At 50.4% G+C, this 144,179-nt stretch overlaps 1 protein-coding gene across 1 annotated transcript; it reads left to right on the top strand.

The window, feature by feature from the left end:
• The first annotated feature begins 39,157 nt into the window (after window positions 1-39,157).
• On the top strand, window positions 39,158-136,083 carry LOC144949516 (nuclear factor of activated T-cells, cytoplasmic 4-like). Its single transcript, XM_078879441.1, has 15 exons — window positions 39,158-39,200; window positions 59,389-59,540; window positions 60,202-60,479; window positions 61,873-62,140; window positions 63,661-64,292; window positions 65,301-65,463; window positions 71,770-71,859; window positions 72,727-72,836; window positions 93,974-94,146; window positions 94,676-94,816; window positions 103,654-103,709; window positions 105,427-105,586; window positions 107,874-108,710; window positions 129,244-129,328; window positions 135,867-136,083. The coding sequence occupies exons 1-14, from the start codon at window positions 39,158-39,160 to the stop codon at window positions 129,303-129,305; spliced, it is 3,165 nt and encodes a 1,054-aa protein (XP_078735567.1). The 3' UTR covers window positions 129,306-129,328; window positions 135,867-136,083.
• Window positions 136,084-144,179: the final 8,096 nt, after the last annotated feature.

Below are 144,179 nucleotides of genomic sequence, written 5' to 3'. Positions count from 1 at the left end.
TGCGGTGGTGGTGGTAGCTAGGAGGGGAGACGGGAGGAGGGGATATCCAGCCGCTTAACTCTTTCGCAAGGGGTTTCTCTCGTGTTTTTTTTTGGTCATTTAGTATCGGTTACCAACCATTGTGTTTTGTAGGAGGTGGTGGGTGGGTGGTGGGGAGGGAGGGGGAGAATCGCTCTTTCGACCACCCACACAAACCCTGCCCCCCCCCTTGCTTCTCCTCTTTCCTCTGTCTCCGTTCTTCTCGCTGCGAAGTCCTTGAAGAGGGAAGGGGGAGAAGGAGGCATCGTCCCGTGTGTTGTGGCTGGATAAGTCGCGTTTTTCTTTATTTTTTTTTAATGATTGCCTGCGAGTTCGTGCCCGCGATTCAGTTCGATGACTGGGAATTACAGCAATGATGAATTTGATTTCAGACTCATATTTGATGAAAACGGCTCGGGACCGCACTCAGGTCAGTGCCAACCCCAACCCCAAAACAAACCAAGACCCCCCCCCCAAGACCCTTTTAACTGTTACGTAATCCTAAACACTTTACTGTAGTCTGGTGCAAGTTTAATTCATTTCCGAAGCGTGAAAAAGTTGTTGTCCATGCTTTTAACAGAGTGATCCGTTTTTTGAAATCGATATTCCTCCCAAATTCGCATTGAATCATCCTCTCTCGTTTTCGCATCAACAGGTTATTGTTGAATCACAATGCAGTGTCAATGAGAGCTTTGTTTCCATATATGGGGGAAAAAAGTGTGCTTATTCTATCGTGAGAGAGCGTACAAAAGAATTGGGATACGTGTAGATGTGCAGGATTTTTTCAAAATTTAAAATGTATCATCGAAATTATTGTTGTGGGATATCTTTAAACGAATCACTCTGTTATATCTTTTTTCGTTGAAATTCCTCTGTACAGTACGTGAATAGTTCATCTTAATATAGGGGCTTGCACGACCACCATGTGTGTATATATATAGACTGTATTAGTGTACTTGAGGGCACCAGACTTAATAATATATATTTTTTAAACTCGATCCAAATATGAAAACACTTAATTATAAAAAAAAATATTTGCCAAATGTCAAGTTCACTTATTGTTTACGATGATGTCCTGTGTATGTGTATATGCTCGTTCATAAGTGACACTTATTAACACTCAACGTTTTCAAAAGGAGAAAGAGTTGGTTAGTTGGTTGGTGGTCGTGGTGTGTGTGTGTGATGGGTGGTTTTGTGAACCATTCAAAGCACATGTAACGGTGTTACCCATCTCACCACGTGAATTGTCTCCGCGTGTAAATTGCCTTGGTGCGTTCACGATGATCAACATCGCACGCTTATACAGTAACCTCGCATTGGAACGAAGAAACAAGTTGCGCAAAAAAACAAAAGCATGTGTCTCAACTTACAGCTTAGACGGCCTCGTCTTGCGAAGGCAATGAACCTCTGCTGTGTGTTTTCATGGGGGGGGGGGGTAGTGGACGGGATTTGTCAGGCACCACCAACAACCACAGCAATTGTTGTTCATCTTGATAACTCATTAACCCAGACGGGTGCTGCTGCTGCACGTTCATAGAGCTGTGAAACTTACAAAGACAAAGATCCCCCATATCGCATTAACAGACTGTAGGGGCAAGTGCTGTAAGCGAGTAGCACCTATGAAGGCCGACACTGTGGCACACGAGGGGGTGGGTGGCCAGCACCACGCCCGGCCGCCTTTGTCTCCCCAGTGGCGATGTTTACCACACACCCACCGGGTCCTCATTTGAGGCCGAGTCGACCTAGGGGAGGCGACAGGTCCGGTTTAGATAATCGTCACCGGTGTTGGCCGTGAACGGGAATGGAACTCGGGTCGCCGGGTTCGTAGCGTAGCGCGCTAACCGCTGCACCACCGTTCTCTGCTTACATCCCTTCCCTGTCTTTACCACATTGATAAAACGACTGCTAAACCACACTGACACAATAGTAAGGATTCTCTAGCAGGGCAGGTAGCAACCCCAATATGGGTAATTTTACATGGTGCTAGCAGCCGCGGTGAACTGATAAATTACCTATTGCTGCCTGTTAATTGACCAAAAACACGTGGGGTGATGCCATTAAAACGGTGTGTGTGTGTGAGCCCTTATCGGTCTCACGCCTTGGGAAAGTTCACACAAGCGAGGCAGACCTTTACTGGTTCTGTATAAATTAGTTTTGCCAATATTCAACCGCAAACTGTCCCAATTGAAACAAAAACGTTTTGTTTTCAATGCGGCGTTTCAGTTTTGTACCATAATGTTGCCATTCCAGCCTTGCGTATGATGGCAGAAATATGTTAAGAGAGAGGGCTTCAGGAGAGAAGAGAGTTAGTGGAGTTTTGCTATTCCTCTGTTGAAGGCGTGCCAACTACTCCATATTGTCCATAATGTAGGTTTTTTCGGGGTTATATCGCGTAAAATATAAATGTGTCGTTAAACCCGCCACCACCCGACATAGCCAATTAGTAAGGGTTGTCACGTAAACAGAACGTGGCCAATTCGTTACTAGTACAGCAGCACACCGCTGTGTTGGAGAGCAAATCCAAACAAATCTTACGAATCGGCAGTGTCGGGTGGTGGCGGGTTTCACGACACATTTATATTTTACACGATCTAACCAAACCAAATCTCTTATGGATGATAATGTTGGTCGCGAAAGCCTACTTCGTGTTAAAGCTAATGTATATCGGTCTACTTTTTTGTCCATAGGTTGGGTTTGCACGTACAACACAATTCCACACTTACGTGGCTTGTCATTAATTTTCAATTTATAACGGGAGATGCGTGTGTGACGGCCTGTCGATGTTCCAACGTGGTTGATCGTAGGTTATACAACTCGCCGTTCTCCTCAACGGAATGCCAAAAGCTAGGAGGGAGGGAGTAGTTGCGATGATGTTTGGCCCCTCGATCGAGGCGTTTGTTCTGGAAAGTTTTATTTGAATGAAAAAAAAGTGCCATTTATTAACCAGCTAAGAGCCCGTTGAGAAATGAAGTGGTTGTAGGAAGGTTTGGTTTTAATGCATATCCGAGTTACGTTGTTGGACTTAGGTATGTCGGCCGATATGAGAAAAGGTCTCGTTTGAAAACATCAATAGACCATTGACATTTACACCAGACACAAATACACTGGACTGTGTTTATGGGTGGTTAATTTGCCCTGGGGCGGATATGTGACTGTTCAAAATCCGAAGTTGTTACTGTACAGTAACACAACAAATTTCAGTGTGTAAACAACTCATAAGGCGCCATTTGAAACGTAGAAACGGATGCAGCACACACAAAAAAACGTACGTATAAGACATTTCAACTACTGTAACGTCTGAGTTAAGTCCTTAAAACCCTCGTGTATATGTACAGTGGCATTTGGTCACGGTCTATAAAGCGACTGCAATAACAAAGTTGACTACCGTAAGGTACAGTGAAACCAATTGATCTGGAGGAAAGTTACGGCCACCCATAACCATGCGGATGGTCAAACAGTGTTGAAAACCTCACATCACCACAGCCGCACACATTAAAAATTAACCATGGGGACTGCATATGCGATGCTGTAATCATGCGGTCACGTAAGTGCACGTATTCGCCTTTAAGTGCAATGCACGCACGTTGCACTTAAGAAGCCGGTTGGATCAATGTGACTTTCTCGACACAGTACATTAAGAGTGGGGGAGGCAGGGATTGGGATCAGCCCACACAGCTTGCTCGTACGACTTTATCTCAAAACACTTATGAGGTTTTTAAGTATACACATACTGTGCATGCCAAGTATTTCACTTGTTTTCTTTTATGAAGGGCGATGAAATATCAATTCAGTAAAGCGTGTGGACATGTATGAAGAGTAGACGTTGGGATTGCCTTCATCCAGCAGTGGATAAGAAAAAAGGGCTGTACTATAAATACAACTTGTGATAAAATTCTGCAGCGAAAAGAAATTATTTTCATGTGCTGTGATAATACCATTTGGATAACAACACGTTTTCTCAACACGCATTTATAGTACTGCAGTTGTACAGTGCTAACCAATATCATTGACATTACTTGTACAATATTTAGTGCGTTGCAAATACTTTTTTTGAAAGTAACCTATAACAGGTTTGTGGCTTGGAAACATTCGATAAGCTTGTGTTTTAATAAACAACATCTGCCGCCCAAAAAATTTCAGTTTTAAACGTTTCATGCAGTTATTGTGGGAGCTTAAGTTGCAGTGTCACCTGCTGCGTGTAGGTCCGTTAATTTGCGGATAGACCAATTAATATAAATAATTATATAATTGCTATTAATTGGTTTATCCCCAATCACTGACCCCAATATCAGTGAGTTGTTGCGGTATAACAGAACCCGATTGTAATTGTTTTTTATGTTGTTTGCCAAATGCAGGGCTGTCTTTTGAATGTGCTCAGATGCCACTCTTGTTTAAATGATGTTCCTACTTTGACAAGCGGGTTCTCAAACAATGCATGTTAACGATGTGTAACAGCACATGTTCAGAAATTGTGACCAACGACAACCCGCGATGACGTTTGTGGCTAAGCTCGAGCCTATAGGACAATGTTTGAACTCAGCAGCAGAGACTTCTTACCATAGGAATGTGGAATTGCCTCCATTGGCCCAGGATCATCAGCAGAGTTGCGCTTGATATATACACTCCTGATGTTTGTATACAACAAAAAACAATGTAGGTCCACGTACTATCGTCGTGTAAACTTTCAAAGTGGCATTGGATGATGTTGGGTCGGAGACATCAAGGCATAACACTTAAATGGAGACAATATTATCCGTTTCAGATTTATTGATGACATAGTCTTTAACCAATGGAAACGATCTATGGCAAATGTACGAATGACGTATAGAAAAAAACTGCTAATTAGTGCTCAAGATAAATATGAGTAAAATTAAAAGTCACTTATATCAAGTATGCTAAACAATTGAATATCTGTTGGAGGGGCACAATTGTCAAACAAATCAAGAGTATGAACTGTATAGGGCAGGCAGTTTATTGAATGAGATCAGGTTGTTGGAGTGCTGTTTGGAAAATATCAATGGAAAGCAGAAACACACAACTGTTCCTAAAAAAGAAACGCAGCATTACCTGCTATGTCATACGATTCCGAAAAACATAGACGTCGGCAAATGTGGAAAAAAAAATCCTGAAAAGTGTTGCAAATACTGAGCCAGGTAGAGGAACCACGTGGGCCTGAGAACTTAAGCGATTCAAAGAAATCGTACTTTTGAGAAAAATCTGTTGGGTGCCTCTCCAGAATGGATGATGGCCAGTGGTCATAACTAACGATTGAAGTGGCACCCAAAGAATGGTGCATGCTTTGGTAGGTCTTCATCCATCGGTAGATAGATCATGGTTGATAGTAATTATCAGTAACATCATTTACCCCTGAATAGACCTTACAAACTCATATTTTTTTTCTTTTTAAAGATGTTCAGCTTCCAATGGGGATACATAAATGATTGGTTCCCAACTTTTTGGGGGTGCAACTCTCAGATGGGTAATGCACAAGATTGACCAGCTGGTGGCACGATATTGATTGACTATCAGCTGCGTGAGACGTTACAATGAGGTTAGGGAGGAAATATCTACATTTGCTGTGTAAAAAAAAAAGTGCCATTATCACGGTGTGAAATGCATGAGAATGGGTATACCCCGCCATGAGAGCGTGGGATTGGAGAAGGTCTGTTGACGGTAAGATTAATTTTCAAATTGGAGTAAATTTGGACCACGGCCACGGGACATATGCAAAAATAATAATAATAATGTTGAGACTAACGATAATAACACTCAATGTTATTTTGTGAATGAGGGGAACGTCGGTGCAGTGCTCTAACCACTGTCCCACCACTCCCCTCACTCCCCTTGAATAAATCCAGCAAGTACTTGCCCCACGTGCTGATTTCATCGCTCTGTTAATTATTACCGTGTTGCGTATTACTGTATCGTTTATCCTGTAGTATGGTTAATCCGTAGAACTCTCCACATCCACGACGACTCTTGTCTCCGTGGTACCTGCAGGGGCAATGAAAAGGTCAAGCACCTATTCTTGTTATGCAAAGGTCGTGCTCCTATTGTTCCTGTTATATGCCTTTTTTGTGTGCGTGGATCAGTTGAGTAAATTTGCTGATAATATCGCGGATAATAGGATCCAGGATTTAAATTTCGATTTAAAGCTTTCGTGACTGCAGGGATTCATCTTCTTCGTTCTTTCGGTAAAGTCACGTAGAAGGGAAATAATAAAATAATAAAAATAAAACATAATAAAATAATTCTCACGAAGAACAGGTCTGTCGGAAAGACAACGCTGTTTTTCCGACAGACCTGTTCTTCACCTGAGGACGGCTGCTTGTGTTGTGGCCGAAACGTCGTGAGAATTATTGTATTATGTTTTATTTTTATTATTTTATTATTTCCCTTCTACGTGACTTTACCCGAAAGAACCAAGAAGAGGATCCAGGATGTTTGGTCCTCCACATTGCCACGGCTAAGAGGGGCTCGGACTCACCCATCTTGTCTGCGTTCGGCAACCCTGCTGGACATTTGTGAAAACTACTGGGCATCTGTCAAAAAGAGCTTAATAGCTCAGTGGATTCCTCCAGTATAAATACATTTTCTGATTCTCAATCCAGATATGGTGAACCATGCAGAGCTCTTGCCCCAGGGGGAGGGACATCCTGTGTTGCCCGAGTAACACGCAGCGCTGCAGACAGCATAACACACACATGGCAGCAGATAAGAGTGAACATTGCGTTTATCTACAGCATCATCGTTATTATTATAAGGCAGTGTTAATGATTAAGGTTGTGATGGATTTGTTTTTGTAAACCACTGCCAACGCAGTTCCTTATTTTGATTCTTTTTCCGCCACAACACATGCTTTTCAAAGAATTCGTGCTGTTGAGAAAAAATCTGTTGGGTGCGTCGCTTCAATGGATGATGGCCAGTGGGCATAACGAGCGATGGAGTGGCAGCCAAAGAAGGGAGCATGCTCTGGGAGGTCTTTATTCATCGGTGGATAGATCATGGCTGATTGTGATTATTAGTTACATCATTTACCTCTAAATAGACCTCAACTTTTTCTTTTTTCTTTTTAAAAATGCCCAGCTTGAACATTGCAATTTTCTACACCATCAACGTTATTATTATTGTTACGCAGTGTTAATGATTAAGGTTGTGATGGATTTGTTTTTGTCCACCACTGCCAACGCTTCGCTTGGCCTACGACCAAATCACCCGGAATGTGTCCAAGCTTGGAAGCTTTGGGCATGGATAGTGTTCGGATGCGCGACCATTGTGTACATATATAAACACATTCCTGCGGAGGGAGCTGGTAGGAACGTTGGGTTGCTCAGTCAATGGCCAGGGTCAACGGCGGCGTGGTGTATTCCGCAAATATGGCCGACTGCGAGGGCGGGCACAAGCCGGCGTGAGTAGGTTAAACGTTGAGTTTTATGAGGGCACCACGGGGTGACCAGCCCCTCCCCACCCAGCCCCACCCCCCACCCAGTCCCACCCTCCCAACCCAGCCCCTCCCCACCCTCCCCACCCAGCCTCTCCCCACCCTCCCCTCTCCACGCAGCCCCACCCCTCCCATTTTTGGATGCACGACGGAGGGACACAATAATCCCCTGTGGGCTGGTGGAACCAGGTGGTTCCTACCAGTATTATTGTACTCTACTTCTCTTCTCTCAACGGATCTGCCCCCCCCCCTTCACCAACATGCACTACATGAGTGTAGTGCATTATGGTAAAATACCCCCAATGCCCTACATTGGATTGCGTAGGGAGGCATTCATCCAGCAGTAGATTGTCAAAAGGGCTGCACATGCATAGTACAGCCTTGCTATACTTAACTAGAACCTTGGTATCCCAGAGGCAATCTTTAATTCGTTATTTTTTCTGCGTATCCTTGTATGCAAGTAACTAGGCTAAATAACCTGTTGCCAAAATATTGGTATTTTGTATACACTGCATGTATACTTAATGAATATAATGCATGAGAGTATTTACAATGACACTTCTATTTGGCATTACAGTCTTTGCAGTAACAAGTTGTGTAATGATGCACTGTGCACATGTCTATGGTGGCATGTAGTAATTCCACAGCACGAGTATATAAAGGCATGTCTAAATACAGTTTACATTTCCATACACGTGTGTATGTGTATACAGTATAACGGTTGAAGCAAATATATCGAAGCATATACAGTATGAAGGCAGAAATGTACATACGTATGACTGTACAGTACATGAACGTACACATAAACTTATCTTATGTCTTAATATTGCATAAATGTAGTAATGCACACGACAAAATATTTGGTAACGTGGGGACGGGTTTACTTTACGTAGATCCTAGATTCCACGGCACTGCAGTAAATAGTCAAACAATTCCCGGACTTAGTCGTACATCGTGTGACAAGATCTCCTTTGCTCCCTGTAGGAAAATAGGGGCCTTTCTCCAGGTATGTCCAGCGAGGTGTCGCAGGCTTTTACAGGTGCGGCACACCTTGCTGCCCTTGTCAAGAGGCCTGCTCCTCCACAGTGGCCTACGCGACGTCACCTTTGCCGCGTTTTTCGTCATCGTCGTTGTCGCCGCCATCGTCACCGCCAGGCAGGGTCTACTCCCCTGTCCTCTTCGGCCTACCTTGCAGAGTCCTTCGAGGTTAGCCACATGGTGACATCCTCAAGTTCTAGATTTGAAGCTTTCGTGACTGCAAGGATTCATACTCTTAGATCTTTCGGTAAAGTCACGTAGGTAAAAAATGAAATTAAAATGAATCATCAGGTGACGGAGACTTGTGTTGACTCCGAAACGTCGTGATTTTTATTTTATTAATTTTAATTTAATTTTTTACCTACGTGACTTTACCGAAAGAACTAAGAGTAAGACATCCTCGAGTTTTCGCAGCCTGGATGGAATGTCGCTGCAGGAGTGCCAGGCATTCTCGGTGCAGCTAGCTGCAACTGGTAGCTGGTTGGCTGGTCTTCTGTGTGTCTCTGGCCGCGTGCAGTGTGGGTAATAAGCCGGCCACAGCGGCTTCCACTAATCGGTGGAGAGAATCGTTCCGCACCTGTGCCCAGGCCGGAGAGTGGGCCTGATTAACGCATCCTTGATCGTGAGGGTCCTAGCAAAAAAACCTAATTGTGTTTTAGGGGTCTTCTTCATCTCCAGGGTAGAGCTTCTAAGGAAGATCCTTCCGTTGTTGGCATTGCAAAACTATTTGAGCTCCAAATAGCCTGTTCATTTGAATGACCTTGACGCTTCTATAACAATGCATTGTATGTTTAGTATGGTCTTAAAATAGCAAGATACTAACTTTATATGGGTGGCTTTATCCGATTTACTTTTATAACATCAGAAACTGCCCAACGTTCAGGTTCAGTCTATGGTGCACCCATGGCATGGACAATTTCATCATCCCTCTTCACTCACGGGAATTTGAGCAATGGGAATTTTACATGGGTGGACAGGAAGGCCCTCGTTACCTTTACGAATCCAGAAATAACTATGAAGACAGAGGTAATAGGGGCTTCTCGCCAGTTCCACATAAACAGCAGCATACAATTATGCTGCGTCTCAAATAAGATCTGTGAATGACAGGCTGTATAATAATATAGCAAAGGGCTGTTTCATCTACATAACAAAGGCTCAGTCCCATTTACAGCAGCCGCACCTTAACAACTCTGGCACCTCCCAGTTCAACCAGTCTACACAACAAAGGCTCATTCCTAGCAGCAGCCTCAGCCGCACCAACCTCACAATAATAATAATACAAAACTCCGATCCAGGTGCCTACCTTGGCTCCTCCCCCCCTCAACCAGTATATATACAAGGATGGGTCTCTTAGAATGTTTCTTTACTTGATACAGCAATCGTGCTGTGACGGTTCCACCTGAAGACGGAAGCTTGTGTTGCCTCCGAAACGTCGTGATTTTTATTTTACTTTTATTAATTGTATTTTTTACCTACGTGACTTTACCGAAAAAACCTAAGAGTATGAATCCTTGCAGTCACGAAAGCTTCAAATCTAGAATGTATAATAATTTCTAATCCCTCGCCAATCTGCTGCTAGATGAAGGCCTCACCCGGGCCCTGTAAGCCACGGGGCTGTTTGAACGTGCTTCCCCCACACCTGGTCAGTGTTGGCACGGTGACGCGAGGGAAGAGGGACAGGGGGGTCTGTCTGAGATATCACTTTCCGCTGATGTTAGACGCGGCCGGGAATCGGAACTTGGTTCGCCGGCTTGATAAATGTGGTGAACGAACCACGGTACCACCGCTACCCCCCAGTGACAGATTACACATCACATAAACTGGTGTAACACCCTCTTATATAGACGGCACGCTCTGATTCGGCCGAGGGTATGTGTACAGGTCAAATTGTTATCTTTTGACTGAGATGCCACATCATTTGAGCCCTGAATAAATGCAAATCCGTATCCCCTATGTACAGCATTTACAGGCATGTTGACCGCTGTGGTGGAACACATGCCTAAACACCGGTTAAAATGTACGGTAGAGTTATGAGGTGTAAAGTTTTAAGTTATTCTAGTCGTCCAGGCAACCTGAAACTGTTTTGGGCCGACTGTCCGAAAAATAAACAGCGCCTAAAAACGGAGCTGCATTTAAATCAATGGCGCCACGCCGGTCATACACAGTGCATAGTCCTGCCCACCTTTATTATAAATAGCTTTAAGAGCCGTTTGAACGCTATAGCGAATTTAGGAATAGAACCATTTGTGCTAGCAGCACAGCCAAACGACATTAATGGGTCGATTACTGGACAAACAGACACAAGCGAAGAGCACATGAAATGTCAGGGCTATCAATGCCCCCCTATTTGTAGAGGTGCCATGTGGAGCAGTGTGCATTAAGCGGTGTGTGTGTGTGGGTGTCTGCGTGTGGCATAGTGCTTAATGCTTTAATTGTACTACAGTAGTCATGGGCTTGCAATATGGGTAAGCACATCTGTGACAATTGGTACCTATATTCACACCTGTACACCCTAAAAAGTGCCATCATGAAAGGCGTGCATGTGGTGATGTTGACATTGCTTCAAATGCTATGGTTAAATGCATGCGGTATTTAAGCAGAGCTCCATTCTTTACTCCAATTATGAATAAACATTTTTGTTGCATCAGCTTACTCGTTTTCCAGACCAATATTTTCCAGCAGCATTTGTTTAAGCAAGCAAGCAAACTCTGAACAGGCTTTGACATTCTGAGTCTCATCAGCAGTCAGGCTATCTGCCAGGTCTCTGCTGGCAGAGGCCAAGGGGGGCAATTATGATGGTCCTCCAGCTGTGGAGGATGTGGTAAGGACCGTGGCCTTGCTCTGCCTAATTCTCATCACCCAAGTTTAGTCTGGCATGTCTTTTGTCATTTTATTAAAGGCATCACGATGCCAAAAGTAGTGTTCCCTGGGCAGAGCGCTGCAAATTTCTTTGCTATGAAATTCCCAACCTTGAATTTCACCAGCCCTGAAGACAAAATCATTGTGCATTGTGTTGTGAAGCATTATGGGTAAAATCATGTATAAATAGACCTCCGTTCTGTATCTCCACATGTACACATACTCTATATATATATTTGAGTCTCTCGGTTTACTGGCGTTCTAAACCAATACCCAGCAGGTTTTGTTCAAGCAAGTAAATTATAAACCGGTTTCAACCTTCTGAGTTCTATCAGCAGAGTCGGGCTGCAAGCGGATCGCTCCACAAACCAAATGGTGGCATAGCCATGGATTGGATCTCAATGTAGATGTGGGCACACATAGCAAAACCCAAGTCCCCTATTCAGTAGTAGAGTGGTGGAGTTCGACTTACGTGAGAGAGAATAGAGAGGACAGAAAACATAGGATGGAAGCGGTAAAAAAGAGAGTGCACAGAGAGAACCACTGTGAGAGCAGATATGGATTGAGGCAGAGCCACTGGAGACACGCAAACACGGACATGTATGTATGTGGAGGAGAGACACACGTTGAGACAACAATAACACCACCATTCCTACCACCACCGCGAAAAACTACGTTTATTTAACTTCTTTCGCACCGCACTAAGCCAGCCATGCTCATCGGAGGTCCGGCGGGGTGGGGGGGGGGAACAACGAACGAAACGCACAAAAAACCCCAACAATTCATTGAAAAGGAAATTGCCAAACATCGCATTGCAGGACCATCTTGAGAGTGAGAGGCTTTGCTTTGTAGATAAATTACATCAATAGTATTGTTAATGTGAGATGAGACTGGTGGTGGGGCATTGAAATGCCCTATTACGCACGTGCTCCAACCCACCTTGATGGTCTCTTAGCACCAGGATGCATTGATTCGAGCACGCTAATGCCAGCCACACTTTGCTCACGTCTCCTGATTGGTTAGGAGCAACTCTGGGGGGCGGGGGGGGGATCTGCTAAGCTCGCTGTAAATTGGAGCCGGGAATGGGATAAAGGGCTTGGAGGGGACATGCACCCCACTTTACGGCAAGCGTGTGTGCTTTTTTTATTTTTTCAGAACCCCCGGAGATCCCCCCCCCCACTCCGCTCCAAAAGAGCGTGAATCGTGGACGTAATCTTAAGGATAATGGACATTGCGGCCAAATGGGGAGCCCAACAAGGAAGAAGAACCATGCCTACGCATGGATTCTGTTATGTCCTTCAGCATGCATTTGTCCTTCAGAAGCACAGACTTGATCATTGAGAAATAATAATAACAGGAGTGCACGCGCCAGCCAGGCACACTGCAGGAAGTCCAATGAGACAACGGGGCTCGGATAGCAGTTTCTGCCAGGCCAGAGCAAGGCCGACGCTTTGATCAATTTAGGCCGGTTTTCTCAAGAGTAAGTGCCTACCAGCGACTTAACCTTCCACTCAAGTTTTCTTCGTGTAGGATCATCTTAAACGAGAGTTACCGTGCCTCCCCCCCCCGGTCACTGACACCGTGGTATGCACCACGGTGACGAGATGTTTACTACCTCGCCTGGTGTGCAGGAGGTCGTGGGTTCGATCCCAACCCTGACACCTGCTGCATATTTTGTCGCGTGGATTTTTCTCCGGGTCCTCCGGTCTTCCCCTCCACATTTAGGACCATGTGTTAGGAGTTTTTGACTGCTATACATTTCCTACGCGATAAGCCACATCGTTGAGCAATCATTTGTGGCCAGGCCGCTTCTGAAAAAGAGATATTGTAGATCAGTTGGCCAAACCTGGTCATAGTTGAGTTCATAGTTTAGACAGATGGAGAGACAGGCGAACACAGGAAATGCTTTCGAGCTTAGTTGCAAAGGGTTAAAATCCCCGAAGTGTTTATCGCACACAGATACACACCTAGGCTGTGTGTGTCGCGCTGTCAGACAAAGGGTTTGGAGCTTTGTTAATGAGACTTTAAAGCTGGGCCACATCCTCCCTTAAATCATGGGAAGCCGATGACCTGCATCCCTCTATAAACACATGTGCTGCATGCTGTAGAGCGGGACCGTTAACAATACCCAGCGCTATTGTTACATAATTAATAGCACGTGTTCGAATAATATATTTACTCCATTGTAATACAGTAAAATAATTGCAGTGCTGTATTTTTTGCATTTATAATTACATGTGGGACAGTTTGATAAATTGAAATCAATTGTTTAAAAAACGCATACTATTGTAGAATTGAAATTGAAATTTATAGCGCATGATTGTTTTAATGTAGGCAAAAGACATATTTTATAACTGCGAAACTACGGTTTATTATGTTTTCTAACTAGCTTTACTACCTGGCTTCGCCCGGGACTTGGATTCACCACGCCCGGCCACCTTTCTCTCCCCAGTGGCGATGTTCACGCACAACACACCAGTTATTTGAGGCTGAGTCGACCTAGGGGAGGCCCAGGACCGGTTCAAATAATCGTCACCGGTGGTGGCCGTGAGTGGGAATCGAACTCCGGTCGCCGGGTTCGTAGCGCGGCGCACTAACCACTACACTACAATGCGCTACGCTTCCACATGCGCGGGTCACGTGACAGATTTGACGTCACAGCTCACTGGCCGTGCAAAAAATAGATGCATTATTGAGCTCCCCCCCACCCCTCCAAAAAAAACAAAAGTGTTTTTTTTTGCTTTTGCATGGTTTACAGTCTGGAAAGTACCCACATGGCAAATTTCAAGTTTGTTGCATGTCGGGAAGTACGTTAAACATTTTAAACAAACACACATAATCCCAACTTTTCCTTTTATACATATGGAGATGACTCTACTGCACTGTATTGTGATTTCATTAACAAATACCAACAATAGACCATCACTGTATCACTCGATGAACATTGCTTGTGACTTTTTAGCATCTGTATAAAGTTGTCGGCATCGGGAGTTATTCAGATTACTTGTCAACGTACAACATCGCACGGTGCCCAGTTGCCGGCGCCTCTGAGGTATGGGGCTGAGGTCAGATTTGTGACCATCGAAGATGAACAGTTGCCAACCCACCGTACACAAAAGGCCGCGACGGGAGTGGGACCGTGAATCGGGCTGGCAGGATGGATATTCGTTGTTTGTATTGTGTACATATGAACCTTATGGCTTGACCCCGGGTTCCCATAAGCCCCCCGGCTCTCGCATAAACTGCGTTGCGACGTCATTTTATGTCTGTTGAAGGCGAACGATATGGCAATCTATTCCTCTCGACGAGCTCTGCGCGATGCGCTAATTAAAGTTTAAAAGTTTTGTTTGTGACTACGGCAATTTTGGCCACGACGGGTGCTTGGTGAAAAACGAGAGGATTGGTTTCTGGTGGGTCGCGGCGTTTATGTGCGCGGTGGGATGAAGTCGCCAAAAACGAATAAAGTAGGATTTTGACTCCCGTTTATTCGGGACCCCGGGGTCCGTCATAAGGTTCATGTTTACAAAGCAGTGAAGGGATGGACACGCTCTGCGCTACCCTGTCAATCTTTGCTGTCTCTCTCTGTTCCTCCTTGTGCTCAATTCACGCTTTCGCTTTCTCTCTCTCTTCTCGCCCCACCACCCTTCACGGGAACGAACTTCCACCTTTCACACATCAGGCTCACCAAGTTTCCGCTGCTCACTCAAAACTCACACTCGTTGTTGCCTTGCTCACCCCCATGACCCCCCCCCCCCTTCAATGTCCCCCTCATAACCACCGCCACCGTTACTGCGCCCTCTTTATATTCTCATGATACAGCTTTCACTCATTAACCCCATTCATTAAATCCGTTCGTCATCATTTATTGTCATCAATTTCGCTTTCACCGAATTCTCGCATCGCAGATCCGCCCTGCCCCCACCCCCCGTTGCTTCCTCTCATCTATATCATTCACCTCATCTACCACCATGACACTGATGTTGTACCGTTGTTAATCCGCTAAAATAAGAAATCTGTTATTATGCGAGTTCACTATTATTTGTCACAGTTTAGGCCCCCCCCCATTTCACGCTCCTGGTGTACGGCAAGTTCAGCGTCGATGATGCGTCCGGGTTGAAGCGGGCAAGAGCTGGTGGGCTCCACGCTGGGGGGGCCCACCTTTAAGGCGTCCCATCGCGCGACTCGCTAATAACCATCACCGTGGGCCTTCTTTTTGGGAATCGTTTATGTACATCCGCTGTCCAGAGGTCGCAAACGGGTTTTGATTCCTTACCCGTACCCGTACCCGGCCGCACCAGGGTCGCAAATGGGTACCCGTACCCGGCCGGGTGACAAACGGTTACTCACCAGTGACTCACGGTCTACCCGTACCTGTACCCGGCCACACCAGGGTCGCAAACGGGTACCCGTAGCCGTACCTGGCCGGGTACGGGTAGCCGGGTATGGGGTAGGGTACGGGTATCGGGTACTCGGTTGCGACCTCTGCCGCTGTCTCGCTCGGAGTAACACGTGGCGTGAATCCCATCGTCAGGCAAGGTGGTTTTGGGGGGTGCAGGTGCGGGGGGGGGGGTCATACCCAATAGTTTTTATTTCAACCGCAAAATAAAATTGGCTACGATTTGGTAAATCCATTGTAATAATTTCACCAACCCGCACTGACATGGTAGCATGGGCAGGAGGCTATTATGCGGCGGTGGATTGACAGTGCAGTAATTCCATATACTTGCAACGGTATATCGCACAGTGTCCATATGCATGTTCTACATATTGCGGTTACAAAGTCATAATTACGACGACTACTAATGCTACATATATTGTATTTCATGAAGCTGTTTGTCTGCTTGTCATAACACCGCAAATCCCCTAATGTTAAACAGTGCTCGGGTTGAATGACCGCCGTCTGTTGTGATGATGACCGCTGCATCTCGTCAATTACCTCCGGCGAAGCCACCTCGCCGCACCGCACCTGTCCACGTTTTCAGGCACTCAAAGTGACCACGTGGGACTTCTGACAAAGGCGCCCGCATCGCCCGCATCGCTTGAGACCAGCATGCCACTCTTACGTATCCACGCTCGAAAACCCCTCTCACGTGAACAGACAACGGACGTCACCGTCCAACGCCCCCCCCCCCCCCCCATGTGAAATTGCTCAGCGTTGTTGCCATGGATATGCGCACGCACCGGCTGTCTCTGCACACAAAGCTGCCCCAGGTTTACCGACTAACAGAGGCACCTACACGGCACGGCGCATGCAGCAACGGCTCATGGGGGCATGGCGTTTTTTGAGGGAGTCGGAATGATGGAAAATGACGCTGCCGTAACTAACTGTGGGTTTCCTCGTGCTTATTTCTGGACGTAAGGTTGCGGGCGTTGCCATATCCAAAACACCGCATTGCCCATTTATTTATTGTGGACTACCGCTATAATAGAAAACTTACGTACGCCAGCCAACGCTATAATGGGGATGTACTGCGATACGTTTATGCCGTTTGCTAGCGTCGAAACGATTGTTCGGTTTACGTTGATTGTAAAAAACGAAAGCCATCGATACATTTTTTGAGTAGGCGATTTAATTGTCAGCTATTATTATTATTAACATGGCGGGTGCCAGGCCCGTGGCCTTTATTCCCGCTAGGGTGCCACAGTCGCGAGATGTTAACTCCCTCGCCTGGTATGCAAGAAGGTCTTTTGGTTCGATCCCGACCCTGACGCCTGCTGTATATTTAGAGTTTGCATGTCTCCCCGTGGTCGTGTGGATTTTTCACCGGGTCCTCTGGTTTATCCCTTCACATTTAGAATGAATCAACGTCACACGTTTCGAGTGTTTGGCTGCTACTTGGTTGAGCTATCGTTTGTGGCCAGGTCGCCTCTGAAAAAGAGATATTTAGCTCAGTGGGCCTTATCTGGTAAAATAAAAAAATTAGTTATTTAATTGAAAACTCTCCGCACTCGCACGCCCAGCGTCATGCGGTTATGACGACGGCGTTTGATGATTGTGACATTGTCGATGATTTCATCAATCTCCGCCCACCTCACCCTAGTTTCCAACAGCATTATGTATGCTACAATATGATAATTTAATTCTATATTTAAAAACAAATTGATTAATGTAAACAATGATTGAGTACAGGCTCTGCTGTGTATGTGTATAGAGTACTATGTAATATTTAAGTGTTTAAATGTCCACACATCCCAAATAATCAAATGAGTAATGGTGCCGTTCATTTTTCGTGTCCCTGAACTACTGGTGGAATTCCATATTTCAATGGCAGAGATAAGTGCATTTTATGACAGCCGACAATGTGCTAAGAATTTGAACCGAATGATTGTGATGAAAAGCCAGCTACTTTTCCAACAGTGCTAACATCCCGAGATGGCTTTATATTTGTATTACCTACAAATCCTCGTTGAATGTATACACCAACATACATACAGCTTAGTATATATAACACACACATACGCTGTAATACGCTAAATGCTGGTCGCACATACAGGGACTCTTCTACTTACGAACGAGTTACTTGCCAGCGGTCTCTTCGTCAAGTCCATTTGTAAGTCCAACTTCTGTCGATTCCACACATGTTGTACGGCATACGCACTCATCACGGGGAATGGCTTTAAAGGTTGTATAATCTCCTGTAGATGCCACTGGTTCTTCACGTTGTGCCGATGGAGATGCCACTGGTTCTTCACGTTGTGCAAATGGAGATGCCACTGGTTCTTCATGTTCTGCAGATGTAGATGCCACTGGTTCTTCATGTTCTGCAGATGTAGATGCCACTAGTTCTTCACGTTCTGCAGATTTAGATGCCACTGGTTCTTCATGTTCTGCAGATGTAGATGCCATTAGTTCTGTTCATGCTCTGCAGATGTAGATGCCGCTGGTTCTTCACGTTCTGCAGATGTAGATGCCACTGGTTCTTCACGTTCTGCAGATGTAGATGCCACTGGTTCTTCACGTTCTGCAGATTTAGATGCCACTGGTTCTTCATGTTCTGCAGATGTAGATGCCATTAGTTCTGTTCATGTTCTGCAGATGTAGATGCCGCTGGTTCTTCACGTTCTGCAGATGTAGATGCCACTGGTTCTTCACGTTCTGCAGATGTAGATGCCACTGGTTCTTCATGTTCTGCAGATGTAGATGCCATTAGTTCTCTTCATGTTCTGCAGATGTAGATGCCACTGGTTTTTCACGTTGTGCAGATGGAGATGCCACTGGTTCTTAACGTTTTGTAGATGTAGATGCCACTGGTTCTTCACGTTTTGTAGATGTAGATGCCACTGGTTCTTCACGTTCTGCAGATGTAGATGCCACTGGTTCTTCACGTTCTGCAGATGTAGATGCCACCACCGCAATCTATTGCGTGGCAATTGAACTTACGAGTCTCGGTCCGAACAGGCAACTGGACATACGGACAGGTTTGTTCGTATCTCTGAAAGTCCGTAAGTGGAATGTTCGTAAGTAGAGTAGTCAATGTACTTGTAATCCAGCTCTTTGGAGAGAAGGCTTGGTTGTTTGATTGTGCTGAATTTGTGAAACTTCCATATTTTCTGGCCCAGAAGATGGCAGTGGATTAAAGTGGTATGTGAACCCATCTGTGCAGAGACCTCGGAGTGTTATCGCCTTGGTACACTGACACATTTTTTTTTTTACATTGATGGGCAACGCTTTTGTCTCCCAGTAAGAAAGGGGGGCCTGGGGTCGATTCCTGACTCAGTCGCTCATCCTGTGCAGAGTTTCTCTGTACTGCCCACGTTCTGAATGGGGTTTCTTCCGGTAGTTGTCTGGATTCCTCCAATAGCTAAAAAAAAAACACCAAAATGTAGCTTATATTTGCCGGGTATCCCAATGCTGAAAACTTAACTGAAAATTATTCAGTTGGGATTGTACTAATGATTCCCTCTTGTGAAAAAAAAAAACTCGGCAGAATCCTTCTGCAATAGAGTATTGAGATTCGAGGAAGTATTCCCTGGGTAAACAAGAACAATACTACGAGGAGTGAGAGGGATGAGATTGAAGTGGAAATATAAATCCCTTAGTCCTTAGATATTTTTGAAATAAGTGAAAATTGTTGTCTATAACATTTGGATAGAACCACGATTATCATACAAATGACACGACTTTACAGTCGAGTTTGCAAGAATCTGGCTCACTCAGCCATGCTTAGTGTGAAGTACAGTGTTTTACTTAAGGTCTCCTCTTATGCGCGGTGATGTGGGGGACCAATACCGCTGATCCTATCATCCGCAGGGCTATCTGCAACTTTACTCCACCTACACAGTCGCAAATAATAATTGGAATAGGTCCTTCACTGATAATTACAGGAGGTTTCCGCGGACCCAACGGCTCGCACGGAACTTTAGGAGTTGTTGGTTCATAGGGTTGCAGATAATGGATTGTTATTTGTATGTGAATACGTGGTGAGGCATGCTGCATCAGGCAGCACAGAGCTCTCACCTGTGCTGGCAGCATGGCGCGTATCACACACAATCAACTAAGATTCCTCGTAAAGCCTTAACAGACTTTTCGGGGCGATTACTGTTAGCGAGTAGCACCTATGAAGGCCAGTATGGACATGAGGGGGGTGTGGGTGGCTAGCACCAGTGGCGATGTTTACACATCGCACCAGGTACTCATTTCGAGGCCGAGTTAATTCAGGGGAGGCCCAGTACCGCTTCGTAAAATCGTCACCGGTGTTGGCCGTGAGCGGTAATCAAACCCGCCGGGGTCGCCAGGTTTTTATGGCAACCGCTGAAGCTGGCGTCTCTGTAAAGCACTCACGCACGCGTGGAGAAATCCCAAAGCACTGAACTTTCACATTACAGCTCAGATCGTTATCTTTCACAGACGTGGAAAAGTTTCAACGACGGTAGGTGCTCTGAAAATACCGTGTTGTATGCAAACATAGCAACACGGCACTTTGTTGCACCCTCTATACAGTCACCATTTCCTGTATTTTAAAGCAGGATATCCTACATTCGTTGCATGCAGCACATGCCGTAAAGGCAAATGCTACTTTGCGTTAGGATTTTCAGTGGTTTCGGGGGCAACGAGCGTGTGTGTGTGGTGCCAACGGGGAATCGGCTACGGCGGCAGAGGTCTTGAAAATCGGTGATTTATTGATGTGCGAATTCCAGGATTGTTGGAGGTTCGTGTCTGGCCCCTGTAATCTGCGACGCACCGCGGCGGATTGAAAGATCGAAAACGCTTTGCGGACTGCAAACCCACGGTCCGTAGAAGTGGACGTGGCTAACAGGGAGCTGCATCGAAAGGGAAAATGCTCGGATGAGTTTTCAAACATTTTTAAGTGAGCACATTTGTTTTTGCATCTGCACAGACTTGCTGTGTGTGCTGACGTGATTTGTTCCATAGAAAAGCATAAAAAACATCCCTTAGCATAGAACCATATGGCAGATTCGTGCTATTTGGGTCTTAGAAAAACTCAGAACTTAGTGATCCTCGATTTTATTGCGGATTCATTTAAGCGACATTCAGATGCTGTACTTTCCCTGCAGTCCGCGCACATTTTTTCACATCACTCTTTCCTCCCATAACACTGGTCAACAAAAAAAAACATTTTTTTCTGGCCTGGACTTTAGCAGCTGTTTTAGACCAATTTCAGGGTGCTGATTCCAAATCTGATCTCAGATTTTCTCTATCACATTTTCATTGATTTTACCAGAAATTAACTCTGTCACTTATGATTGCAAGTTGTTGCGAGTCAGTGACTGCTTTAGTGTTAAAATATGGTGTTGTATTTTTAGGATAGTGTGTTTATAATATCATTTTATGTAGATATCCACATTTAAAAAAAATTTCTGCAGTTTTTATTGAAAATGCAATATATGATATCTCAAATACCTGATGTGATAGACAGCACCCCAAAATTACCTTAAAACCGTTGAAATACTTTATGCCAGAAAAAGTGTGTTGACCAGTGTTATCTGCAGCACACGGCGGCGGAGTGGCGATTTTTGCGGATTATTTCTATTGTTATCTCCGTAGCCCTTCTAATTCCATCTTCTCATCACCCACAGCACTTCAAATTCCACATCGAGCAGCTCCTGGCGTCATCGGATAGATTCATTACCAGACTCAACCTACAGTTATCATATTTTGCCAGTTGATTTTAAATGCCGTGTGGAAGACGAACCCCCTCTCCATCTTAGATTTGAAGCTTTTGTGACTGCAAGGATTCATACTCTTAGTTCTTTCGGTAAAGTCAGGTAGGTAAAAATTTAAATTAAAATTAATAATAAAAAAAAATATTTTATTTTTATTAATTTTAATTTCAATTTTTACCTACGTGACTTTACCAAAAGAACTAAGAGTATACCTCTCCATCTTGTTGGTCAGGCACCAAGACAGTTTCTGCAACCACAGCCAGTGGAATAATTATCCTGTTTTGGGAGTTAATGATTCACTTCCCTCCATGGTTTGATAATGAGTCAAAATTGACAGTTTTTATTTTATTCTCCGTGATCGCATATAAATTGACAACAATCCATTATGCGAATCCATCATTATTAAACACGCCGTTAATATTATGGACTATTGCATTTCATTGTGAGCATGGGAAGAGATGCTGAACAATTGTTGCATGCCTTATCTTTCACCCCGGCATAACTTTAATATGCGCTGCAGTATAGAGTGTGTTTTACAAGGCATGTATACATGAAAACTTGGTGATTGTTTATACAATACTATGCAGACTTGGATCACAGCATTTGATGTTTTATTTTTATGTTGAACTTGCCTCTGTCCCCATAGTATTGTTCAAGCCACAACTTTGTATTGTTCAAGCCACAACTTTCTATTGTTCCACATCTCCACGGATGTTTTCAATGAAACACTTCATTGTCCATCGGTGACTTTACGCGTGTAATGTTTTGTGTGTTTGTGGTTAGCTTTGGCCGAAGATCAAATGTTGAAAATGTAAAAAAAAAATGTTTTGACTTACTCGGTTCGAGTTCAGTCTGGAACAAAAATATAATTTTTCGCAAAGCCCAAGTCTGTACTGTAAGTGTTTTTTTTTCTCCCGTTAATGTGTCTTTGGGCACACTGCTCACATTTGACACTTTTTTTGCATTTGCTAAAAAGTCTAATTATATATAAAAACCAAGAGTATATAAGCAAGCTGTTGGAGATGGTGTCTGCTCTTTTACTTTATAATACAGTACCATGGGACCCTGCCGTTATGCAACTGCTAAGCACACTGGACCCATGCAATCCAGAGGTCACCCGCTCACCACTATCCCAGGTTTCTTGAATTGAAGCTTTCGTGACTGCAGAAATTACTGTACTCATTGGTTTTTTCGGTAAAGTCACGTATGCAGAAATAAAATAAAATGTAACTAAATAAATTTAAATAAATCGCGACGTTTCGAACGCAACACAAGCGATCATCATCAGGTGGAAATGGGGCAAAAACACAGCCAGGGAACACACAAGCACACAGCCCACACAGAGAACGGTAAACTGCACGGAGGCAAACAACAACAATAACAAGAAGATACGAGAACTCAACAAACCTTAGAAACATAATGTGATGCAAAACCAGTCGGCCAACAACACAGTCAGACACTAACCTGGTTGACCACGTATTTCAAAAGACTGCAAAATTTGTTACTCTGGTTGTCCCTCTGTGCTGCTCAAAGCATATTTCCTTGTGTGTTCTTCTCTGTGTATGTATCTCTGCTACCTTGTACCTCGTATCTGTTCACTCTGTCTACATTGGTATGTTCAGCCCAGAAGTTGAATACGAAATTTAGCAATCTATTCTCATTATGTGGCGATCACTCATTAAGCCCGTCCATTCAATCCAATAATCATAATTCACTGTCATGAATTTTGCTTTCACCAAATTCACGCAACATCACAGATTCTCTCCCCCATTGCTTCCTCTCATCTATTTTATCCACCTCATTGCGACCTCTGCGAAGCGGTCGCTTGTAGAGCCGCGGTCGCTTGTAGAGCCGCGCGTGGCTCCGTAGCCACGGGCTGCCCGACCCCCTTGACCCTAGAGGGGCTCTCCAGAGCGGCCCTCGAGTGGAGGCCCCTGCCACCAGCCGCGGATGTGATCAAAGCAATTGCAGGGCCGCACCTTGGCAATTTTTTGTCGCTGTCCAAATGTCGCGACTCCCGTAACGGGCGTCCGGTATTTCTGGAAGGGGTTCTTTTGGTGGGTGGTGGGGTGGGGGGGAGAGCCTTGGGTTTACTACGGGAGAGAGGATTGCCTCTGGTTGCGTTTCCCCATAGGCCTCGGCCATCTTTGGCACCTGCAGTCGTCCAGAGCGCAAGATGAGCAGAAAGGAAAAAAAATTATCAACTGCAGCTGAAAAGTACGCGCAGTGTTACGCAGTTAATTGAAACAGCTGAGGCGAAGGAGCATGCACACGCTTGTTAGAACTCGAAGTGGAAATATATATTATGTAGTAGTACCTCTCTTTGCTCTTATGGGTTACACATGCTCGGCAATTTGTCCGTGTCCTTTGAATTATTATTTTTTTCCAACGAAGTTCAAGTTTATTTTGTTTAACCGGCTTTTAGAAGGCAAGAGGCCAGGATGAGTCCCCAATTTGTATCCTGGGTCACCAATGTGAGCAAAGCAAAGCTAAACAAATGAAATATCGCAGTGATGCAAATATATGTCGGAGCAAAAATGAAAGATCCAAAGTGTTAATGCATGAGCTGTGCCTGTCCATCTGTCTGCAGCGTTCACATGAACACTTGTGAAGATGATCGCCAATAGAAATGTTAGTAAAAGTTATCTTGCTTATTCGGGCCTTTAACCTCACGTAGAAAAAATCGGCGAAAACTGATCAACGTATTGCCCAGATTTAAAGCTTTCGTGACTGCAGGGATTCATCTTCTTGGTTCTTTCGGTAAAGTCACGTAGAATGGACTTTACCGAAAGAACCAAGAAGATGTATTGCCCAGAGTTCGATGTCATCTCGTTGTGCGGACTGAAACGTCACGTTGTTACTGTGCTTCGCGAATCCCTCTCAATACTTTCGAGGACAAACGCAACGCCGCAAAGCATTCCGTGCGTACGGCACGAGTCTTCTCGTTTTTTTTTCATTACCACACAAGGTACCCGACGATAACCAAGGCGAGTGTTCACAGCTTGCCAGTGTCCATTGCGGCGACAACCGGTGCCTGGCGGGCGACGCAGCGTAACCCGCGGCGTTGCCGCTCGCCAAATTATAGCGCGTTCCCGTTCTACGAGGGCAATGTACGCGCGCAGAGAAGCGAGATTCCTCTTGTTGCCCCAGAGGTTTTTTTTTCACTGTACGTTGAGATGTGTGCGCCGCACACGGTCGGTCGTTTATTTTTACGCTTCCCCTCTGGGCGCTTGTGTCTCCGGTGACCCACCCCCACCCCCTCCCCAGCCTGCCGGTTTCGCCTGCCGGTTTCGCCGTTCGTCGAGAGACGCAACGCCGTGCAACATCCGCCGCTCGAACCGGCGGTATCGCCGGCGCCCACAGCCTTCCCCCCCCCCCCCGTGCCAGGCTGGGTGCGCATTGAGGCTGCCGCGTGGAGTGTCGAAGGTTATCGCTGGAAGGAGGTCACGGGGCCCGGGTGTTTACGGGTTGACTTGGAGGGGCATGGGGGGGGAGCGCCATGGTGGAGAGATGTTAACTAGCTCGCCTGGTGTACAGGAGGACATGTGTTCGATCCCAATCCTGACACCGCTGTATATTTGGAGTTTGCGTATCTCTCTCCCCGTGGTTGCATGGATTTTTCTCTGGGTCCTCTGGTTTTTTTCCCTTCACATTTCAAATCGACGTGCTTTTTGAGTATTTGTCCGCTATAAATGTCCTTGCTGTAAGCCACTTCGTTGAGCTATCATTTGTGGCCAGGTCGCTTCTGAAGACGAGCTACATAGCTCAGTGGGGCCTTACCTGGTAAAGTAAAAATAGTTTATCGTTTTAGTTTTTTTTAGATTTGAGTTGGCTGGCAGATTCAGCTCGCATGTCAGGGCGTGCCTCCCCGTGAACTTACAACCTTAAAACCCAGGGGCGATTCTCTGGGTGACCCCGGAGACACCCATGCCCCCCGCCCCCCTTCCTCTAAAGTGGCCCCCTCCACTCCCCTCTGCGTGTCCCCCACTCAGATGCAGCCAGCGTTGCCAGCTCGGAGATTTCGTCACTAGGTGTAGCGACTTCGTGTGTTTCCCTAGCGACGTAATCGTGTTAAAGCGACTGGCGCGAAATCAGGCCACTTTTGCGACAGAGGATATTATACAGATTTAGGAACGACTACGGTTATTTCTTAAGCATCCTGTATCGATTTGCTACTTGCAATATATGCTCTGAATTGCCTCATGACATTTAAGGCAACTTTTGGAAGGTCTGTCTAGCTGGTGACTTTTTGTGGTTCGTTTGGTTGCTCTCCGTCCGCTCGGAGATGCTGGCAAGCCCCCCTAGGTGTGGCCAAGTATGTGCTCCAGTTAAAGAGGCCGTCACGGCCAGTGCCGTTAATGCTACCGCACCTTGCCATCGCTTCCTTCCTTCTGCCAGATGCCACAGCAGTGGTGCAGAGGGCATCTAATCTTCAAAATTCGCTCTTAGAGTTGCCCGGGTATGGATGCAATCATTAAATGGCGTGCATGTGAGAATGAGTTATTTGTACTGCATATTTGCGGCTTGTAATTGGTTCATGATATCTTATGTATCGTGCCTCCGATTCGCCACGGTCATGACCTACTCTGCTTGATAACTTTACAGATGTTCCGCATTAATGTCATGAGCTGTCATGTGCCCATCGAGAGATCATGGTTAAAAACACACTCCAGGAATGAAAACCTTGCACTCTAATAGAGTCAAGACTTACTTCTGCCATGGTAATGTGGAATCCATACCACGAGCTCAGCTGTAAATGTATGTACGTTGAACTTCTTTTGCACCGTACGTAGCCAACCATGCTAATCGGAGGTGCGGGTGGGGGGGACAACAAACGAATTGCCAGGCTGGACAGTGCTTGTCGATGGCTGATCAAGACGGGGAGATTAGTGGATGTGAGAGCGTAGGAGTGGGTCGAACAACGCATTTTACTGCCCTGCCCTCTCTGCTACTCACCCACCACGTGGTTCTGGACAGCCTGTAACAACGTGGTGGTGATTTCCCCACACCTCTCTGCTGCTAACCCACCACCACGTGGTTCCGGACAGCCTGTAACAACGTGGTGGTGATTTTCCCACACCTCTGCTGCTAACCCAGCACCACGTGGTTCCGGACAGCCTGTAACAACGTGGTGGTGATTTTCCCACACCTCTGCTGCTATAACCCAGCACCACGTGGTTCCGGACAGCCTGTAATAACGTGGTGGTGGTTGCCCACAACCTCTCTGCTGCTAACCTACCACCCACCACGTGGTTCCGGACAGCCTGTAACACCGTGGTGGTGGTGGTGGTGGTTTGCCCACACCCTAAGCATTACGGGGGCTCAGGCTTGCCTGGGCTTCCGCGATCTCGCTGACATTGTGCACATTCTGCGTGAATTGTTTCATCGGCAGCGGTTATACTGGGATAAATGCAAAGCTGTTTGCGGCTGTAATGAAATATTTTGAGTTTTGCATGTCTCTATCTCCCCGTGGCCGCGTGGATTTTTCCCCGGGTCCTCCGTTTTTTTCCCCCTCCACATTTAGAAACATGCGTTGAGAGTTTTTGGCGGCGATAGATTTCCACGTGATAAGCCAATCCGTTGAGCTAGCATTTGTGACAGCCAGGTCGCTTCTGAAAAAGAGCCATATAGCTTAGTGGGCCTTACCTCGTAAAATAAAAAATAGTTTTAAAATAGTTAAATAGAAAGTGCAGGTTAATGTTGTGTGTGTGTGCATGGGTTGGTGTTTATCTGTTGAGACTACAGCTTAAAATGTGATGAGATTGCATTCCACTTGAAGACAACATCAACTTTAACCCCTCAGTGGGCCTTACCTCGTAAAATAAAAAATAGTTTTAAAATAGTAAAATAGAAAGTGCAGGTTAATGTTGTGTGTGTTGGTTGGTGTTTATCTGTTGAGACTACAGCTTAAAATGTGATGAGATTGCATACCACTTGAAGACAACATCAACTTTAACCCCTCAGTGGGCCTTACCTCGTAAAATAAAAAATTGTTTTAAAATAGTAAAGTAGAAAGTGCAGGTTAATGTTGTGTGTGTGTGCATGGGTTGGTGTTTATCTGTTGAGACTACAGCTTAAAATGTGATAAGATTGCATTGCACTTGAAGACAGCATCAACTTTAACTCCTACTGCAAATGAGCAATCAGCCCAGTGTATATATTATTCACCATCGTGTCACCGGTATAATGCAATAACGTTAGAGAATTGCAGCACAAATACAGGAATGAGGACAAACGCTGCGAGCGACCCAGCATTGTTAAAAGGGCCGTCTCACTCCAGCCCCCATTGACTCTCTCTGTATGGACAGGACTGCCGTGCCTGCTTCTTTTGCAAAAAAAACAACCCACCTCACGTGCTCGGCTAATGCGTTTGTACAGCTGTAAGTCTTATGGATTGCCCCGCTGTATACTGTACTTAATAAGGAATCCCCAGACAGTCAAGACTTCAAGGGAAACGTATCGAGTTACCCAGCGCTGTGCAACTTCTGACGGCGGCTCATAACCTCCCCGCCCGCCCGCTGCCACCGCCTTCCCCGTGTGGCTCCACTCACGGAGTCGGGAGTAACTTTCTCGAGGTGTCTCACGTGAAGGTGTATGTGTCACGTTGACCGTGCGTCCGTCGCTCTTGCCCAACGCGGTTCGTGATCGTGGAATCGAGCGAGTCCACGACGATGGAATTCGATAACCGTGCGGCGAGGTTAGACGCGGCAATCAAAAGGGGGGCCCATTTATGTATGGCACTGGACAAGCTGCTGTGTAACTGTACAGCAGTTACAAAAATCCGCCGACACTCGTGTTGCTTGTGTTACACATTCCTGCGGAGGGAGCTGGTAGGAACGTTGGGTTGCTCGGTCAATGGCCAGGGTCAACGGCGGCGTGGTGTATTCCGCAAATGTGCCCGACTGAGGGCGGGCACAAGCCGGCGTGAGTAGATTGAACGTTGAGTTTTATAAGGGCACCACGGGGTGACTAGCTCCTCCCCACCCAGCTCCACCCCACCCAACCAGGAGGTTCCTACCAGTAAAATTTAGTGGTGAGCTGTGTTCTTTGCTGTAAATCCGTTACCAGTGAATTAATCAAATAATATTTTCTCTTTACGAGCTGGTAATGCACGCAATATTAACTACTATGGATATATTACAACAGTACTGTCCCGTGCATATATATAATTGTAAGTCAATGTAGTACCCATCCGTAAGGCCATAATCTCGGTGCCATATTTTTGTTAATTTAATTTGTCATCCTTGTGAAATTTTTTTTATTGTTTAGCTCAGCAAGGCCTTACCAGCTGAAATAATGTCTGAGTCTCGGTCTGAAATCGCCTGTTGAAGTTGACTCATCCCTTTAGGCGTCAGAGGTTGGCAAAGTGGAGCGACCACATTGTGGGGAGTCAGCAGTCGTCATCCCGTGGCTTTTGGCCCATGAAAGCTCCGTGTCTCCCACGTGTCCTCCGGTGTGAGCAGAATCTTCGGGGCACTCAAACGCCCAACGTTTTTCAGGCACTCGATTTTGGGGTCCTTGGACAGCTAACGAGAGAGAAGGACCCCGTGGAGAGGCGTCACTTTTCAAGAGTGTTGGGAACTCGGGTGAGGCTTTTCTGGGTAAACAGGCTTCGAAAATTAAAATGTGAAGAATTAAATTACTCGGAGGGTGAACCAACACATCTCCGCTATTTTACGCCCCAGAGGCTCAAGAGTAACATTTCCAGCAGCTTTTGAGTGTAAACAATGACTTCTCGCGCTCATAAATTATTCCTGAGCACCGTTCCCTCCTATGCGGCAGTCTAGGGTGGTGCCAGACTGTGATGTTGCATGTGAAGAGACTGGTAAATAACATTTAAGGAGTGCCCACGTGCTCATTTAATAGTCAATGCATTGTGCCTGCACTGTATCGTAGGCATTGGTGTCACTGCGTCTAGCCCTTCATTTGTTTTCATGTGTGTGGCCGATATGAATATTGAAGTTATTTCAGGGAATTTCGTTTTTATTCCTTTACGTGCACGATGCCGTAAGTGGCTGTGAAATGGGAGTCTTGGTTTTAGATTATAACATTATACTTTCAACAAGGTATATTTAGTGGGAGAACCTGGCCTTGATGCTGCCTGATTTCAGGTTTTTTTTTGTTCTGTCCCCGTCCCTTCCCCAATTTATTGCAATTGTGCCATTGATGTTACGTCACGGCGGATTGAGAATCCGTTCGGAAATCTCGCAGGGGCATTGCGTGTCCGTGTGTTGGAGAATTGGCTGTCGCCTGATGAAGCTGGTTGTAATTACTGGCAAAACGTCGTACTTCAGATTGTAAATGTTGTGGCTTTGCTTTCCAACTCACCGTTGTGCTGTACTCGTAACGAATTAGCACGTTCTGTTTACTTGACAAACCTTACTAATTGGCTGTGTCGGGTGGTGGCGGGTTTAACGAGACATTTATACCGGTAGGAAACTCCTGGTTACACCAGCCCACAGGGGATTATTGTGTCCGTCCGTCCGTCGTGCAGGGAGGGGCTGGGTGGGGAGGGGAGGGTGGGAAGGAGCTGGGTGGGGAGGGTGGGGCTGGGTGGGGAGGGGCTTGGTGGGGAGGGTGGGGCTGGGTGGGGGGTGGGAGGGGTGGGGCTGGGTGGGGGGCTGGTCACCCCGTTGTGCCCTTATAAAACTCAACGTTTAATCTACTCATGCCGGCTTGTGCCCGCCCTCAGTCGGGCATATTTGCGGAATACACCACGCCGCAGTTGACCCTGGCCATTGACCGAGCAACCCAACGTTCCTACCAGCTCCCTCCGCAGAAATGTGTTATATTTACGCAATCTAACCCAAAAAAATCCTGTTATGGAGGATATTGGTCGCGAAAGCATACTACTACGTGTTAAACTGCCGTAGAATGGTTTGTGAGACATGGTTCACACAACTTCTGCAGACATTTTTTGTTTTTTTTCACAGCAGTGGTGACACTTTTCCGAGCACGACAGGATCGTGGTTTGACAGTCAAACCGATATATTTCTTAATTTTCAGGGCTGGTATTTTGTTTGTCCCTCCCCCTCCGCACCTCCGGATAGCCACTGTTGGCTATGTACGCTCTCGAAAGAAGTTCAGCATACGTACAAATTAAGCAAAGTTGTTTATTTAACGCTTATTTCATGTTTTGTGTAGTCGGTCATTGATGACTGATCCGAGGCCACAAGCTCTCCTGACCTTTGTAGAGGCTCGTTTAATCACGGGTGGATGAAACCCGGATTTGAACCCAGGGTCTCTCGGCTGTTCCGGTTCAGCATTCTGACCTCGAGTCACCGGGCCACAGGTTGTGTTTGTGTTTGGCATCTGTGTTTAACCTGCTTCATAATAAACTGGAGATGATCGCAGTACGGTGGTCAATCTCGGTACAATGTGAGGGAATTCATCTTCTTAGTTCTTTCGGTAAAGTCACGTAGAAGGGAAATAATAAAATAATAAACGTTAAATATAAAATAAAATTTTCACGACGTTTCGGCCACAACACAAGCAGCCGTCCTCAGGTGAAGGAACTGAGGTGTCTGAAAAACAGCGTCGTAATGAACACTGCTCAGCTTGGCAGCGTATTTTAAGCTTAAAATACACTGACAGCCCTGTTCTTCACCTGAGGACGGCTGCTTGCGTTGTGGCCGAAACGTCGTGAGAATTTTATTTTATTATGTTTTGTTTTTATTATTTTATTATTTCCCTTCTACGTGACTTTACCGAAAGAACCAAGAAGACGAATCCCTGCAGTCACGAAAGCTTTAAATCGTAAAATGCGAGGGTCGTTTACTCCTCTTAAAAATGCTTCAAACCCCTGGCAATGACAACTGATTAACTGAAATCATGAATGGTGAAACAATAACACAGTAGAGCAATTTACAATCTAGTAAGTATAATTATTACAGCATTTAAAACGAAAGCAGAAGTAATTCCTAGAATGTTTTCCCTTGCAAATTGTGCAGACAACGTTGCGTTGAGTAATTTGGTGATGAGTTATATTTTTTTAGCTTTGCACATGTGTTTATTAATTCCTAGAACTTATCGATTGTCGTGCAGCGTTTGATAAATTCTGGAAAAATAATACAATGTTGGTTTGTTTGCGCTATTCAAGAGTCAACCATTCAAATGTCGAATTGAATACAATACATTGGAGCTCATTTACAGCCATGATTCTGTTTATGAATTATCTGCAACTATCTGAACAAACTTCCGCTTATTATGGATAAACGCGTATTGTAGACATTTCCAGCCACTTCCAAGTAACTTGTTCTTATCCACAGAACAGTTGCAGATTAAAGGAGTCACCTGTTTAATTTGTGTTTTGCCACGAACAACGTGAATAGTAGCGGAAGTTTTCCTGCCATTTCTGCTTGGCTCCTCTTGTCCGCATAACATCCGTGGACGATGCGAGCAATCTATCCGCGAACAATAGAAGTTTCCTCCTGCAGCTTGCGTCAGATGATAATAGGATTCTCGAATAATAGGTTTTCCAGATAAGAGCTGGTCGGTCGACTGCATGTGCAATATCCCAACAAGGTGGGGTGGCAAAAACGATAAAATATAAAAAAAACTATAACCTATGGTTATTATACCACGTAAGGCCCACTGAATTATACAGCTCTTTTTCAGAAGCTACCTGGCCACAAATGATAGCTCAACGAAGCGTCTTTTCACGTGGACATTTATTTCAGCCAAATGCTTTAAAACGCGTGCTGTTCATTCTAAATGCGGAGGGACAAACCGGAAGACCCGGAGGAAAAATCCACACGACCACGGGGTAGAGAGAGAGACGTATGCAAACTGCAAATATACAGCAGCAGGCGTCGGGTCGGGATCGAACCCACGACCTCCTGTATACGAAACGAAGTCGTTAAATAATATTCAGGGCCTACCTTGGCTCCTCCCACCCTCAACCAGTATATATACAAATACTGTGTTCTTGGAATTTCTCTCACTTGATACAGCTATCGTGCTGTGACGTGTTCCACCTGAAGACGGAGGCTTGTGTTGCCTCCGAAACGTCGTGATTTTTATTTTACTTTTATTAATTTGAATTTTTTACCTACGTGACTTTACCGAAAAAACCTAAGAATATGAATCCTTGCAGTCACGAAAGCTTCAAATCTAGAATCGTTAACATCTCACAGCCACCGTGGTCATGGTGCAACATCACCGGCACACTTTGTGTGGTCCACAGCCACTTGGCCTGTGGTATATATAATAAATAAACGAGTGCACCGTTGTGAGTGTTAATAACATGTTAGTTGCTATATCAACGAGATTTGGCTAATCCCCCTGTGTATTGATTTGCACTGTCAGCCCAAGGGCAATGTCACGGGCAAGGGGTTGAACGCGTAGCGGTGCAGACACCACCCCATCGTCCAAGTCCAGGTTCAAGTCCTTCGTCGCCTCCTCTGCCTACGATCCGCTCTGTCCTGATACATGAATACATAAATGCGTACGTACACTTCTCTCCCCGGGATGCCCGTACCACCCGGTCAGTGTTGCCTGTAAAGCGTCGGGAGACGCGGTTGTATTTGGACGCAAAAAATAAATCCTCCATTGCATTGCCTTGGCCGAGTGTTCACATAGGTACGCGGAAATCGCCGCTCTCGTTTCAAACAAATTGCACGGCAGTGATGTGGCAACCTAGCCCATTGTATGCCAGTCCATAGGTACAAATTAGCCGCTGTATTTACTAAATCTATATTGGAAGTTTTCGTGACTGCAGGGATCCATTCTCTTTGGTTTTTTTGGTTATTTTTTTTGTTAAAAATATCTTTTATTTTATACCTACGTGACTTTACCGAAACAACCAAAGAGTATTTACTAAATGTTTACACAATTGTGGAATGACTCCTTCGGTCGTTATGTTAAACGAGGCGGCCCGGCAGGACGGGTCGGAACCTTTCTGCCACTGTGATGATATTTGATAAGTGGCTGTACATTGACCGTTGAAACCTTGTTGATTGTACACCGAATCTTAAGAATCCTAAACGTGGTCCCTTGTGACTTAGGCAAAAAACGTGCGCCTCTTAAGTACACTGTTTGCGGAGGGATTTTTTTCCCCCTTTGTTGTCTTAAGCTTTATTTACAGTTTATCGTTGTAGTCTAACAAAACCAAACAAGATGTACAAGCGGGACAGAACTGACCGTAAACGATACAAAACAAGGGGCCGTGCATGTTCGCGAGGAGGCCATGTCGGGGGGGGGGGGGGGTTGTTCAGCTCGCCACGGACCTCAAAACGAGGAGCGGCGAGGGTGCTCAGGTGTGTGGCCCCACAAAGCGACTGCTGATGCCTCTGCTGGCGAGGAATGGTCCGCTATGGGGTGAGCTCTTAGAGTCTAGAGCAGTGGTTTTTAACCTGGGGATGCACGCCACACCCTGTGGGTGCAGAATGCCCTTTTCTTGGTGGGGGTGCGAGACGTGGCCGGATTTTGTTTCGAAGGTAAATCGTCGAAAATACAAAATTCAGCACAGGGCACGTACGTACAACTGGTTTGTTTCATCGAACCTGTGTATTTATTTACATGATACATGTTTTTTTACGATTGAGAACGAAAGGGGTGCAAGGCTGCAGTAAAGGTTATGAACCACTGTCTTAGAGTCTGGAGATACCCTCTGGAAGGTGTTTTGGCCTTCCACGCTGGTCAAACATCTTGGAAGAGATCGAGAGTGATCGAACGTCGCCTATTGACTAACCGTGGTCTCACCATTTATACCGCCGGGAGGACAGAGGCGGTGAGGGATGGGGCTGCGTCTGGCGGTTTGAGAAACTTTCACCGCTGTTTCAAATTGCCGTGCCGGGAGATCCAACCGGCGACGGATGTGTGGTTCACCATTACACCGTGGCAGACATCCCCACTTGTTGACATTGCACGGATCTGCTCCTTACCCCCTAATTGCTTCCGGGCATGGCTCCGTCTGCGCTCTCTCGTCCAGCGATAGCGGCAAGTTGGGGGGGGCGGGCGGGCGGGGGGGGGCGTTAATCGTTTCTGCTGCACGGGGTGTGAGCTGGCGTGTGGTTTTGCTGCACCCTCCACGTGCGGTACCCAGAATGCCGCGCACGCCCGGTGCCTGGGCGACGGGAGGAGCGCTCGGCTGGACTCGCCACTCGTGCGGCAAGTCTGGGAAGGAAACGACGGCACATTTACAAAAAAAAAATGCTGCCTCTGTTATAGCCCGTGTGATCAAATAGGCTGGAATGCGCACAATTTCATCGGAACTCGGAAGCCAAGTAGGCCTGCGCCTGGACAGTGATTGGGGGGACGGTGGCAACGGAAACCCGACTCTGCGATGCTTGCGGAACTTCGAAAGGGTGGAGGAAGTGACCAGCCTCTCTTGCGAGTGTCCTGCTTAGCCGTGCCACCTTCTGACGAGGTGCAAAGAGTCTCTTTTGACGAGATGCAAAGAGGGGTGGTTGGGAGGGGGGGGCGCGGTTGGTGCCCTGGGCAGCAAAAGACAGCGTAGTAGACGTCGCGGGCACTAGAAGGCAGTGCAGCAGGAAAAACTCGTCCCACGTTAAGCGAGCCGGCACTGTGTTTCACCAGCATGGAGAAGAACCGTGGTCAAAATAATCCCTCATGGCACGTGGGTTCACCCTCATCCAGTGGTGGATTGACGGAACGGGGCCGTACACACGTGAAGTCGAGCAGGAGGGTCGAGGAAGGTGGACGGTGAAGCGTTAACCTTGCCAAGCGCCATCCCTTGCCGCAAACGACCCTGACGTTTCCTCCTCGTGACAAAATCCGACTGTCCGTACAAGTTCTCAAATCGGTGCGATTGTGTTATCTTGAGTGGCATCTCCAAGACAACGTCATTTGCCTCATTCGGTTCTAAAAACAACGCATTTGGACCTCCTCCGCATTTTCCCAGCTCTTCTTCATGAGCCGTCCGTCAGTAAAAATGGGATCGCTGCCACCCTGCCCCCGTTCTAAATCGGTGCTGGTTATGGTCTCAAGAGTGCTTTCTGCTTTTGTCCAATTCAGGAAAACCCTTTGTAAACACCATCACCACCACCAACACCACCAACAATAACAAAATCTAAATTTTTAAGCATGTTAAATTAACATTATTCAAACTATATTCTTAGGTTTTTTCGGTAAAGTCACGTAGGTAAAAAAAAAAAATCTAAATAAAATAAAATAAAAATCACGACGTTTCGGAGGCAACACAAGCTTCCGTCTTCAGGTGGAACCGTCAAGGTAGGCCCTGAATATTATTTTTGTGAGGTTCGGTGCGAAAAAACCTAAGATTATGAATCCTTGCAGTCACGAAAGCTTCAAATCTAGAATTATTCAAACTGTGGGGAGACTGCCCTCCCCCCCTGCCATGGGAACGTGGAATTTCCATTGCCGGCACAGGGCCTCGGATGGTGACGAGTGCTGTGGCATGGCTCCCTGTGTGCAGGAAGACTTTTTTACAGTCAATAGGAGCGATAATATAATAGTGTTTTATGCTGGCGTATTGCATGCTACGGTACTTTACACCAACAACAAAAATTATGACAAGGTGTGGGGTGTGGGGGAAGGAGGGGGGGGGGGGAACACAAGGGGGGAGAGAGGTCAACACAGCGTGGCAACACCTGGGAGACATTGCAACCAGTGTCCAGCGCCAACAACTCGCTTCTGTGGCCGTCTGGAACGTTCTTCCTTCCCATATTGTTCGGAAGCTCCACTGGAGCTAGGCACTTTTAAATCGAGATTGAAATCTTATTTCTTTAGGGCTTTTTTCATGTGTTTAGTTTGTTCTTTTTCCCCCGCACATCCGATTAGCGCGGTTATCTACGTACGGTGCGAAAGAATTTCAAAATACATACAACAAATGTCCCCCATACAGCCTTTACAGGACCAAATTAACCATACGCTCCAGAGCTGTTCAATACCTCTGCCTGCTCTGTGCTATCATTACCACTGCATCCCCTAACATTATTTTACGTGGGAGGCAAGGTTAGATTTTTTTTCATTCAGACAATTACATTTTCTCATATTTGAAAATGGCTCTTGCCGATTCCGATGGATATTCTATCGTAAGATTTGCGCGCGAGCTACTGGCGAACGGGCCAAACAGCTGAAGTAATGAGACTCGTTGCTCGCGAAAAGTGGTAACCTTTAGATAGTAATTATTTGCATCTTCTCAGAAGTGCTGACTCGGCACTTGTCATAGTAAGGTAGCCACACAACCATTATTTCCTTGAGCCACTCAGCCATGTGCACACACCTTCCTCTAAGTGGTGGTGTTCCCCGAGATGTCATTCAAGCCTTTTGCGTCGTGCCTAACCCCCCGCCCTTGTGTTGGTTCGACGAGCCTCGGGTGAATTGTGCGGGCGTTTGTGGGTCTTCTTGTTCACGAAGAAGAGATTTGGTCGCTCGTGGAGTTCGCGCCCACGTCGCACAGTCTGCGAGCCTGCGCCACGAAAATCCCATGTCAGAAATACAGTCCGTTACGATGATAATTAATTCAGGGATGGTAATGTATTGTTTTCCGAACACCAAATTGTGCCATTTTATCGAATGTGCACGGTGGCGTTGAACCGTGGCCTTCCCGGTGTCACGAATATTGCCAAGTCTGCGTTGGTTAGAGCTGATCTATGTGATTTCAGTCATTGATTCGCTCTGATGATTAACTGGTTCAATCACTCGACTAACCGGATAACAGGAAGATATTTGGGGGAAAAGAGTCGCACCGTTCCGACGTGTGCCGCTGGACGGGAGGTGATGGGAAGTGCTGGGTGACGTCAGCCGCGTCACGTGACGCTGGACCTGGCTTGCAGGGGGGTTTCCAGCCTTCGGTAGGCAGGAAGTGTGGGTGGCTGCCATATTTAAAGGCAGAGGTGTGGACTCGAGTCATGTGACTTGGACTCGAGTCAGACTCGAGTCATGAATTTGATGACTTGCGACTCGACTTGGACTTGCATAACAATGACTTTGTCCCACCTATGAGATGTGGACTCGAGTCATGTGACTTGGACTCGAGTCAGACTCGAGTCATGAATTTGATGACTTGCGACTCGACTTGGACTTGCATAACAATGACTTTGTCCCACCTATGAGATGTGGACTCGAGTCATGTGACTTGGACTCGAGTCAGACTCGAGTCATGAATTTGATGACTTGCGACTCGACTTGGACTTGCATAACAATGACTTTGTCCCACCTCTGTTTAAAGGGGCCTCGAGTAATCGACTTCGAACAAAGTAGCCAATCAGAATTGTTAATCAATTAACCACCTTGATTGACGAACGATCATCACTCGTCATGTTATGCAAATCGGTAGCTTGTGGTCGAAACTATTGCGCGTTTCCTTCCATTCATAAAGAATACCTCATTGCAGATTACGTTCACATTTGTAAGGAAAATCGAAATTTGTAAGGAAGTTTAACGTCAATTTAGACCCCCTTGTCAATCAAGGCCTTCGCCGTGCCTTCGGATCATGTGGCTTGCCTGGAGAGACGTTAACAAACTCGCTTGGTACTCAAGAGGTCGTGGGTTCGATCCTGACCCTGATGCCGACTGTATATGTGGAGTTTGCTTGATCTCCCCGTGGTCGCGTGGATTTTTCTCCGGATTCTTCCGGGTTTTCTCCCCCGCATCTGATCACGCGTTTGGAGTATTTGGCTGCTATAAATTTCCACGGTGGTAAGGCTGCGTTATTTTAAAATATCCTTTGTGTAATTCATTCGCCGTGCTGGCCCAATGCGCGCGTGCAGTACTTGCCAAACAAAATATAGCAACAGGTTTATTTTATTTTTGCCGTATCAGCTCTTAAAATCCATCAGCTGACAGATGGGCCGTGAAAAGGCAAGAGGCCTAAATGAAGGACGTGACCGTCGTTTTTGCGTCCTATGTTTCACGACATTTGGCCAATCGATTTGGCCGCACGGCGCCGGTGTAGTTGCCTTTTGTTGGTTGGAGGGGGGACCCCCTTTTCAATGAAGGGGATGTTGAAAGGGGATGTGGGAATGAAGGGGGTAGAGAGAGAGAGAGAGACCGCTATCCCCGTTTTGACGACGACAGCAGGGGAAATAAAAAGAGAGAAGGATGAAAACGAGAGTGCGCGTGGCAGCAGTTTTGGTGTGATGTCATTTGTAGCATCTGTACAGTTAATTGACGCTAAAAATAGCGGCGGGTCGAGCGTAAACAGCGGCGGTGTCGGCTTGCTACGGGAGAGTGGGGCGAGAGAAAGCCCCGAGAGAGAGAGGGGTGGGACGGTCGGTCGGTCGGTCTGGTCTGGACGGAGTAAAATCGTCAGCCGGTAGTTTGCGCCGTGCGGCTTGTTTCAAAGGAACGCGCGATTCTCTCTTCGGAGGGGGTCCGAAGCGACGAGCACGACTGGGCTGCGTGCGGGCAGGCCCGTTGGAGATTTAAAACAACAACAACAAACAAATGACGTGCGGTACGATTGACTTTCACCACCACCACCACCAAAGTGTACGTATAACCCGCCCGGCAAACTTTAGCCGATCGACCGGGGAGGCGAAACGCTGCCGGGACGAGAGTGACGATAAAGCGCTCTTCCAAGATCGTAGCCAGGTTTATTCTCATTTTTTTTTACGTTTGAAAAATATTTTTTTTTATCGGGAGGGGTTCTTGTTGTTGTTGTTGTTTTAAAACCTCCGCCGTGGAAGCCGTCGTGGGGCCCCGGGAGCGAAGCTCCAAACGCAGAGGGCAGCAGCAGCAGCTGTCACCATGGAGGAGCAGCCCCTGCGGCGCTCGGAGCGCGGCACTGTGGGTAGGGCCGCCCCCCCCCCCCGCTTGCCCTCCTCCCTCCTGCTGCCCCCCCTGCCCTCCTCCCCCCTGCTGCCCCCCCTATTGCCCTCCCCCCCCCCCTCTTGACCACCCTCCCACCTCTTGATTACACCCCCCCCCCCTCTTGCCCTCCAGCCCCCCCCTCTTCTCTGTGTGGCCACCTCTGAAGTCGTCCGTAAGCCTGGAGGACCGGATGCGGTTTAATGTATCGGGCGCGGCGTTCCCTCGTTATTCGCGAAGGATGCGTTGCGGAGATGCTCGTGAATAGCTAATTTGGCGGATAATGATATTGAGTTCTAGATGCGATTCGCGGGCAGCCAAAATCGCGGCTAGCAAGTTCGTGAACAACGAGGGAACGCCGCTCACACCTCGCGAATAACAAGGGAACCCTGGGCCACCCTCGCGAATAACGAGGAAACGATGGTACCGCCTCGCGAATAACAAGGGAACCCGTTACAATCTCGCGAATAGCGAGGGAAGGCTGCCGCCACATCGCGAATAACGAGGGAACGCCGCTACCGCCTCGCGAATAGCGAGGGAATGCTGCTACCACCTCGCGAATAGCGAGGGAATGCTGCTACCACCTCGCGAATAGCGAGTGAATCCTGCTGCCACATCGCGATTAACGAGGGAACGTCGTTACCACCTCGCGAATAGCAAGGGAGCATCGTTAACACCTCGCTAATAACAAGGGAGCGTTGTTGTCGTCCCGCGAATAACGAGGGGGCGCTGCTCGCGCCCCAGCGGATAACGAGGGAACGCTGCTACCACCTCGCGAAAAACGAGGGAATTCGGTTGCCACCTCGCGAATAACGAGGGAATGTGGTTCCCGCCTCGCGAATAACGAGGGAACGCTGTTACCACCTCGTGAATAACAAGGGAATGCCGTTACCGCCCCGCGAATAACGAGGGAACTCTATTACCGCCTCGTGAATAACGAGGGAACGCTGTTACCACTTTGGGATGGCGTCGCTTCGGTGGTGGCGGTGTCTTTACGTGGCGCCCCAGGAACAGCGAGCTTACGTGATAACCAACTTGAAATGAATGTGTGATTAAATAATTAACTCGTATGAGTATCCATATCCAGTAGACATGCGGCGACGTTGGCCAAATGTTGGTATGTGGGTCGACCAACTTTGGTCTAAAGTTCCAAGTTTGCCGGGTAATTACTTGGCGGCTACTAAAGTGAGACCATTTCAGTTTGTCACGCGATTGTGCCCGGCCTTACGGAATTAAAGTGCAGCCTTCAACGATTAATCATGCAACCTCTATGGCCTTTGCTGTGCTGAAGGTTCTTTACCCGAAACATTGCCAGGTTATGTATTTTTCATTTTTGCCGACCGTGCTGAGATGTCTATTAGGCTGGTGTGTGTTTGTTCTCTCTGTGTGCGCTTCATCTTTAATGGGACTTGCGAAGCAGCGTGGGTTATTCCACTTCTTTGAGTTCGTGCCACCATTACCCAGGCTCCATCAGTATTTTTTTTAAGCGTCTCTTTTATCTCTTCCAATCTTTTCCCAGTCACTGACATCTATTCACGAAGTCTTCCTTTTCGATTCCTAGCGCTTCCCACAATGCAGTGTGTATGTTATCAAGCTTTGAGTTGACCAGATGTAATATCACATGTGCGTGCTCGCAGAGAACAGGATGGCGCGACTCCCATCATGCCTTGCAAGCACCTCACGTGACGCCACGTTGCATGTACAATGCTCTCGGCCTGTTGCAAACCACCAGCTCGGTGGGAATTCACGCGTGGCCGTATTATCGTTGTTGAGGCCACCAACCGAAAAAGAGTTGAAAAATGCGGCCTTTAATATGATCATTATTTCATCCTTCTCTCACTTCTTTCTCCAGTTTATGATTTCTACGTGATAAGCCACTTCGTCGGGCAATCATTTGTGGCCAGGTCACTTGTGAAAAAGAGCTACATAGCTCAGTGGGCCCTACCCGGTATAATAAAATATAGTTTAGTTTTAGTTTCATCATTGCATGTAATATAATGTTGGCGTCAGCCACTTAACATGTTCCGCTAGCGAAATATTCTCACCACCCGTAAACGTTTCTGCGTGTGTGAGACTCTCCGATCGGTCAAAAAAAAAACCCACGAGGTTGTGTTTTTATTTTCTCTCTCCGATGTGGTGTTTTGGGTTGTGTACCGCACGTTGTCTGGCACTGTCCATGACATTTCACCCCACGTGTTGCCGGGAGCTTCTTCGCTTCCTGCAGTTTCGCGTCACGTGGAGAGAAACACTTGGACGCGCTGCCGACAATGAATGCGATACAATACCCGAATAAAACACATCGGAGATCTGTACAGCACAGCAACAGCAGGAGTATTTTGCAATTTGGATGATGTGCGTAGGAGGCATATTGTGGAGAAAATCATCTTTGAACAAGAATGATTAGTTTGATCGTCACCGGGTAATTTTCAGCCGATGCTCATTTGCACTTGATCCTGGTGTGTGTGACACCGTGTTGTGTGTGTGACGCATGTTGTGTGTGTGACGCGTGTTTGTTTCACCCGTGGCGGCACGATTTGGCATGTGGCGCATCTGCGTGCTTGCGTCAATCGAGTCGTTTTCCATGAATATTTGGATGACGGTCAGAAAAAAAACAAAGCATTTGAATATTCCAAAGCAACCGAAAACTGATTCTGCAACATTATGTACAAGAACATGGCACGATGGACATTTGCAATTCTCAACACACGTATCAGATTTGTAGTACGGTAATTCGAATAAAAATAATAACCATCTCAACAGTGCCAATCGACTGCAGGATTAAGGTCTCCCCACGTCGTGTCGGTCATGGGGGGGTTCATCTTCTTGGTTCTTTCGGTAAAGTCACGTAGAAGGGAAGTAATAAAATAATAAAAATAAAACATAATAAAATAATTCTCACGACGTTTCGGCTACAACGCAAGCAGCCGTCTTCTTCACCTGAAGACGGCTGCTTGCGTTGTAGCCGAAACGTCGTGAGAATTATTTTATTATGTTTTATTTTTATTATTTTATTACTTCCCTTCTACGTGACTTTACCGAAAGAACCAAGAAGATGAATCCCTGCAGTCACGAAAGCTTTAAATCGAAACATGGGGGAGTTGTTTCGCTATACTTCACCATGCTGGTAGGTGCGGATTGGTGAAGTTGAGGTGGGGATGGTTTGGCAGGACCCGTTCAGATATCACTCGCCAGCGATGTTGGAATCAAACTCTTGGTCACCAGATTCAGAGTGAATCACGGCCTGACCGCTGCTCCACCACTCCGTACAATTCAAGTTCCAGTTTGAAAATTATGACTGTGAAAATCTTAACGCGTTGACAATATAATAACCAACTTAGAAACAATAGTGCAGTATTTATATATATACAAATCTCTCGAGATGACGTCTTCAATGACCAGGGATGGCGGTTATTGTCTCAAAATTGGCAAAGTCTGCCCAGTCCTCCCAATACGAGATTGCCACAGTCTCACAAAGCCACATAGATCATTCTAGATTTGAAGCTTTCGTGACTGCAAGGATTTCATACTCTTAGGTTTTTTTCCGGTAAAGTCACGTAGGTAAGAGAGTAGAACCTCCTCCTCTTAACGAAGGTAATTGGTTCCACAAAACCGGTCGTTACGCGATTTATGTCGTTAAGCGAGCGTAGAAGATACATGTCGAAAGTTCCCCCAGAAAACGTACTTTATAATATTGAAACAATGGATATTAATACATAAAGCTACAACATAAATGCATAATATTAAAATAAACTTGGGTAATCAATGCATTATTGATATTTACTGCACCTACAACAGCCCGTCGTTAACAGGGGAATCGTCGGTAAGCGAACACATCGGGCTCTATGGAGGCACTACACTACACTATACACCACTATACTCTACACTACACACTACACTATACACTACACATTGGGCTCTGTGGAGGCCCGCCCTTAAGCGATTAGTCGTTAACAGAGGTGGTCGTTAGGAGGAGTGGTCCTACTGTTTAACAAAATAAATTTGCTCGGACAACCGTGTGCGAGCGACGTTCGTTGGGTGCGGTGTTGGCAGAATGGGCACGGACGACGTTGGCTGCCGTGTGTTTGTTAGCGTGCGCCGGCAACCTTCGTAGCAACGACAGTGGACCGGTGTCTCAGTGGCACGTCAGCAACGGCGCTGCGTACACGCGACCTTCTTTCATTTGGCGGCCGCGGCTAACATTGGTGGCGAGCGATATATCGGGACTGGTTCGTCCTTCCCCCCCCCCCCTTCTTCGCCAGGTATGGTCCCAACAAACCCCATGACCAGCTTGGCAAGGGGAAGCCTTCATCCAGCAGTGGATTGATTGTTCTTACAGGTGATATTTTTTGCATCTTAAAAAACGTAACATTTTATTGATCGTTTTAAAAAAAAGAATGTTCTCACTATAAAACATCAAATGTATTTGTATGCCACTAAAATGTGGGCCTGCGTTGGAAACTGGTACCGGCACCACCACCACACGGGGCTGATTTTATTGCTCCCGTCTGTTCGGTGGGATCCCCCTCTCTCGGACACGCGTCGCCGCTTGGTTTTCTAACTCCGTCGTTATTGTTCTTGGTTCTTTCTTTAAAGTCCCGTAGAAGGGACTTTACCGAAAGAACCAAGAATATGAATCCCTGCAGTCACGAAAGCTTTAAATCGAATTTTTTTCCGTCGTTATTGTTCATCATCAGCCGTGATCTTGTCCAAGCCCCGCTTTCCTTCAGCTTGACTGATGTCATTCACCTTCGATTAGCACGGTTGGCTACGTACGGTGCGAAAGAAGTTCTCTATCTGACTAATCCTTGCGTTCGCGCTTGAACAGTCTTCCATTTTTGTAGTTTCTAAGTCACAACGAGGCTGTGATATTCTAGCTGCTGAGACACGCGGCTTTCCACGTACGCAGTTGCAACTCACAAGTTGCCAGCGAATGCAACGAACGGACTAACAGCTTCATTACCAACAGCTAATCCCAAATCCAACACAGTGTGGATGTCTTTGCGTGAGTGTACTGTTCGTCAAAACGATTTCTTGCACTCAGCCAGTGAAGTAAATTCCACATTCATATGGCGAGCACGAGACTCTCTCCATAGGACATCGACTGTTGACTTCCCCCAGAAAAGTTGAACTCATTTTATCGACCCAGGTGACATGATGATGGGCTGAGTCAACCCCCTTCCCCCCCACCGAACAGGATGTGAACCCGCAACCTTCCGATCGCGAGGCGCTCGCTCTCTCCCGCTCAGCCACGCACGCGGCCAGCTTAGCAGACGTAGATACACAAGAGACACACGGTGACCAAACACCACCAAGGATACCTCGCTGAGTCAGTGCCTGAACTGGTTACTCCCTGGCCGGTGTGTGCGACAAGGTCGAGTACTTAATTCGGCGTGCGTGTACTGACGGTGCCGTTAATGGCAGTGTTAAGAAGTTCAATCGCAAGCACCGTTGCCCATATAATAGGGGATCTTTTTGTGTTTTGTTAGATCGCCTAAATATGAATGTGTCGTATACACCTGACACCACCCGACACAGCCTGTTGGTTAAGGTTTGTCGCGTAAAACAAAACGTGGCCAACTAGTTACTATTTCAACACACCAGTGTGTTGGGAGAGTACAACCCGCAACATTTACAATTCAGTGACGAAGTTTCGACAGGCAATTATGAGCAGCAGTGGCCGGGTTTAACGACGCATTTATGTTCAAGCGATCTAGCCCAAAAAAACGAAAAACAACCTCTTATGGATATTGGTCACGAAAGCCTACTACGTGTTAATGTACTAAAGTATTATTGCGTCCGACTGTGACTTGTTCGCTCGGCTCAACAGAGTGTCTCATGCTCCACTGCTAATCCCTGCCGGATTATTATCACACGTTACCTTCTTTGGAAATGAAAATTGTGACGACGAACGGGCCAGTGGGAAGGTTTGCGCGAAGATTTGTCATAGGCAGCGGCGGCTGCTGCTGCCGATTTTTTTCTTCCAATTTGCACTGTGACACACATCGGGGTCGGTTATTATTCATGTGCAAAGTGACTCAGCTTCCGGATGGAGGTCAGGGGTGGGGAGCTCTTAGTTATTTTGTGTCAGATAGGGTAACGAATGCATCTCTGCAACACTTCGCCATTCAAGTGAGAATTGAAATGTCAAGGAGCTCTCTCTCTCTCTCTCACGGAAGTAATAGGCGCCAACGTATATCAAGGCCTGTGCGTTTGCGTTCAATGCCGAAGCAGTATATAACCCGCGAAACCAATTCATTCATGAAGAGTGATCGATTATTTCATTGGTTAGTCGATTCATTGGCAGCCATATTAAATGGGCATTAGCCTTTGGTCCTGCTGGAAACTCCCCGAATTTCACGCTGTCTGTGGGATAACAAACGCAGTAATTCCAGTTCAAAACAAATAGCCATTATCCATTAAATGAGCACTTTGCCAAAGGTTTTTCTGGAGAAAATAATTTCATGGCCGTTATGATGTCATCATTTTCGTAGTCCCGTTATATATTGTGCGACTGACAATACGTCCGACGTAGGCGTCATAGATTGTGAAGTTGCAATGATTATTGATTTGTATCAGGCTTATGTTGAATGAACCGCAGTTCCCATGAACGTCATTCATTGATTCACCCTCCAGTGTTGAGGACTCGGTGGACCAGGCTGATTGTCTCATCTCATCCACCGCACTGTGTCTAACCACCCACAACAACACGCTCATTCACCCACTTGCTGCTCACGCTTACCCATTCACTCACCACACTGCAGGTAAAAATAACACGCTCACCCACCCACTCAACCACTCACTCACCCACCCACTCACCACACTGCAGGTCACAACAACACGCTCATTCACCCACTCGCTCACACCGACCCATTCACTCACCACACTGCAGGTCAATATAACACGCTCACCCACCCACCCACTCACCCCCCACCCACCCACTCACCCCCCACCCACCCACTCACCACACTGCAGGTCACAACAACACGCTCATTCACCCACTCGTTCACACCGACCCTTTCACTCACCACACTGCAGGTCAAAATAACCCACTCACCCACCCACTCACCCACCCACTCACCCACCCAACCACACACCTACCCACCAACTCAATACACTCACTCCCACCGTGAATTTAACCCAGCCCGCAGGGTTCATAGTGCAATGTGCCTGGTCACAGCATCACCGTGCACAGTATGAGCATACAGGGACTCCTCTACTTAAGAACACTCGACTTTCAGAGATATGAACAAACCTGTCCATATGTCATGTAGATGCCACATGAAGAACCAGAGGCATCTACATCTACAGGAGAATATACAACTTTTAAAGCCATTCCCCGTGTTTAGTGCACATGCCGTACAACGTGTTTGGAATGGACAGGAGTAAAGTTCGACTTACGAACAAATTGACTTACGTACAGACCTCTGGAACCTAACTCTGTCGTAAATAGAGGAGTCCCTGTATACAGCAATGTATAATTAGATTCATTTATCGTGAACATTAAAATTATAATTTGAATTAATTACTCGTGGCATGCCTAGTAGGGTATTGAATAATATGAAAAGCTAAACCAATTTCCCGAACGGGGGGGTCGGGGGATGTTTGCCCAGGAGGAGAGAATATCCCGTAAAGAGTCAGTTTGTAGAGTACTAGTACAGTACTTCTATTGATATTCTGCCTGGGCTAAATGCTCTAGAGTTACTTTGCTTTGAGTCTGATCTATGAACTCCGTTTTCATTGCCACGTTTGTGAAATGTCGAAATGAAACAGGTGGCTTGGGGGGCTTTTGGGGGATGGGGGGGCGGTAGATGAGGGGGGGGGGGTAATGTATGCACCTGGTGACAGAGTCATCACGATCTCCTGACATCCTGCAATTCCAAAACCAGCTGCTCGGTTCATACATGGGACAACAGCCCAGCATGTGTGGGGGCTTTCTCCCGTGCGCTCAGGATTCCTCCCACATCAGAGGTTGCAAACGGGTTTTGATTCCTTACCCGTACCCGTACCCGGCCGTGTACGGGTACCCGTTCCCTACCCATACCCGTACCCTACCCGAAATGAGTGACAAACGGTTACTCACCAGTGACTCACGGCCTACCCATACCCGTACCCGGCCGCACCAGGGCCGCAAACCGGTACCCGTACCCGGGTATCGGGTACGGGTATCGGGTACCTGATTGCGACCTCTGTCCCACATGCATTGCACGCTCACGATCCGTCGGTGAGAACACCTCGCCACGTAGAGGACCGCGGGAGCTTGGGCGATTGTTGCCGCTGGGTCGCTGCGTGCGGCTGCCTTCACGCTTGTCCGTTGTTCCTCGTCTCTCAGAGTCGTTGTCTCTCTCTCATCGAGAGTCGCCAGTCCTTCGTTGCCAAGGCCCGTGGGCCACTGGCGGCCCCTCTGGTGGCTTTTAGAGCGGCCCCTGACGTGCGTCCCCCTCCCCGACAATGCACGAATGTGAAAGCACCCTCCCATCATCTCGGTGGTTTCAAATAATGCGTGGCGGCCTTCACAATTACGACGTCTCATCGGCGAAAGTGCACTCCGCCTGAAAATGTGTGCAGAACACTGAGGTGAGGGAGCTCGTGTCGACAGCACGAGCGGGATCACAGGATGCTGTCTGATGATGATGATGGTGGTGGTGGTGCGGTGGTTAGTGCACTGCGACATATGAAGCTGGTTCTCCTGAGTTCGATTCCTGGTCACGGCTAATGTTGGTGGTGAGCGATGTCTGAACCGCTCCTGCGCACCCCTTTCACCAACCTGCGCTCACCAGCGTGGTGAAGTACGGTCAAACAACCCTCCGACCCACCGCGGCATGCCCGGTTGGCTACATAGTACCGTGTGAAAGAAGTTCAACGCTTATACATGGGGAGGCCCTCACGAAGCATTGAATGGCGTTTGAAAAATGTAATAATGATTACTATTTTTTTTCATTACTGTGTCATGTCTTGGGCTTTTGTGTTAATGCCCGAAAAACAAAACGTTAATTAGTTTGTTGTATCTTTCGCGCACCGTACGTAAACCGACCGTGCTAATTATTGTCCTATCATGGGCTATCTGTGTCGGGATGCTCTAAAAACGAAGACATTAATAATTGTCGTCGATATTGTTTTAACTACCCTGTCAAGGCCTTCAACGCCCCGATGTTTTTGAGCCCTATTACCACTTAGTGTTTGCAAATCCCATCCTAAAAGGGGTTGACACATTTTTAGTCAAATTAAAATTTTCCCTCCCCCACACCTCCCCTGCGAACCACCACCCAAATCCTCCTTTGTAAAAAGCACACAGAAGCATGCCGGAGTTTAACTGCTGTCATTTGTTGTTTATGGCAGCTGGGGCTGCAGTTTGTGTGCCGTGTGTTTGGGTTGGCAGGAGGTGGGGGGGGGGAGAGTCACCCGCCAGGTGTGTTGTAAATTATAGCGGGGCTGGAGGAGGAGAGATCTGAACGAGTGCGTTATTTAACCGCAGCTTCAGCACCCGTTCAATTGACCCGTATGTGTGTGGTGTGTGCGCCTGCTTGTGTGTGCGTGTGTTTGTGCGTATGTGTCTGTGTGTGTGCGCGTGCACGGAATTGTAGCAGTTGGCGCCCTGCGCTACGAAATTGGCGACCCAAGTTCCATTCCCGCTTACGGCCGACATCGGTGATGAATATCTGAACCGGTCCTGGGCCTCCCCGAGGTCGACTCAGCCTCAAATGAGTACCTGGTGCAATGTGTAAGCATCGCTACTCGGGGGACAAAGGCGGCCGGGCATGGTTCTGGCCACCCACCCCCTCGTTTGCCGTGCCGGTCTTTATAGGTGTTCGCTAACAGCACTTGCCCCAACAGTCTGTTCAGGCTACATAGGGGATCTTTGTCTTTGTGTGTCTGTGTGGGTGCGTGCGTGGGCGTGGTGCTGGCCACCCACCTTCTCGTTTGCCGTGCCGGTCTTCATAGGTGTTCGCTAACAGCACTTGCCCCAACAGTCTGTTCAGTCTACATAGGAGATCTTTGTCTTTGTGTGTCTGTGCGCGTGCGTGGGTGTGGTGCTAGCCACCCATCCCCTCCGTGTGCCGTGCCGGCCTTCATAGGTGCTCCTCGCTAACAGCACTTTCCGCCTATAGTCTGTTCAGGCTATACGGGGGATATTATCTTTTGTGTGTGTGTGGGGGAGCGGTGGCGTAGTGGTTAGTGCGTTGCGCTACGAACCCGGCGGCCCGAGTTCGATTCCCGCTCACGGCCACCAACACTGATGATGTTTATCTGAACTCGTCCTGGGCCTCCCCGAGGTCGACTCAGCCTCAAATGAGTACCTGGTGCGGTGTGTAAACATCGCCACTGGGAAGACAGGCGGCCGGGCGTGGTGCTGGCCACCCCACCCCCTTCGTGTGCCGTGCCGGCCTTTGTAGGTGCTCACGGACAGCACTTGCTCCAACAGTCTGTTTAAAGGTTATTCGGGGGATCTTTGTCTTTGTGCGTGCGTGCACTCATGCTTTGTGATTGGGGTAGAGCTGGCAGTACCCGGATGTGGGGTGTTCACTTTAGCCCACATGCACTCAGGTTTTTAGTATAGAGTATGGTACTGGAAGTGTTTTTTAAATTTAATTTTGTATTCATTGCCTTAGTTTTCCAGTCCCATTGTGATATTGCCTTGGGTTCACTTCACACGAACACATTTGCATTCGCAACTTGTGCAGGCAGGCTCGTGTCGGTACCCTTAATGTAGCCAAGAAGATGCAGTAATAATAATTTTAGAACTTTCGTGACTGCAGGAATTATTATTTGGTTCTTTCGGTTAAGTCACGTCTAAAGATAAAATAATAAATTAAATTAAATAATTTAATTTAATTATTTAATTTTATTTATTATTTTATCTTTAGACGTGACTTAACCGAAAGAACCAAATAATAATGAAATTAAATAATAAAATTATTTAATTTATTATTTTATCTTTAGACGTGACTTAACCGAAAGAACCAAATAATAAGATGCAGTAAACCCACTGAGACCCATTGCAAGTGTGACCTTGGTCAGAGCATGGCCTGTGAAGTTGACAGCAGAGAACTGCTTCAAAAGTCCCTTAAGGAGAGACCCTTTATCCGCACTCGAGAAAAACATTTTTATGCCCTCCAAAGACCGTTCATTGTGCGTGTCAAACGGCCACATTTCTTTTTAAGTCTCAGCACTGATATTTAGCCAAATTTAAGCGAAACGCCCCAAATAGAGAACGATGGATTTTGTGCCTTTTATCGGTGACCGGGATGAGAGCGTGAACTCTGTCTCTCTCTCTCTCGCTCGCTCCGCTCGAGAGCGTTGATTTCTCTGTAACAACAAAAACAAATGTGCGGGTTGCTAAGGCGCAAGACCCAAAGACTCAAAACGGCAAGCGGCCAGTATACGGATGTCAGAAAACCCGCCCCGTTGTTTCAGCTGCCGCGCGTTGGAGAGATCGAATGGCCCGGCGTGCATCACCTACTACGATGCCCGCGGGGCGGCACCTGCGGCCGACGACGCAAGGATGCGTTACGCCTGCGCGCGCGCAGGTAGCTGCTTCGAGCGCCTTGGCTGCAAAACGGGTGACCGAACTTTGTCGGTGAAGCCCCAAGGGGCTCGTTGTAGCCGCAGGTGCCGCTGATGAGTAAGGCGTCCCCCCCGCCCGTCCGCGCGCGTTTTGTGACCGGGGTCTCCGTGGTGTCGTGCGCGTTGTGACCGGGCTGGAGGCACTCGCCGGCTCTCACCGGGGGTCAACACAAAGAGGGGGGGGTGGGTTATTGTTCACTCCTTGTTTGTTTTTCCAATTCTCAATTTTTTCGAAAATATTTTTTCCCGCGGTGTTTTTACACTTTTGCGAGCGTTCGACCAAGTGCGCTGCTGCTGCTGCTGCGAGGTTTTGTTGCCACGTTGGCGCGTTCGGCGTGAAATGGCCGACGCGTGTTGCATAAGTTGCCCTCCGTAAAGAGCGCGCGAGTGCTTTTGCGTAGCGACGGTGTTCCACAGAGTAATCCGCACCCCGACGTGTCATCCTGGAAATGCGGGGAATGGGGGTGTGAAATATGAAATGAAAGAATCTTTTTAGAGAGTGGGGGAACTGGGAGAAAGCGCGCATCTTGTAATCTGGAGAAAGATGACATTGAGAAGAGCCATCGTCCGGAAGATGGTTGTGAAAGCGTTGCTTTGAAACGGGGAGAGATGTCTCCTGGAAGGTGATTTCTCAATGGCTGGTGGTGGGGCTTCTTGTATCCTCCGGGTCGGTGTTCTTCACTAATTTTCAGAGGGGGATCGAGGGCCACTTTTGCCAATAGGGACATCATCTGGTCAGCTATCGCATGCAATTTAAGTCGGCTGCAATGACTTACACAGCTAAAAACGGCCTTGGTCCTCAGTACCTGCGGTCCCGTTCTGCCCCCCAGACTACATCTGGTAGAGAGATACAGTACATGCCTTGCTCTCTTCAGGCCGAGCCCTGCCGGCAAAACCTCGAATTTTTAATTCTACGCTGTGCCCGAGATGTGGAACTCTCTTCCGTCGGGCCCCTCAGATTGGCTCCGAGTATCGAAACAGTTCAGGAAACTGCAAGACAATTTTTTTTTTCCATTTAGCTTTTCCTCGAGTGTGTCCTCTCAATTTGATGTTTTTATATGCGTCTTGGTTTTATAGGTAGGACTACCTTCGTTTGATTTTTCCTGTAAGGTATCGCGATGACCTCTTTATGAATCGGAGTGAGGGGCGCCACTCATTATTTGAAACCATTGGGGGTTTGACAACAGCACGGTGATGATGGTGATGATGGTGATGATGGGGTGGGGTGGGTGTTTTCACATGTTGTGTATTGTCAGGGGCCGCACTTAAAGGCCACCAGTGGCCCGCGGGCCTTGCAATGAAGGACACTGGTCTGGATGGGAATGTCTTATTATAGAGAATCATTTTCTAGAAGATTATTTTAAACAACTCGATTTTTTTTCAGACCACCTACCAGGAACTGAGACTTTTTTTTGGGGCACCGCAGTGACGAGATGTTAACTACCTTGCCTGGCATACAGGAGGTCGTGGATTTGATCCCGACCCCTGATGCCTGTATATTTGGAGTTTGCATGTACCTCCCCGTGGTCGCGTGGATTTTTCTTTCCGTTTTTTTCGCTTCGCATTTCGAATCAATGTCACGCGTTCAAGAGTATATGTGCCCGCGATACATTTCCACGCGGTCGTGACGAGCCACTTCGTCGAGCCATCATTTGTGACCAGGTCGCTTGTGAGCAAGTGCCACATAGTAGCCTGGTAAAATATATATCGGTGGGCTTTCCCTGGTTGGTCGTAAAATAAAAATAGTTTAAATAAAAAAAATCGTTTAAAAATTAAGGAAAAAGAGTACACCCACTCCCCCCCCCACCCCCTACCGCTCGCTCAGTTGCCACCTTTGGCGCCACTTGCCCCGTCGCGTGACAGCGGCAGCCGCGGGAGCTCTCCTCGCCTCCGACCAGAACGTGTGGGAACGGACGCTCCTCTCTCTCTCTGCTCAGCCGTGATGTCGACCGCGGGGGCCAGACAGGCGGAGGCGGGGGGGGGCGTTCACAGCGAGCGGTTTCCTCCGTGTCCACTCCACCGCAGAGGAAGGCATGCACGGGCCATCTGGCAGGAACATTGCGTACCCCCCCCCCGACTCGCAAGTGCAGTACCAGAAAACAAGAGCCTCCTCGGAAGACCGGGGGAGCTTTTGCACCCGGCAATACGTTTGCCGGCAGAGTGATTGGGAAGCATTCGCTGGGCCAGCCGACCTACGTAACACCCTGGATGTGTGAACGTAGCATCAATCTGGCATAGCCACCTGATGTTTGGGTTGCCGCTGTGGCGAGATGTTTACTACTTCGCCTGGTATGCAGGAGGTCGCGGGTTCAAGCCCGACCCCGACGCTTGCTGTATATTTGGAGTTTGCGTGTCTCTCCCCATGGTCGCGTGGATTTTTTTTCTCCGTGTCCTCTGGTTTTCCCCTCCACATTTAGAATCAATTTGCGTTTAGAGTATGTGGCTGCTGTAAATGCCCACGTGATAATACACTTCGTCGGGCTGTCATTTGTGGCCAAGTCGTTTCAGAAAAGGAGCTGTATCGCTCAGTGGGCCTTACCTGGTTAAATATAAATAGTTCGTATGTTGCAGCCCCTTTGTAATTTCACTACTAGATGAAGGCCCCTCCCCATGTTGTCTCGGTCATGGTCGGTTGTTTGGCCGTACTTCACTCTGCTGCTCAGTGTATATATGTTGAACTTCTTTTGCACCGTACATAGCCAACCACGCCAATCGGAGGTGCGGCGGAAGGACAAATGGGGAGTAAGGGGGGGGGGTGCCCAGGACTGGTTTAGATGTCTCTTGTCGCTCATGTTAGCCACGGCCGGGGGTCGAACTCGGGCTACAGTCGCTCAGGGAGACGAGCGTGTAAGGCTGTCCGCGTCTAAAATGAGAACTCTTCATTACATTGCAGCCATCGTGTGAAACGGCCGCCCGTTTCTGCTCTTTCGAAGTCGGGTGGTCTAGACAAGACTCGGAGCGGAAATAATAAAATAATAAAATAAAACTTAATAAAATCATTCTCACAACGCAAGCAGCCGTCCTCAGGTGAAGAACAGGTCTGTCGGAAAGACAGCGTCTGAAATCTTTCCGACAGACCTGTTCTTCACCTGAGGACGGCTGCTTGCGTTGTGGCTGAAACGTCGTGAGAATTATTTTATTTTATTATTTCCCTTCTACGTGACTTTACCGAAAAAACCAAGAAGATGAATCCCTCCAGTCACGAAAGCTTTTAATCGAAATTTAAGACTCGGAGCGTTGTGCAATGCAGTCTTGTGGTCACGTGACGCGCCCGCAAGTCATGATACCTTCCCGCTGTCTGAGCAGCGCAGCGTTGCGCCTGCACACGCAATCCTGTTGTGGCGTGCTGCCTCCTCACTCGTTCACGCAGCGTTTCGGAGTTTAATCTCGTGGATTGACAATGGCTGATGATGACGATGATTGCTATTATAATAATTGTGGACGGTGCTTTCCCCTTGCACGTGGGTTTTTTTTCCCCATGTGCTCCGGTTTACTCCCACGTGAAAGTATCGATTAATTGGCCAATTACGCCTTCACACACACACGTATAGGACTGCAGAGCTCAGGCGCTTGTTGGCGCTCGCCCGCCGCTTTGTCTGTTATTATTCACGCCTCTTGCGTCGCTCTCCGTCTCTGCGAGAGCGAGCGGACACCGCGCGACGCATCACAACTTGACATTATATCCTTCCCTGCGAAATCTCCTGGTTTTCGCACGACGGCGAATGGCATCTGGTTTGCATTACTTCGGACACAGGGAGCACATCCAATGTGTCTGCAGTGTTTTGATTTCCCCCCCCCCCACCATTGCCTTGGGCAGTATCGTCTCCTTCGAAAACCCACAAATCTGGCCGCGAAGTTTATTTTGGCTGCTATAAATGTCCGTTCAGCACCCTCTGTGCATGTCAATTACGTTTGGGTGCTGTTGTGGGCGTGTGTTATTTTTCATTACCGCCACCTGAGTCGAAACTTCGCTGTAAGTTGCGAGTTTTGTGTTTCCACGGTGTTTGCACTCGAGCGCGAAACGTGCAAGTGCATGGGACTCATTTGTCGGTACAAATAAGTCTCTTGTCTGGATCAGCCACCAACCCCCCCCCGCCTCCCCTCACCTGTTTGGTGCCTGGAATTATGATTTGCATTGCAGGCGAGCTGGCATGATCAGGATGGGGATGGTTTAGTTGAATTTCTTTTTTACCTTTTCCTATACTCTGCAATCCTTTCGTGTGTTTTTGTACTGTTTGTTGTAACGGTCTTACCCCGTGCCATTGTGAAGAAAAAGAGCTTCATTGCTCATCGGATTCCTCCAGGCTAAATAAAGATTCCGATTATGATTACACGAATGACATCGATTACATCGATTTATCGTAATCAATTTATTTGCGGTTGATTTATTTATTAAAAAAATTCGTGCAATCGGAAATCCGAATAGTGAACGCGGTAATCGGTAAACCTGGGTTGCCGGGTTCATCTTACGATGCGCAAACCATGGCGCCATCGTCTGTTGCACGTAAGACGCTTCGCATTTAAAATCTTAATATGTTGTGTAACAATGTCACTTGACTGTGTGTCTGTACGTTGTGTGTGACTGCGTGGAGAGCGGTCGTGTAGCGGTTAGCGCTACGCTGCGCTACAATCCCTGCGGACCCGAGTTCGATTCCCGCTCACGGCCAGCACCAGTGACGATTATCTTAACCGGTCCCGGGCCTCCCCTAGGTCGACTCAGCCCTAAATGAGTACATGGTGCGGTGTGAAAACATCGCCACTGGGGAGACAAAGGAGGTCGGGCGTGTTGCTGACCATTCCACCCCCCTTGTGTGCCGTGCCGGCTTTTGTAGGTGCTCGCTAACAGCACTTGCCCCAAGAGCATGTTACAGGCTATTTGGGGAATCTTTGTCTCTGTGTGACTGCGAGGAGGAGCGGGGCCTCTGTCTTCGAGTGAAATGTGCTGCTGTCTGTTTGTAAGCGCGTGAGTTTCGAAGGATATTGGGTGCCACGGTGCCGAGAGGTTAGCTCCCTCGCCCGGCATGCATGAGGACGTGGGTTCGATCCCAACCCTGACGCCTGCTGTATATTTGGAGTTTGCGTGTGTCTCTCTCTTCACTGTGGTTGTGTGGATTTTTCTCCGGGTCCTCCGGTTTTACCCTCCACATTTAGAATCAACATCGCGCTTTGAAGAGTATTTATTTGGCTGCTATAAATTTCCACGCGACGATAAGCCACTTGGTTGAGCAATCATTTGTGGCCAGGTCGCTTCTTAAAAAGAGCTACATAGCTCAGTGGGGCCTTACCTGGTAAAATAAAAATAGTTGCAAGTTATGGCCTCTCATAGGACGACACCCGAGTACATGGTGCAGCGTTGTAAGGTCACCGTCGGGGAGACAAAGGCACCTGAAGCGTTTAGGTGACCCCAGAACCCCACCTGTGTTCCATGCAGACAATGCTCTAATGGACGCCCGTTAACAGAACTTACCCTCACAATCTTTCCGAGCTAAAAGAGGCATATTTGTTGCGTGCGCGTTGCGCGTGCGTTTGACGTGCATGTTTGAGTTACGCTCGCGGACATCGCCGGCGACGATTATCCGAATTGGTCATGGGTCCCCCCCTAGGTCGACTCGGCCTCAATCGAGTACCTGGTGTGATGTGTGAACATCACCACTGGGGAGACAAAGGCAGGCAGTGGGTGGCACTGGCTACGCCACCCACTCTCGTGCTGCTCTGCTTGGTAAGATGCTCGCGAATGACACTTTGATGTGCGAGGATCTTTAACCGGGGATCTTTGTCAGCGTGTGTACGCGTGTGTACGTGCGCGCACCGCGTTTGGAGAGCGGGGCCGCGGCGATCAACGCCCCGCGCCACGAGCTCACCAACCCGCTGCTCGATTCCCACTCGCGGCCACCAACACCCGGTGACGATTATCTGAACCGGTCGTGGGCCTTCCCCTGGGTCGACTCGGCCTCTCCACGAGGGGGACAACGGCGGCCGGGCGTGACGCTGGCCGCCACCCAACCCCCTGGTGTGCCGTGCCGGCCTTTATAGGTGCCGCTCGCTAACGGCACTTGCCCCGAACAGTCTGTTACAGGCTATATGGGGCGGGGGTGGGTCTTCGTCTTTCACGCTACATGTAGGGCTGGTGTTATAAATATGGAATCAGCTGAATGATTAAAGGAGTGCGGCTGGGCCACGTGAAGTTGTAGGACAGAATGCCCTCTACCCCGTGCACATGGTCACAGTGTACGTCATGCAATACCAAACCGGATTCTCGCGATGGCCTTGTGCTAATGAAAGACATCAATTGTTTGCTCAACATTTATTTTTGTAGTTGTTTCTCACCCACCCCTATTTCATCCCGATTATGCCACCGCCGTCACGCCGCTTAAGCATCCACGGCTATCTTAGCGCAGGGCAGCGTTGATTTTTTTTGTTCGTGTCGGGGAATGGTAAGCCACCAAAGTGGACGTCATAGAGCTACCTCGTGAGGTCCTTTTAAATGATCCTCTGCTCCACAGAGTAACGGGCAAAACCACGACCTGGATTCGAACTCAGCTGTGCCAGTTCAACGCTCTGCCCTCCGAGCCAGCCTCTCAATACAAACTCCTTCGATTTATCATCACCGTCATCGGCCACGGTCAACCCACTGCTGGCTGAGAAGCCTCCCCAATCCACCGCCCCACCATTCATGGTCATTGCGATGTAGCAATCCCCGCCTAGCACCCGCTCGCGAGCTGACGTAATCGCTCCGTGAACGTCTTCAATTTGGACGCGTCGTCTCGTCGAAATGCAACTGGAGTGGTTGTTCACTTTGCCGGGCCTTGGTTTAGCCAATGACGGCCGGTTGCTCAAGACGTTGTCGGATCGATCGGTAACGCAGCGCTTTTTCTAACCTCTTGTGAACGGGGCCCGTAACATTTTCGTTCTCGCGCGGTACATTCGCAGCGAATCTTCTGGGCATTAGCGCTGCCAACCTGAACACGCCCGTGCCCCGTGCGAGGCGTAAAATCACACCGAGATGATGATTCAAGCGCGTGGCGACGTGTCGCCCGGTGTGGTGAACTAAATGGCACTTCAAATTATTTTTTTCCACGTGAAATACTGCGACATTTTAAAATTTTAATTCTCCGCCGCTCGACAGCGTGTCCTGCGCTAAATTGAACGTACTCGGGGTGGGAGGCCTTGAGTTTCAGAGGCACGGTTCTAATGGTGGGGGGGGGGGGGGCACGACATGGCGAGGCCCCGAGTGATGTTCGCTTGGCACGTCTGTGTGTGTGTGTGCGGGGAGCGGTGGTGTCACGGTTAGCGCGTTGCACTACGAACCCGGCCACCCGGGTTCGATTCCCGCTCACGGCCAACACCGGTGACGATCATCTGAACTGGCCCTGGGCCTCCCCTAGGTCGACTCGGCCTCAAATGAGTACCTGGTGCGATGTGTAAACATCGCCACTGCGGAGATAAAAGAGTGCGCCGTGCCGGCCTTCATAGGTGCTCGCTAACAGAATTTTCCCCAACAGTCTGTAGGCTATACGTGGGATCTTTGTTTTTGTTGTCGTGTTCATGGTGGGGGGTAGGGGGGGGGACACCGGCGCGTGTCTCCCCTGATGATTTACGCTTCGGATTTGCATCGCGGTCAAATATTGATGATGGTGCGATACATTTTTGGTCAGAAATCATCGCAGTCTCGGATAGGCCAGCAAGCCTGGCCATTCACCCGAGGTAAACTTTGTACGTTTCATTTTTGTCATCATCATCGTCATCAGTGGTTGCAGCAGCAGTGGCGGCAGCAGGAGTTGCGGCCATATTTAGTCCACTGCTGGATAAAGGACTCCCCAAATCCGCCACCATTTCTCGCACTCCAGCAGTTTAGTTTGTTGTCCTTCCCCCACACCTCCGATTAGCACGGTTGGATACGTACGGTGCGAAAGAAGTTCAACGTACGTACAATACATACAGCAGTGGACGTCCTGTGGGATTAGACCGTCTGCCTTTTTCGCGAAGTCGTCTTGCCCAGATGCACTTGCCCACTTTCTTTTTTTCACGAGTCGTTTGGTGAGAGTGGATCCTTTGATTTTCGGAGTACGCACTAGAATACACGCGCCTCCATTGGCCGCCGCCACGCCGTCCTTCCCGGTCGTATAAACGTAAGGCGGTCTACGAATATAAAAGATGAGGTCAGGGCTGCTTCACCGTTCTTGACCGTACGGCCCGGTTGGCATTGGTAAGGTGAAGGAGGTGGGTACCCAACAACGGGTCGGTGATCACTTCCCACTGATGTCGGACGTAGCCAGGAATCAAACTCGCATCCCTCGGTTTATAGCGCGGTGCGAGCTAGCCCGACGCGCTTCCGGTGCAACATGCATTTCATTTGTCGTTCTCTGTCTCTCCCCGTGCCCGCGTGTGCGCGTGCCCGCATGTGTGCGTTTGCCCGCGTGTGCGTGCCTGCGTCCGCGTGCGCGTGCGTGTGTGCCCGCGTGTGTGTGTGCGTGTGCCTGTGTCCGCGTGCGTGCCCGTGTGTGTGTGTGTGTGTGTCCGCGTGCGTGTGTGCGTGTGCCTGCGTCCGCATGCGTGTGTGTGTGCGTGTGCCTGCATCCGCGTGCGTGTGTGCCCGCGTGCTGCTCTAGATGTTGACGACGTGGCGGGGTTCCCGGGCCCTGGCGGCGGGGTGGACGCCGTGGGTGCGGCCACAAACGCGCCGATCGCCATCCCCTGCCACGCGTCCGCCTCGGGCCACGCCGCAACGTTCTGCTCCCCGCCACGGGCAAACCACGGCACGGTATGGACCCACCGCGTTGGCCACCTGTGTGTGTGTGTGTGTGTACCTGGCGACCCGAGTTTGATTCCAGCTCACGACCAATATCGGTGACAATTGTCTGCACCAGTTTCCGGGCCTTCCGTAGGTTGGCTCGGTCCCAGATGAGTACCTGCTGCCATGCGTAAACATCGCCACCAGGGAGACAAAGGCGGCCTGGCATGTGCCGCTAAGAAGACTTGCCCCAACAGTCTGTTGACATCTTCTTGATTCTTTCGGTAAAGTCACGTAGAAGGGAAATAATAAAAGAATAAAAATAAAACATAATAAATTAATTCTCACAGATAATTATTTTATTATGTTTTATTATTATTATTTTATTATTTCCCTTCTACGTGACTTTACCAAAATAACCAAGAAGATGAATCCCTGCAGTCACGAAAGCTTTAAATCGAAAGTCTGTTGACATGCTATATGTGGGTTGAGGGTTGCCCTTTGTCCTGCAATATTGAAAGACAAGACAAGATGCTGTCGAGTAGTGGGGGTGACTCACGCTGCGGAGAGAGGCTGTGGGGGTTTCTGTAACGTGGGCCTTACCTGTTAACATAATAACGGTTCGCAGTTTTATATTTTCCGAGCCCGTCGTGCCAGCGCGTGCGTGCGTGCTCCTCCACCCTCTGCTCAGGGCTACGCCGGCCCCAGCGGCGAGCCAGGAGGGGAGGTGACCTACAGCTACCTGCACGGCCCCGGCGGCTCGTCGGGCGCCCCGCCGGTGGGGGGCGCCGGCTCGCGACAGCAGATGCCGGTGTTTGAGTGCCCCAGCATCCAGATCACGTCCATCTCGCCGCGGCGTCACGACATGGACGTGATGGAGGAGGGAGGGGACGGGGGCCCTCCTGGCGGCGGCGGCGGTGGCGGTGTGGACGGGGCGAGGGCCCTGCACGAGGGCAGGGAGAGGGGCAGGTGGGTCCCCGTGGTGGCGAGATGTTGTCTCCCTCGCCTGGTATGCAGGAGGTCGTGGGTTTTCGATCCCGACCCTGACACCTCTTGTATGTTTGGAGTTTGCGTGTCTCTCTCTCTCTCTGTCCGTAGTGAGATGTTAACTACCTCGCCTGGTAGGCAGGAGGTCGTGAGTTTTCGATCCCGACCCTGATACCTCTTGTATATTTGGAGTTTGCGTGTCTCTCTCTCTCTCTGTCCGTAGTGAGATGTTAACTACCTCGCCTGGTATGCAGGAGGTCGTGGGTTTTCGATCCCGACCCCTGATACCTCTTGTATATTTGGAGTTTGCGTGTCTCTCTCTCTGTCCGTAGTGAGATGTTAACTACCTCGCCTGGTAGGTAGGAGGTCGTGGGTTTTCGATCCCGACCCTGATACCTCTTGTATATTTGGAGTTTGCGTGTCTCTCTCTCTCTCTCTCTGTCCGTAGTGAGATGTTAACTACCTCGCCTGGTATGCAGGAGGTCGTGGGTTTCGATCCCGACCCCTGACACCTCTTGTATATTTGGAGTTTCCGTGTTTTCTCTCTTGCCGTGGTGGCGTGGATTTTTCTCCGGGTACTCTGGTGTTTAGTTTGTTGTCCTTCCCTCGCACCTCTGATTAGCACGGTTGGCTCCGTACGGTGCGAAAGAAGTTCAACATACATACATGCGTTTCGAGTATTTGGCTGCTGTAAATTTCCACGTGATAAGCCATTTCGTTGAGTTATCATTTATGGCGCAGAGCTAATAGCTCCGTGGGCTTTACCTGGTAAAATTAATTTAAAAAAATATTTGGTTAATACGTCCTAGGGCCATCGTGGAAATGAGGTTACAACATAACCTGGTCTCTTGCTGGGTTCTCACCTGGTCAAACAAAATGAATTTAACTAAGCTGCCTCGCACGCCGGTCAGGAAATGGCTGGGCGCGGTAAAAACGGTGGTAAAATTAATATCGTACGCGGTGAGACCTCAACGCAACGTCAACGCGACCGCGTCATTAGTGAGCAGCAGGGCCACGCGCGGAGACGTGGAGATAGGAGCAATGCGGGGAAGAGTGGAGTGAGAGGTGCGGATGAGCGGAGTAAGATGTGGGGATGAGCGGAGTGAGGTGTGGGAGGTGAGTGGCATGAGAGTTGTGGAGTGACATGAGGTGCGGTAAGAGCTTCGAGATGCGCGGAGTGAGAGGCGCGAGATGTGTCGAGTGCGACGCGGCGGGGGATGAGCGGAGTGAGGTGTGCGAGAGATCGGCGGAGTGAGACGTGGACGACGTTTCGCCGCGTTCAAAACGGAGGTTCCAATCGACGATCCCTCACGGAGGAGGGTCCCCTCCCCATCCTACCCCCTCTCCCCCCGTACCTCCCCCCTCCCCCCACCAGAAGCCGCGACCAGCTGTACCTGTCGCTGGAGCACGGCTTCTACCGCGAGTCGGCGCTGAGCCTGAGCCCGGCGAGCAGCGTGTCGTCCCGCAGCTGCTTCTCCGACGCGTCGTCGCTCGAGTCGTACTCGTACGCGTGCGACGACGTCGAGGCGGAGCTCAACGAGGCGACGTCGCGCATCGGCCTGCACGCCGCGTCGCCCCTCTCCGCGTCGCCCCTCCCCTCGCCCGGCGGCTCCCCGCACCTCGGTTCGCTCGACGACGCCTGGGCGCACCTGCCGCACCAGCAGCACCAGCTGCAGCTGCAGCAGCAGCAGCAGCATCAGCAGCAGCACTACCATCAGCAGCAGCACCACCAGCAACAGCAGCCTCCGTCCTACGGCACACACCTGCAGGTGAGCAGCCAGAGACATCTGTGACGTTATTGGCGCGTAACTATTGTACGTTGTCATTGTAATGCAGAAGTCATGTGGACAGGTTTACTGTCCACATTACTTCTGCCTCTGTTATGGGTTTACTGTGACCCGCGTAGATCCCCCCCCCCCCCCCCGCAACATTTAAATGGACTGAACCGCTTGCAGAGCAATTGCTGATTTGTCGTTAGCCGCGTCTCTACGCTGCGCAGAAACATCACGCACCAGGCACTCGTGTCGGGTGGTGGAGGGTTTTTACGCGATCTAACCCAACAACCTTTATTATGGACAGTATTATTATGCTCTGCAGTGCTGCGCAGTAACTTCTGTCGCATTGGATTGTGGATTCCCTGATTAGCTTGTGATTTTCACTGTTTTTATTTGTGGGTTTTTTTCCACCTTTTTTTTTGCTCATTATATTTGTATTATATAAAAAGCAATTCCATGTTTTTGCCCGCTACAATATTATCAGGTGAATCAATCCGTGATCTCAGTGTGTTTGTATGTATACGCACACACACACAATTACCATGTTTGATATTCGTCAGAGCACTGCAGTCTCTAATAACGTCACTAAACTCTCTGAGCCTGTGCCTTCATCCAGACTGTCAATTTTATCTGGTCACAGTCGGTCGCGCTTAAGTCTTTGCTCGGCAGCCGAAGTCACCTTCAAGATCGATGCTTTGCATCTGCTCGCAGTCACCACAACCTACGATAATTTGACACTTGTCGACGAATATTCCCGCGACTAATTCTGCCAACAAATTCGATACTGGTGTTGGCTGTGTGTAAAGAAGGGGCGGGAGGGGGGGGGGGGTGTCGTGCGAGTGGTAACGTAGGGTGGCAGCGTAGCGCAACTGGCACGGGGTTTCTGGTGCAAAACATGAAATGGGGCTTTCCCCCGTCCAACTTCAGCCCCCGCTCTTCGTATCCCGGCACCTGCGGGGCCCGTTACGGGCTTGCCGCGTGCGTCATTCTCCTCTTCATCGCACAGCCGAGGCGCTTGCGTAGCGAGCGGCCATCTTGTCCCCGGTGCCAGATAATAGATAAATAAATGCGCCTCTCAAAATAAATTTTGACTCAGAAATCGAACAGCACGTTAACCCAACAACAGCAACAACCGCCATTCGCAACTAAGTGGCGGTGATGTCACCGCGGCACTTGTGCCAGGCTAGGTGCACTGTTTAAGGCCACGTGAAGTGTCGAATGCCCGCTGGCAAGCGGTGCCATGGGTTGACCGATTGAGATGACTGGCACACACACACACACGCACACAAACACGCGCACAAACACCGCAGTCACTTTCCGCCGCTCGCAAGAGGCCATTTGAGTGACGCCTCTTGACGCGCTCGCCCGCGCGTGCGCGTGCGCCGCAGGTTTCCCCGCGCCACTCCCCCAGTGGCTCCCCCCGCACCAGCGTCACGGAGGAGAGCTACCTGAGCCCGAGGCCCTCGTCGCCGTGCGGCAAGCGACGGCACTCGGGCTCCGACGCCTCGGCCCCCTCGCCGTCGCGCACTCCCTCCCCGCTGCCGTCTCCCCGCTCGCTCGGCCTGGCCGAGCCCGCGGGCCCTCCCTTCCTCACGCCCGTGCCGTCCGGAAACGGCTGCGGCGGCGGCGGAGGAGGCGGCGGCGGCGGGGGCAGCTGCTCGCCGACCGGCGCCTCTCCCGACTTGGGGCCCGTGCCGGGAGCCGCCGTGCTGGACATCTCGGAGAGCGTGCCGCCAAAGGCTCGCCGCACGTCGCTCGACCAGGCCTCGGCGGGCAGTGGCGGCGGCGTTGGCGACGAGAGGGACTCGTCGTGCGACAGTTTCCAGCAGCTCTGCGCCAAGAAAGATCTGCCGCCCGTGCTGACGTCGCCCGGCTTGCACATGGCCGGAGACAACTTCCTGGCGGTGCCGCCGCTCTTCTCGTGGAAGAGCAAGGTGTCGGGGGGAGGAGGTGGTGGTGGCGGTGGTGGTGGAGGTGGCGCCGGCAGCTGCGGAGGTGCGAGCCACATGCCGCTCTTCAGGTGAGCGCTCGTCCTGCGTGGCGCGTTGCGTCGCGGCCCGTTGTCGAAGGCCGGGTGAACGAAGGCCGCCCCCCCCACCCCCACGTCGTGTCGGTCATTGAGGGTCCTGACCATGCTGGTCAGTGCAGGTGGTTGAAGTGGTGTCCAGAAACAGTTTGAAAATTTGGCCCACTGATGTTTTCCACGGCCGAGTTTAGAGGGTAGCGCATTATAACCACGGAGCCTCCTCCGCACTCTGGGTTGCATTAACGGGATTGCAATTTTATGGAGTGTGAAACCTCTTGTTCGTGTGACCCCTCTTATCTGCCGGTGCACCCGTTCGCCGGTGTTTACCCTTAGCAAGCACCCCTTTTTCCACTGCCACATCTGAACCGTGCCAGCACGCGTCGCTTGCGGCACGGTTGGTTATCCGAACCGAGCCGCATGGCACCGCCGGGTGTCAGAATCCTTTCCTTGCCGAGGGCCCAACACGACTTTCAGATACCTTTTTGACCGGGCCACGCATTAGCGCGCACGCGCCTCCGTCACGGCAAGCGAAGGCCCTTGCAGTGACAGAGGAGGCGGCTCGAGAGGGCTAAAGTTAGAAACGCAGAGTGTCACCCGGTCGGACGCATTCCCCTGTGATACCACTGCGTAGGTTCCCTCCCGGTCACGCCGTGTGGCCCCCCCCCCCCACACCGTGTGTGTGAGTGCACGTTGTTGAGGGCTGTGCCACGTGGCGTTCCGCTCGATTGTCCCAACGGTGGAGCACGCGGAGCACCGGACATCGTGCAGCACGCAAACTGTTCTCCTCTAGCACCCGATTGGCGCGGCTAAGACGCTGGCAGTGACACACAGCGGAATCTGAATTTTTACTCAGCAGCGAAGCTCTTCTTTCACCGATGATCCAGCAGGGTATCGTTTGCGTGGCCGTTTCGAAGTTGGTGGCTCTCGCGTGAACTTTGGGCCGTTGTACGTCCGAAGCGACGATCGTGACGCGGAGTGCCCCACGTGGTTCGTTTGCGTCAGGAGCACGTCGCTGCCGTCCCTGGACTGGCAGCTGCCGAGCGCGGCCGGTCCGTACGAGCTGCGCGTGGACGTTCAGCCCAAGTCGCACCACCGCGCGCACTACGAGACGGAGGGCAGCCGCGGTGCCGTCAAGGCCACCACGGGAGGGCACCCCGTGGTGAAGGTACCCTCCGCCTCCGCCTCATCATCCTCGTCATCCCCATCATCCTCGTCATCCCCATCATCCTCGTCATCCCCATCATCCTCGTCATCATCCTCCACCTATGTCTCCCCCAACGCCTGATGTTCACACATTGCACCAGGGTACTCGTTTGAGTTCTAGCCGAGATAGGGGAGGCTTAGAACTGGTTCAGTCATTCGCCGCTGTTTTTTACGGCGATGAGCGTGAATCGAACTCGGGTCGCTGGCTTCGTAGCGCAGAGCACCTGGACCACAGGTGTAGGCCACCTCGCCCAACTCTCTTCTATCGCACGACCGCTCTCGCTGCCTATGACTCGCACAGCGATTTGCGTGCTAATGTTAAACGAAACTATTTTTTATTTCACCAGGTAAGGCCCACTGAGCTATGTAGCTCTTTTTCAGAAGCGACCTGGCCACAAATGATAGCTTATCACGTGTAACTGTATAGCAGTAGCCACACACTCTAAACGCGTGACGTTCATTCTAAATGTGGATTGAAAAACCGGAAAACCCGGAGAAGAAATCTACACGACCATGGGGAGAACACGCAAATTCTAGATTTGAAGCTTTCGTGACTGCAAGGATTCATATTCTTAGGTTTTTTCGGTGAAGTCACGTAGGTAAAAAATTAAAATTAATAAAAAGTAAAATAAAAAATTAAATAAAAATCACGACGTTTCGGAGGCAACACAAGCTTCCGTCTTCAGGTGGAACAGTCACAGCACGATAGCTGTATTGCCTCCGAATCGTCGTGATTTTTATTTTATTTTTGATTTAACTTTTTATTAATTTAAATTTTTTACCTACGTGACTTTACCGAAAAAACCTAAGAATAAGAACATGCAAACTCCAAATGTACAGGCATCAGGGTCGGGATCGAACCCACAACCTCCTGTATACCGGGCGAGGTAGTTAACGTCTCGCCCACGCTGGCATCCGACTCGTTCTTCTGCAATTCTCATGCAGCCACCTGTGGGTCTGCCTGTGGACACTTCCAGGTGCTTCCACGATCCACCAACCCTAGCACTTCAAAGAGATTGCACCTCCACGCGGGGCTTCAACACTGGCGCTGCAGAGGGACCCAATGGCACGTGGTGTCCATGGAAGCATTTTTAGTTCCCTCTTAATCTCTCCTCCAGTTTCAAGTTTCCACGCTGGGAACGTCTAATCGGAAACGAACAGTTTTCTCAAGAAAAACAAAATTGAGTTGTGGTGAAAAAAATAAAAAATGATGGGGATGGGGGGATTCCCGCTGAAACATAACTGCAACGGGTTCTTATTTCACTTGCCCGCTCGTCCAGATTAATTATCATAATTTCTTGTCCTCTTCCCGTGTCGTCGTCCAGGCTGTTTGGGGCCCGCTCCAGCGCCGAAGCAATGGAGCGAGTGCCGTAGATCGGCAGCCTCGCAAGGGATTGTGGGATATGAGATCTCATCGTCGGGCAGGGGCGGCCGCGCTCTGGGAGTTGGGGGGGTGTTCATACTCGCGAATACTTGCCGGCTGATGCTGGTTGGCTTGCAGATAGGATCCGCAAAGTTCACCCGCCGCTTTGGAAGTTATACTGCAGTATAGTTACGTTAAATATGCATGAAACTACCGTGCTGGCTACTGACTCAGTATCCAGCCTACCGTTCGTAGATACTTTGTATTGAAACGTTCAGGCATCGGCTCAATCAGCATTTGTCACCCAGCTTGTTGAAGGAGGTAAATGAGGAATTTAAAATATAATGATTTTGGGGTCGTCTTTCAGCCACATCTAGACACTCTGTGGGTGTCTCTCAGCTACATGTAGACACGCTTGGGTGTCTCTCAGCCACATCTAGACAGGCGTGTATCGTGCACTTTTAAATGTTTAGTGGCACGACTCGGTACGGTGTTGGCGATCAACGCTGCGTTCGTCTTCGGAGTGTCCTCATTTCTCACCATTTACCTTCCTGTGGGCTCATTTTAATCTCCATCCTCTACCCCCTCACCCAAATCCCATCTCTCCGGAGATCCCAAGCCATGTGCACCCCACCCCCCCCCCGCTTATAAAGCATTCGGTGATAGAGAGACGTAGCAGCGTCAAGGACATTGTTACTCACCGCAGAGAACCTCAGCGACACGCCCGCAACTGTACAATAGCCGGCGTAACAACTGTGCCTCCACACGCGCCCTCCCTGCCACGGCCTCGTGGGAGCCTCGGTTCCGATGAAGTTATTTTATTTTTATTTTGACTTACGTGCAAGATATCAATTAACTTGCGTGTGTACGTGGGGTGTGTGCGTGCGTGATCGGAAGAGGCCGGGGAATGTCGTCCATTTGGCTTTTGGCACTGCTTTTGCCGTTGACTGTTTATGCGTTTGACCGGGACTACACCGGGTTCTGCACGTCTTTTGGACATCGCAGATTCTACGAACAATCCCCAAAAGGAAACGAGCGAAGGAGCTGGAATTTGGTTCGTCATTGTCGAGCAGTCCAGCACTGTGATCAACAGTGGCATGTTTAGAGGCAGCTCATTAAGTGTACTTACTGGCTTGGCGACTGCAAAAATTAATGGTGGATTTGCTTGGACTGTAGCGGTATTCAAACAAAAATAACCTACCTGCTGCGATGTGTGATGGACAACCCCGACGACCCGAGTTCGATTCCTGCTCACGACCCCCCAACGATTCTCTGAACCGGTCCTGGGCCTCCCCTAGGTCGACTCAGCCTCAAATGAGCACCCGGTGCGGTAGTGTAAACATCACCACAGTGGAGACAAAGGCGGCCGGGCGTGGTGCTGGCCACCCAAGCCCCTCGTGTGCCGTGCCGGCCTTCATAGGTGCTGCTACTCGCTAACAGCACTCAGCGTCCCAACAGTCTGTTACGGACTACTTCAGCTTTTCTTACAGAACTGGAAGAAATGGGAAAGGGTTAAATTGCCCCACTCGCTAGTCGCCACGGGATTGATGAACACGAGAATTGCGTCTCTAAACGAGCTCTCAACACATCCATCGGTAACGCCCGTGGCATTTGGCAGCCTGGTTTTGCCGAGTCTGAATTTCCTCCATATTGCCCTTTTAATATTTTTTTGGAATTTTCGCCAGAATTCACTTCATGAAGAAGATATTAAAACCCAGTAATGCACGACTGGTGTGTATTAAATTGGATAACGTTTGGCAGTCCATCCAAACAAGCGTGTTCTTTTAGTCAAATATTGACCATGTTTTGGAGCTTTAGCACTCCTCATAATTCAAGCCAATTATTTTTTCTCCCAAAAACACACAGGATCTGAAACGTACATTTTAAGTGAAAAAAGAACATCTTAAGTTGTTTTTAATTAGATTTTTTTTTTTAAGTTGGGCCAATTTTTTTAAATGGACTCAACTTTTAAGTGGCATATCACGTAAAATGTTTACAAGGAATCCAAAATTGGTGTCTAATTGCTGTACAATTGCTCCTACGGGGAGGCTTTCCACACCTGATGACGATTGCTTGTGTTGCGATCGAAACGTCGTGACTTTACCGAAAGACCCACGAATATAAAAAGTGACGGTGTGAAAACAAAGGTACCCGCAAGACCACCGGATCTACTGGGATATGTAGCGACTATTAGCTGTGCTTGCATGAATGTCGAACTTCTTTCGCACCCTACGTAGCCAAGCGGGCTAATCGGAGGCGTGGCGAGACGACAGCCGGTACCCAAACGCCGCGTTCCCACGGCGATCGCAGAGACCCAAGCCGTGCCGAGTCATTCCTGGGGCGCCTCGGCACGGCTCACATCCTGCCCCAGTGCCGCCTACCCCCCCCCCACCCCCGCCACCGCCCGCTGCCCACGCATCCTTCCCTTGGCCGCCGGCAAGCGGCGGAGGGAAGAATAGGGAGCCACGCGGGCATTCGGAATGTATATTCGTTTATTTAGCCGAGCTAACGTGCACTTTTTGAGATTCGCCGCCTGCTCTATTTATCAAAACCCGGCCCTGAAAGTTTGACCTACGTGCGAGAGATGTCAGCGAGCGACGCGCGACTCACGAGACCACGACCGCGGTCCAGGGTGAGCGCGCGAGAGAGGGCACGTCACCTTCCCCCCCCCTTCCCTGTGCCAGCCACGTGGCACAGAGAGAGCAGCGAGCTGCGCTGCCTGGGTGCAGCGTGCAAGGCTGCCGCAAAAGTCCGGCCTCGGCCCACGTGATAAGTTTCGCGGGACTAAACTATTTAAAAATATTTTATGTTAGCAGGTAAGGCTCACCGAGCTGTATGTGTAGGTCACAAATGATAGCTCGGCAAAGTGGCTTTTCACGTGGAAATTTATAGCAGCCAAATACTCTTAAACGCGTGTCGATTCGAAATGCGGAGGGAAAAACCGGAGGACCCGGAGAAAAATCCACACCTCGGTGAAAATGCGCAAACTCCATATATACAGCAGGCGTCAGGGTCGGGATCGAACCCACGACCTCCTGCACACCAGGCGAGGCAGATAACATCTCCTAGCCACCGTGGCGTACATGGGCCATCAGTTTTTCTTCCACTTCTGGAATAAAAACTAGAATAGCCTAAACAGACTGCTCGGGTGCTGAGTGCTGTTAGCGAGTAGCACCTATGAAGCCCAGCACGGTACACGAGGGGGTAGGTGGCCAGCACCACCCCCGACCGCCTTTGTCTCCCCAGTGGTGATGTTTACACACCGCACCAGGTACTCATTTGAGACTGAATCGACCTAGGGGAGGGCTCAGTGCCGGTTGTGATGATCGTCACTTGGTGTTGGCCACGAGCAGGAATCGAACTCGGGTCTCTGCTGGGTTGTTTTGCGCAGCACAGCTAACCGCTGCACCTCCGCTCCCCACGCGCCGTGCCAAATGCCAAAGAGCAACATTCCCTGGCCTCTTCCGATCACACACGCGCACATGCGCACACAGGCGCACACGCGCACACACGCACGCGCTTCCAGACGCACGCAATGTTGCAACGGCTGATTTTGTTGCTCATAATTATTGCGGCATAATTCGAAAAACATGCGCGACGTTTCAACATCAAAATAGCGCCGCTGCCAAATTACGAGCCGTTGTGAGAAAGTCCTTTTCTTTTTCATTTGATGTGAAGTTTTTATTTATTTATTCGCGCTGTGCGCAAGTAAATAACGTGCAGCGAGCCCGCCAAGCAGTGCTGGTCGCCTGGCATGCGACAAGCGGGTACATCGTTATCTTCAATTAAATTCGATTCTTTTTTTTCCCTCGCTGTACATGAATTAGTGCAAACGCCGCTTACAGGATCAATCGCAGTCCCTTGACTTATTTGGTCAGTGGCTGACTAAACGTTTCACTGCTTTGGGTCGACCGGGCTATGATATCCACAGAAGACTCGGCCTCGGCTGGAATACCACAGGCTGTCCGCACCACGTCGAATTCCTCGTCTAAAACTTCGGGTGATACGGGATGCTGCTACGAAGCGTGCCGCCAGATATCGTTGGACCTGACGATGATGACGAGTGCTGTGTTTTTGTCGTTGATAATCTGGTGAAAGGGTTTCCCTATATTGGTTTATCAACTGCCAAATGCCACCCTGTTCACAATCCTTTATGGCTGTGTTCCTACTTCTTATCTTATCTCCATCTGTGCGTTCTCCTTTTCCCTCTGCGACATATATATAAAAGCCTCCTGCGTTCGATAACCATTCATCATCCCGCCTTGTTTCTAACCCGTGTCCACATTCAATGAGTAAACTAATTTTCTGAACGTACACGCCGATGCAATGCCGGGTGAGGGCCCTCGCCGTGTGAGGTTTATCGTTGCCATATTTCACCACGCCGGTCACTCGGCGGCACCTTTGGTGAAGGTGCGGGGGCAGGGGGAACGCAGACATGGCAACACAGAAGTACGACGCAGCAATCGATGTTGCTGCCCTCTGCTGCCCACCGCTTGGCAGCAGCCGATGGCAACAATGGCACCTGTGACGACCGCCCGTCTGCTCGCTGTCCAGGCCCAAACCTTGCTTAGCTTCTGAAATCTTGACCACATCGGGTGCATTTCGCGCTTCTTCATAAAATTAACCGGTGTGGCGGTCGTGCCTGCCACACGGCTGCTAATGCCGCCCTGTCTTCGTCCCACAACCGTTGCACGGCCGACACCCGGGGGGGGTGGGGGGGGGTTACTTCCTTCCCAGAAGAGCTGCTCTCTTGAAAGTGTTTCAACTGTGGTGGCTAATGAAGGGATCCTGCGATGCGCCACTAAAATGTAAACGATCACCGGGACGCGCGCGCGATTGTACGTTTCGTGTGTGCGCGTTGGCCATTGCCCTCCCTCCCTCCCCTTCTGCTGCCCCCCCCCTCAGCTCGTCGGGTTTTCCCAGAAGCCCTTGAACCTGCAGATGTTTATCGGCACCGCGGACGAGAGGCTGTTGCGGCCGCACGCTTTTTATCAGGTGATTGTCGCTGTCATTTAAATAATGTCGAATTTGTTAAAAATTTTGTCGATTCTTACTTTTTTTTGCAGCACGGATAAACATCTGGCGGGGGAGGTTACCTGCGTGCGCGCGCGATGCGTACTTAATGAAATGTGTCAAATGGTAATTCCAACCCAGTTTCACAGAGCCATGCAGATTGTCTATGGGTCAGTTTTTTTTATAGAGGAAATAAATGGGATGCATATGAAATCGTAATGTGATGACTAATATAATAACTTTGTATGGTAGTTACGTTGGTAAAAACAACATCGGTAATATAATACAATGTGGAATATTCATGCCATATGAATGCAGATCCATCTCAACATGCCGTACACCTTCTACGATGTGTTATGCATGTAAATGTTTGCACTTAAAATAGCAACGCTTTTCCCAACGTTCTGTTTTTGATTCCCATTTACCGAGCCGGGTAAGAGCCCTGCTGAAGTTAGCATCGTACACTGCTCGTCGCTATCGGCACTGTGCTTCACTGCCGGAAGCAAATTCCACATTTCTCTGATGGAGACCAGTCCCGTAGAAAAACCATCATTGGCTCGCCACCAAAATATAGACCGCATCACAAAGCGGTTGCCCCATATTCCGCTAACCCTGCCACAATGTTGATGATGATGAGTCTCTGTTGATGATAATGATGATGAGTGTGGCTTAATAATTACGATGCATGTGTGGAGATGATGATGATGATTACGATGATGATGATCATCATGTTGTTGCGTTTCCGCTATATGATGATGATTACGATGATGATGATCATCATGTTGTTGCGTTTCCGCTGTGCTGCTGCTGCGCTGCTGTTGTTTCTGTGCTGCCGGTGTGCGGACGCAGGTGCATCGCATCACGGGGAAGACGGTGGCCACCCCGAGCCAGGAGTGTGTGCTGACGGGCACCAAAGTGCTGGAGATCCCCATCCTGCCCGAGAACGGCATGACCGCCTGGTACGCAGCAAACACAGTATCGACACGCGCGCGTGTAGCCTGAACAAGCTGTTGGGGCAAGTGCTGTTACTGAGTGCCTCATGAAGGGCCAGAACGGCGCGCAAGGGGGTGGGGTGGCCAACGCCACGCCCGGCCGCCTTTGTCTCCCCAGTGGAGATGTTTACGACACGCAGCCGCACCGGGCACCCATTTGAGGCTGCGTAGACCTAGGGGAGGCCCCAGGACCGGTTCGGATATTCGTCACTGGTGTTGCTGGCCGTGAGCGGGAGTCGCGAACTCAGGTCGCCGGGCGCACCGCTGCGCCACCGCTCTCCACACACACACACACTCATGCGTGGCATGAAGTTGTAACATGGATGTCAACACGCATATATACACAAACGAGCAGGACACTACACATGCGCACAGCAGACGGACGTGCAGGATACGTTACCCGGCTAATGCACATTTTTCTTTGCCAGGGGAGCCCTTTAAATGCCTTCGTTCCATCCGGCATTCAAGTGTCCGCGAGCTTTCGCACACACCGCGTACGGTTGCGTACGGTGAACTTCTTTCGCACCGTACCGTAGCCGACCGCGCTACTCGGTGGTGCCGGGGGTCGGGGGGGTCGGCAAACGACGGTGACGGGGGAAGCGTCGTCGTCGCTTGCGTGGGAAGGCACGAAAGCGATCCGCTATCCGTGCAATCGCAATATAAGCGCACAGTATGTCTGTCTGGCCAGAGCGTGTATTGCGGACAGAAGCCAGTTAAATGACTGGTGCTGCTGTTCCTTATCGCAAGCCTCCACATTTTGCGAGCGCACGGCTCGGATGAATCGGTGTGTTTTTGAGCGGAGGGTAGCCTACAGGCAGCTTCTATGAGAGCATTGCACAGCGTGCGTACGAGTGGATGACGTCGTTGTCCCGACAATCACAGCCATTCCTCGACTCGAATGCAATACCGGGCAAGGTGTTTGCTCTGGGCAGCTCTCTGGCAAGCAAATAAGAGGGATAATACGTGCCGCGTGAAGTTTATTCTAGACAACAAAGGTGCCGCTGTGACCCCCGGTTCAGTCCTCCCATCATGCATTGCACCCCCACCGCACGGTGGTCTCGCGTGGCCTGCAAGGCATGGTGGGGCGGGCCGATCAAGTGGTCACAATCTCGCGCCTCTTGCCGTCGCACAAACCTCCTTTTGCGTGCGGAATTTCAACTCTTAAACGAGGAGTTGGCATTGAGGTTGCGGTTCTAAGCGAACAGAGGCGTTCGGCAGGGAAGAAATGTCAGCGTGGGCTGTTTACGGGAGCCTTTGTATGTACGTATGTTTGAACGTCTTTCGCAGTGTACATAGCCAACCGTGCTAATCGGATGAGAGAGAACCCTTTGACAAGTGTTTGGGATTCTGACACAGAGGTGGTGTTCCTACTGTCACACCACTCCTCATGTTATACCTCCACTACTATCATACCTCTCCAGGCCGGCTCACCGGCACGCTCACAAACCACTCATCTGCCTATCGTTCCATCCGCCCAGATCACAACGATTGAAGGAGCTTAACAGTTTACGGCCGAGATAAACGTTCGAACGGGAGTGTAAACGTGTCATCGGGGAAGATGGGTTTGAGATAGGAATTCAGCGGTGAGATAAAGAAACACAATTCTTAGAGTGTGTTTTGGGTTTTGAGCTGAAGGCGAAATGAAGTTACGTTGACGTTGTGGCTGTGAAAGAGCGCTGGAATCCGGACGACGGGAAACTGACGGACGGAGATGTTTATCTCAACAGAAGCAGCTTTTGTACCCTTAAGAAAGGAGAAGGTGCCAAGGGAGAGAAATCTTTCCTTCGTGATGAGCAAATAGCAAGTCTGATGCATCACAACGTACCGCTCCCGAGCGAACCTCTGGAATGGTGGGTTTCCCCGTGCTTCTCTCCCAACGCGCGGGGAATCTCTCGCTCTCGCTCGTGGGGGGCGCTTCTCGTGTGCGTTGGCCGCTTTGAGGTTCATTTCGCTGTGGTTTCGCCCGAGATGCGTGGGCAGAGCAAACCTCCACCACAACCCCCCCGAACCCCACGACAACCCCCCCCCCCACCATCCTACCCCCGCCCGCCCCCTCTCACCACAACGGAACTACCAAAACCTCGACGGAGAGCCTTGCTTCACGACGATATCTCAAAAAATTCATTTTGGGGTGTTTAAAAAAAGATTGAAACAAAACACCATTGACATTTAAAACTAAAAACCACAAGGAACTGTTATTGTTGTTATTTATTTTTCGGCCTTATTTTTACTCGCATCTTGGCTACATTTTTGTAAAGCGATGTTAGTTGCGTTGTGGGACGTTCGTAAAAAGTAGGCAAAAAAAAACGGAACGCCCGCAATTGCAGTGCGTACCGTGGGGTAATGCCTCGCGCGCTCCCTGCATTCGCATTGAGGTTGCTGCTTTATTGGCCTCCGTCGGGATTTTATTGATTGTGGGAATATGTAATTTGATCTATGGCGCCCAAGCAACTTGGTGGAAATTCCACGTTTTCATTGACAGCTTGCCCAATCTATCCACAGCACGAAGACCACTGAGTAACGTTCTACATATTGGTACCCGACTCGTTTCATCGACCTTGGAGGAATGATGGTTGGGAATATGAATGATAAAAAAACCCGCCCATTGTGAGCCAAGTGTGTTGACCACAGCACCATTTGACCGGATAGGAAACATTTAGTTTTAATTGTAACGTCGTGCATACTATCTTCACTCGATGAAGAACAGGACTGTTTCCTGGAAATGTAACGTGGATCTCGTCAGTCAAGTGCGGTCTTTGCCAAATCGGACATGCAGTATCGTGCGTGAGCGTTAATGGGCATCTGTGTCGTTTTCATCGTTGACCTCGGTCGATCACCTGCTGGATGAGGTCCTCCTCCAAGCCGGTCGAGGAGCAATGTGAACTCCGGTCATCCTCGCAGCAGCAGTAGCAGTAGCGGCATTTGGCTGAGCCGTCGAACAAAGACGGTCACAGCATCGCACAGCGCTTTCAGGTGCGCTTCTGCGGCCGTCTGGAACGCCAATCCTTTTGATATTAGTAAGCCACTGGAGCTATGCACTTTCAAATCTCGATTGAAAGCTCACCTCTTTAGAACTGCTTTTTGTGTTTAGTTTGTTGTCCTTCCACCCGCACTTTCCGTTGGCTACGTACGGTGCGAAAGAAGTTCAACATACACACAAACGGCACCTTCCTTCGTGATCGCTTTACGGTATAAAAATGGCAGGGATACCAAATGGACCAAATTAACACATTCCTGCGGAGGGAGCTGGTAGGAACGTTGGGTTGCTCGGTCAATGGCCAAGGTCAACGGCGGCGTGGTGTATTCCGCAAATATGCCCGACTGTGAGGACGGGCACAAGCCGGCGTGAGTAGGTTAAACGTTGAGTTTTATAAGGGCACCACGGGGTGACCAGCCCCTCCACACCCAGCCCCACCCCTCCCACCCCCCACCCAGCCCCTCCCCACACTCCCCTCCCCACCCAGCCCCTCCCCACCCTCCCCTTCCCACCCAGCCCCTCCCTCCCCACCCAGCCCCTCCCTGCACGACGGACGGACGGACACAATAATCCCCTGTGGGCTGGTGTAACCAGGAGGTTCCTACAAGTATTATGATGATGTTCATCACAGCAGGAGCGAGAATTGATTTCGCGGTAACATAAATCTCCCATGGTCACGGCGTCAGTATGCCGTGACGATGAGAGATGGTTGCTGCTGCTGCTGACAGCTTGCCGTGTCACCGCAGCGTCGGGTCCTCTCTATTCGCCTTGGCGAGCGTTTGCACGCGTTCCGATGAGCACCCTCCTGGAAATAAAATAAAAATAAAGAACTGAAACGCCGATAACGATTCCCAAAACGGGGTTCCGGAGCGTGCCGTTCCCCACGGCGACTGTGAGTGGGCGTCATCTGATCTTGGGGAGGGGTGGAAATCGGCCTCGTGGCTACGCTGCTATCAACCGGGATTGCAGCCGGCGATAAAAGCACACCGTTGGCGCCACGGTGGCGAGATGTTGACGACCTCGACCGGTATACAGGAGGTCGTGAGCTCCATCCCGACAGTGACGCCTGTTGTATATTTGGAGTCGGCGTGTCTCTCTCCCCGTGGTCGCGTGGATTTTTCCCTGGTCCATTCGGTTTTTTCCCTCCACATTTACAAACAAAGTTGCGTTTTAGAGTATTTGGCCGCTGCTGTACATTTCCACGCGATAAGCCACTTCGTTGAGCTATCATCTGTGGCCAGGTCGCTTCTGAACAAATGCCACATAGTAGCCTGGTAAAATATGTGTAGTTTTTAGTTTCACATTGCTGTTGGTGTACAGCCACCACTACATTGAAGGTGCATAGCAAGTTCCAGCTTCCCCCCCCCCTCTCTTCGCCTGCGGCCTGGCCGCTCAGCCGTCACACGCCGTCCAGAGCTGCGTATCGCTCGGTGCCCGGACCTGCAATCCGAAGGTCGCCGGGCTCGATGCGATCGCCTTGCCACGGCAGTTGAAAACGGTCGTGGAAATTTCCTAAATCTCCCCGCCTCTGTCCACCCACCAGTGAAATTGTGTAGGTATGAACACACCACAGTTAGTCGATTGGCAGATCACGTGTGGTGCAAGGTGTGGGTGCTCTCACCTCTTTGGACACATCTGGCCAGCGTGGGAGGGTGGGCTAAAATGCCAGCAGTGGCACGAGTAAAGCAATTTCAGGGCTGCACCTTTACCTTTTAGTTTAGGACTGGCTTGCTATCCTTTTGCTCTCATGGCCTCTGTTTTATCCCACCGTTTCTCCCAGGTCTTTCGCGTCAAGGCTAGTCATCTTAACCGCGAAGAACTGCTTTACCGGTGCACGGTGCCAAACTGAATTGGTCTCGTACAACGAAGTGAGGAATCGCTGAACTGAAGTAGTTAACACAGACCTAGGGCTGTGAGTTCATACATTAGTCGTGAGTTGCTCTACACATTTGTTTTTACGCTGTCATTCAGGTTGCCGTCCTTGCCACAGACCCAACCGTGACAGATTTCTCACTCGGCACTCGGTCTATCATCAAAACCGTGCTGCAGGTTGCTGCGATTAAATTCAACGCGCGGCATTACCGGTACCAGATGTCGGTACAAATCAATTCCCGCCACCCGTAACACAGATGCCAATTGCTGGGACTGTCCGGGTCAAGCTGTCTGGATTAAAGCGGGCAGGTGGCAACCCCTCATTGTCCGTTGTCATCACCACCAGCGTAGGAGTTGTGCGAAAGCAATCCGATTAGCACGGTTGGCTACGTACGGTGCGAAAGAAGTTCAGCATACGTACAAAGCCAGTTTGCTAACCCTCCTGGGTTACTTTAACACGTGGTAGGCTTTCGCGACCAATATTATTCATAATAGGGGGGGGGGGTTTGGGTTAGATCGCGTGAATATAAATGTGTCGTTAAACCCGCCGCCACCCGACACGGCCAATTCGTAAGGTTTGCCACGTAAAACAAAACGTGTCAATTCGTTACTACTTCAGCACTAATCGGTCGTGTGGTGGAGGTTATAAACCCACCACAACATTCATGATTAGAACACGACGCCAGCGCTGGCGATTGCAACAAACCCGAGCTTCGTCATCCGATTAGCCAGGATTGCCAAGAAGTTTTCCCCGGGTTTCGAACCCTAAACAGAGGAGTACAGCCAGAGGTCGCAACCGGGTACCCGATACCTGTACCCTACCTGATACCCGGCTACCCGTACCCGGCCGGGTACGGGTACGGGTAGCCGTTTGCGACCCTGGTGTGGCCGGGTACGGGTACGGGTAGGCCGTGAGTCACTGGTGAGTAACCGTTTGTCACTCATTTCGGGTAGGGTACGGGTAGGGAACGGCTACCCGTACCCAGTCGGGTACGGGTACGGGTACCCATTTGCAACCCTGGTGCGGCCGGGTACGGGTACGGGTAAGGAATCAAAACCCGTTTGCGACCTCTGAGTACAGCTGATGGTCCTGGGTGACCTCCGGCTCGTTCCAACGCCGCCCTGAGCTCCCACCGTGAGATGGCCTTCACCCCGGCGTAAGAGCGGTTTGTTTCCTAACAGATCGGCCACATCTGCTGCGTATTAGCGGCTGCCACCTCGTGCCAAGAGCAAATAAAACCGAGAGGAATTTATTGCGGGACCGCCTGCACCTACTTGAATGCAACGCGTGGCCAAGCAAACTGGGCCCATTCATCCCCCAGCGCTCGCGGTGTAAAAAAAAAAGCGGCATGGTTTTATATAATTTTTTTGACCACTTGTGGATTTTGTTTTTTAAATTATTAATGCCACGTTGCGTTTCCATCGGTGTTGTTATCTCACGGAGGGAAATCACGGGTCCTCTCTGCTACTTCTCTCTTGTAAATTGTTCTGCCACGTTACCGTTTTATCATTTTAATTTGTCGAACAAATTTTGCGCCGCGTTTATAAAATGTCTCGTGCGTCCACCTGTCTGAGGACAACACTTGATGTGCTATTCCTGAAAACTACAACAACTCCCTCGAAAAAAAAACCCTGAACCAGTTGCTACACAGCGTGCTAACACAGCTTACTAACTCGGTTTCCTAACACTCCTTACTAACTCAGCTTACTAACACTGCTTGCCAGCACAACTTAGTAACGTGACCTACTAACACAGCCTGTTAACGCAGCTTGCTAACACTGGTTACCAACAAATGCTTACTAATAAAGGCTTAACACGTGTGAGGCTTTCGCGACCAATATTGTTCATAATCAACGATTTTTGGGTTTAGATCGCGTTATTTATAAATGTGTCGTAACCCTCCACCACCCGACACGGCCAATCAGTAAAAAAGTGTCACGTTGACAAAAGACAAATAGTTCACTGCTTTAGCCCACCGGTGTGTTGAAGCCACAACATTTACAATTTCAGTACGACGTTTCGCTGGTAATTGCATCCAGCATCATCGGGCAATTCGCCAGAATGGCGAATTGCCTGATGATTGCCCGATGATGCTGGATGCAATTACCAGCGAAACGTCGTACTGAAATTGTAAATGTTGTGGTTCCACGCTTCAACACACCGGTGGGCTAAAGCAGTGAACTATTTGTCTTTTGTCAACGTGACACTTTTTTACTGATTGGCCGTGTCGGGTGGTGGAGGGTTACGACACATTTATAAATAACGCGATCTAAACCCAAAAATCGTTGATTATGAATAACAAAGGCTTACTAACACAGCTTACTAGCAGAGTTTGCCAGCACTGCTGGCCCAGACCTTTCAAGTGAATTTGGCTATTTTTTGGGAAACTGAATACTTGCAGAAAAGCATTTCTATTTGAGGACAAAAAAGTAATGTTTTCCTGCATACCGGCATTTTTAGCGTGGGTTAGGTTAGAACGCAAGAGCAGGGTTGTAGATTCTCAGACCTTGCGTATGCTCCTGCGTGCGTGTGTGTGCCTGTGCATATCAGTAATCTGAACCGGTCCAAGATGATGAATCGGTCTTAAATGAGTACCTGGTGTGGTGCCTAAACATCGCCACTGGCAAGACAAAGGCAGCCGGGTGTGGTGATGGCCACCCATCCCCTCGCGTGTCACTGTGCCTGCCTTCGTAGGTGCTACTCGCTAGCAGCACTTGCCCAAACAGTCTTTTAAAGGCTCTACTTGGGGGATCTTTGTGTGTGTGTGTGGGGAGCGGGAGTGTGGTGGGGTTAGCAAGCTACGAACCAGGCAGAGACCCGAGTTTGATTCCAGCTCGCAGAGACCGCCAGTGACAAATATCTGCAACGGTTCGGGGAATCCCTTAGGTTCTCAAATGAGTAACTAATTAGCGACTCTCATACAAAACGTCGCTAAATAGTTACTCTTTTAGCACGCCAAGGTGCGTTGGAGAGTGAACCCGATTTGAGTGCGACGTTTCGCCGGCGATTACAACAACCAGCTTCGTCGGACGATTAGCCGGAATTGTGAAGAAGTCTTTCCCGTGTTTGTCTTACGCCTCCGTCTGCGCCAACACTTTCTGCCCCTGGCACCTCCTCATCCCTTTGCCCGTGCCTTCTTCGCACGGTTCGACCGCCCCGACTCTCTCCCCTGCGACCGGTCCCCCACGACCAATCCCATCGGCCACACGGCAGACGATGCCAGACGCTACCAGAACCCCCCCCCCCCCACAGCCGTTACCCAACAGACGCGGCCCCCATCGCGACGATACTACCGACGCGCATCGATGATCATCGCCAGACTTGCCCCCCCCCGCCGCTTGTCTCCGCGCAACTTGCACTCCGGCAATCAAGGCGTTACCTGGAATCTCCCACGTCAACCTTGAGCTCGGGAGGGAGGGATCGCCCGTTCTGCTTGCCTGCCCCCGGGGCCTGCAACTTCCTACCGGCAGCCATCAATGCTGCTGACTCCCCTGTTCAAGTTCAGGCTCAACACAATCGTTGCCACCCTCTGCCTATGAATGGCTGTCTCTGTTCCTATCAAGAAATTAATGTGCCCACCGCCTTCTCCTGTTCCCTCATCGTGAGATGTGGTTCACGTTCGATGCCGTGCAAATCCAACTTCTAATGCACGTTGTAAATATCAGTCGTTCTCCGTGCGCTATGTTTAATGTATTTCAGCCTTTGTACAGCTGCGTGGGACAAGCCAGCCGAAGTCAGGGAAAATAAACGTGCGTGTTGGTTTTTTTAATTAACGTGGTCTCTGGTTAGTCAAGACCCATGAACTCATTACATTTTAAAGTAGGGGGGGGGGGGTGGGGCCGGTGGGGGGGTGGGGTTCAGCACACAGGTGGCTGTGAACTCCACAAGTGTTAGATCCCCCAAGGTCTCAGTGGGGGTGCGCTGCTTTTTGTTTCACTTCCAATCACAATTCCACCATCGTTTGTTCATCCCTTTCAACTGCGCAATAACATTCACCGAAACCGGTGGTGACCTGTGGCAACTGGCCCGAACGGGCCCTTTGGGTTGGCGCCCCGACCTAAAATTTGGTTTTAGAAACATTGTCTTTTAATTTATTTATGCTGGAGGAATCCTAAGTTCACAGATGTCCAGTAGTTTCACAGGTGTCCGGCATAAAGGAAAGTAACATTTCCTTACGCTTTATCATCTGTGCCAGGATAGGAAGGATTGAAAGAGGATTTATACGTAGCAATGTATTGGTGGAGGTCGTCAAAAATTTAATTGGGATCTGGGCTGATTCTGACCGCTCCCACGGGGACTGACTTAGCGGGAAAAGGTGCGGTCTGGGGGCGATCTCGGCTCAAATTAATCGGTTAAAATCCAGGCTCAGGGTTTGACTCAACCCATCAGCCCTCGGGCATAGGAACGTGGAATTTCCACCGCTGGCTCTGCAGGGCTGTAGTAAACCAGGAGACGGGCAACGATGCCTCGATGCTCTTTTGAGCGGAGAGATCGCTCTTGACTTTTGACTTCCGCCCTGCGGCACGAGTAAGTTGCGCCGTTGAAACATAAAGTCCGTTGCAAAGCGTCGTCCGACACGTGGCAATGGCACGCGGGAGCCGCTTTCATACGCACTCGTAACAACAACAACAAAACGTTTTTCCTTTCATTTTGGGTCTTCCCGCCCCCCCCCCCATTTCCCGCCCTTTGCGCCGCGTAAATGGAAATATTTTCTCTCCGAGTGTTACGCATTTTTAAAAACATTTTCCTTTAAAGTTTGGCACGTGACCCCCCCGACCCCCCTCCGCTCCCCGCTACGACGGCCGTGTTGAGACAAGCCGTCGGGCCGACGCGTTGTCGGACGTCGACGCGGGGAAAGCACTCGCGGCTTCTGTGATAACGGTTGAGAAGTATTAGGTCGAGTATTAGTAGGTGGACTATTAGGCTGTCAGTAGGGTAGTAGGTAGGGCATTGGGTACAGTAGTAGGTACAGTAGTAGTTACAGTAGTAGGTAGGGTATGAGGGTGACTGGCAGGTTGGTGGAGCATGTGGGTCGGTGAGAGGCGGCTCTCCAGAGCGGACCGAGTCCGATTCCCGCTCACGGCCATCAACACCGGTGCCGAATATCTGAACCGATCCTGGGCCACCCTTAGGTCGACTCAGGCTCAAATAAGTGCCTATGGCGCTGTGTGTGGTAAACATCGCTACTGGGGAGATGGAGGCAGTCGGGCGTGGTGCTGGCCACTCTCCTCCCCTCGTGTGCCACAGTGCCGGCGTTCATACGTGCTAGCAGCACTTGCCCCAAGTGTCTGTTAACGGCTACATGGGGGGGGGGGGGGGGATCTTTTACAGGAGTAAACTAAAACTAAACAATTTCTCAGAAGCGACCTGGCCACAGAACGATCGCTCAACGAAGTGGCTCAACACGCGGAAACTCATAGCAGTTGCCAAATTCTCTAAACCAGTGGCTCTTAACCTTCACTTCACTGCAAGCCTTGCACCCCAGGGGGTGCGTGCACCCCAGGTGAAGAACCGCTGCTCTAAACGTACATTTCTAAATGTGGAGGGGTGGAAAAAAAACCGGGAGAAGTGCAACACCAAAGCCTGACAAGCTGCGGTCTCCTGTTGCGATTCACGCCGATGGAAAACGCGGTCACCGGTTTGGCAGCCCCTCCGTCCTGCGGGAACCTCGCTTCTCACGGACGTGACGCGACGCACCCTCGCGCGTCCTCTCGTCGCTCCGCTTGGTTTTCCGGGCGACCCGCCCGGCCTGGCCCGGCCCAGCTCGTGTACTTTCCATCGTACGGTCTTCACGAAGACGCACATTATTATTTTGGAGTCGCGCAATTGTGTGTAACTTCGCGTCGGGCTAGGGGTGCACGTCAGCGTCGAGAGAGAGGCTCCCAGTGCTGGTAAAGACCCGGTCGAGCTTCGGGGGAAGGGCTGGCAATCTCTCAGGTAACGCACACGCGGGCAACGTGTGCGCATTCTTAGGTTTTTTTCGGTAAAGTCATGTAGGTAAAAAATTAAAATTAATAAAAGTAGAATAAAAATGAAATAAAAATCACGACTTTTCGGAGGCAACACAAGCTTCCGTCTTCAGGTGGAACCGTCACAGCACGACTGCTGCATCAAGTAACTTACTTGATGCAGTCATGCTCTGACGGTAAGTTACTTGATACAGCTATTGTGCTGTGATGGTTCCACCTGAAGACGGAAGCTTGTGTTGCCTCCGAAACGTCGTGATTTTTATTTTACTTTTATTTTACTTTTATTATTTTAAATTTTTTACCTACGTGACTTTACCGAAAAAACCTAAGAATATGAATCCTTGCAGTCACGAAAGCTTCAAATCTAGAATTAACGTGTGCTTACCTGGGCCACGTGTGCGTATCTCTGCGCACGCGGGCAACGTGTGCGTGCCTATTGTAGAAATGGCCAGCCCTCCCCCCCCCCAAAGCTCGAGCAGGTTTTTTGTTAATTTGACCCAGCGTGGATAATTTTGGCCAGGGCGGAGTTTTTCATCGAGCTTCAGTGGAACATTCAATTAGGAGAGCAAGAGTCAACATTCCCGTTTTTATATCGCACAGCTCCACGGAGTCTTAAATACCACAACGTATGTAGTAAAACACACGAGTTCACTTTGACATCTCATCCGCGAAGACTGCCGCAACTCCGCTTTAGATTGGAGGGGCAACGGTGGCGAGATGTTAACTACCTCGCCTGGTATACAGGAGGGTTGTGGGTTCGATCGCGACCCTGACGTCTGCTGTATATTTGGAGTTTGCGTGTTCTCTCTCTTTCCCTGTGGTTACGTGGATTTTTCTCCGGGTCCTCCGATTTTTCTCTCCCTACATTTATAATCGACGCGCGTTTAGAGTATTTGACTCGTATATATTTCCACGCAACGATCGGCCGTTTAGTTGGGCTATCATTTGTGATAGCCAGGTTGCTTCTGAAAAAGCTATATAGTTCAATGGGCCTCATCTGGTAGTTCTTAGATGCAAGCTACGGCCTCTCATAGGTAGACTAAAACCCGAGTACATGGCGCAGCGTTGTAACGTCAGCGTCGAGGAGACAAAGCCACCTGAAGCGTTGAGGTGACCCCAGAACCCCACCTTTGTTCTATGCAGACAATGCTCTAATCGATGCCCGTTTAGTGTTCTAGTTTAAAGGTGAAGGCGCAGCCCTGCAATGTCTTGCTCACGCCACTGCTGGCGGAAGGGGTCTCCGCTATAGCGAGTGTGCTCTAGAGGTTATATTTGGCCAAGACGAGTTGGAACAGACGCGAGTTTCCAACTCCTCGCCCCCCTCTTTCCTAGAGGCGACAGCAGAATAGCTCTTCACTGACGGGTGCGCAGACCCACTTGCTGCTGTACTTCCATCTCCAAGCACAACTTGCAATCCAGTCCAGCGGGTGGGGAGGGGGTGGGAGGGTTCCCACCCTCGCCTCCCGAGTGCCGGGTCACCGGCGTGTGCCCAACCTCTTACCGAACGCAACCAACGAAAGAAGCGTCGTGCTCGAGTCATCTGGCAGTCTTCTTCTTGGTTCTTTCGGTAAAGTCACGTAGAAGAGAAATAATAAAATAAAACATAATAAAATAATTCTCACGACGTTTCGGCCACAACGCAAGTAGCCGTCCTCAGGTGAAGAACAGGTCTGCCGGAAAGACAGCGTCATTCAGACACCTGTCTTTCCGACAGACCTGTTCTTCTGCGTCATTCAGACGCTGTCTTTCCGACAGACCTGTTCTTCACCTGAGGACGGCTGCTTGCGTTGTGGCCAAAACGTCGTGAGAATGATTTTATTATGTTTTATTTTTATTATTTCCCTTCTACGTGACTTTACCGAAAGAACCAAGAAGTTGAATCCCTGCAGTCACGAAAGCTTTAAATCGTCTGGCAGTCTTCATAGCCAAGCGCTCAACTTTTGCCGCTTTGGATTTTGGTTTTGGAACCCCGATTCAAATTCTACTCACGGGGTCGGTACAATAATGTGCGATTGTTGTCGACGCCACTTTCTTATTGGAAGCCGCGATGGAGCGAAACGCGATTGAGCTAAACGTGTGCGAGCACGTGCACGCGCGCACACGTGCTCACGTGCCCCTGAATGCGCACAGAGGGCTCGTTTGTCAGAAATGTAAACAGGGCCTCGATTCTGCGCCCGGTAACTCGCATTCAACTGCAAGGCCTTGAGATCCAGCGTCGGGTTTATTTACCTCTGCTTATTTTGCTAAGGCTGTCCTACTTGGCACGCGCAACGGTAGTGCCACGTGGATTTAAAGAAGAAGAAGGAAAAAAAAACTTCCGTTGCCAGCGAAAATATTTCAGCGGGGTGACAGGAAGGGGGTGTGAGGGGGGGGGGACAGGGGAGGGATGATCCTCTGCCGTGCGTGTGAGCTTTGGCGACGTTGTTTTAGTTGCAGTGGCGAATTTTCTCCCATGGGGTAACCTGGCGCGGTCCAGAGGTCGTTCGTCCGCAGTCGACTGAAAGGCCGATGGCCTTGCGTCTACTCAGAAATGGCCGTGGAAAGTGAAATCGTACGATTACTCCTGAAGTTACTTTAATGGGCTTGTTGTCCACGGGGGTGGGGGCGAGGCAGGGGTCGAAGGGGGGAGGGGGGAGGCACACGCCTTTTATAATTCTCCGCAAAGGGTGTTCTTCATATGTCAATCAAAACAGCATTTTTTTATTCTCGGGGAGCTGCGGTACGGAAAATGACGTGGAAAAAAAAAAATTCGATGGCATCGTTTTAATTGTGCAGTCATAGGAGACGAGGCTGAGCCCAACATCATCGGCTCGCTACGCACAAAAAAAAGATCTACTCTTGGAAAAAAGCCGGCTGAATTTGGATTCACGGACACGGCGTTAGTCCCCCCTGAGCCACTGTTTTGAATGCCTGGCCCTCTGTGTCAGGGTGGCCGTGGGTGAATTAAGAGATAGAGCCTGAACCGGCATCGCGCTGTGGGAGAAGTTGAGGTCTTCTATTCGCCGGCGATCGCCATCCGCCGGTCACTTTGTTTACCTCAACGATTCACGATCGGCAAAGTCAGAGGTGCCTCAATCACTGCTGGAAAAGTGCCGATCTTCCAGGCACAGAGGGGGGGGGGACCCTTTCTTGACGATAGAGCGTTGGGTGCTTTTGCTCGTGGGAAGAAACCTGACTGGCCCGGAGAGAGGAACCCACGCTTACGAATCCGGGGCGTTCGCCATTACACCACGGGCAGCATCTACTTTCCGTGACAGCGCTGGAGAATTATAATTTGAGAAGGGCGACTGCAATGAGACATAGCCGCAGCTTTGTGCCATGTTGCCGTCTCTCCTGAGGGGCGAGTAAGAACGGCCATTCGGATGAGGCATTGGCAGAAGCCTGCACCCTTTCCGCTTGAAATATATTTTTTGCGACGCGTTGCTGCTACTCTTTTTTTTTTCCGGCGGTTTACCATTTTTTGTTCTTTCACGGAATAATGATTCTCTTCTCTGACTGACGCCAGTCGCACGATTAGTACTGTTGCACAGAAGAAGGAAAAAAAAACACAAGCGACTGAAATCAAAATATCAATCGGAGGCATGATGTTCTTTTTATTTTTTTGCCAGGGCTACAGTGCAGCCGTGGCAAAATTTAGCACGTGGGCTAAATAAAAAGTCCGAAGTGGAATAAAGTGTTAGTTGTTCCCTTGCTTTGTTTTCTTTCATCGGTAAAGTAAACTGAAATTAAATTACAACCATTTTGACGCTTATAGGAAGAGAAGAGTTTGCGTGTTTTGGATCGGTTTAGCCTTCCAAGGAAAAGCAATAAAGCACGTTATGAAAACATTATACGCATGATGTATATCCTTGAAGTATCATTTTGTGATTTCTCACCAGGAGGCAAAAATGCGTTCGGTCGGTAAACAAAGGCCGACGCTTCTAAAGAAATCGTTGTAAAATCGCACCACCGCATCGTAACGTGTGACGCGTCAAAGATTTTCTTTTTTATGCGGCAGTTTGCCTTTCCTGATTGGAGGATTGGGGTCACCTGGTCTCTTTTCCGTGTCTGGGCGAGGAGTCTGGAGTGATCTGCGAATGGGTGGACCGTACCACTGAGTGTTTTCTGGCGAAGCCGTTCCTGGAGTTACTGTGTGCAAACTTAAATGATCCACCAGCTGAATAAAGATGAGGTTATACGCCGCTCGGAGCGAGAAGCATCCCCAATGCCAATCCGCTTTGTGCGGCGAATGCCTGCCCATCCGACCCATGCGAGGTGTGAACGAGGCTCCATGGCGAGATGTTAACTACCTCGCCTGGTAGACAGTAGCTCGTGGGTTCGATCCTGACCCTGACGCCCGTTGCATATTTGGAGTTTTCACGTTTTTTCCCTGCACATTTAAAAGGATCAACATCACATGCTTAAGAGTTTTTGGCTGCGATAGATTTCCATGCGATAAGCCACTAAATTTCGATTTAAAGCTTTCGTGACTGCAGGGATTCATCTTCTTGGTTCTTTCGGTAAAGTAATAAAAATAAAACATAATAAAATAATTCTCACGACGTTTCGGCCACAACGCAAGCAGCCGTCCTCAGGTGAAGACCAGGTCTGTCGGGGAGACAGCGTCGCGAGAATTATTTTATTATGTAAAATTTTTATTATTTTATTATTTCCATTCTACGTGACTTTACCGAAAGAACCAAGAAGATAAGCCACTAAGTTGAGCTATTGTCACTCTTGGCCAGTTTGCTCCTGTAAAAGAGTCATATGGCATCAGTGGGCCCTTAGCCTGGTCAAATTGGCAGTTGCAACTCTCGTGAAATCCTGGGGGGCGGTGGACTTTTGACACAACAGACCAATGTGCTTGTCGGGAGAAGAAAACCACATGGACCATCTCTTGAGATACTCTGCAGCACCACAATGCTGCTCCTCAAGATTTGCCAATGCCAACCACCAGAAGCGGGGTGGTCCTGTGCATAATATTTGGAAAAGACCGCAAAGAGGTTGGACAGGAGACAGCACGAAGGAGACCTGGTAAGACGTAAATATCTTCTTGGTTCTTTCGGTAAAGTCACGTAGAATGGAAATAATAAAATAATAAAAATAAAACATAACAAAATAATTCTCACGACGTTTCGGCCACAACGCAAGCAGCCGTCCTCAGGTGAAGAACAGTCTGTCGAGAAGAGTCTGAATGAAACACCACCGAGCTTGGAGCGTCCATTTAAGCTGGGTTAGACGCTCCAAGCTCGGTGGTGTTTCATTCAGACTCTGTCTTCTCGACAGACCTGTTCTTCACCTGAGGACGGCTGCTTGCGTTGTGGCCGAAACGTCGTGAGAATTATTTTATTATGTTTTATTTTTATTATTTTATTATTTCCATTCTACGTGACTTTGCCGAAAGAACCAAGAAGATGAATCCCTGCAGTCACGAAAGCTTTAAATCGAAAGACGTAAATAATTCAGTTTTTTGGTAGTTGAGGATGCCGACCGCGATTCTCGCCCAAGCTTCTCCAAATGCGCTTCCTATTTTGACAAAGGAGTCACAGTTCTACCCTGTGTAGTCTCCTCGAGTTATATCGCTTAAAGTAGGCGCGCGTGTTGTTTCAGGTTGCTTGGGTTGCCCCGCTCGCCAGCCCCCCCCGCCCCCCGTTTGTTTTAAAGGTCCACACGTTGATGAAGACGTGTGCCGCCGCCACTGTTACCCTGGAGGTGTTTGTGTGGTTTGGGTGGGGGTGGGTGGGGGCATTTTGCTCGTCTTGGCCAGCGGGTTTCAACCAAAGTAAATAGAGCGCGCCTGGGTCCTCCCGTGCAGCGGTCTCGCCAAATTGTGTCATTTCATTTCAAATTTACTGGCTGAATAGTCAAAGGAAATCTGTGTGCCCATGAAAATATACACACGTAACGGCTTAACACTATATGCTCACATGTACGGATTAAAATAATAATTTCTTAACACATTCTTTTTTTTTTTACTACACTTTACACGACGACCTGATTTTCACATCTGCGTTTTATTTGAACGTTTCGTGAATGGCGCCGTTTGGGATTGTAATTTTTTGACGGCGTTTGAATGCCCCCGCGACAGCCGTGCTCCCCCCTGCGTGAGTGGGCGAGCGAGCGAGCGGGCGGGCGAACGAGTGAGTGAGTGGGCAGGCGAGTGAGCGAGCGGGCGGGCGAGCGAGTGAGTGAGTGAGCGGGCGGGCGAGCGAGTGAGCGTACGTGTGTCCACGTGACTGTTTTAGCTGCGGCGAGTGGCGGCACAGCGGTTAGAGGGGAGCGGCATCGCGGTGGTTAACGGGGAGCGCCGGTTAGTGGGGAGCGGCGGTTAGCGGGGAGCAGGGATGCAGTGGTTAGCTGAGAGCGGCGGCGTGGCGGTTAGCGAGCCGCTGCGCTTCGAACCCGGCGGCCCCGAGTTCGATTCCCGCTTGCGAGCCACCAACACAGGCGACGATTGTTATCTGAAACGGTCTTGGCCCTCGCCCAGGTCGACTCAGCCTCAAGCGAGCACCTGGCACGGGTGCGTCAATTATCGGCCACTGGGGAGAAAGAGGCGGCCGGGGCGTGCGGGCGCCCCTTTTGCGTCTTCACCTGGGTACTTTGGAGACCGACGTTCCGGGCAGTGGACCTCTTTGAGCAGAGAGGCCACAGCCCCCGGTTGACTGACCGTGAAAGCGAGAGAGCAGCGGGGGGGAAACGTCCCCCAGGAGATCGTCGCTTGGCGTGAAGGCTCCATCCCATGGGGAGGGCGGGGCGAGGGGTGTTGGTCCTGCTCCTCCTCGCGAGTGTTTTCACGTTTGGGGAAAGGGGGCAGGTGACGGTGGACGGGTTGGGGGTGGGTTTATAAGCCGCTCCGTTGAGCTGTCGTTTGCGATAGCCAAGTCGCTTTTGATAAAGAGATGTATAGCTCAGTGGGGCCTTACCTGGTCAAATAAAAAATAGTAAAAAATAGTTGTGTGGGGGGGGGGGCGGAGGGTTGACCCCCCCACACACACGTGCGGGCGAGGATAGGGCCGTCTCTAAATTTCGGACGTTTTGGCTCGTCCAGGATGCCGCTTGCTGTGCCCGCCTGCCTTGCAGGGCGGGCAACGCGCGTCACCCTCTTTGACTCGCTCCGAGTGACGTCGTGTCGCGCAACGGGAGCGCACGTGACGATAAGCGGAGTGGTTCCCTGAACGATTTTACTGGGGAAGGATGAGAACTCACTCGGACAGAAAGGGTGCGTGTAGGCTGGAATAGAGGTGGCAGCATTAATGCTCCACTCCAACGGGGATTTCTTCTCGACGGCAAGAGATTCAGCCAAGCTAAGATATTTTTTTTATTTTACGAGGTAACGCTCACTGAGCTATGTAGATATTTTTCACAGTCCTATCATGCTTTGCATGTCACAGTTACGCCATACTGTACTGATGAATCAGCACTCACTGTACGCTGTATCTTTAATTCCTAGAAATGATCAAATGGATTTTTTTGCTGCTGCCATGTATATGAATAATAATAGGGCCACAATACTGACTCATTTTAGTAGACGGTCTGAAACAAAGCTGTGTGCAGTCGGTTGAAGTCACGTGACATGCAAGTCATGATGGTAGGCCTGATCCAGGGGCGGTCCCAGGAGCCGTTTACATTTCACTCGCCACCGATATTAGCCGTGGCCGGCAAAACAAACTGGGATCGGCAAGTTTAAAGCGCGGTGTGCGCTAACCATGTGCCATCGCTCCAAACTGATACGTAAATTGCTTACATTTTATTTCAGGTAAAAGCGTGGCAGAGTCAAATCGTTCAATTCAAGTGCACGAAGTGGGACATCAGATAAAACTTGGGCTGCGGTTGAAATTAAATCTTCGACAACATTACCGTTGTTATTTGACCTTTAGGTTTTTGTGGGTTCTGCTCGCCTGCCACTGTTCGCTAACCACTGGCGTCAACAGTTGTGCGGATTTCATCTTGTTCGTCTACAAAACAATCTTAGTTTGGATTTGTAATGCATCGAAATATTAAGGCTTCTCTGCACGCTGTACAAACAGGGAAGGGAGGGAGGGCTGGCAGGCGGGCGGGCTGCGGAGTAGAAGGCTACCACGCAGAGAAGGAGGCCACTTGGTTTTAGATGCCAATGAAAGGGATTCATCGAGAGATTAAGGACGGGTCACAGACACAGCAAATGAGCAAGATCTCGAGGCAGGGATTGGCCAGGGCAGCATTGTCGGCAATGCACGCAGCCGTAGTCCTCCACAGCGTTTGCATGTTTTCATACATGTACCGTATTCGACGCACTTTTGTTCCCAGTATTATAAGCAAAGCTTTGGGGGGTGCATTTCGTAATCCGGTACGTGTATGCATATGTGTGTGTGTGTGGGGCGAGCGGTAGTGTAACGGTTAGCGAGTTACGAACCTGACAGCCCAAGTTCGATTTCCCGTTCATGGCCAATACCAGTGGCGATTATCTGAACTGGTCCTGGGCCTCCCTTTGGTCGACTCGGCCTCAAATGAGTACAAAGTGCGGTGTGTAAAAAGATCGCCTCTTGGGAGACAAAGGCGGCCGGGCGTGGTGCTGGCCACCCTACCCCTCGTGTGCCGTGCCGGCCTTTATCGGTGCTCGCGAACAGCACTCTCCCCAACAGTCTGTTCAGGCTATACGGGGGATCTTTGTCTTTGTGTCGTCTCAGTCAGTCAACCCTGGGTCTGTCCCGTGACCTGCCAGTGGTCTTTCGACACTTCACATGGCCTTAATGTGCACATGGCCTGGCACAAGCGCCGTGGTGATGTCACCGTCACTTCGTGGCGAATGGCGGTTGTTGTGTCTGTGTGGCCTTCGTAGGCGCTCGGTAACAGCAACTTGCCCCAAAAGTCTGTTTTCGGCTGTACGAGGAATCTTTTTTCATTGTGTGGCCACATTTGTGTAACTTTGTTGACGCCGGAGCACAGGTTTGTGCTGCGTTTTATTTTCCAAAGCGTATTATAGTCTGAATAATACGATAAATAATTATAATTAACATTTATAAGGCGCAATTTATCCAGGGATCTAAGTGCGCCATGCACGAAGTTAGGAAATTTGACTACCTCAAGGTAACCCGGAGTCCACTGGTGATGCATGGGAAGTTGCAGGCCTGCAGGCGAGAGAAGCCCTATAGAGAAGAGGTAATCACAGGGCGAGGGAGCTCGCCTGTCGAGCCACGAGTGGCAGCAGCAGGGCCATCCAGACTCTTTGGGCAGCGCATGCAAGGGGCTCAGTCACCCCAAGTGCAGAGTCGAGTTGAACTATGAAACTATTTCAAACTGTAAACTATTTTATTTGACCAGGTAAGGCCCAATGAAGTGGCTTGTCACGTGGAGTTTTTAACGTAGATGATTTAAAACTGCATGGCCTCCACTGGCTTCCTAATATCGGAAGGAAGAGCGTTCCAGACGGCCGCAGAAGCGCATCTAAAAGTACGCAATGCGGTAACCACCGTCTTTTTTCGATGGCCCACTAAAAAGCTGCTGCTGCGAGGATGACCGGAGCTCGTGCGTGATGGTTTTATGCTCCTTGACGATAAATGTACACTAAGTTGAACTCAAATCTTGACTTAAAGCTTTCGTGACTGCAGGAATTCATACTGTTCGGGTCTTTCGGTAAAGTCACGTGACTTTACCGAAAGACCCAAAGAGTGTGTTGAACTTCTTTCGCACCACCAGGTGCGGCGAAAGGACGACAAAAAACGAACTGCACAAAAAAAACACTGGGCTGTCGGGAGACAGGGACGGAGGACATGGGGCATAACCACTGCAGATAGGAAGGGAGCCGGATTCGTTTCGGTCGCCTGTTATGTTTTTCTTTTCTTTATGTCAATGTGTGTTTCGGTGATATCCGCTCTCTCCGCTTGTCATTCCTTCCCCCTTACTTGAATAAAAAAAAGTTACCCTTTCCGCCTGCGGTAGGGCCCCCCGGTATGGTTTGGGCAGTGAGCCCACCACCCCCCCCCCCCTTCATATTTCTATATCCCCGCTGCTTTCCACACTGGTTTGGCTCACGTTGCCGGTGTGTGCACACGTGCCTCACGACGTGATGGATCGGGGCCCGCTGCTGGTCAGCTCGGCGGAACAGACGACGTGAAACGGTTTCACCCCGCCCTCCTGTCCGCGTCGGTGTGCGTCAGAGGTCGCAACCGGGTACCCGATACCCGTACCCTACCCGATACCCGGCTACCCGTACCCGGCCGGGTACGGGTACGGGTACCCGTTTGCGACCCTGGTGCGGCCGGGTACGGGTACGGGTAAGGAATCAAAACCCGTATGCGACCTCTGCTGTGCGTTTGCCTTGTCGTAGCATCGACTGCGCGGGGATCTTGAAGCTGCGCAACTCGGACATCGAGCTGCGGAAGGGCGAGACCGACATCGGGCGCAAGAACACGCGTGTGCGCCTCGTGTTCCGCGTGCACATCCCGCAGCCCGGGGGCAAGGTGCTCTCCCTACAGGCCACCTCCATCCCCGTCGAATGCTGTGAGTGCACCCCACCTCGCCACGCGCGTGGCCGTACGCGGGCGATCGCGCCTCCCCGACGGGCGGCGGTGCCGGGGGAATTGTTTGAGCCCCGTTCTTTCGCGCCGTACGTAGCCAGCCGGCCGGCCAGCCGTGCTGATCGGAGTTCACGGGAAAGGGCCAACTGCAACACGAAACATATGCAGGAAGGTCCCCCTACGGCCGTACTGCCTTTTAACAGGCTGCTGTTGGGGCAAGTGCTGTTAGCGAGCAGCGCCTGTGAAGGCCGACGCGGCACACGAGGGGGTGATGTCGCCAGCACCACGGCCGGCCGCCTTTGTCTCCCCAAAATGCTGACATTTACTACACACCGCGCCAGGCATAAGAACTACCACCGTGTTGCCTGACCCAAAAACAACCAGGGGCTCATCGTATCGGCTGCAAAAAATTAAAGTTTTAAGTTAAATCCGACCGTCGTATTGTGAAATTCGACACGTGGTTTCGTGTCCTCACCCTCCCCACCCCTTCCACATCCCCAACCCCCGCACAGCCCAGCGCTCGGCCCAGGAGCTGCCACTCGTGGAGGGCCAGAGCGTCGACGGCTGCACGGCAAACGGCGGGCAGCAGCTGGTGCTACGCGGGCACAACTTTCAGCCGGAGTCGCGCGTCGTCTTTCTGGAGAAGGGGCCCGGTGGGTGCCACGCGCTGCTCCGTCGCAACGACGCGGGGCGCGCGCACTGCGACCCGGAGCACGCACGGGCCCGAGCACGCTTGAGGCCGTAGCGTGCCCCAAGCCGGAGCGTGCTACAGGCCGGAGGGCGCTACAGCCCTTTGCGCGCTCCAGCCTTTAGAAGCGATCCGGGGCGTAGCGTGATCTGGGCCGTAGCGTGCTCAGGTCCGGAACGTGCTCTGGGTTGTAGCGTGCTACAGGCCATAGCACACGCACCCTCAACAACAACAGCAGCAGCAGCAACAACAACAATGTCAATTCCTCTCCTACTTTCATGATCACATACAATCTAATCGTATCTCTAATGGCTCGAGATGTATGTGTCGTACATTTGTATCTTAATTGAGCAATGTTTTTGGTTGTCAGAATTAGTTTCTTCAACTTACCCATGAGCTGAAACAATAATAATAATAATTGGCACGTTCAAACGCTTACACACGTGACAAGTTTTGTTTGCTGTGCTGGGTGGTTAGAGGGTTTTAACTACACACGTTTGGGCCGATGGTTACGTGGCATAACCCAAAGATCGATTATGAATCGCATCGGCCGACATCATGAAGGGATAATGGCAGCTGATAACATTCATGAGGCGATGGTTGCAGCTGATGAAAAATAACAATAGTGGAGTGGCAGATGTAATTCTGCTGCGTCTCGTGTGCCGGTGCTGGCTGTGTTGTTACCTTATGGGATCTTTAGGCTTGATGGAGACCTGGGGATGCCTTCATCCAGCAGCGAATTGATCATGTCTGATGATAACGACGATGGATCACATGCGATAATTTACAGCGCTTATGGATGAGATGCCATTTCACTCCACGTCGGGCATGCCGGGGTTGTTTTGTCCGTACTTCACCGCGCCAGTCGGCGTGGGCTTGCTTTGACGATGGGCGCATTTCCCCGCCCGCCCGCCCGCCCGCCCGCCCGTCCGCGTTGGTAATAAGCCGGCTCGGTGGCACGCAGACCGCCGCTGTACTCCGTCGTGGTCGCCCCCCTGCCGTGCCGCGCTGTCTGGCACGCTCGCTCCGCTCACCGTCTGGGTGATGCACAATGCCTGGAAAGATGTCAGAGCTGCTGCCAAAAGGGAAGCCAAACAATACGGGGAGGGGCGGAGGCGGTGGAGTGGGGGGAGTGGGGGGGGGGAGCGGGGCGTCTTGTTAGCTGGCCTTTTGAAAAATCGGAGCTTATGTATGCGTCCTATGGCCCCTAACGGCGCGCGGCGGATTACTCTGTCCCGGTGAATTGGCGCGCACAAACACACCGCAACCTGGGCCGCTACTGAAAGTGCGTCTCCGTCAGACGGCGGGCCTCTTTGGACGTCTTCCAATCCTGTCCATTGAGTAAAGCTTCTGTGTTTCCGTGTTATATATGCGTGTATAATGAGCATATATATAATAGACGTAGGCTAAGCTGGGTGTGGTGATGACGCATACCTTTAATCCAAGTGGGGGGATCCGACGAGACTAGAAAAACGTTCAAACCCACCGGGCAGCAAGGTGGCCAGTAGATTAGCAGTACAGCAAGTAGGTTTGTATACAACCCATCTATGTCGCCCTCTGAGCGGTATCGTCCGGCGGTACGCATTCAGTTCATCCTGGACCTCTGATTTCCTACCAAGTGCTCGACGTGCATAAAAAAAAACGGGTGGCCATGGCATTGAGGACGCACGCTTTCATGGAGCGTTGAATGGCGTTATGATTATTATATTCCTAGCAAGGCCTATCACAAAATCGCCTGAAACGCGCCCGGTTACGTCAGATCTCGGCAGCTAAGCAGAGACCTTGAGCCTGGATGAAAGTTGTTTGGTCGGACGACCAGAGAGAAGCCCCCTTACAACGAGCTAACCCCAAAAGGAAACAACTAATTTTGAACCATAATGTCGGTCGCGTAGGCCTACACGTAAAATTACAGCGCCGTTCGTTGCCAGCCGCACGACAGTTTTGGGCCTTGGGCCCTTTAGCCATTGCGCCTTGGCATCGCTAGTTACAAAAATATAAAAAATCATAATTGCTTACATTCTCTTGCCCACCGGATCGGTGCTCCAAGCGAGCCCGTTGAGCCTCCCAGACACCTCCACAAAGTGGTGTTTTAGCCAGAGTAGTGGGTTGTTTTCAACGCTCGTCGTTCCACTTACCCGCCCGGGGAAACGCTTGACGGAGCCTCTCGGTCTCTTCACGAGGGCCGCCTGCTCCTAGCGTCGGCGGGCCAGTTCTGCTGTCGAGTAAATTTTTGCGTACGGTACCAAATCCCGGGCGCACCTGGAAAGAAGTTGCACACACGCAGGAGGGAGGAGAAGCACTGGAACTTCGCACACGGGGGAGGCCAGCAACCTACTTGCTGTACTACCCCCCTCCGCCTCCGCCCTGGCAGGCATGGCATCGTCCCACGAAACCGGGCTGCTCGCTTACCAGAGTGCCAAGCGTGGGCAGCAAATCTTCGCCGGTGTCAATTTCAGTAATATTACGGGCGGGCGATGAATGATCATACCTTAAACATGTCAGTGCAATAATATTGCTTTAAATTAGCTGTAGAGTGCAGGTATTTATATATATATATAAAGGGAAATTTGTGAATGTGTGGCTGTTCGAAATGTTTAGCCTACTTCCCAACATGCAACAAACTTTAAATATGGCACGTGGGTAGCTTCCAGACTGTACACAATGCAAAAAGTATAAAAATAGACTTTTGTATTTTGGCGGGGGGGGAAATGGGGGCGCAATAATGGATTTATTTTGCACGGCAAGTGAGCGGTGACGTCACATCTGTGATGTCGCCCTCACGCGGCAGCGTCACGCAGTGTGCCTGCTGACGTCACGCATCCGCCCCCCCCAACCCTCCACGTAGACCCTCTATGAATCCAAGACAAGAACCCAACTCCCGGGCGAAGCCGGGTAGTAAAGCTAGTATAGATATATGACGCTTAGAAGTGATGTCCGCCTGAGGAGGCGTAATTTACTCGCACCGTATAAAATTCAAACACGGCTCTTGAGTGACGTAGCAGCCGCGATATCACCGGTATTTGTCACCGTGAAGTCGGCAGGTTTAAGCGCTATTTTGCGTGCTCTATGATTACTTTAAACAGCTTTGTTCTCGGCTTCCGTATCGTTCAATCCTTGCCCCCCCCCCTCCTTGTCAGAATTATTTCAATTAATTTTACGACAATGGAGTAATTGCAGCTGTTAAACATTACGTAATTGTTTTGCACGATCGTTGCAGCTTGAAGTGAGCTCTTGGCCATTGACGTTTGTTTCGTTAGGAGATGATATCTTCACAACGCGCGCGCGCGCAGCCTGCACCCGCCCCCATGCGCCCGCGCCAGCGTAAAGAGTTATTCTTATTTTATTTATTTTTCTTCTGATTGGGGGGGGGGCCCACACGATCCAAAGCACCGATGGCTCTCGGCGGTTGGGTTACAGAGGCCACACCTTTGCGGGCCCGTGCCCTGACCGGAGCTGTCACGCTCGCTTAAGTGAGACGGACGGCCGGTTGGAAAAACGGCGGTGGGGCTGCCAGGATTCCGGGGGAACCGGCAGACACAGAACTCGGTTCAACGCGTTGGACATGTGGTGCATTCCACAGCGCGGTGTGTCATCGTTGAAAAAGAGGGCGGGCCGCAGCCGGCGGCGTCTGCGCCGGTGTGGGCGTGCGATTGCCGGTGCGTGTGTTGCGCGTGCGTACGTGCGTCCGCGTGTGTGCGTACGTGTGCGTCCGCGTGTGTGCGTACGTGTGCGTCCGCGTGTGTACGTACGTGTGCGTACGTGTGTGTGCGTACGTGTGTGCGTACGTGTGTCTGTGCGGTTAGCGCGCTTGCGCTACGACCCGTCGGTCAGAGTTTGATCCCCGCTCACGGTCGACATCGGTGACGAATTTCTGAACCAGTCCTGGGCCTCCCCTAGGTCAACTCAGCCTCAAATAAGCACCTGGTGCGGTGTAATCATCGCCACTAGGGAGACGAAGGTGGCCAGGCTTGGTGCTAGCCACCCGCCCCCTCGTGTGCCGTGCCGGCCTTCATGGGTGCTGCTCGCCAACGACAGCACTTGCCCCCAACAACAGTCTGTTAATCCTTTACGGGGGACCTTTGACTTTGTGCGTGTGTCTGTGTGGAGTTGGCGGGAAGGGCGTTGTGGGGTTTTTGCGCGATGTGTTTTTGCCAACAGTCATCACGGGCTCGCCCTGGCGACCCTGACGTTAGCCGCCGAAAACCGCGGAGCGTCGCGGGTTTTCCCTTGACAGCCCCCAATTGAACGAGGATTTTTGTGTAAACAAAAAAAAGTGTCACTCCTTTGGTCATTGACGCTGTCCTCACGTTGGACCAAGATGGTTCTCTCCCAATCCAGAGGTGGGCGCGCTTCGTTTTAACATCTCAAGTTTCTTAAATCCTTCCACTGCGTATCAATGGTTACGTTGTACGTCGGCTGGCAGGTGGTGGAGAAAAGTGTGGGCATCCCCACTTGCCTTTCCAACGCGTCTATTCCGAAGCGGAAGTTTTTAGCACCTAAATATCCTCTCGGAGGGAGCTCTCCAGAGCTTGGGGAGGCCGTTTCCGGCAGCGGTGGCATGAGCCGGCAATTGCCGGGCTGCACCTTGTACCCCGGCGTGAACCCGTGACGCCGTACGGTATCGCCCACTCGCATCGGAAAAAGCGCAAGGGAAAGTACGAGTTGTAAAAACAAAACACAAACCTGACACTCCTGTGTCATCGACGTAGCCTTACAACTGAAAGAAAAAAATATATAATGTCCTCTTACGAATTTGTGTGTAAGTCACTTACCGCCATGTGTCAATCCACTGCTGCAGGAATGGCCTTCCCCTTTGACGTGTGGGTCCTAGAGGCTGTTTGACCATACTTCACCGTGCTGGTTTGCACCCCCCTCTGAAAGTTTGTGAAGAACACTGAGCTAAGGGAGCTCGTGTCAACAGCACGAGCGGAATCACACGATGCTGTCTGATGATGATGGTTGTGGTGGTGGTGCGGTGGTTAGTGCACTGCGATATATGAAGCTGGTTCTTCTGAGTTGAATACCTGGTCACGGCTAACGTTGGTGGTGAGCTGTGTCTGATCTGCTCCTGCGCACCCCTTTCACCGACCTGCGCTCATCAGCGTGGTGAAGTACGGTCAAACAACCCTCCGCGGCAAGCACGGTCGGCTACGAAGTACGGTGCGAAAGAAGTTCAACGCACACAGGTTGGGGGGAGACCTCCCGGTCGCTTCAGATAGATCTCGCCACTGACGATAGCCCTGTTCGAGGATCAAACTCAGGTCACCGGCTTAATAGGACGGTGGCGCTGAGCACGACGCCACTTTCGGCGGGCGTTATTGAAGAGGGTGGTTGCAGTTTCAACAAAAAAAACATACGTACCAACGCGACCCCTCATAACCAAAATGATCTTATTTGCGAAGGAAAGTTGCCGTTTTCGTACTTTACACATCCACTCACGGGGCAGTCAGAAACGGCTCGTTGCATTAGCAGCAAAAAACTCGCCTCAAAAAAACACAAATGGCCGAGGAGGAGTGTGGAATTTATAAATTCATGTTTTTTTTTTTATCCGATGCCTCGAGCGGCTTTAGTTGACACATTGATGGCCCGCACGGCGATAAGTTATTTACGCTCCGCAGGCCACCTCAATAAAGCCAACGCTGCCGTTGGATTTTTTAAGCGAAGGCCAAAGTCACGTTGTTGCCCCCCCCCGCCTCATCCCGCCCCGCTTCCCCGGTGTAAATTCCACATTCCTATGGAAAGTGTAGGTTCTATCGTGCGCGCCGTTGTTCCTGTGCCAGCGCACCTTGGGGGCGCGGCTGCGTTGGTTGTCATGAGGGCCGTGCACCCCAGAGGGTGGTCGGCCGCAGTGGAGATGGAGCGATGAGCGCGTCAAGTGAGACTCGTTACGGATCGCAATCCAGCAGCGGATTGATTCGGGAGTTAATTTCCCGAGTATCTTATATATATTTTTGTTTGTATTTGTGCAGCGTCTTAAGCTCAAGGCGCCTCTAGAACAGAGTTTAAAAGCGGTGACAGGAACAGAGTGGTTTAGATGGCAGGGGCAGTGCAAGGCCAGAGGGATGAGTGACCGTGACAAGAGGGCACACGCGGGGGTCACGGCGGCAGGTCTCCAGGGGAGGGACGGGAAGGGGTGGAGGGGCGAGGGGAGGGAAGAGGGAGGGAATGGGCGATGGAGAAGTGGAGGTGAGGCTTAGAGAGAGGAGGAGGTTAAGGAGGGAGGACTGCTTCATGTACAGGAGCAGTTTTGGGTCTATGGGCAGTGTTAAGTCTATGGGGCAGTGTTGAGTCTACGTGGTAGTGTGAGTATGGGGCAGTGTTGAGTCTACGGGGTAATGGGAGTCTCTGGGCAGTGTTGAGTATTTGGGGTAGTGTGAGTATGGGGCAGTGTTGAGTCTATGGGGCAGTGTTGAGTCTATGGGGCAGTGTTGAGTCTATGGGGTAATGTGAGTCTATGGGCAGTGGAGAAAGAGGTGAGGCTTTTGAGGGCAGAGCGACAGGAGTTTTTAAGAGTAGTGCGACTGTAAAGCGGATTGAGTTGAGGAATGAGTGACAGCGATAGAGTGCTCCGTAGGGATCGCGAAAGGATAGAGATGCGAAGGAGTGGAGTGGCGAGGAGATGGGAGGGAAGAGGACGAGAATGTTCCGTAGAGAAGAGGTGAGCTGACGAGTCAAAACGACGGGTCTTGGCACATTTTCCTTAGAAAAACAAGAAGTGCAAAATGTTTAGATGCGTGTGTGTTTGTGTGTTTGTGTGTAACCCGTCCCGAGCGTTAAGTGCAGCGGCGGGCAAAGGTTCGTGCGGGCGACTTGAAAATGCGCCCCATTGCAGAGGAGAAATGCGCCACACAACTGGCCCATTCACCAGTGGCTTCGCCTCGCCTTAGGGGAGATTCCAGCCGAGCGCGCGTGGAGAATTTATTGGCCGGCGCTCGGGAGGAGACGTGGGGGCTGGGAGAGGGGGTGGGGTGGGTGGGGGGCAGAGGGGGGGGGATTCCAGGGGTTTCTCTGCCGGAACACAGAAGACTCGTGTGTAAAAACAGGAGAAAGAAATACAGATTTCTTTTTTGTTTCAAAATATATTTTGGTTTGTCCCCGTGGTAACACTTTTTGTGGAAAGGTCAAAGCGGGGAGGGTGTTGTGGGTGGGGGGGGGGTTCGTGTGCTCGTACGTGGCCGGGCTGCCTCACAGCATGCGTGTTTGCGCAGACGTACGCCCTGATGAGTTTCTCTTATGAGTTCTGAGCACGCGCGAGCGAGCGCACACACACAAACACACGTGTGTGCATATGCTCACGGAACCTTGTACAAAATTCCTCCCCCGAGTTCATCCTCACGTGCTGTCGGTACAAGTGCTGAGCGTGAACACCTGTTGTGGTGCGAGTGGAGCGCTGTGCAGGGGTGGTGTGGCCAGCGCCAACGCCACCCACACCTGTGTTTGGCAATCCGGCGCTAAACACTGCGACGAAACGCGTTCGGGTTGACTCGGCCGTAAACAACATGGCCAAGAACGGAGTGCCTGGGACGATAGCGCTCTGTTTCAACCACTACTACACCACCCACCCCACATGTTATATAATATATAAATAAACTAAAATATATTTTTAAAAATTCTATATATAATTAGTGCAGTTGGCTACTTTCGGTGGGAAGAAGGTTCAACATACATATATAATAAAAACCTGTATAGACACACAATACAAATTCCACATTTATACGAGCCACACAACTGGAGCACATACTTGAGTTGCACCCTTCCCCTCCCCCTGGCATCACATTGCCATTTGTAAATTTTTTAGACGAATATGTTTTTGTCATCTTGGTTCTTTCGGTAAGGTCAGGTAGAAGGGAAATAATAAAATAATAAAAAGAAAACATAATAAAATAATTCTCACGACGTTTCGGCCACAACGCAAGCAGCCGTCCTCAGGTGAAGAACAGGTCTGTCGGAAAGACAGTTCATTCAGACGCTGTCTTTCCGACAGACCTGTTCTTCACCTGAGGACGGCTGCTTGCGTTGTGGCCGAAACGTCGTGAGAATTATTTTATTATGTTTTCTTTTTATTATTTTATTATTTCCCTTCTACGTGCCTTTACCGAAAGAACCAAGAAGATGAATCCCTGCAGTCACGAAAGCTTTAAATCTAAATGTTTTTGTCAAATTGATTTGGTTGCCATTCTGATACGAGGGGCCGGGTTCGCTGGGCCCGTTTAGCTTCAGGAGCTGCCCCCTCCCCCCCGCCCCGGTCCCTGTCGATGGTGAGTGCGGTTCCACGCTAACACTCCCGCCCCCCTTCTTTCTCCACTGGTTTTCTGACAAAACAAAAGGGGAGGAAAACCCCATCTCCCTCGCCATGGATCCTCTCCCGCGACCCCAGCATGCATTTGTCTTTACCGGAGCGCTCGTTAGTTGCCGTGCACACAGACGGACAGGTCTCATGCTATCGCGCTTTCAACGTTTGGTTGGAAAGTATTGAAATACCCTTTGGTTCTTTCGGTAAAGTCACGTAGGTAGAAAAATCATATATCACGACGTTTCGATCGCCACACTGAAGACGGTTGCTTGTGTGGCGATCGAAACGTCGTGGTCTATTATGATTTTTCTACCTACGTGACTTTACCGAAAGAACCAAAGAGTATGGATTCCTGCAGGCACGAAAGCTTCAAATCAAGTCTTCAAATGCTTTACTTTTTTGGGTCTTTGGGAGCAGGGAGGGGGACCCTGCTGTCCGCGAGCGCGGTTCAAGCGGAGGAGTTACTAACGACGGCTCGTTTCGCGTCCCACCCCCCCCCCCCCCAACAGATGGGAGGAACCTGTGGGAGGTGGAGGCGAAAGTGGACAAGGACAAGAGTGAACCGGTGAGATTGACCTCTCGCGACCTGAAAAGTTTTCCCGAATGGAAGAGAACTGCGTTGCAGCGAAAACGCGTTCCGGTGTTTGGGCACCGCCGCGCGTTAAGCGAGGGTTTGGCCTAGTCCTGTGCTCCTACACCTGTGCTCTCCACCCCCCCCCCCGCCCCCCCCCGACCTTCACCATCCATCGCTTAACCAGCGTGGTGAAGTACGATCAAATAACCACCGTGGCTCGCGGCGTGGGGAGGCCGTCATCCGGCAGCGGATTGACAAAAAGGGGCCGTGCGTTAGCAAAGGTTCGTCAGTGTGTGATTTTTTTTTTGAGTGGCAGTCGTAATAACTTCATCGCGGCGTTTCTTTTAAGTCATCAGAAATCAACGTCTTTTTTTATAACACAAAGAAGGAAGTCTCGCTCGTCGCTTAAGTCTGCGGTTTTTCGACCGTAGGAATAGATACACAATTGCGAGCAGAAATAGCTTCTCTTTCGTTCTAAATTTAACTTACCTTGGCAAAACACAGACGTATTGTGTGCGTGGAGTGAATGCATATTTACGTCTCGGTAGTTTTTTGCGCAGTTCCTGAAACGGAACTATGTTTGCGTGATTCAGAGAGAGCGAACTTGCTCTTGTTGACGTTAATGTTACCGGTGAATTTTGTTGTCTTTGGCGAATTTTGCGCAGCATTGCTTCGGTGTGCGCATCATTTACGTGCGTGCTTTTGCATATTGTCGTTGTTATTGTGGGGCTCCAGAGTGAGCGAGATGTTAACCACCTCGGCCTGGTATACAGGAGGTTGTTGGTTCGATCTCGACCCTGACACCCGTAGACTTGGAGTTTTCATGTCTCCTCGATTCCTCCGGTTTTCCCCTCCACGTTTAGAAACACGCACTTTGGAGTATTTGGCTGCTGTAAATTTCCGTGCGGCAAAGCCACTTTTGAATGAGCTATCATTTGTGATGGCCAGGTCGCTTATGAAACAGAGCCACATAGCTTAGTGTGCCTTAACTGGTAAAATAAAAATAGTTGAAATTGTTTAGTTTTTTATATTCAAGCATGTTTCCAAGCAGGCATTTTAAAAAATCAAATCACAATGATTGCATTTTAACGGTGATGCTTTCAAATCTCACGTGTTCTGTTTTCACATTGTTTATTTTATTTTATTGGGGAGTACAATTATTGTGGAGTATTGCGTTTAGATCAATATAAATTGTTACATTGCGGATAGTTGATCGGCAGGTCGTGTATGGTGGGATAAAGTGTGTACACTCCGACGTCTTGCGAGAATTCTGGTCAGATCCCCTCGAGGGAGGCACCCAAAGAGCTCTCGTTAGTGGAGGAGCATCCACCAGCAGTGGCTTGAGCGGGGAATTGCAGGGGCATCTCATCTCAACCATTAGAGGAGTGGCCCTGCTTGCAGTGTTAGCCATGGGTGTGGTGGGGTATAGTGTGGCTCTCTTCCAAGGCCTCTGACGGCGTGAAAGAGTAGACCAAAATAGCCCCCCTCTCTTACAGCTCTCCCTAGTGGAGGCTCCTGCACCACCACTGCCATGAGCAAGCAATTGCAAGGCGGCACCTTTAGCTTCGAGTATATGGGTTATAAAACCTAACGTGTGATTCTGGCATTCGCTATCCGCATGCTCTTCGCATTCCATGCGCCCCCCCCTCCCGTGCCCCCCCCCCTCCCGTGCCCCCCCCCCTCCCGTGCCCCCCCCCTCCCCCACCAGACGAGCCTGGTGGTCGAGGTACCTCCGTACCAGAACAAGAGCATCAGCCACCAGGTGCAGGTGCAGTTCCACGTGTGCAACGGCAAGCGCAAACGCAGCCAGCCGCAGCGCTTCACGTACCTGCCCACCAACGGAGGCCTCTCGCCCGCACTGCGAGACCGTGAGAGCACGCACACGCAAGCACGCACGCACACGCAAGCACGCACACGCAAGCACGCACACGCAAGCACGCGCACGCACACGCAAGCACGCACACGCAAGCACACGCACACACAAGCACGCACACGCGAGCACGCGCACGCACACGCAAGCACGCACACGCAAGCACGCACACGCAAGCACGCACACGCAAGCACGCACACGCAAGCACGCACACGCAAGCACGCACACGCAAGCACGCACACGCAAGCACGCACACGCAAGCACGCACACGCGCAAAGTTCCCTTTGCAGCCCCATACTGACTGATAAGGCAAATGTTCTGGGTTTACTCTTCAGTACATGCGTGTTGTGCTGAACGTGTAACTCATTGGCATTTTTTGTGTGCGTGACAAACCTTACTGTTTGCCTGTATCGGGTGGTGGCGGGCTTAACGACACATTTATATTTGCGCGATCTAACCCATAAAAAAAACCTCTGTTATTGTTAAACTGATGCGGCAAGCGCTGTTAGCGAGCAACCTATGGAGGGGCCGGCACAACTTGTGATGGGGTGGTGGTACATCCAGTGTGCCGCGCCAGGCTGTCATTGTCTCCCCACACTGGAGCAGGTACTCACTTAAGGCTGAGTCGACCTAGAAGAGGCCGAGGACCGGTTCAGATATTCGTCACCGATGTTGGCTATGAGTGGGAATCAAACTCGGGGCGACAACACTATTATAGCAGTGCGCTAAACCACCACCCTACCAACAACAACTGCCGTTGGCCACTAAGTGGCGGTGACGTCGCCGGAGTGCCTGTGCCAGGCTAGGTGCGCTTTGAGGCCCACGCGAAGTGTCGAAGGCTCGCCAGCAGGAGGTCACTGGACAGACCCAGCAGGTGCCGTGGGTTGACTGACAGAGATGTGTGTCCTCAAAACAATGGGCGCAAATATTCCGTGTGCCCCCTTATAACGGGGTTTTTTGGGTTGAGAATACATATGTAGGCCGCATGGCACTCCGTCCCTGTATTCGCCCCGGTATTTTTAAGGACACACTTAATTCGAGCTTTCTGTTTGTCGTCAAAGTGGTGCTGGAGGTTATACTTCCCTTCGATGGGGGCGAGCCCAACCAAGCACGGGGCAAACCGCTGTTGAGTTTCCCCCCCCAAACAAACGAAAGAACGGTCCCGTTGACCTTAGAGGAACGACGAGCCGAGTCGACCCCCCCCCCCTCCCCCACCTTGACCCCAACCGGGATTTTGAACATTGCAGAAACTCTTCCGCTTGAGAGTCGAGCACTCTTCTTACCTGACCAGCGCACCGCACGGTGTGCGGCGGTTAATTTTGCCGTCGTGCGTGGAGCGCCATACGTAGCGCTACATTTTACATTTATTTTTATTGCTTAGGCACTACCGCGCGATGAACCCCGGGAACCGGCGGGGGGGTCAGATCAAATTCCTGGCCACTCGTAACATCCGCGGCCCCCCACCCCCCCATCGTGTTTGCCGGCGTGGTGATGGCCCACGGTCTAAAAAGCCACCCACAGCCGCGCGGCCACTCCGCTCGGCAAAACGAATTGAGCAGAGGACCAGAGGGCCCGGTTGGGTTTGACGCAAAGCGCTGCCAATTTGCGACTGTGACGACGGCGTATCCAGAGGGAGGGGGGCGGTGGGGTGAGCGGGGAGGCCATTACGAGCAAAAGCCCAGTGGCATCAGGTGACAATTAGTGCCACTGATTCGGGGGCGAGGGTGGGTGGGGAGGTGGTGGCTGTTTGTCAGGGCAACAGGCAGGGTCTGTTCCAGCGGCATTTTCACGCTTGCTCCCCATTAGTGCCGGGTCACAGAGCAGCGCGTGGCTGCAGCGTAGCGGCGGTGGTGGTGGTGGGTGGTGGTTGTGTCCTTTACTTAACCGGGAGTTGATGTGCAGGCCCGTTGAGACACGCCATACGTTCCCCCCCCCTCCCCCCCTTTTTTTCCACGGGTGGTCTGGGTTACTCGGAATATTTCAAAACTTTTTTCGTTCAACAAAGTAGTAAAGCAAAAAAAGTCGGAGCGATTTTGCACTTTTCCGCTCAATTGAGCGTTGAGGCACTGGTGCTCATCTCGCGTTTATTTACAGCTGTGTAAAGCGAGTGGTGGGAAATTCCACATTCCTACGACGGTGGTGGGGGCAGGGGGCTGCGAGTCCATCTATGTAACACAACCACAAAGCGCCGCTTATATTGGTTCACCCCAGAGGGGGATGATGGACTATTACAGGCTTTGACGCGTGGGTGGGGGTTGGGGCCCTGTGTCTTTGTGTGCCGGCAGTGCCCATGCTGCCGATTAAGAGCGAGCCGAGCGACGACTTCATGGGGACGACGCCGACGACGACGACGACGACGCCGGGAGCCCCCGAGCCGGCCGACCTCTCGGTTGAAGTTCCGCCTACCGGGCCGCTGCTGCTCCACCTGGTGCCCCCGGAGTGCGCCGGCATGAGCGCCCACCCTGGCGAGGCTCAGGCGTACCAGGCCCTGCACCCCATGCCACCCAACGGGGTGGACATGCCCATGGAGCAACGCTTCCAGGGGCTCGATCACCTCGGGCAGGCCGTGTTCCAGAACGCCGAGATGCAGCACCTACACCACCACCACCATCATCCTCACCACCATCACCACCACCACCAGCAGCAGCAGCAGCATCATCACCACCACCACCACCAGCAAGAGGATCATCACCACGGCACGGTGCATCACCAACACAATCACCCCCATCAGAGCCATCACGATCATCACCAGCAGCAGCAGCTGCAGGGATCCCAGCAGAATAACAACCACTACGGAGCGCTGGCATACCAGGGCTTTCACTCCACAGGCCACGCTCAGCTGCCGTTCGAGACCTTCGCCTTCATAGAGGAGGGTGGCGACGTGGAGGGTCACGGCTTGCACATGGCCTACGAGCAGCTGGGGGTGAACGTAGGGATGCAGCAGCAGCAGCACCAGCAGCAGCACCAGCAGCAGCAGCACTACGCGTCGGCACCGCCGCCGCCGCCACGCGGGGCCTACTCGGGCTGCGCGTCAGGCGGCATCAAGCAGGAGCCGGCGGAGGGCACGGACAGGGGCCGCTTTCCCACGCAGGGCAACCGGCATCACTTCACGTTGGAGGAGGGTAAGGAGAGGCGCTCGCCTGCAAACGCGCGCGGGGGACGGTCGCACGTGTGTGTGCGTGTGTACCAACTTGCTATGCTTTAGCACAGCAAGTTGGTACAGTAGGGGGCACAGGTGGTGCATCAGCCAGTCATCTCGGTCATCTCGGTCAGTCGACCCGTGGCACCTGCAGGGTCTGACCCGTGACCTCCTGCCAGCGGGCGTTCGACACTTCACGTGATAGCCTCAAGGTGCACATGGCCTGGCACAAGCGTCGTGGTGACGTCACCGCCACTTAGTGGCGAATGGCGGTTGTTGTTGTTGTTGTTGTTGTACGCACTGTACGTAGCGGGGGAAGGACAACAAACTAAATACGCACAAAAAACGTGCCCGCCACACGCGGGAGCGTGGACCTGATGGACGTGGTCTGCGTATGGTTGGGGGGTAAAGTGTGGGCACTCGTACCTCTTCCGAGATGTCCGGCCGACCAGTGTGGAAGAGTGGGCAAAGATGCCGTTCGAGGGACGCTCGTTAGAAGTCCCGTTAGCGGAGGAGCATCCATCCGCCAGCAGTGGCGAGAGCGAGAAATTGCGGTGGCCTGGCTGCAGCCCTCTACAAGTGTGACCCCGGTGGCAGATGTCCCTGTGCGAACAGAGACAGAGTGACAGAGACGCAGAGCTGCAAGGGGGGGGGAGGGAGCATGCGAGAGAGCGAGTGTGTTCATGCAGACAGGACATCGGACAAACCCGGGTCTTGATGTCCTTTCACGAACGTTAGTCAATGCTAAGGCCATCCTCTCAGCTTCACATTCATGCCCGCGCACTGCCACCCAGGGACCACTTCCGTTGGAGCGCATTGAAGTCAATTGCACACGCAGTAGGAGCAGGTAGCGTTTAAATTCCTCAATCCCTCCGTTCCCACCCACCGATGGAAACATTGTCGCGAATGAGGGTTGCAATGCTATGCAGAAGATTCTACTTTTTGGCTTGTTTTTACGATCTCATTTGTATCGCTTCTCATTTGTATTGTTTGAACAGTCTCGCTTGAATGCGATTTTAATCCCTCACCGATTAGTGCGGTTGGCTACGTACGGCGCGAAAGAAGTTCAACGTACATGCTTCGCTTCCGTGGCCCAATGTGTAACGGCGGACTATAATTCTCATGAAGTTTGCATCGGTATTGCCATGTGGCGCTGTGGCAGAGCACAAGACCCGTGATGTTGATGTCCCGGGTTCAATTCCTGGTGGACCAGCTGACACCGTCATCCCTCCAGGGTCAATGGGGGGGTGGGAGGGGGATGTTTGGCGCACGACTGCAACTCTCGTATCGACGATCGAATGCGAGCCAACCTGTGGCGTTACTTTGTTTTCCTCTCGGGCACTTAAGCCGATTGAAAACTGGCCAAAAAATCGCTCAAAAAAAGGGGGTTGCCCAAAATTTTGGGAGCACCAAAATTCCAGAGCGGAGAGCGCCGTTTGCGAATATGTATTCCTGTTTTTCCTTCACACCTGTTTCCCATTCAAGGCAGCAAACCAAATTTTGGAAAGCGTTGCACAATACATCCCGATGCAGAGCTTGTTTTATATGTCTATATGCATCGTGTATATCTGTAAGGAGCTGTAGGGATCCGTTCCCACTTAACGGGGGTAGGGTAACAGAGCCGGCGGCGGCGGCGACGACGACATTCAAGCCGCGGCGTTTTACCGCACGGGCAAAGCAACGGCGACAAAAAAAAAAGACGATCGCCAGGCTGGGTACGCCGGCTCGCCGCGTGTGACGGTGCCGCGTTAGTGAGCGCGTCAATGGGGACGTGTGTTACGCGTGACCCCGTTTCCCCCGTCGCTGACCCCGACGCCCCACGCCGTTCCTGTGCAAGGGGTCATCCGAGGGTATCGCCCAGAGGCAACGCATGGCTGACCCCTGGTGCCCTTTGCGCAGCGCGCGCACACCCCCACCAATGCCTTTGGGGCAGGGGCGGCTGGGGCTGGGAGCGGGGGAAGGGCAGCTGCTCCTGCGGTGATGAAGACCCCCAACCCCGTTGAGGGGTCATTTTGGTTTCGGGTCATCGTAGGGTGGGGCTGTGTGGGTGGTGGGGGCTTTAAACGACACGCAAACACGCCTAGAGAGCACGCGGCGTTGTTGCGTTATGCAAAAGAAATGAACATCGGCAGTTCCTGAAGAAGGGCATTGTGGGCCTCTTGTCTTAGGCGATCATCATAATCAATTTGAGCGAATATGACCGACTGACAGCAGCAGTGATGCCAAAACCGTGGATCGGTTTTCGTCCTCATCAGTACTCATCAGCACAGTATTGTCACCGATGATCCGCGCACTGCTGCAGAGTCTGCCTCTGGGAACCATGTACAATGTGCAGTCCCTGCTTCCACATACGGGGGCCCCATTAGCTTGGCTAATGCCAAGATCAATCGCATCTGTAAATGACGAGGCGGGAGGGGCGTCGGGAGCAGTGCGAATTAGACTGCGGTAAGAACCTCGCATTTATTTTTGCGCGCGTGCGGTGGTTTTCCTTTCCACCGCACGTTAGACCCAGTCAGTCCACCGCTGGATAAAGGGCCTCGTCCTCACCGCACATGGGGGGTTCCCACTGGTTGTTTGACCATACTTCGCCACACCGGTCAGCGCGGATTTGGCGAGCCGACGTTATAGGAGCCTTTCACCGATAGACTTTGTTTATTTTCGCACCGTCGCCCCCTCTGCTGCCGCTCGCAACGTAGAACTCGGCCGGTGCCCGGAAGCGTCCCATTGTGCCGTGGCTGCTCACCCACCCGAGCACCGTCTGCGCTCGACGCTGCTCGGCAGCCTCTTGCAGAGGTCGCAACCGGGTACCCGATAACCGTACCCTACCCGATACCTGGCTACCCGTACCCAGCCGGGTACGGGTACCCATTTGCGACCCTGGTGCGGCCGGGTACGGGTAGGCCGTGAGTCACTGGTGAGTAACCGATTGTCACTCAAATTCCCATCGTCTTGTCTCTTCTCACAATTCAAGTTCCTAGAATCAATCCACCCGCGCCTGCAACATGGCTTCATCTCAGAGGTCGCAATCAGGTACCCGATACGGCGGGGTACGGGTACAGGTACCCGTTTGCGACCCTGGTGCTGCCAGGTACGGGTACGGGTAAGGAATCAAAACCCGTTTGCGACCTCTGGCCTCTTGAGACCTGTCGGGAGATCGGAAACCCACCGGGTGATTTGTCCAGTAGTCGGAGCTCCAATGGGAGCCACGGTGGCGAGATATTATTTGCCTCGCCTGGTGTGCAGGAGGTCGTGGGTTCTCCGGGTCCTCGGGTTTTTCCCTCCACATTTAGAAACATGCGTTGAAGTGTATTTGGCTGCTATACATTTCCACACGACGATAAGCCACTTTGTTGAGCTATCACTTGTTGCCAGGTCGCTTCTGAAAAAGAGCGTTATAGCAGAGTGGGCCGCATCTGCTAAAATAAAAATTAGTAAATTTCGGCAGGGATTATCCAGGTGAGCAGCCCCATCCAATATCCCTCTCAACATTGCTGTGACTGCTAGCAGTCGCCACCGCCGCCTATATAAGTGCCTGCGTGGTATGGCACCACCATTATTTATCGGAGTTACGCGTGCCTGCCGCCAACGGTGGGAAGACGACAACACCTCAGGTCTGCTGCTGTTCCTGCTTGTGGTGATCTCGTGGTGTTCTCATCATCGTCGTTGTTGTGACGCGTAATCCCCGCCTAGCGATGAGCGGCGACCGCGCTTTTCAGAAGGCTTGTGCCCCTGTCGCATCGTGGAATTCTCTGCCCGTGGAAAAAAAACTCAAGAACAACAAAGTTTTAAGTTCAACCACTTCAAGAGGCACCTTAAAATTAATTTAAAGAACACAGCCTGACCAGACAGCAGTGCGCGTTCGGGATGCTATCGGCATGATTTTTGCGTTTGTACGCGCGTACGTATGTTGAACGTCTTTCGCACCGTACCGTGCCAGTCGGAGGCGCTGATCGTTTCCTTGAATGACCGTTTACGTTACGTTACGGTGGTCTACCGGCGACTCGAAAAATCCCTGGCCGAGACGACGCATTCGGCTGACTTATGAAAACCTTCGTCTTCATCGTTCCATCGTTGGAGCACCATGGCCAGGCGGTGAAAGAAGCGGGATTGGGCGGAAAGCGGGAATGTTTTTTTTCGGTGGGGGAAGCACGGGGCGGGGCGGCATTTAAACTTTTGGCCGCTGCCGCTGCTGCTGCTGGCAGATGTACGAGCGAGCGATGGAGAGGTGAATTTGGTGCGAAGGGAAACGGGCAGGGGAGGGCCAGGAGACCATGCGATCGTGTGGGCGTGCGCGCATGTGTGTGTGTGTGCGCATGTGTGTGTGTGTGTTCGCGTGTGTGGGTAGAGGTTTTTGGATTATTCTTGGCAGCTGCAAAGGTGGCCAGGTATACAGTAGAGAAACAAGCCCGGCCAATTAAAAAAACAACACAAATATTCCATCCGCCCACTGTGTGACTGGCTTCACACGCAGCGAGGTGCAGTCTCGCTCTGAGGGGATGTGTGTGTGTGCGTGAACTACATTTGTACGGACAGACGGGAGTTCTCACGGGCATGCTGGCGTGGTGTCGTGGTTGCGATGCCGGACTGCCGGAGTGCCGCCATGTGTGGTGGGGTAATAGGGGCGAGTGCAGCCACTTCTTTCAAGATGTTTGGCCAGCGTGGAAGAGTAGGCCAAATACCGTTCTGGAGAAGGAGCCTCTCCAGAGCTCCGTCTCGTTGGAGGCCCCTTCTGCCAACATTCGCGTGAGCAAGCGATTGCATGGATGCGCCTGTGCCCTCTAGAAGTGCTCACGGTTTGGTCAAGGAGTGGAGTGTGATGTCCAGGCTGGTTTCCAGGCAGGGGTCGGTTGGAGCCGTGCTTTTACATGGAGCCCCAAAGAATCCACTAATAGATATTCGTCAAGGCCATTCGTCGTTAGGCTGAGGGAGCTATTGAAAGTAGCTTCGCTACTTGAGGCGCGACCTCGTTTTGCTTTCCAGCGTTCGCGGCGTTTTTTTCCACCGAAGCAGATCAAGGTTCGCAAACATCTCGGCGGGGGCGGATTTATTTATACGTATATAATTATATATGTAAACTTTCCTCCAAATTGGGAAAGTGAAACGCGTCGCTTGTCTGGAAGTGGGCGCACACTCGCTGTGAGCGGTCTGGCCGATGGATTTAATGTGACCTGCTCGCGGGACGATCAATTACCGAGTCACCTGTTCAGGGAACATCGGGTCTGGACACGGGGAAGCGCAGACCGGATCGTTGCGCTAATCACAGCGGAGCCTACGACAACGCACTGACCCCCATTAGTCACCATTAGGCACGCGCCCAGCCTGCGCGTCTCTCTGCCAGCTATCTCCGGCTGTCTTGTTGACTCCGTGTCCCCACTCTCCAATCTTTGCTCTCTCTCTCTCGTTCTGTATGCAGAGCTTGCCCCGCTTTACGCGCATTCAGTGCGCGCGCGTGTTTGCCGTTTTCGCGTTCTACTTGCGGCCGACCTATTTCTTGCCCAAAGTTCGCTCCGCAGCGCGGTCAGAATTCGCTCCGATGCGGCTGCGCGGTCGGACGGCGGGGAAACATTTCGTGAAACCGCACGCGCTGCTCGGCACGGGGTGGCGGTGCATTGTGGGCCGGGCGGCTGCCCCGGTGTCCGCGCTCCTCGATATCGCCTCGCGCGCGCCCGTCTTTCGGAACGCGTCCAAAAGCGAAGGGGAAACCCGCCCGTGGCTTTTGAAGCGGCGAGCGGTGCCCGATTCGCCGCCCATTGCCGCACGCGCGTTCGCCAGCCCTGCGACGCGGGGAGTCATCGAGCGCGCGACGCCTCGCGAACGCAGAGCAGCGCCTACAACCCGCGCGCCTGATGAAACCCAGCACGCCGGTGCTCGTACGAACGACCGCGTCGAGGTCTTTACGGCTTCTTACCCGTGTCTCGTGGCGTAGCCGTCGGGTGTGCAGGCGGTGCAACTGCAACCGGGGCCAATGGCCAGAGTATCCCGGGCAGGGAAATTGGACGATTAGCACGGTTGGCTACGTCCGGTGCGAAATATGTTCAGCAGTCACACTCAAAACAAGGGCCCGTGCCAGCCACGCTACACCACTCCTATCGCCGGCGCATACCGGAGCAAGTAGAGGAGATGACTTCTCGTTGTGGATGGTGGAAGGATTATTGTGAAATGTTCTGAAACGTCCCAGCAAGACAAAAAAACAAAGATCCCCCCGCCGATAGCATTTACAGGCTGTTGGGGCAGGTTATGTCAGCGAGTAGTGGCTTGCATCTATGAAGGCCGGCATGGCGTGCGAGGGGCCCCCGTGCAGGGATACAGACACATTGAGGCTCTAACTGAACAAAAATTTTAAAACAACATTAGTTGTTTTTATAATTTTTACATAAGAAATGCCTAAAATAACCTTGCCCTATTTAATATTAATCGTACGAAAATAACTTCTGTCGAGTAAAAGCAGACAATTTTTGAGTGGAAAAGTGTAGTTCAAAAGCTCGGCATCTTCATGTAGCCTCCTGGCTGGGCCGGAGGTCCGAGGTGTCGACCTGCAAAATTAATTTGGATTTGCGCAGGCCAACGCCTCTGCCCGTGTCACATAAACGCGGCGCGATATTTTTTGTTTTACAGTCAGGGAGAAAACAAGACTCCGTTGACGTTTCACGGGTAAGACCGCCATCCTCCAGCACCAGTGCCTCTTGAGTGTCTGTCACACATATCGGATGACCTCTGACCCAAACGCGTAGTCTCAACGCTGTGAAACGCGCGATGCCGGTGTCATTCGCCCGTTCGCAACTTAAATGTTTTCCTGGTGGCTTCCCATCCCCACGTACGGCTACTGCGCCACAAGGCCTGCTTAGCTTTTAGCATATACACTTTCAGGATTTTTAGAGTGGAGCCGTTTCATAAGATATAGCCCGTCATCCCGCGTGACAACGACGGATGTACGGCTCTCTGTGGATATTCCTAGCATGGATGCATTCATCAACGTGTCGATGAAGCAAGACCTTCCTGAAGCCGAGCCATTGGGAGCTCGGCGAGGCTTTCCTTGGTAAATATTGAAAATCATCATTATTATTATTAATGTTCCTGGCAAGTGTTCAAAAGATTCAGTGCTCGGCGGTAAATCATTTTGGCTTACTATTTTGCCGACAAATTCCAGTGGCCCCGGCGCTTACCGGGTAAAAATTTAATAAACGTGTTCCAGAAATGGAGCAGGCGAGACTGGTCTCTGTGAAAGTGATAAGGCACCGGGTGGAATCGGCACGAACGCTCCTTGCGAATTTGATTATTGAAGCATTTTGAAAGGTGAGCTCCCTCTGGCTCATTTCACTTTTTTTTTCTTTTCCCCGCTGGAATGCAACAGAGCTGGTGTCGAGCCAATCGTCCCCCCACGCTCCCCTCGGAACCCTCACTCCACACTCTCGCCGCCTGTCACAAAGGCAGAGATCCCCCGTATAGCCCTGAACAGACTGTTGGGGCAAGGGCTGTTAGTAGCGAGCAGCGCCTATGAAGGCTGGCACGGCACGGCGCACGACGGGGTGGGTGCCTCCCCCCCCCCAGCCCCGTTTGTCTCCCGAGTGGCGATGTATAAACACACCGCACCAGGCACTCACTTAAGGCCGAGTCGATCTTGTGGAGGCCCAGAACTTGTTCAGATTATCGTGACTGGTGTTGGCCCTGAGCGGGAATCGAACTGGGGTCGCCAGGTTCGTGGCGCGGCGCGCTGACCGCTGTACTACTACCGCTCCCCAACTTACATTCATGCAAAGTGTGGCACGTCTGGTCGGCGTGGAAGATTCGGCCAATTCCCGTCTCGTGCTGCGGCTCTCTAGAGCGCTCCCTCTAGTGGAGGCCCTTCCGCCAGCGGTGGCACGAGCGAGACATCGTGGGGCTGCACCTTTGACCTTTTCTCCGTGCACCGCTTCTGGGATGGTTACCGAGCGATGAGGGCATCCCGGTAGAAGGAGACGTTCCTCTTTGGCCTGCTAGCACTTAGCGGGGGGGGGCTGCCCTATCAGCAGCTGCGTGACTTTTGTGTAATGTGGAGCTGTTTGTTCAGCTGATTCGCAAAGCCGACGGAGTTCGGATCGGGCGGTTTCTGGAGGCACGAGTGATTGGATTTTGCCAAATGAGTCCGTGTTGCAGATGAGCGCGCATTTCCATTTTTTTGGAATGCCGCGCCTACCCGCCACGTACCCGGGCGACCAGAGTTCCATTGCCAGCAACGGCTGCACTCAGTGGCGAGTGATATTTTAATTTGGTCCAGAATCGCCGTAACCACTCTGTTTACCAACCCGCACTCACCGGCGTGATGAAGCACGGTCAAAATAACCGCACGGCTCCGAAGAGGTTGGGAGTACACACATTTTACCCCACCGCTCATGACCTCACCGATAGATAAACTGTCATTGTACCCCTTTAAACTGCGGGGTGGGGACAGAGGTGGAGGTTAATATATGAATATGTTTATGAATATGCCGATTATTTCAACTTCCGTGCCGGGAGATGGAACTGGTGACTTCTGGATTGCAAGTGCAGTGTGTTACTTGCGTGTAATTTTTTTTTTTAGTCGATGGTGATGATGATTTTTCAGTGGGGAGAGTGGTAGAGTTGTTAATCTGCAGATATAATCTCAGGACTCTGAGCTTTGGCACCAAAAGCAAATTCCCTTCTGAAATAATAATAGCGTAGCGAGCCAGGTGAAATTTCACAAATCACAAATGTGACAGGTCCCATCTTGCCCAATCAGTTATCGCCTTTACTGGTCCCTTGCCAAAGCTGTCTTTCACAAATTGAAAGGTAAATATTTTCCACCGTTAATAACACGGTCGGTCCCGTGTGGCTCTGTGGTTTGTGGTAACAAGCAGAAGGAATGATATTTTTTGTTCCTTTCAAGGATTGCAATTTCAGGAACGGGACAAATAGCCCCAATTCTTGTGGCTCCCCTTCCATCAACCACATGTGGCAAGTAGGATTCGTTATGCAACGGACGAACGGTACAACCAATCGGATTAATGATTCGCGGCAGGGTTGCCACCTTTTGAGATATGTAAAACACCGAGCACATGGTGAAGAAGACTAGTCCGGAATTCGTTCAGGAACAACAACAACAACGACATGCGTGCATTGTTTTAAATACATTTTTTTTGTGAGCGGTGGTGTGGTATTTACGTAGTGAATAAGAGCCAGGACGTTTTCCTGTTCGGGGAAGACTTTCAGATTTCCTAGGGCGGCTGCTTCAAAGAGACCTCGACCCCCAGCACAAACCAGGACAGGGGGTGGCTAAATCCTCACGCCCAAGGCCTGTAGGCCTAAATTTCGATGTAAAGCTTTCGTGACTGCAGGGATTCATCTTCTTGGTTCTTTCGGTAAAGTCACGTAGAAGGGAAATAAAAAATAATAAAAATAAAACATAATAAAATAATTCTCACGACGTTTCGGCCACAACGCAAGCAGCCGTCCACAGGTGAAGAAACAGAGTTGTCGGAAAGACAGCGTCCCAATGAACACCGCCAAGCTTGGCAGCGTATATTTAAGCTGTGTTGGAGGAGGAGAGCGTCTTGACAAAGGAGTTTACATATCAACAGCGGAATTAAGCAATTCCGCTGTTGATATGTAAACTTCTTTGTCAAGGCGCCGTGGGACCTGGACCCGGTTAACGCTGGCGGATTTTTTTTCGGGTCCTCTGATTTTTTTTTGCCTCCCCCCTTCCCACGTTTAGAATCCGTATCACGCGATTAGAGAATTTGGTTACTGCTGCTGCTATAAATTTCCGTGCGACAAAGCCACTTTTAAATGAGCTGTCATTCGTGATGTCCAGGTCGCTTGTGAAACAGAGCTCAGCGGGGGCCCTTCGGAGACAAATCCACGCGACCATGGTGGGAGAGAGACATGCAGACTCCAAATATACAGCAGCAGGCGTCAGGGTCGGCATCGAACCCATAACATGCTGCGTACCAGGCGAGGTAGTTAACATCTCGCCATAATGTGTTTATTTATTTATTATCGATGACGTTGGTCGTGAAAGCCTCCGCGTTAAACTATCATCTCGCCAGCGTGGCGCCCAATGCAGCGGCCAAGTGCGCCGCTAGTAGCGCGCGTTGGGGGACCCTCGCTCAGAGGTCGCAAACGGGTTTTGATTCCTTACCCGTACCCGTACCCGGCCGCACCAGGGTCGCAAATGGGTACCCGTTCCGGCCCCGTACCCGTACCCTACCCGAAATGAGTGACAAACGGTTACTCACCAGTGACTCACGGCCTACCCGTACCCGTACCTGGCCGCACCAGGGGTCACAATCAGATACCCGTACCCGTACCCAGCCGGGTACGGGTAGCCGGGTATCGGTTAGGGTACGGGTATCGGGTACCCGGTTGCGACCTCTGGTGGGTAGTGGCGATGACACGCCGGTGGCATCCCCACCGTTGGCATCACCGGCGCGCGCGATCGCCGTTTGCTCATCCTGGCCTCTGGCGAGGCCTGCGTGCTCGCGCTCACTCGTGAGTCACGAGCCTTCACCCAGGCGTGATGTCACGGGCTCGTTGCATTATCGTATGTATGTGGAACTTCTTTCGCACCGTACGTTGCCGACCGTGCCAATCGGAGTGTGCGGGGGTAGGGCAACAAACTTAACACAAAAAGCAGTTCTTAAAGAAATTGGTTTTCAGTCGAGATGATTTTAAAGTGCAGAGCTCCAGTGCCTTCCTCATAACGGAAGTGGCTTCCTAATTTCACGGCGGATGACGTAGACGATATATGTAGAGAGAGAGAGAGCGAGACTAAGTAGAGTTAAGAGTAGATGCAGATTGCGCAGTAAGTGAATCCAGTCTATTGTATGAATCCTGTCGGTTGCGAACAGTCGAGAAATGTAAAATCAACGCTCGATTGCTCCGCAGACGCAACTCGAGGGCTATTTTGCCTTGGCGGCAGTGTTTTTCTCTCCTCCACGGACTCCCTCCAATGTCCCTCGAGGCGATGTTCTCTCCTCGACAACTTTCCCTTCTGTTCATCGGTGATCGTAATCTGGCACCTGCGATCTTACACCCTCCCGGGGCGGATGACAGCATTCGCCATTCGTCTTTGGCTTTGAAATGAAAGTCACAGAGATGCGCGGTAAAAAAAGATCGCTGGCAGCGTCGGGCGCATCGAGATGTCTCGATCAGTCGCCAATTGATTTACGAGCAATCACGGAGAGTTATTTAATGCGGCGGGGGGGGGGGGCAGTTGTTCGGCAGCATATCTGTGTTCGCGTCGAGTTTGGTGAGTGAGCGAGCCGGCGTGCGACACGGCCTGCAGCAGTCGTCAAAGCGCGCGGTGGCGTAACTCGTGAACCGCGTTGGAGTGAAACGTCGGCAAAGCTGCCGTCTTGCACAGGTCACGGAACCTTTGTCTCCGATGGGCGTGTGTATGTTGACCTTCGTTCGCACCGTACGTAGCCGTCCGCGCAATTCGGAGGTACGGGGGAAGGACAACCAACCGAACACAAACATCAGTTCTAGACAAATTGGTTTTCAATCTAGGTGAGAAGTACGTAGCTCCGGTGGCTCGCTACTTTTGCATCTGAAAGCGCCGCGCGATGCCGTGTTACCGTCCTAGTTCGATCAACACCGGTAAACGGGGGGGGGGGGGGGGGAGTGCGTAAACAATTGTGTGTGGGGGAGAAAGATGGGGGGCAAGAGGTCTGCACGTTTGTCCGAGGCCAGACGAGCCTCGTTGCGTCCTTGTGGTTTTTGTCCTTTTTATTTTCTCACATCTGGAATTCCAGCCCCTCCTCTGCCTTGCCAACCTCGTATAATAACCACATTCAGTTAAATAATTTGTCAACTCCTTTACAGGCTTTTTGTATATTTTTTACGCGGCCTAGGGTCTCGGTGCATGCCGGCGTGCATGTGCACTCGCGGGCACATGCAGCTATAGAGGCAAAGATCCCCCGTATAGCCTGAACAGACCGTTAGACTGTTGGTGCAACATGTGAAGGCCGGCACGGCACACGAGAGGGGGTGGGTGGCCAACACCACACACGGCCGCCTTCATCACCCCAGTGGCGATGTTGGCTCACCGCACCAGCTACTCATTTGAGGCTGAGTCGGCCTAGGGGAGGCCCATGACACGTTCAGATAATCGTCACCGGCGTTCTGCCGTGAGCGGTGAATCGAACTCGCGTCGCTGGGTTCGTAGAGCAGGGCGCTAACCGCTACGCTACCGCAGGTACACACATGCACGCACGCACGCACGCGCAAAAAGCAGGCACAGGCAAGGCACTGCAGCAGATTGCCTTTACGTGGCAGCTTCGTGGGCTAACAACTGCAAAAATGCCTTCTGGAATTTTACTTTCCTAGCAAACTTTGTTATTTTTAGCTTCCTTAATAGCCTGCAAATGAAATTGGTGTTTTAGCTCAAGCTGAAACCTGGAAGCCCACCCGACTCATATATAATTTGCGTGTGTGTGTGTGCGCGCGCGCGCATTTAGGTGTGTGTATGTGCTTGCAGGTGTGTGTGTATTGTGGGGGAGCGACACAGTGTACCAGTTAACTCGCTGCCCTACGAACCCGGCGACCTCCGTTAGAATTCCCACTCATGGCCAACACCAGCAACGATGATCCGAACCAGTCCTGGGACTCCCCAAGGTCGACTTCGCCTCAAATGAGTACCTGGTGCGATGTGTAAATATTTCCTATTTGGAGACACGGGCGTGGTGCTGGCCACCCATCCCCTTGTTGCGCTGTGGCAGTCTAGAGAGGTACTCGCTTTAAAGCACTTGCCCCAACAGTCTGCTATATGCTACACGGCAGATCTTTGTCTTTGTTTGTGTGTGTGTGTGTATCAATTCGTCTTTGTATACACGCTGTTACGTGTAGACGCGCGCGTGTTTGTGTGTGTGCCTGCGCCTGCCATATAAATGCGTGCGTGCGTGTGTGTATCTTGGTGCGTGGCCAGGCAGTGATGGCTTGCAGAGTCGTGAGCAAAACGGTGCGCGTGATTCCGCCCCTGTTGTGACCGCTCCGCGGAGAATTCACAGGGCTCAACTGATTCTGTTATGTCACCGTCCACCCACCGCGCCCTCTTCAGGTGTTTTGGTTGGAACCTAATGAGGGCATATAAATGGTGTGTGCGCTCTCGTGTGTGCGCTCGTGTGTGCGTGTGTGTTTGTTACTGGTTTTAAAGCACAGCAAGTTGGCACAGTAGGGGGGCGCACGGGTGGTGCATCAGCCAGTCGTCTCAGTCAGTCGACCTGTGGCATCTGGGTCTGCCCCGTGACCTCCTGCCAGCGGGCATTCGACACTTCACGTGTTCTCAAGGTGCACATAGCCTGGCACAGGCGTCGTGGTGACGTCACCGCCACTTAGTGGCGAATGGCGGTTGTTGTTGTTTGTTACTGGGGAGCGGCGGTGTGCGCAGTGGGTTAGCGCGCTGCGCTCCGCTCACGGCTGACAAACGGTGACGAATATATGAGCCGGTGCCGGGCCCTCCCCTAGGTTGACTCGGCCTCAAATGAGTGCCTAACGCGGTGTGTGTAAACATCGCCACTGAAGAGACGCAGGCGGTTGGGTGTGGTGCTGGCCACCCACCCCCTTGTACCATGCCGGTCCTCATTGGTGCTCGTTAAAAGCGCTTTCCCCCGCAAAATTATGTTACATTTATCCGCGTGATATTTGTCTTAATATGTCCGGGGTGTGATCCATTTATAGATACCACGCTGATTTCCTCTTTCATTCTCAATTAGTTGATTGAGTAAGTGTGACACCTGAAAGATCCATATCTTACAGGGAGAGTGAAGCGATGTAATAAGTGCGTTGAGATCAGTGAGAGATGTGAAGAGAGCTTTGATGAATCGTGTTGCCCCCCCTCTATGAATTCCCCCCCCCCTCATTATTTTCGTGGGGCATCTGTGTTAAAATGGATCGGCCCCCCTGTGTATTTTTCCACACTTTAATTTAACTTGCCCTGTTGTCTGTTTATAATTCTTTCAAATCTTTTGATGCTTAATATCTTCGGATCTACGAAGCCTTAACGAGCTGAAACTTTTGTCTACGCAATCGTCTCAAGTGACGATTCAAGATTTCATTTGAAGAACCGGTCCAGGCACCGCCAAACCTGGGCCTTTTCGTGGTTTTTAAATCCTTTATATTAAGTTCACTTGCTTGCTTGCACGCTTACGACCGTGCAAATCTTTCGGTCGTTTTTTAACCCACTTCCCGTGATCCAATCGAGCTGACATTTTGCACACAGACTCGTTGTGCGTGACAAATAATTTTCGTGAAAATTTTTTTTCCAAAATTTTTCACTTTTTAGGAAAAAAAAAATTAAATGTTTCATTTAAAATACCAATGTGATAAAAATAAACTCTTACTCAAGAAAAACAGAAATGAATAATAAAATAAAACTGATGCCACGCATATAAAGGATTTATAGTGAAAAACTTTGTTTTTACGGGTTAATTTTTTTTAACGTAAATTTTCTTTTCAGCTCCGGCTGCCACGTGCAGAAATTCTCCCCGTGTGCCGAGCTCCCCTGGTGTTCAATGTTGGGATGTACAAGAACGAAGTGCGCCTTAAGGTGGAAACGCCACCTCTGGTTTCCGAGAGGTTTTGGCGAGTGCTCATCATGGGCTTCCCTGGCTAATTTAACGATAATTACGTTCCCACGTCTTCTGTTCCCCCCCGCCCCCGGCCCCACATCAACCATCTCATTTTCCAGCTTCTAAATTTGTTAATCTTGAAATTCTTACAGCGCAAGGCTCTCGCTACGAGGTGCTGCCGTGTTTCACGGGCAGGTAGAGTCAGCCAGTGGGGGAGGGGGCTGGGGAGGGGGTGACGTTGCTACGTGGTATTGGGTAAAAATTTGGGTCGTCATTTGCAGGTGGCATTTTCGAATTTGGCCAACTGGGCGGCAGTGGCACGTGGCCCAGTGCTCTACGCACCGCAATCTGGGGATCTTGGAACGTCCGCCTTGAAGCGGACGCACGCACAGGGAGGGGGGGGGCAGCGGGGTGCGGTAAGCAGCCCGCATCAGTGGCAGCGGCTGAGACGACCTCCAGAAGTTGAGGTTGACTTATTGTGGGCGAGAGGACGGGATGCCATCCATCCAGCCGGTGCTGTGATTGTAAGGGGAGGGGCCCTCATTAACTCTCTGCCGGTCGAGTTTCAGTCGGGCGTACCGGCATAAACCACCATCATGCGAGCTCCGGTCATCCTCATACTGGTCATCCTCGTAGTGGTCATCCTCGTAGTGGTCATCCTCCGGTCACCCTCGGGCCCACGGGCGAGCGTTGCCACTGCGTCGGGGTGACCACTGTGAACTTTCCACCAAGTTGGCACTTGTTGTGTTCACTTTTCCTCCGGAGGAGAAGGAGGAGGGTGGATGGGTGGGGGAAGAGGTCGATTGAGGGCGAGTTGTTCCTCCACCTCAGACTGGATTTGAACTCGCGACCTTCCAATCGCGAGTCACGTGCGCTGCGCTCATCCCCCTCCACCCCCCGTTCCGGATGCGGCGTATACTACATCCGTGCGATATTTTTTTTCCCCTCTCCCGACAGTTTTACAGCTGTCAGCAACCTCGGCGTAATTACACGTGGATTTACGTGCACACTGTCCACGTGTGGGCGCGCGCCGCACTTGCGGGCGCCCCAGATGCACAGAAATAGCCGCCCCCCCCCCATCGCCCTCTACCCCCTCACCTCCCCCCCACACATGGCTGGCGGTGCCGTGAACCCGCGCTCCCTGAAAATAGCGACCTCGTGTTCTCTGACATTGCAGGTCTATTTTTTAGCTCGCGATGACAGCTGCGCACATTTTCGTGTGTCGCGCGTCTTGTGCGCGTTGCTAAAAATGACTTCTGGGCATATTTGCGACGGCGCTATTTGCGTGTCGAGGTTAAATGAATGTGGAGCCATATTTAATACGGGGGCCAAGGCATTGGTCAGTCGATGTTTCTGTATTACGTCGTGTGTAACAATAATAGTAATAATTTTTCGCCCGCTGTCAATGCACTGCTCGGTGGAAGGTCCCTCAACGTCATGTCGCTGGTTGGGGGTTGGTTTGACCGAAACTTCACCACGCTGGTCGGTGAAATGAGGGTGTCAACCCATCACTGATGTCAGCCGTGGCTGGGAATCGAACTTTAGGTTGGCGTCCTCATGTTACTGTGCGCTAACCACTGCGCCGCTCCTCGGCAATACCCGAATAGATAATAATGTATATTTCCACAGGAAAGCCTCGCTGATTCTCTTAGACTCTCTTTCATGCGGGTGTTGTGTGTCTAGGCATGTCTGGCCAGTTCTGTTTTACCGTTCGTCCCGACAAGATGACACCACGAGATGAATTTCACCGTGACACCCATGTACGCAAGTCCATGTACGTTGCAATTTTTTTTGCAGCGTATGTAGCCAACCGTGCTTACCCGGAGACGCACCGACAATATCTTGACGACAACAACTTGACTATAATTCAAAACCAGACGCCACCGTACCTGCCGCATTAGCAACTCAATGTCCGTGGCCTCCCCCCAAGTTTCGGGCATTATTATTGTTGTAACAATGAGTCAACCCATGGAAGGCCTGTGGTCAAGGTAAGCGCGTTGGCGAACGTAGAGCGTTGATTTTTGTTGGTGCAGTCTACGGTAAATGGATCGAGGCCCCGTGACCAGGAACTCGGAGGCTGGGTCCTTGACGGGTGATGGCTGCGTGCCGTCCGAAGGGTGCAGTTGTTCCCGGGCCCCGCCGTGTCTCCCGCGTTTATCTCCCCTTTCATTTGTCACCCTCGCCCTCTTCCCGTCGCCGCTCTGTCACGGGGGAAGCCGGCGGTCAAAGTGAGACGTCACCCCTGACGCCACCGCCGCCGCGCACCCACATTTTTCACCTGGGCCTCACCGCCACCGTTCTACAACTGCCCAATTCGCACCGCGACCCCCTCGCCGTGCTATTTACACGGCACGGCGCAGCACGGCGTGGAACAGCACGGCGCGCTTTTGAAGAGTTGGTTGCGCTTCGCCGGGACGCTTGCTCGTGAGAGCGCCTCGCGTAGACTCGTCACAGTGTGCACGGGAGTCGCTTTACTGCTGCTGTTTAAAACTATTTTTTTTATTTTACCAGGGTAAGGCCCACTGACCTATATAGCTCTTTTTCAAAAGCGACCTGTCACAAATAATAGCTCGGCGTAGTGGGCTTATCATCGCGTGGAAATTTTATCGCAGCCAAGTACTCTAAACGCACGCTGTCGATTATAAACGTGGAGGGAAAAACCCGAGCACCCCAGAGTAAAATCCACGTGACCACGGGGGAGAGAGAGACATGCAGACTCCAAATATTACAGGCGTCAGGGTCGGGATTGAACCGACGACCTCCTGTATACCAGGCGTGGGAGTTAACGTCTCGCCACCGCGCATCCTCATATGGTGAGCCTATACGCCGGTGTCAAGCAGAGGTCGCAAACGGGTTTTGATTCCTTACCCGTACCTGTACCCGGCCGCACCAGGGTCGCAATCGGGTACCCGTACCCTACCCGATACCCGGCTACCCGTACCCGGCCGGGTATCGGGTAGGGTACGGGTATCGGGTACCCGATTGCGACCTCTGGGATGAAGCCATGTTGCAGGTGCAGGTGGGTTGATTCTAGGCACTTGAATTGTGAGAAGAGACAAGACGTTGGGAAATGAGTGACAAATGGTTACTCACCAGTGACTCACGGCCTACCCGTACCAGTACCCGGCTGCAGCAGGGTCGCAAACGGGTACCCGTACCCGGCTGGGTACGGGTAGCCGGGTATCGGGTAGGGTACGGGTATCGGGTACCCGATTTCGACCTCTGGTGTCAAGCCTCTCTTCGTATGCTTCACCGCTGTTATATTCCCGCCGTGCGATTGGGCGGCAACGTCGTGAGACAAAAAGAAGGAACGACCACCGCAGGGAGCTGTGCGCCACCGAACGACATCGGCGGGGATCATAAAACCACCGTGGAAAGTTCTTTCGGTCGGCCTCTTATTCACACGCCACGAACACAACACGTTTTATTGAGGGACTACCATCGCTGTGTGGCGTTATCTTGGTGTGTACTGGCACTGTTTTTGTTGTCGCTTATGCTGCCTTGCCCAAGCTTGATAAAGCAGGTTTATATATCTACTTATATTTTTTCTTGACTTGATGCCCTTTTTCACTATTTTGCACTCCCGTCGTTTTTTATATTTCTCACTGTTGTTACTTGCCGACCCCCCCCCCCCATCTCTCCGGGCCCCTGCTGGAGACATCTGTGGAAAACAGAAAAGAGTCTCATGGCTCACCGGATTCCTCCTCCTGCAGTCTCAATAAAGAGTCTGATCACGAGATCCTGAACGGGCATGGGAAACCGCACGGGGGCCTCTGCATTCGTTGACCGCGGGTTGGGAACCACTGCTCTCGAAGGGGTATTTGGCCTGCTCTTCCACAGTGGCCAAAGATGCCTTGGAACTGTTGAGAGTTTCCCCGACATGTTACCCAACGCCGCCACCTCCTGGTTCACTGACTCGGTGGCTCGGCAAACCAAGATAACAAGAAGGGGCACTTCTTTTCGAATTCGGCGGAGCAAAAAAAACTTTCTTTTTCATCCACGTGGTGAATGCGTCGTCGCCGTCTAAAATAACACGCCTGCGGTGGTCGAGCTGCCCGTCGAGATTGCGAGAATGTTACGCGCTCGGCGTGGGGGACGCCGCGTGACACGAAATGCACGGGCGGGGGAGGAGTGATAGAGTTGTCACGGTCATGCCTCTTTTGCTGCCTGTAAATCACCTCTTGTTTGTTTCTGGACGACCTGCAACTTTCCGTGACTTTTTTTTTTGCGCGTGCGTTCTCGTTCGTTCACAAGAGGAGGGTGTTTGAGTTGGGTTGAAATCGGTTTCGTCAATTACAACCGATAGTTTTTCTTTCTTTTCATATTTTTCTGAGAAAAAAAAAAATCTCACTGCTGGAATTTGCCAAAGTAAAGCGACTTTTAACCAAAGTTATTACGATCGTATATTTTTTTTGGGTGGGTGGTTGTGCGGTGATTGGTGACCAAGCTGAGCCCGTAAAACTCGCTTTGCTTCAGAACGCCACTAAATCACGGGCTGTCGGCCGGAAATCGAAGCCGGGGTCTCGGCAGTGCCAGCTAAATGCTGCCGATGCGCTATTTATTATCCCTCCTGAGTAACCTGGCCACCTCTAAAAAAAAAACAAATCTGTGAATATGAATACCGCATTAAAACTGTGTTAATCTCAGCTCTCTTTTTGTTTTCGTGTTGCTTGGAGATGCAATAGCCGTAGCACTCTTGATATTGCCCACGGCTGCATCTTAACGCTGCGAGCCTGATCGCTGGCGGAAAATTCCTGTGCACGACAAGGAGCCTGTTCTTGCCAATGTAGAACACGGCCACTCGACGGTTTTTTATTTGAGGATCCAAAGTTCGAGTTTCATGTTCATTTTGTTTTCACGAGGCGAGAGCTCCCCAAGAGATGAGGATGAGTCTCATTTGCGAGAGTGGACGCATTAGTCCACCAGTATCGGGCGATGGTTGCAATGTATGACCCTGATTAAGTTGTTTTGGGGGGGTAATTTAACGCCAGCACACAATGGGCCAATGAGGTCCGAGGGATCTTTAACGATCACTGTGAAGCGGGCGACGCGTCGTATTTTTTGCGCGGTATTAATCAGTGCGGCCTCTGGGTTCGAACCGTGAACCCTCTGCAACAAGTGGGGTTGAGGGCGCTTGCGTTAGGCCGTGTCGCCATCCCGAGGCCAATTGTTTTCAAGGGCCGATGCATCATCTTATCAGAGCATGTTTTTTTTTGCACATTTTGCCACAAGTACGTGTGGTTAATGCAGACTTTATTCCTTGCAAAAGGGATCTGTTTGGTGTTTGAGCATCTTAACACAACTCCTGTTTTAGCGCCAGAAAGGGTCAAACCTCTTCCGATTTTTCGTGTTCGCTTCATGATTTTTGAAACTGGAAAAAAAGTCCGACGGATATCCATGACATCGTCCGCGACGACATCTAAATAAAAACTCGACAACCACGGCTGACTCGTGCAGCGCCACGGCACTTGTGCCGCCGTTGCCGAGTGGGGCTGACGCTCCGCTCGTTCACCGTGCGCGTCTACGTACGAAGGGTAGCGGTAGTGTAGCGGTCAGCGCTACGCTGCGCACACGAAGCCGGCGACCCGAGTTCGATTCCTGCTCACTGGCCAACACCGGTGACGATTGTCTGAACCGGTCCTGGGCCCTCCCCTTAGGTCGACTCGGCCTCAAATGAGTACCTGGTGCGGTGTTTCGTAAATATCGCCACTGGGGAGACAAAGGCGGCCGGGCGCGGTTGCTGGCCACCCACCCCTCGTGTGCCGTGCCGGCCTCCGTAGGTGCTGCTCGCTAACAGCACTTGCCCCAACAGTCTGTTACGGGCTATACAGGTGGGGGGGGTGGTCTTTATCTTTGTCTTCATGCACGTTAGACTTCTTTCGCACCGTACGTAGCCAACCGCGCTAATCGTAGGTGCGGTTTGTGTGTGTGTTTGTGCCATCCGTTCCACAGCTTCGGCGTTGGCGACGCAGGCACTCGACTCGTACCAGGCAGGAGCGAGCCCCATCATATAGCGACGCGGCACCATCGTCTGGGGGTAATGAGCACTTTGGTTCACCTTGTTCTTGTGCGAATGGCACGTCGCTGTCGTGCCTTGCCAAGCACGCGACGACGACGCTTCCGCCACCACAGTCGTTTGTTGTCCTTCCCCCCCCCCCGACCACCTGCACCACGGATCAGCGCGGTCGGCTGCATACGATTGAGAAAGAAGTTCAACATCACCATTGGAACCTCATTTGCCAGTAAAAAATATGATAATAGTTTTTTTACCCTTCTATCTGGCAACAAAACTGACACCTTTTTTACGAGGAGTCATGTTTGCATAGACCACAATACCTGCCAGATAGAAGGGTAAAAAAACAATTATCAAGTTCAACATCGTACGTGCGTGCGTTCGTCTCGTGAACTGGACGCTTGCGCTCAGGGCTTGTTGGTTTAAGAACATGGCAAAATATTTTTTTCCTTAACGGTTTGAATGGGTGCCACTCAACGAATGGGGCCATTCAGATGTGACAAAACTAATACCAGGTAAAGCCCACTGAGCTATGTAGCTCTTTTTCAGAAGCGATCTGGCTATCACAAATGATAGCTCAACGAAGTGGCCGACATTTATAGCCGCCAAAATACTCTAAATGCGTGACGTTGATTCTAAATGTGGAAGGGAAAACCGGAGGACCCGGAGAAAAATCCACGCGACCACAGATATTTATGCAGGCGCCAGGATTGGGATTGAAGCCCTGATCTCCTGTATACCAGGCGATGTAGTTAACATCTCAAATGTTGACTCCAAATTGTAACAGTTCATTGGGGGGAGGTTGGGAGGTGGGGCAGGGAAGTGAATCATGACACACCAATTTATATTTTTCACTCCTATACATGCCATTTGTGATTTCGGCATCATTCAATGAGACAGATATTTTAATTTTAAATTCTAGCAGCGAGCAGTGGCACCACCTATAATGAATAAACAGCGACGTCCCAAAACGATTTTATGAATTAACGTAAATATTCCCTTTGCATGAGGGGCACACTTTCGACAGATTATCATTATTATTATTTTTATTTTCAATACAATCATAAAACAAAATTCAGTGTGTTTTACTTTGGAGGCAAATTTTTCAGAAATCGCTGCACCCAGAGACCACTTGCCAGCATCTGCCATCACAGCCACGCGGTGATTGGCTGAAAAGCGGTCCCTTGTGACACAATTTCGGCCAATGATGGAACAGCTGCACGAGCACTGAACTTCAAACGGGCCCCGCTCTGCTTTGCGTCAGTGAAGGCCAGAAATTGGCGAAGGAAATCCCTGGACAGCTGAGCGAAGATTGTCGCGCGGACAAACTGCACAGACAAAGGGCAAATATAATGGTAGCGTAGAGACGCCAAGAGTGACACTCAACAGATGGGGTGGGTGCACGACAAAAAAAACAGGGGGATTTGATTAATCTATTGTTTTAAACTTCTGCCCTGCTTTGTGAGCAGTAATTATCGCAGCAGTGTATTCTCATTTTCAACTTGACAATTGAAGCACAGCGTTGAGGTTCGTCATAAACAAATGGTAAATTACACTTACTTCGTCCTATATGCCAGCTCTACCAATCGTCGTGGCCACACTGCACCCTCTTAACCCGGCTCTCAACTCACGACGGGGAAGAGTTGTCGTGCCCTCGAACAACGTGCTGCGCATGTTGGTCGTGAGCGGGAATCGAACTCGGGTCCACGGGGTTCGTAGCGCAGCGCGCTAACCGCTGCGCCACCGCTCCCCAGTGCGGCATTCACGAGCCCGCTACTCTGCGCGTTGCCATGAACGGAGCCACACATCACACCTCTTTGGACATTTCCCCACACCTCCGATTAGCACGGCGCTAATCGAAGGTGCAGGAGGAAGGAAAACAAACTGAACACTAAAAGCAGTTCTAAAGAAACGAGATTCAAACGCAGATTTAAAAGTGCATAACTGCAGTGGCTTCTTAATATCGGAAGGAAGAGACCCATAGAGACCCACAGAGATCCACAAGAGACCCATACTCATGTGTATGTTGAACTTCCACACCGTACGTAGCTGACCGTGCGAAGCGGAGGTGCGGGGGAAGGACAGCAAACGAACAAACAAAAATCAGTTCTAAAGAAATTAGCTAAACGCCAGCTGGTGGTGGGACACTGCAAGCATGGATCTTGGTGCTCAGGTGTCAACATTGCAACGACGGCTGCAAGAGGTCACCACATCATTGGCAGCGATGGACTTGTTCACCTTGACCTGCGCCTGTACTGCCACCAACGCTGTGTGGTCATTGTTCTCTAGGCTTCAGGGGCGCACAGCAATGCCGCGTAGAGTGAGTAAAGGCTTACTGACGGGAGGTCATGGGACAGAACCAAAGTAGTGTGGCTGACGGACAGGAATGGCCAGCATCCAACTATGTGTACACTCCAAACAAAGACAAAGATCCCACGTATAGCCGTAACAGACTTGGGGCAAGTGATGTTCGCGAGTAGCTATGAAGGCCTGTACAGCACACGAGGGGGTGGGCGGCCAACACCACGCCCGGCCGCCTTTGTCTCCTCGGTGGTGACGTTTACACACCACACCAGGTATTCATTTGAGGCTGAGTCGAACTAGGGGAGGCCCAGGACCGGTTCACATAATCGTCACCGGTGTAGGCCGTGAGCGGCAATCGAACTCTGGTCGCCGGGTTCGTAGCGCAGCGCGCTAACCGCGACACCACCGCTCCCCACCGTATACACTCTGCACGCACACACACGTATACAAATCCCAACCACGAAAATCGCATGCATATACTCGGGCACATGCGCACCGATGCACTACACACGCGCGCACACTTAGCACGGACTTTTAATTTAGGGTGCATCGGTATGGCAACGGAAAACAAAACAGCGAAGAGCTACGCCCCTCTAATCAGGGTGTCACTGCTTCCCGTCGAGGCTGACCCCCCCCCCCCGTCTCTCCCCCTACCCTTCTAATGCACACAGCTGTTGATTATAATTAGGGTGCCCCTTGTGATGTTGTTATACATAGCAAAGTGGTGCTCACCACAACATCCCACTTAAAGCAGCCTGGCAACATGAGAGGAATGGGGGGGGGGTGTTGGTCCTTAGCGGTGGCGGTGGTGGTGGCGGTGGACAGGAGCACATGATCTGGTGTTGATAGCGTGCAATGTACGTGTATGTTGAACTTCATTCACACCCTATGTAGCCAACTGTGCTAATCGGAGGTGCGGGGGAAGGACAACAAACTAAAGACAAAAAGCAGTTCTGGAGAAACGAAGTTTTCAATCTAGATTTAAAAGTGCGTAGCCTCCAGTGGCTTCCTAATATCGGAAGGGAAGAGCGTTCCAGACGGCCGCAGAAGCAGCGTCCGAATACGCGCGATGCGGCGACCGTCTTTGTTCAATGGCCGAGCCAAAAGCCGCCGCTGCGAGTATGATGACCGGAGTTTGCGTGGCCATGGTCGATGCTCCTCTTGTATGACGGCGTGTCGACATCGTACAGGTGCAGATGGTCGACTCGTGGTGGACCTTGAGATTATTGAGCCACTCCCCGTTGTTCTCTGAGACTTCACGTTGTCCCTGGGAATATAATTAGAAGGGGAATTCGTATTCTTGGTTTTTTCGGTAAAGTCACGTAGAAGGGAAACAATACAAATATATTATAATAAAAATATTTTTCTTATTATTTTATTGTTTCCCTTCTACGTGACTTTACCGAAACAACCAAGAATATGAATCTTCCCTGCAGTCACGAAAGCTTTAAATCAGAAGGGGAATTATTTTCTTCTGTCACTCAAAGCTGCCGCACCTGACGCGGAGAACAGTCACCCGCAATTTTCCCACAATCACCGTACGTCGCCCCCCCCCCGGGTCAAAAAATCTGATGTTTTGGTTTTTCACATCACTTGATCTCGGCAGCATGTAAGGGCTAAAATATATAGATATTGTGCAGTGGTAGCTGCAAGGAGGTGTGGTGACCCAGACCATGTAAATTCTATTGATGTTTACCAAATAAAATACATTGAATGTTATAATTATTGATGTAGGACCCTATTTGAAAAAGCTCGAAAGAAAGCAACCTGAAGCGACATTCATGCCTGCTTTAAGTAGTATAACTCGGGAGACATCACAGGGTAGAAATTGTACTCCTTTATCCAAATAGGAAACGCATTTGGAGACGCTTGGGTGAGCACTGCTGTTGACATCCTAAACTACTGAAACTAAACTAGTCACTGAGCAGCCACTGGATCTTGGCCGCCTCCTTATAGGGGACTCTTAAAGGCCACCCCCCCCACCGCTCTCACCCGACCTTCGAGCGACACTGAACCACAGCGTCAGCGTTGACCGTCCTTTATGTCCGTGAAAATGTTGTACGTGTTACAGGTCTCATCATCATTATATTGCATGATTATGGTAACAGCAAAATGGCTTATGGTATCTAAATCTGTCTGAGGGTCCCCCCCGAAATAGACTCGGCCTTAAATCAGTAGCTGGCACAATGTGTGAAACATTGCGGTGCTTGGGAGCCACACCACCCTGCACCATCCTGTGCTGTTCCGGCCTTAATATGCGCTCGCTAGCAGCACTTGCCCCAACAGTCTGTACGCCTATGCGAGCATCTTTGCATTGACGTGTGCACGCGTGTGTGTGTTATGGTGGTGTAGCGGTTAGCGCGCTGCGCCACGCTACGAATCCCGCGGCCCGAGTTTAATTCCCGCTCACGGCCAACACCAGTGGCGATTATCCGAACCAGTCGTCGGCCTCCCCTAGGTCGACTTAGCCTCAAATCAGTACCTAGTGCGGTGTGTAAACATCGCCGCTGTGGAGACAAAGGCGGCCGGGCTTGGTGCTGGCCACTTCATCGGTGCCCGCTAGCAGCCCTTGCCCCAACAGCCTGTTAAGGCTCTATGGGGGATTCTTTGTCGATGGTTTTTGTGTTACGGTCACAGCCTGAGACGAGATAAAGCGACGGCAGGAATGGCTCCTTTATAACCAACGGGCGGTGGGTGATTGCGCGCGGGCTTTTTTTGTCTGTGCGGTCTCCGCTACACAAGCCCCGCAGTGTAAGCAAAGATGTACACAGCTGATACCCTCCCCCATTTTTTTTCTGAATGGCAAGTGGCAGCACCAGATACGGCGGCCTGCGGACCAGAAGCCCCCCCCCCACCGTTGTGTTGAGGTTTCCAATGGGGAAGGGGGGGGGCATTGCGGTGTGGGCTAGCAAAAGAAGAGATTTAGAACATGGCGACAGATAAAATAGTTTTTTTTTACGGTCATCCGATTTGTTGTGGAACGTTTTTCGCCCCCCCCTCTCCTCCTCCTCAAAATCTCGTCTATTCTTAGCGCTCCGCAAACGCGGCCCTTTCAACCGTGGCCCCCAGCCAACCCGCGAGCCACAGAATGTCGTGCTGTGCGCCACGCCGCTACTGAATGAAAATAACCAATCTGCGTGCTATTTTAAAGCCGGGCCGAAATGAAAGGGCACTCTCAAATGTGATATCTTGGCGCGCACATCTGACGGAATTGATTGGAGTCTCGTGCCCGCGCACCCGCTGAACTTATTTTGTAAGAGAAGTAATTAAGCGTTTGCTTTCTTGGATAATTAAAATGTTTGTTTACCCTTTCGTCTCTGTTTGGTGCCACGGTGGCGAGCGGCTTTCTTGTGGAGGGTTACAGAAAGTTGTTGTGGAACTTCCAAAAGTGAACGGAGCGTGACGCTCACGCTCCGCTGTAATCACGTCTCCGTCGCACAATGCATGTGAATAAGAAGCAACTTTTATCACCAACTACCAACCGACCACGTAGCCACCCTCCCAACTTCCTGCCTATTTACCCGCTGACCTAATTCCCTAACTACCCAGCTATCTTAACTACCTGCCTAATAACCCACTTCCCCACTTACATGCCCAACCATCCACCTCCCTACCTACCAACATTCCTCGCTACCAACATTTCTTCGTACTGACATTGCTACCTACATACGCACACACCCACTTAATCGTCTACCGAACCAGCCCCAGCCACCTTACCCTACCCTACCTGGCGAACCCACTAACCGTTCAACAGAGGTCGCAAACGGGTTTTGATTCCTTACCCGTACCCATACCCGGCCGCACCAGGGTCGCAAACGGGTACCCGTACCCGGCCGGGTACAGGTACCCGTTCCCTACCCGTACCCTACCCGAAATGAGTGACAAACGGTTACTCACCAGTGACTCACGGCCTACCCGTACCCGTACCTGGCCGCACCAGGGTCGCAAACGGGTACTCGTACCTGGCCGGGTACGGGTAGCCGGGTATCGGGTAGGGTACGGGTATCGGGTACCCGGTTGCGACCTCTGCCTTTCTACCTCCATACCTCTCCAGCCACCCACCCCCACCTACCACGCACTGCCCACCGACTGTCTACCTGCCCTCCAACCAACGTACGTTCAGCTCTAAACAACCTCACGTCTTCTGGCAGTGCACAGTTTTTTTTATGCAGCACTGCTTCAAGATGGGCAAACATCGGTTAACGCGTTGCGTGTGTGATTCTTAATATCCCTCTCTTTCCGTTTTCCCCTTTCGCAGGAGGATTCAGACATTGAAATCGGAAGAAGAAAAAAATGGCATTCAGAGTTAGTAGGTGGCAAGCTCCTCTTTTGTCATGGAAGCAACTGGAAGTAAGAGGAGGAGGAGGACACTGAGAGGAGATGACCTCGGAGAGGAGGAAGAGTGATCGCTGTTTTGTGAAGTGAAGAGGAGGTGGGAGAACGACGTGGGGGCGTGGGGGGGGAGTCCTGCACTGCTGTTGGGGTTGGCGGTGAGCAGCACACCCTGGGCCTTGTCGTGGGAGCGGGAGCCACGCAAGGAGACCGGGAGGGAGGGAGTCGAACGTGTTTCTGATCTTCGCCAGCAGAGTGGCGAAAAAGGGGGGTTAGGGTTTTTATTTTGTAACGAATTTTTTTTTTTTTTTAAACGGACAATCACTAAAACAGCGAATACTTTGCATTAGCATGGTTGGCTACGTACGGTGCGAAAGAAGTTCAACATACGTAACATTGAGCAGAGACATAGTGTAACGGACGTTGTACAGCCTGCTTGAGTTAAAACCACAGTGGATACAGAGAAGAAACTTACCAAAAATGAATGGAAGATGATGCAAATAAGAATCGGGAAGACCCCTTTTCATCGTCGTAAAGTGAAGCACAGTTGTTTGGGTTTTTTTCCCCCCCGGATGTAAATTAACGAATGATATAAGCCATGTCTACCTTAACAATGAGCCTTAATATCCAGATCCTTAATTGTGTACTAATGTCAGGTGCAAAACGTTATCGGCGTTTATGTGGACCTTGTGCGTGTGTGTGTTTGTGTAATGCCCCAGATAAGGAGGTTTGTTTTAATTCCACGCAGCAAATAAGAACGTTCAATTAATTGACCAATCGGTCTTTCAGACGAATGCCTTTACAATTGATTCAACCAAACCAACCTCGCACCACGGCTCACGCCACAAACATCGGGCTGGCCCTTCCCCCCCCGGCGCTGTTTTAGGCAGACCACAATTCACTGACGATTCTCACTCAAGGCAAACCCCGTTCAAAGTTAAGCACTTTTTAAAAAATAACCGACGGGCAGAGGAGCAGCCACGCAATTTCTTGCTGGCACCCACCGTTGGCAGAAAGGAAGCCTCCAGAGAGCCCCCCCCTAGAGAGAGAGAGAGAGAGCAGTGGTTCCCAAGCACTCTGCATCAGCCGACTGTCGCTGTCAAGCCTCGGCAAATGTTTGCCCCCCACCGCGCGCACCAATAACATTGCCACAAACAAAAACATGTAAACCGCTCTGCATCGTAGCAAATGCAGCAGTTCCCGTGGACCGCTTCCCACGGGCCTCTGCGTTCGTTTGAGAACCGCTGCTCTCGAAGGGGTATTTGGCCTGCTCTTCCACAGTGGCCAAAGATGCCTTGGAACTGTTGGGAGTTTTCCCGACATGTTACCCAACGCCGCCACCTCCTGGTTCACTGAGTCGGGGCTCGGCAAACCAAGATAACAAGAAAGGGGCACTTCTTTTCGAATTCGGCAGAGCAAAAAACTTTCTTTTTCATCCACGTGATGAATGCGAGCCGGTGGTCCTTAATGAATAACGCCACGAAGCAGTCATTCAAATAGCCGCGTGCATGTGGCTCCGGATGCCGGCCGCCCCCTGGACTCATTTTATTCCACTGGGTGGACAAGAGGCGGTCGCATTTAAGAAACTTTCCCCCAGCGTTTGAACCCGCAACCCCCGGATTTCAAGCCTGAGTGCGTTGACCGTCGCACGCCCGCGGGCAGCAACATCCAGGTTGGTTGTGAAACTCGGAACGTTTATTTTTTTTGTTTGGCAATTTAACAAACCTCCTCCCCCCCCCACCTTGCCTGTCCATGTCCGTCGTTTGCGATTGGTTAGTTCTAATTGTTCTCGTTTCATATACAGCAGCGGACGATCGAGAGAGGACAGGGTTCGCCGCCTTTAACAGGAAGCCGAGTCCGACGTCGCCTGCGGGAATGGTCGGCCTTAAATCCTCGCCGTGTGGCTTTGCCCCCTTCAGCCTCATCTCGCCTCGCCGTTTTGCCTTGCACTCGTTCTCCTTTTTACCTCCCGAAAGTAACCCCCCCCCCCTCACTGCCACTTTGCCTTGGGCCCCCCTCCTGTGGCCCGCTCGACAATTTATTTCTGTTGTTGAACACGAGGTGCGTCTTGCCGAGCAACCGGCAGAGAGAGAGAGAGCGGCGCTCGCGTGGGCGGCGCGACGTCGCAAATCGCGAGGAGTGATTCTGACCGAAAGGTGGTTTTTAGCTCTCGGATCCGTTTCCTCCACCTCCCCCCACCCTCCCTCTCCGCCCGATGTCGCTCGGCGTGATGTACGACGTTTCGCTACGTGCGCCGGCGAGATTCTTCAGGAGCAGATGTCTCTGCGCGAGCCCCCTCCCCCCCCACAAACGCCTCCGAGAGCCGCGTTGTTGTTCTTCCCCCCGCACCTCCGATTAGCGCCGTTGGTGTCTGCGTACGGTGCGGAAGGATAAGCGCGACGTACATGCAGTGCGGCCGCAGAAAGCCTAACCAGCCGTGCAATTGTATAGATTGCGTACGAAATGCAAACATGTGAGAAGGCTTAAAAACAAAAAAAAACGTAATTGCCATTGAACGATTCATTAAAGAGGCGCCCAACTTTCCATTGGCGTTTTTTGTCCAACCGTGGCATGGAAAAAAACGATTCGCATCAATTTAATTGCTCTCATTTCTCACCTGGAATTTGGAGCTTCCCAAGAAGTTCGTCGAAGCGGAACGCGCGTTACTCGAGAATGGTACACGCAAGCGGCGTTTCTGTCTCTGCCCGCGCGTAAACGCATCCCGTTTTTCTCACCGTTTATATTTCCTTCCATGCACCTCCGATTTGCACGGTTGGCTACGTACGGTGCGAAAGAGGTTCAACGCGCGTGTGCGTATGTTTCCAAAGAAATATCACGAGGTTTCCTTTTAGGATGTCGTTGAAGAACTTCAGGATTGAAAAGTGATTTCACATGCGCACATTCTCTCTCTTAGTATACACTTCAAAGAAAGCAGCACGAGTCTCTGTTGGCAAAGTTCATTTTCTTCAACTAACTCTTAAAAGTGCCTTTTAAAGAAAGTGAGCTTACTGGTAAAAAAAAACACAACAAAAAATGGATGTAAAACTTTGCTTACGTTAAAATGTGCTTTCGAATAACAGGACGACCTGGGCATACAAGTGGCGTTGATGTTACTCATCCCGCTAGCGCCGATATAAATAACCGTCGCGTAACATTTGCGTTCTAAATGTAATCGCCGCGTTTATTTTCTGTCGCCGTGCGTACGCACTTGGCAAAATATTCTACCGTGCGTTTGCGTCCGTGACTAAAAAAAAATGAACTTTATCGAAGGGGGATCTTTTAAAAAAATAAAAAATGGGGAATATTCTTCACGCCACCGTCTCAGGAATCGACAAAACTCCGCAGGAAAATGCCGTCCTTCGAGGAGGTCGCTGTAGTGGATAGCGCGGTAGAGGCCTTCCCGATGCGTCAATCGAACATGTCTTTCGCCTCCCGTCACTGAATCGTACGCACGCGGCCCAAGTTCGTCGCTTGCTCCAATCGTTGGCAGGCGTCCTCCTCCGATTCGGCCTCTCAACGGTTTTCCGAAAGACAATATCGGCGTTTGTCGCTGATGTTATTACGTGCAACCAAATTTAAACATTGATGAGGTCCTCGGTTTTTCTTCGCCTTACTCGAAACTTGGCCACCGCCGTTTGGCAATATTTTATTTAAACTACAACGAGGAGGCCTATGTTCCACAAATATTCAACCAAAGCCCATGTTAGAGCAAACGTAATATAGGATATCCTCCCCAAGATGTTAGGTGCAAAGCTTGGCATTAGTAGTGTATATATTTTGTTACTTTCATTACAACAAACTACTTTATTTTATACTCAAGCGTGTCCTTGTTACTACACAGACACACACACAGAGAGCCACTAGCTCCCACTATCTCCGAAGCCACTGCGCGATAACCACAGTACCGGTCGCTGTTATTCCGCTGTCTCGAGGAGGCAAGATGATGTTTGTTCCTCGTGTGTTCACTCAGCGATGGTAATGTTCAACCGCTGCGTTCTGGCGCAACCGATTTCAAAAACAACGCAAATATTTGCTGCATTAGGGTTATTTTTTTTTTTACGAGCTATCTCTGAATATTTTTAGGACGTCTGCCACTCCCGTCAATATGACGACAGTATATACGTCCAATAGCATGCTATTTGGAAATACATTACATTTTCACTCGTGTTTGTTAAAGTAAAAGAATCGATTGTGTATGGCATTTCAAAGGACTTACACGAATTAAGCAAAGTTTATATTGCAAACAAAGTTCATCTGTCGAGTTTTTCTGCCCCCACTCGCCCGCATGGGATTTTTCTCCGGGCGCTGTGATTTCCTCCCCGCCATGTAGGCGCTCATTCATTGGCCGATATCACCGTCGTGTGTAGAGGACGCCAGAACTTGGGCAATTGTCGGTGGCGCCGGCTTCTCACCGCCTGCTGCTGCCTTCTTGCTTGTCCGCGGTTTCTCGCGACTCCCGAGTAAAAAACTAATTTTTATTTTTATTTTTATCAATGAAGGCCCACTGAGCTATATGGCTCTTATTTACAGCGGCGACCTGGCCACAAATGATAGGTCAACGAAGTGGCTCATCATGTCGAAATGTACAGCAGCCAAATACTCTAAACGCACGTTGATTCTAAATGTAGCGGGGGAAAACAGGAGGCCCGGAGAAAAATCCACGTGGCCACGGGGAGAGAGACACGCAAACTCCCAAGTACACAGGTGTCAGGGTCAGGATCGAACACACGAACTGCTGTATACCAGGCGAGGTAGTTAACATCTCGCAGCCACCACGGCGACCTTTCCGAGTTTTCCTTCCTCGAGAGTGAGTGAATACCGTGCCGCGCTATATAAGTTCATATTACAGTTGTAAAATTATAACGTTGGCGTTTTTGCATTTCATAATGAAGGTTTTTGGGTTAGATCGCGTAAGAATAAATGTGTCGTAGCCCTCCACCACCCGACACAGCCAAAAATCTTTATTAATAATATTGGTCGCGAAAGCCTACGTGTTTTTGCATTTCACTTAAAATACAAATGATGCGCTCCCCCAACTCGCGCTGTTCGATAGTTTCGTTTGATGATGTTGAAAGGATTTTGATCACCAAAATAAGCATAACCCGTAAAAACAAAGTTTTTCACTATAAATCCTTTATATGCGTGGTGGCTAGAGTCCTCTCGTCCTCTGGCTTGAGATGGCTGCCACCTATGGGTCAGATGATTGAATTGCACCATTAAGCAATTGTCCTAAAAAGTGTAAAATTTTGGGAAAAAAATTTAACGAACATGAATTGTCACGCACAACGAGTCTGTGTGGAAAATGTCAGCTCGATTGGATCACGGGAAGTGGGTTAAAAAACGACCGAAAGATTTGCACGGTCCTAAGCAAGCAAGTGAACTTAATATAAAGGATTTAAAAACACTTTTATTGCCTCGCCAAGTCTGTCCTTAGGGTCCCTTCAGGTTAACGATAGGAGTTTTAAGAATGTTCTTGAACTCACGGGGAGGAATTCTGCGACTGAAAAGCCGATATGTGTCACAGCTTATAACCATTGGAGGAAGAAGCTATTTAATGGTCTAAGACATACATCGAGTGACTTAAAAACCACTCTTTCGGATGATAAACATGCATAAAGCACCGTAATTGCATGCAGAACCCGTGTGACGAGAGAGTGATCTCCCTTGTCGATTCAATCCACTTCTGCCCTTGCAAGATGAAGTTAAAGGCGCAGGACTGCATTGTGTCGCTCACGCCGGCTGCGTACCGGAAGGGGGGGGAGCTCTACAGAGCCGCCCAAGAGCATCGTAACCTCGTGGAATTTATTCCCCCTTTTTTTTTTTTATCCGCACGGTCACGGGCTCCGCGATTCGTGATGGCACGCGCAGGTTCCCCACGAGCCAGATACGACGCACGGAAGAGTTGGGCAAGGATTCTTGCGTGCGCCCTTCGATGCGTTGCCCGCGAACAAAAGAATCGTTTTTATTTTGTAAATCGAAGTTGTCACTAATTGTCACAACTCCAATGACCATTTACTAACTGCTACTACTATTTTTTTATTTTACCGGGTCTAGGCCCACTGAGCTGTTTAGCTCTTCATCAGAAGCGACGTGGCTATAAATGATTGCTCGACGAAGTGGCTTATCATCGGGTCGAAATTCACAGCACGCTGGGAGGGACACGGAGAAAAGTCCACCCGACCACGGAAAAAAGACAAACACACACCTTGCAAACTCCAAGCGCGTGCAGTTGGCGTCAGGCTCGAGATCGGGATCGAACCCACGACCTCCTTCATCCCAGGCGGAGTAGCTCACGTCTCGCCACCACCATGGCACCCGAATGCTTTCTGCGTGGGGGGCCAAACATCCCGCTGCTTGTGCGAAGCGTCGCTCCCTCTTGCTGTGCTCGCCCAACGTATCCGTAGGTTGTCAGGACCCCCGTAAACGTGTTATTGCACTAGTTAAACGTGTGCAGCGCCACATATAAATAGTGGAGCCGAAGGCTGGGCGCATTTAAAGAGGAAATCAGTGGTGATCGACGCGGTGTTGTTTTTTTTGCTTGTAGCTTCATTCAATCTTGATTTGAAGCTTTCGTGACTGCAGGAATCCATACTCTTTGGTTCTTTCGTGCTTTCCAACCTGATGACGGACGCTTGTGCTGCGCTCGAAACGTCGTGATTTATTTTATTTTATACCTACGTGACTTTACCGAAAGAACCAAAGAGTATGGCTTCATTAAAATTCACCGAGGTATCGCCCACCACCCCACCCCGCCCCACCGCCTTTGTCTATTTGTCGCCCCGTCCACTCGTTGGGAAAATGTAAAATGTCAACGTAAGGGGTTTCCTGTAATCCGTACATTTCTGTTGATATTCCGCTATTGTTTATTTTAAACTGCCGCTTTAGGTACATCGTTTTTGTTGTACAAATTAACTTTTTTTTTTAAGTTGCGTTCTGGTCAAAGGTGGCTTTCCGTTAGCACCTCCGGCGAGCACGGCTGGCTACGTACGGTGCGATAGAAGTTCTCCATACGTACGGACGAAGTTGTGTTGCCTTGTTCGTGCACCAAGCGGGGGAGAGGAATTGCCCATGCTCATTTCCTTGCTTGACAGATCTCTCTGCTGCTGTGGACCCGACGGCGTGGAGGATTGTGCGGCCGTGTTGCCTCTCCGATGTGGATGCGTGCGTGGCTGAATCGTTGGCGATCCGTCAAGCGACGTGGCTCGCTAAAATATAAAACAAAAATGTTAATTTTCGATTTAAAGCTTTCGTGACTGCAGGGATTCATCTTCTTGGTTCTTTCGGTAAAGTCACGACGTTTCGGCCACAACGCAAGCAGCCGTCCTCAGGTGAAGACCAGGTCTCCCCGACAGACCTGCGTCTGAATGCTTCAGACGCTGTCTCCCCGACAGACCTGGTCTTCACCTGAGGACGGCTGCTTGCGTTGTGGCCGAAACGTCGTGAGAATTATTTTATTATGTTTTATTTTTATTATTTTTTTATTTCCCTTCTACGTGACTTTACCGAAAGAACCAAGAAAACAAAAATGTGAATTAAACCGTCGACGGGTTTTTAGCCGTCGCTCGAACTCACGGGTGAAGACCTGCTCGTGTCTTTATATACCAGCTTATGGATGCATCACATTTAGACTCGGCACAGTGTATAATGACCGTGGTAAAAAGTGTGAAATCCCAATTGAATGATGTTTGTTTTTTAAGACGTATTACAAAAGCACATGCGTGGATTAGGTCGGGCTATCACCACAAAACGTTGAGGGCATTCTCAACAAGGCGTAAACAAAAAGTGAGCAAAATAAAACTCGGGACAATAACTTTGGAGGTGTGTTCGAAGCTATTGCGAACTTTTATACGATTTTTTTTTCTATTTGGTTCTTTCGGTAAAGTCACATAGAAGGGAAATAATGAAACAAATATTTTTTATTATTTTGAATCCCTGCAGTCACGAAAGCTTTAAATCAATATTTTTTTTCTCTCTCTCAAATTGTAACTTACATATGCGCGCAAGTTTGAATAGAAAACAAACCCGTTACATCAGTGCTTTATCTGACAATTCTATAGCCGTTCACTGTCAGTCGGTTCGATGTAACTTCTCAAAGTACTACGTATTTATTTGTACAAATCAGTTTCTCTTGAGTGACAAAACAATTCCCCGTCAAATACACGTGGCGAATGGTCGATTTGTTCTGCAACATCGAAGGGATTGTTCACTTTATTTATATATTTGATCTCATGCTACTCTC

The sequence above is a fragment of the Lampetra fluviatilis genome, chromosome 54, assembly GCF_964198595.1.
Source record: "Lampetra fluviatilis chromosome 54, kcLamFluv1.1, whole genome shotgun sequence".
NCBI classification, from domain to species: domain Eukaryota; kingdom Metazoa; phylum Chordata; class Hyperoartia; order Petromyzontiformes; family Petromyzontidae; genus Lampetra; species Lampetra fluviatilis.
This window is presented reverse-complemented; position numbering and strand designations above follow the sequence as displayed.

Bases quoted from the DNA above. Each gene is read 5' to 3' on its own strand.
- LOC144949516 (XM_078879441.1), top strand. From the start codon at position 39,158: ATGGAGGAGCAGCCCCTGCGGCGCTCGGAGCGCGGCACTGTGG. The intron at 64,293-65,300 runs GTGAGCGCTCGT...CGTTTGCGTCAG, and splicing joins AGCCACATGCCGCTCTTCAG to GAGCACGTCGCTGCCGTCCC. The intron at 72,837-93,973 runs GTACGCAGCAAA...GCCTTGTCGTAG, and splicing joins GAGAACGGCATGACCGCCTG to CATCGACTGCGCGGGGATCT.